Source organism: Carassius gibelio, chromosome A5 (genome assembly GCF_023724105.1).
Source record: "Carassius gibelio isolate Cgi1373 ecotype wild population from Czech Republic chromosome A5, carGib1.2-hapl.c, whole genome shotgun sequence".
Lineage (NCBI taxonomy): Eukaryota > Metazoa > Chordata > Actinopteri > Cypriniformes > Cyprinidae > Carassius > Carassius gibelio.
This window is the reverse complement of record NC_068375.1, coordinates 23,558,390-23,666,802: the sequence shown is the minus strand read 5'-3', so window position 1 is coordinate 23,666,802 and position 108,413 is coordinate 23,558,390. Positions and strand designations below refer to the sequence as shown.

Below are 108,413 nucleotides of genomic sequence, written 5' to 3'. Positions count from 1 at the left end.
TTCATCTTCTTCTTCTGCTGCAAGTCTATGGCAATCCATAGAACCACTTGCGGGAAAGTTGTGAAATCTGGCACACTGATAGAGGACAGTGAGAAAAGAGTCTCTAATGCAAACTCTCTAGCGCCACCACCTGTCCAAAGTTGCACCCGTTTATGCTAATAACTTTTGAACCATAATCCAGAAAAAATAAGAACTGAACCATACCAATATTGCTAAACTTTGTGATGAATTGCTTACCACCTAGTGGTCAGGAGATATTAAAAAAATCATATTTTTGCTAATAACTTCCAAGTGGGTATAACTGCAGACTGGAGATCTCCAAAATGGCGCATGAACTCCAAAGTGGCCAGAACCTTCAAAATGGGGTGGGGTCTCCTTTTGCAAAGACTTTCACCATTGGCTGTGGCTTCAGCCAATTATTACTGACTTACATTTCAAATTAAAACTTAGTAAATTAAACATATTTTACTCTATAGTTTTTTTCTCAAGCAACGGGTCGTCCCAGGGCACAAAATTTGCTGGGTGTAACTAAAAATGCGCCATTGTCCGGTGAGTCTCATATTGCATAATCTTATTAACTGTTTATTTCCTGAACTGAAACTTTCTTTACCACGCTATTCAGTGCCAATCCTGCCAATCAGTAAATTTCAGTGGTTAAGGTAAGGTGTGGGGTAGGTTTAGGGGTTAGCATTGTTTGTTGCATAGTGTAGGAAACACTTTAACTGACAATACCAATAAAAACTTCAGAATGAGCTGTGGGGTGGAGTTTGCACTGAAGTGGATTGGGGGAAAAATTGTGCATGCATGTCATGAGCCTGTCTAGCAATGGGAGGAAGCCACGCCCTAATTTGGAGCTCCCACCATGTTTTGGAGTTCCCGCCCCTATTTGGAGATATCCAGGCTGCAGTTATACCCTTCTCATAACTTCTGAATGGTTGGACCAAAAAATGGCAGAACTGGTCTCTTCAGATTCGATGCATCATGCAAAGTCAAATGATATCTAATTTTCCCATGTCAGCCATTATGGGGCGTCGGCCCTTTTGAATTGTGTCATAAAATGCTATAATTTATGAATGCATTGACGTATCTTTACGAAACTCTGCAAGCATCTTTGACACAATGCCCTGATGATACTCACAAAGTTTGAGTTCAGTGCCATCTTGAGAAATTTGTAAAAATGCTAATACCAGTGCTGCAGTCATGCCCAAAAATATGGACACTCTTGGTAAATATGATCAAAGAAGGCTGCGGAAATTAATCTGCATTGTTAGTAAATCACAAAAATCTAACCTAATCATTGGATAATAAAAAATTTAAATGGGGGGAAAAATCATTATGAAATAAATATTTTTCTCTAACAAACATTGGCCACAATTAAGGACACCCTTTTACTGAATTCTTTTTTAAACCTCCATTTGCCAGTTTAACAGCTCTACATTAAAGGATTAACAATGCATATTAATTTTCACAGCTTTCTTTGATCATTTTTACCAAAGGTGTCCATATTTTTGGGCATGATTGTATATGCAAAAAAAAAAAAAATTTACATATTGTTTTTACTGGAGGAAAAATAGGAAAATAACAGCTAATAAAATTGGTGTCATATCTCCATCCTGCCAGCAGAGGTCACTCAAAGACCGACAAACACATTAGGCTACTATATTTATGAAATTACAGTTAAAAAACTGACAAAAATATGTTTTCTATGTGCTTGTGTACAAATAATTGTTTCTTTTCTATTTAGATTTCTCAAAAAAGTACATCCCTTTCCTTGTTTCAGTTTCCTGTTTAATCTCTCTCCTATATGTTGCTGGCTCATTAACATTCAACATACAATTACCATACTGGGCAGAAATGCTAATTTAAAAAGTACTAGTATTTATTAAGTTCAGGATATCTCTGGTCTAAAATGCTACTAGTAACTAAAAAATAAGTACTAGTTCTATTTTTTGTACACACGAAGAGTTTAATTAAATACTAGGGCCGGGACTCGATTAAAAAAATTAATTTAATTAATTAGAGGCTTTGCAATTAATTAATCTAAATTAATCGCATTTTAATCACACATAAATATTTGACCTGAGAACAGTGACAAGTAATTTTTTTTCACATGGATTTATAGTATATCATTGAATAATGACTGAATACATAAGCTTAAGCAACAAAATATTGTTTATTTTTGTTTAACAAAGTCTAGCAGACCAGTGCAATTTTTACTATTAAGTGTAGCAATGGCATATTTAGAAACAATTTAGAAATAGTGCATTTCAGAAATTCAGGTAGCTTATAGGTGCTGGAGCCTTCTGTAAAGTGTTTTTTAAGTAATACACAATACTGTCAATTACATTCAGAACATTGGAAACACTGACTATTAGAAAACATCTCTCTGTTGCTTCAGAGGCCATAACAAACTAAGTCCAACTCTCAACAACCTTTGCCAAAACGATAAAGAGTTCAACATAAACTGCCAGTTGCACCAACAAAATAATACATAGTTCAACATAAAGTGTAAAGTCCACGCTAGCTGCTATATGTTTTGCGTTGAGGTGATACTTGAAGTTCGATCATGTGCTGCGGTGATATGCAAACGCTAGTTGGTGCTTCAGTATAATCGGTCCCCCGCAGTGTTGCCAACTTCTTTCAATGGAAAGTAGCTAAACCCTGCCTGAAAAGTCGCTAAATGTCGCTAGATGACGTCATATGCTAATTAGCATATTCATGACGTAAGTGCGTCATATTATATCGCCCTTTCTATGCTCATGTACTGCGTTTTAAGGCAGCCAAAATTCTCAATAAAAGTTCTTTATTATTATATTTTAATGTTTTTGTTGTCCGACAACGGAATTAATATTATAATGACTGAAACGCTGTCCATTAAGAATACATAACCAGCTCTCAAAGATGTTAATCTCTGCACTAAAATCCTATTCACGACATTGTCTAATTAAATCACATACACATAAAATTAAGATAATGATTGTACTGTGATTTCGGCTATACTTGTATGTAAAATAGAGTTAGAAGCAACAGAATATATTTTTTTAACATAAAGTGCTGCTCCTTTCTGCCCGCTGTACATAGCAGAAGCAGATGCAGAGAAAGAGAGGGGCGTGTGCGCACGCTGGGAGAGAGAGAGAGAGAGAGAGAGAGAGCTCGTGCGGCAGTACCGGAGAGTCTCAGAGACTAAATAAGGTCTGTCAAAAAAAGTCGCCAGATTTGTCGCTAGTCGCTTTTTTGGAAAAAAGTCGCTATGGGGGTCTGAAAAGTCGCTAAATCTAGCGACAAAGTCGCTAAGTTGGCAACACTGGTCCCCCGAAACTCATCCAGTGAGAAACGTTCCGCGGTGCAAAAATAAGTTATTAAAAATGCAGGAAATGTTTTTCTGTAACTAATTAATCTTAATGAACGCGTTATTTTTTGTGTAATTAATTAGTCTCAATTAACGCGTTAAAGTCCCGGCCCGATTGAATACTAGTCACTACTGAAATAAGTACTAGTATCTAATGATTAAGTATTAGTATCTAACGAATAAGTACTAACTTTACAAAAGACACTAGTACCTAAATAATAAGCACTAGTACCTGAAGAATAAGCACTACTTAATGGAAAAGAAACTAGTATCTAAAAAATAAGTACTAGTAACATGAAAACGATACCAGTACGGCTTATAGATTAAATGTTACAACGGCTTGCCATAGTATGTGCCTTTGTCACCTCACACTGACCATTACACATTTATTTGGTAACAGCGCCATGCCGCCATCTATTGGTCAACAGTGATAAGCCAAGAAATCATATAACTAGTGGTTTTATTTATGATTTTTCAGCCATTTTGACTACAATAATCTTAAAATGGTTTAAATTACTAATTCCTGCAGTTGGTCTGAGGCATGCTTGAAGTAGTGCTTGGCCCCGTAATCGCTGCTTACAGCTAACGTTATATTTGTAGGTATTTATTTGTTAGTTAGTTTCCTTACCTAACGTACTTCTGTTTCAATGATAATGATAATGTCTTTTTGTTTTCGTAAAGGATATAATACACATTTAGTGCGACATTAAACAGAAAAGTAGTAAAGGATCTCTATTAACATCTTCAGTGAGACGTCAGAACTGCAACACAGAGAACCGACCGGAAGCTAAGAACCGGAACAAACGGAAGCCGAGCTGGATCTTAAATCCGCTTTGAGAAATGGCGGCCGCCGAAGATACTAACACTACACAAAACCCCAGCGGTTCAGAGGCTCCGAAACTGTCGGATTTACTGGACCGGGGCTGGAAGCTGTATGAAGAGGTGGACTCCACAAACGAGCCGAGCAACTCCAACGCAGTTCAGGTGAAAGTGAAGCGCGGCATCATGCAGCTGGAGGAGGCGACGGGGATGGTCAATCAGCTCGACCTGTTCAGGTTTGAGGAACACACACACACAGACACACAGACGGACTCACACACTCAGCTGCAAAAGGGCGACATATTAAACTGCTCCTGTTATAATCATTGTAACGTTAGCCGTCAAAGGATTGCGCGCGAGCGACGCGTTAATAATGTTCATAATAATCATATTTTGTCTAGTCATCTTTTGTAAGTCAAAACAGTAAATGTTAAGGATGTGTGTATTATACTTTTTCAGTACAGTAAAGGCCTTTTAATCTAGAAAAGTGTATTGTTGCCAAGTTCTTACAGTTATTTAGCGTATGACCGAGCTGTGTAAACCGACTGAAGGCTCGTCGTGGTGATGTCCTATCTTCACTGATTTGGTGATTTGTTACTCACTATTGAACATTACAGGAGTGCAGCAGTTTTCTTTCAGCAACTATGATGTACTGTGTGTGTATTTTCCATTGTGCTATTATATTAGCAAACTGTCAATTAAACCAGCATTAATATACAGGTGCTGGTCATATAATTAGAATATCATCAAAAAGTTGATTTCACTAATTTCATTCAAAAAGTGAAACTTGTATATTATATTCATTCATTACACACAAACTGATATTTCAAATGTTTATTTAATTTCGATGATTATAACTGACAACTAAGGAAAATCCCAAATTCAGCATCTCAGAAAATTAGAATATTACTTTAGACCAATACAAAGAAAGGATTTTTAGAAATCTTGGACAACTGAAAAGTATGAACATGAAAAGTATGAGCATGTACAGCACTCAATACTTAGTTGTGGCTCCTTTTGCCTGAATTACTGCAGCAATGCGGCGTGGCATGGTGTCGATCAGTCTGTGACACTGCTCAGGTGTTATGAGAGCCCAGGTTTCTCTTATAGTTGCCTTCAGCTCTTCTGCATTCTTGGGTCTGGCATATCGCATCTTCCTCTTCACAATACCCCATAGATTTTCAATGGGGTTAAGGTCAGGCGAGTTTGCTGGCCAATTAAGAACAGGGATACCATGGTCCTTAAACCAGGTACTGGAAGCTTTGGCACTGTGTGCAGGTGCCAAGTCCTGTTGGAAAATGAAATCTGCATCTACATAAAGTTGGTCAGCAGCAGGAAGCATGAAGTGCTCTAAAACTTCTTGGTATATGGCTGTGTTGACCTTGGACCTCAGAGAACACAGTGGACCAACACCAGCAGATGACATGGTACTGCAAACCATCACTGACTGTGGAAACTTTACACTGGACCTCAAGCAACGTGGATTGTGTGCCTCTCCTCTCTTCCTGCAGACTCTGGGACCCTGATATCCAAAGGAAATGCAACATTTACTTTCATCAGAGAACATAACTTTGGACCACTCAACAGCAGTCCAGTCGAGATGCTTCTGACGCTGTCTGTTGTTCAAGAGTGGATTGACACAAGGAATGCGACAGCTGAAACCCATTTCTTGCATACGTCTGTGTGTAGTGGTTCTTGAAGCACTGACTCCAGCTGCAGTCCACTCTTTCTGAATCTCCCCCACATTTTTGAATGGGTTTTGTTTCACAATCCTCTCCAGGGTGTGGTTATTCCTATTGCTTGTACACTTTTTTTTTTTCTACTACATCTTTTCCTTCCCTTCGCCTCTCTATTAATGTGCTTGGACACAGAGCTCTGTGAACAGACAGCCTCTTTTGCAATGACCTTTTGTGTCTTGCCCTCCTTGTGCAAGGTGTTAATGGTCGTCTTTTGGACAACTGTCAAGTCAGCAGTCTTCCCCATGATTGTGGAGCTTCCCGAACTAGACTGAGAGACCATTTAAAGGCTTTGCAGGTGTTTTGAGTTAATTAGCTGATTAGAGTGTGGCACCAGGTGTCTTCAATATTGAACCTTTTCATAATATTTAAATTTTGGGTTTTTCCTTAGTTGTCAGTTATAAACATCAACATTAAAAGAAAGAAACATTTGAAATATATCAGTCTGTGTGTAATGAATGAATATAATATACAAGTTTCACTTTTGTAATGGAATTTGTGAAATAAATCAACCAATTATATGACCAGCACCTGTATTATACAAACTGTTCAGGAATGTATTTGAACATGAAAAACTTATTTAGCAAAAAAAAAAAAAAAAAAAAATCCAGTGGGTTCCAAGACCATTACAAAACAAAAGCAAACTCCTTTTTAATTTGCTTATTTTCTCTGTAGTCGTAATGAGGCACTGGAGGAGATCTCCACAGCCGACCTGAAGTACCTGTTGTTGCCGGCTCTTCTGGGAGCGCTCACCATGAAACAGGTGAACCGCAGCAAGCGGCTGGAGCATGTGCAGGCAGCCCGCGTCTACTTCATGGACTTCCTCCAGAGATGCAAGAACTATGACATATGTAGTTTTCAGCTGCCCAAAACCAGTGAGAACACCGCAGATACTCCTCCTGAGGAGCAGGTGAATCCATCAGCCCCCATGCCAATGTCACAGTCAGACCTCATTGCCATGGCAACACAGAGACAAGCCAAAATTGAGAGGTGGGTTGGCAGCTGCCCCATTCACACATACAGTCTTTACTGCTCAATTACCGTAAAAAACTCATGTGTGAACAGGACCTTTTCAGAAATATCTTTAAATTTGTTCTGGCTAATTACCTGTGTGAGAAGTTGCTGGTAAATTACCGGCAATGTGCTTTTTGTGAACACTGCACAAGATAACTGGTGTGAGCACGTACAAGTTCAGAACGTGCTGACGTAAGATGTCTACTCTGGGCCAAACATAACATACTGACGCAGATTAAATGAAATACACACAAACGAATTAAATACACACCGTTTACAGAAGTTCAAGAAATGTCTGAAGTCATCTAAGATGATGTCTCTGAGCCAAAAGCAGCTGCGTGAAAGTGAACGTTTGACACAAAAATGAAAGGAGTGAAAGGAGCTATTGAATATTTTTTTACATGCATGAATGTATTCATCATCCAGTGTCCAAGGGTACACCGATGACTTTATGAAATAGATTTTTTATTTTATATTTATACTGGATAAAATAAAACAGTGATGTTGAGAAATAAATTACATTTTCAAATAACGGTTTTATATTTGAAAATATTTTTTATATACAATAAATTTTATTTTAATAAATGCTGATTTTTGTGCTCAAGAAACCTTTCTTTTTATTAATTGTTAAAAACAGTTGTGCTGCTTATATTTTTGTGAAAACTGACACTTTTTTTCATGTATTCTGTGACTAGAAAATTCAAAAGAACAGCATTTATTTGAAATTGACATTTTTTTTTGGTAGCATTATGAATATAATTTTTGATCAGCATAATTGGTCCTTGCTGAATAAAACCATGATGATTGACATACACTGAACGTTTGAATGATAGTGTACTGTATATGTAATATTTTAAGATGTTTGTGTCTTTTCCATTAGTTGTGATGATGTTTGTGTAACGTTCACATGTTGCATATTTACTCTGTAAGTTGTTTCCAGGTTTAATCAGCGTAAGGAGACAGAAGCTAAGCTGAGTGAGATCAGGGGGCTGGTTGAATCTGGTTCAGCCGATGAAGAGGTGGTGAGAGATTTTTACCTGCTGCATGTGCGCAGGTGGGTCACCCTGGCCCTCGAGGAGATCGAATCTATCAACCAGGAGATTGAGATTCTGAAACGGATGGAGCTTTTCAAGCAGGTGTTTAATCGCCACATTTATTACATCTGTGTGTTTTTTGTGTGAATGATGTGGTTGCATACCTACCACTCTACGTACATCTACCTCTGATTTACTGCAAAAATATATCGATTTAAAAAAATGTGAATTATTATCTAAAATTTAAGTTAATAATTGTTTGTTTCTTTAGAGCATGCCCCAGCCATCTCCACCTAAAAGACCGCCTATGAAGCCTTTTATCCTGACTAAGGATGCTGTGCAGGCAAAGTATGTGTGTATTTGAAGCATGTCTGTGATGGTCAGTGCTGCAGTTTTGTTTGTGTAATCTTTTTTTTTTCTGAATGTATTCCAGAGTGTTTGGTGCAGGCTATCCCAGTCTTTCTACCATGACAGTGGATGAATGGTATGAGCAGCACCGGCGGCAAGGATGTTTACCTGACCAGGGCATCCCACGCAGTGCAGGTACTCGCAGACATGTTGAGTGCTTTTGCAGAACATAAATTATATGTAGAATGTTTATATGTAGAATGTTTCCTCCGCAGCAAATGACGATGCAGAGGAAGATGAGAGAGCAGAAAGAGAGAGGAAGGAAGAGAATGATGATGGAGAGGCACTGCAGAAGGCACGTGACTGGGACGACTGGAAGGATACACACCGGAGAGGATATGGCAACCGCAAAAACATGGGCTGATCTGATTTCACTCAAGCACACACATGTATGCGCATCCCTTCAGTTCCCACAAATAAACCTCCCAATGCTGCCAATATGTGACATGGACACAACAGAGAGTGGCGCTGTAGTGCTTAGTTAAATTGGTTACTTATAGTTTTTTTCTAAATCGAGTTTGAGTATTTGACATTCTTTTATATGTCTCTAGATAAATCTTAAATCTTGGTGAGTTTAAATAAGACCATAAACCCCTGAGCATTTATGGAGATGGATGTTTGGGCCTTTTTGCATCATTTCATGTCACCTTTTCCTACATGAATAAAATGTTGTCTTTTCATGGATGTTGTTTTGAGTGCAGCATTTCTCCAGAAGTGTTCTCTGTACTGTCAGCATTTAAAGTCTAAATCAGTTGACTCAGAAGGACATTATCACACACATAATTACACCTCATGTGCTGTTTGATTTGAAGCCATTTAAGACTGCATGTCCGTTAAGTGTTAGCCAATATTTCTAGACCTCGTTGTTGGTTACAGATGAGATGCTTCAGTGAAGACGGTTCAGCAAGAGCATTTAGCACCAATAGCAGCACTTGAGTGGATCTGGCAATGTGGTTTAGAATTGCTGAAGAAACCGTGTGGGACATTGAAACAAACTGTCTAGACTGCCTTTTTTTCTGAAATGTATTTATTATCTGGCAATGCTGCTTTTCTTTTGGAAAACTCTTTGTAAGGTCAACTTCCAGTTCTTCAGTAAACATAAACAGCATAACTAATGGAGAGACTTTAAATAAATAAAACATTTACATGAATTTATTTTTTATTGCATGTTTTCTTGTTTTTGACTTCAAAATCTGATGATCCAAAATGACAACCAAAAATCTGACCTTATTTTAAAAGCAGGAAACAATAAACATGTTTTGTTGGTGAAAGGCCACTTGTTTGTGAATTGCACATCTGTAAATTCCTCATTCTGTCTTTCCCATTTAACATCATGGTCAAGTGTAGAACTTTTGTTTCTTCCTTTAGTTCCAAAAAATATTTTCAGTTTATCTGAAAATCTAGGGTTTTAATTTTTCCAAAGTACTTTTAGACTTCGTGCCCCAATGTACATTTCAAACTTATATTACAGGACATATAAACATAAATACCAGTATTATACTACACAAGTAAGCACAAATTAGCAACACTACGTTCGTTTTTTTTTTAATCATCAGGCAATAATTAAAGAACTTAAGCAACAAAATATATTTTTAACCCATCAAATAATTACAAAATGGATCCGTTCTGATAATGAAAGAAAAGGGTTCTAGTATTGTAGATTTAACTGGGGTCGTGGAAATCCATTGCGGAGGTTTCCGTGTTCAGAGGAAGCAAAGAGTGGAGCAGGAGAATAGGGCTGGTTCGGTTTCTGTTGAAGTGATAAAGAGCAAAAGGAAGAGTTATTTGAAGAGAAGACCTTTGGTTATCCACAGAAACCTCATATCCTGACTCTTATCAGAACACTGCTCCTCAATTGCTCAATTGCTGTATGTTGTACCATAATATCTTAGTGACTCCATGGTGGAAACCAATTAAACTCATAAATATTTACTAATCTATTCCTGAAACTGAAATGTTTCATATATTTTTGAACCATACCAGGTCTTCATATGTGTGTGAAGGGGCATGCTGTCTGTAATCACTGTGGTAGTCTGCAGAAGAGCCGTGTTCTTTATAGGGGTTTCGGCTGGGTGAATCTCTAGCATAAGGGTTGCTAACAATCTGACCCCGAACTGCGCCATTGCTACAATCACACAAAAAACACAAAACATGCAGTACAAAACATGCAGACTACTATTTTCACTTTTTTGCCAGAGAATCTGTGGTAAAATCATATGAGCTCTTAATCATTTTATGTAGAATTCTGAACTACCTGTAAGGCTGCACAGGACCTCCCAAAGGAGGGTCACGCATGCCATTGTACACACTGTGGAGACAATCAAAGTGACATTTTAAGAGACAGATTCTTCATGATCACCTTTATTTCTAAAGTGCTCTATACAATACACAGCTTTCTTCAAAGCAGCTCCACAGTATGAAACGGGAAAACAGCAGAATCAAATTATGGAGAAAGTCAAATTCTTTAAAATTACATTTGCATAGTTTCATAACAATAACAAAGTTAGTCATTTATGAAACAAATTAAGCAGTTCTACAGAAGGCAGGAATATTGTTACTCAGCCTGATACAGGTCAGTGTTGATAGAGTTCAGTTCAATAACAGACTCTTATTCAGCCACACGAGCAGTTATACATGCTAATTAATCATATGCTAAATGTGCCAGATTATCTGATAGTTAGCGTTTTGTTAATGGAGAGCACTAAGGAATTTAGTTAACACTTAAAAACATATCGAAATGTATTGTTTAATTTATCTACCAGCATCATAGGCTCTACTGCCCACATACCTGTTCGGCTCACGGTGTCGTCCATCAGTCATGCTGTTAACAGATGGATGCACACTGCTGGATGAACTGAAGAGGGATGCAGATAGTTAAATACTAAAATACATAACGATATAGCAAATAAAGTTTATAAACAATATTACAGTCCAACCACTGTACTGTTCTCGTATATAAAGAGATCATTGGTTCAAACACAGGATCAATTTCACCATAATTATTAGTAGGCCTGTTATAGATACATTACAAACATATAGCATACAGATAACATTTTGACTAGCTGTAGTGATATCTAAATATATTTTAGAGACAGTTAACAACGTTGATTCAAACTAATCTTACCAATACAACTAATCTTATCTTGGCTATTCAATAATTTATGTAACATTGACTATGTAGCCTACTTATAGTGCAAGCAGGACATCCCATTTGAGGACCACGCATCCATCTAAATATGCTGCAGAGACATATTAATTTAATTTAATTTAATTTAATTTATTTAATTTAATTTAATTTAATTTAATTTAATTTAATTTAATTTAATTTAATTTAATTTAATTTAATTTAATTTAATTAAAAGTTTAAACAGTAAAACAACAACCAGCAGCAGTCAAAATTGTACTCACATAAATTAATTAACGCTAAAGAAAAAAAAAAAATCTATGGTAGGCTAATCTAAGTACCACAAAAATGTATGTTAATAAAGCATGACTGTGAATATGTGGAAATATCTGAAAATGTATGTGAATAAAGACTGAATATGGCATAAAGAGAGAATAGTGGGATGAGGTGATATACTCAGTTCACTTAGTTTTGTCGTAGCCACAATATTTTAAATCATGGGAATGTGATAAAATGGCGTGGCCTCCAGATCCAATCCATTACTTGAGGCCACGAGTTTGATGTGTAAACAACCTTGCGTGAGACCATAGCAACCTGGGATTATCAGAGATGGATTTATTAATACTTTATTTTAAATTAAGAAATTAATAGATTAATTATTAAAGAAAACATTACATTATTAAATTATTTAATTAACCTTAGGCTACTGGACTGTATTTTGTTTATTTAATTTATGTTGTTTATTTATTGATCTGCATTTCGGTGGATGACTGGTATAATGCTTGCCTGTTGAGTGGAATGAAATTATGATAGTAATATAGACAGTCAGAAAAAGGTGATCGACAGGATGTTTTAGCAGCTCATTGTTTTACTTTAGTGCAGACAATTTACATCCAACTGTTATTTAATTTAACTGACACAGAACACAACCTTAAAATAGATTTTAGAATACTTTTGTCGTCTATTTTCAGTAAGACTAAATAGAAAGTGTGCGCCTGCCCTTTGAATCAAGCCAACACTTGTTGTACATGTACACGTCTGTGGATGAGTAATTCATTACCTGATTTGCGTAATAAAAAACTCCTTTGAGATCATTTTGACGTTTATTGTCATCACTAGTCGTTCACTTCCTTGATTTAACTATGATTGCGTTCACATCAGTTCAGAAAACAGCGTTCACGTCATCTAACCCGGATGAGCCCCAGAAGTGCTAGTGTGAAAGCTCCAGGTTTTTACAGAGGGCATTTTGGATACCTCGTTTTGGATATCTCTCACTCCATAAAAATAGAGAATACTGTCAGCAGCAAGCCAGAAATAAAGTTTTTAAGAATAAAATGAAATACCTATACGGGCGGTTGGGCATGGCTTTCAGAACATGATCTTCTTGCACAGGTCTCATGTTTGGGGGAGGCCGACCCTTTGAAAGCAAAACAAAAGGCAGAAAAAAAAAGAAAGATCAAGACCATGTGCATTTTAATAGTTAGCAGATCGCTCAAGAAGCTAACATCGATCCCTGTCAGATCGGTCAGCCTTAAAAATGTCTTATATGCTCTGCTTATGATTTGTTGTGCTGTATGACTTCCAAAAGTTTTTCCAAGATAGATCCATGTATCTGGTTAAGATTACGGCAGCGCTGTGCTTCCTCTATGAATCATTAACTATTTTACCATCAAGACACACACATTGTTGACTCACATTAATATCAGAAGAAAAAGCAATTCCAGGGAACATGTCCTGCCCTTTAGAGGATGTCTTGGGTGCCGTCTTTCCTTCACTGCACACAAACACATGCACAGAGAGAGAATTAATTACTTGTTAGATGTAACATGTCTTAATGAGCATCATGGGCTTTAAGACATTCTTTTTTAAATCACACAAGTCACAAGTCACACCATGTAAGACACATAAAGACTCGCCTGATGATATTCAGAATCAATAAAGTGACATTTAATTACATTAAAACTACTTCGAGATTTGTATCGCTCATTCTCACCCTGTGTGGCTCTTGTCTGATGATACCATTATCATGTAAACGATCACCCCCACCAGCACAGCGAGTGTAAGACCAGGCAGAGATGCCACCAGGGCAAAGGTCACTACTGTCCATCTCTGAGTGCAGTTTTCATCAGTGTAAAACTCACCCTTTTGACTGTTGCACCTACACAGAGAACAGAAGAAAGGAGTGAATCTCAAAACAAGCTTGTGTTACAGACTACTGTGTGGAGTATCACAAAAAAAATTCATCAATAAAGAGTCGATTACCGACAGAATGGTTGTCCATCGAAACAGGTACATCTGCTCTTATTCTCATCACAGAGCCCCCCATTATTCAAACATTCGTCAAAGTTATTAACTTTATCACAGGCAGCTGAAGAACACATACAGAAACCATAGTGAGTGTTTTAGTTTACATCTAATGTATCATGATTATTTGTAAAACAGACAATACATAACCATTGCAACATATTTCAATCTTCTTTTAATCTCACTTACGGTTCGTTGTCTGTCCAGTTGCTTCATCAGTAACAAACAAAATAAAACACACGTACAGTAAGACCTTCATCTTTTAGTCCCCACACACACACAAGGATACTTGCATAAAAGGCTCTTTGCACCTGACTGGGGTATTTATGGTGTTACACACACCCAACACAAGAGCTGGAGCATGCGCAGATACTCACCTACAGGTAGAGGATGTGAAACTCTTTTTTTTTTTTTTTTCTTCAATGTACTAACATGAGGCCATGAACTGTTACCAAGTTACAACAATTATGAAATTCTATTTGACATATTTTAGATGTTTATTTTTTTTTGTTTCAAAAACTAAATACTATTCAGCAAGAGCTCATAAATTAAAAAAACAAAACAAAATGTATGATATAAAAAAGTTATATTTTAAATAAATGCTGTTCCTTGTAACAAAATAATAATAATACTAATTAGAAATTATTATTAATCACCAAATCAGCATATTAGAAATACATTTAAAAATATATCCAAGTAGAAAATTTCATGCATTCATTTTTTTTTTTTTTTTTTACTGTATTTTAGATATGGTTTGATAAAGTACTTTTAATCTCTTATAGTGAAGCGTGAGAGATTTCCTTAAAACAAAGATTGCAAAATCTTACCAACCACAAACTTGAACAACAGCATAAATCAGGTGGTGGTGGTCTCTCTCTCACACACACACACACACACACACACACACATCCCACAGGACTGATGAACATGAAAGAGGTTTCAATCCACATAAACATTACATCTAATTAAAAGTAAAAGTGTCCCTCATCCCATCTCAAGAGCCAGTTAGATAATGTCAGTATATTTATTATTTCGATTTCTATTTATCTTCAAATTAGGCTCACCACAGCTCCAGAGATAGAGAAATATTTGAGCTGTGGTGTGCCTACTTTGAGGCTTTGTTCTCATTTTTGTGTGGTAGAGCACCCACATTGAGCTTTTTATGGCCGTGCAAATTGATGTGCACTCTTGGACTTTTTTATTTATTTCTATTTAACATCAATTGATGGATTTCTGCCATATATATTTCATGTCAGCTGCCAAGATGAACTACCAAGATTTGAGTTCAAAGAAAAAAATGGATTATTGTTAACAAAAAAGGAGTAAGACTAGCAGGTGGGTTGAAAAAAAAACAATCACAATGTGCTAATGTCAGATTCATACAAATTTATTTCTCGCATTCCTTATCACAAATGTTTCTGGAGTCCCTCAAACAGGATCAATACGTCATATAAAAATAATAAGTAAAACACAACCAGAAGAGCGGGACGAAATATACAGTTATGTGCAACACCGTGATAACCACCAGGACATTTACACACAGTGTGACAGAAGAGGAAGAAGCAGATGTTAGTTGTCAGAATCCAGGTCACTGTCTCCACCAACAGATCGGAATTCTTCACTGTCCTCCTCATCATCACTGAGCTGTGCCTGTGTGAGAACACTAGGACCTCTTCTCCTGTCCTCCTCCTCCTCCTCCTCTTCCTCTTCACTTATCCCGTACCCCTCCTCTCCATCTTGTTCTCCTGTCCTGGGGCTGGACACATGTCTCTGCATCTGGCTGTCTCCATCATCATAGCTGCCGTAGCTATAGCACACAGGAAGTACAAGTGAAAGTGAAAACAGAGAAGACATGGCATTTAATTAAATAAAAGAGCCTACTTGGTTGGTCTTTACAACAGTAATTCAAACCAATTTGTGAGATTATCATCTTGTTGCTATGAAATGCTTTAGAAACATAAATTAATCTATTATCAATCACGTCACTGAGCATGACAGTATGGAGCATGACTAGAAAATAGCTGATCGAGGGCATTACCAATATGCCCCAGAAAATAGCATAGGACTACATATTAGGAAGTACTATAAATCATGTAAATAATGTCAACAAAATTATTCACTAAAGTTGTCGAGGTACAAGACGAACATTATTATTATTATCTCGTGTAGTAGGCTACTGAACAATAATGACTCTAGAATCCTGCAGTTACTGAGAACAGTAGCATATCTAGAAGAGTGATGCAAAACCAAGACTTTATTTGAAATGACATCGGTTTTACTCGAACAAGAATGCATTCTGACCTGACGTTACTGTCCTCCATGTGCATTACCGCATCAGGTCCCTCCCCCTCGTAAGACATCATACTCTCTTCCTGCTCTAGTCCAATCCGGGTGCTCTCCTGAAGCCCCAGTTCAGCATCACTGTCACTGCCACTCTCTGACAGTTGGATAGCTTCAATGAAGAGTAAAGTCAGTATTACACATACAGCTATTATATCCCATGAATACTTGTATACACACACAAACACACATACACAAGTTTGTTTTTGTTAAAAGTGGGGACATCCCATAGGCGTAATGTTTTTTTTACTGTACAAACTGTATATTCTATCGCCCTTTACCAACCCTACACCTAACCCTAACCCTCACAGGAAACTTTGTGCATTTTTACTTTCTCAGAAAAACTCATTCTGTATGATTTATAAGCGTTTTGAAAAATGGGGACATGGGTTATGTCCTCATAAGTCACCCTCTCCTTGTAATACCTGTGTCATACCCATGTCATTATACAGTGTTGAGTTGTGTCCTGATATGTCACAAAAACAAGAACACACACACACACACAGGAGTACACACAGACTCACAGGAGAATGGATTATCGCCTTCCTCCTCACTGGCGTCGTCTTCTGCATCTGACATCAGCAGATCCTGGTAGAGCACACTGGCCTGTGCTGGCCGGCGTGAGCGTTCATCATCATCCTCCTCCTCCTCATCCCTATGCATACGCCTCTGTGGCCGCATGAGGAGCTCGTCTTCATCATCCTCCTCGTCTTCATCATCCAGATCACCCTCTTCAGCCTAGAAGAACAAACAACACTCAAATCTCTGACACTGACACATTCAGCTGAACCACAGCCTTTTGACTTTTGCTTTGAGTTAATACTATATTATTGCTTAACGCATATTTTAATTTTGTTCACAATAATGAGTTCCTTAAAATCAAACAATAAGGAGAAAAAGGTGACTGATGTTCTCATGTTAAAGACCCCTGGATTAATGAATTCATTTTCTTTTTCCCACAAGAGAATTACCGGAGCAGGTGTTTTAGGTTTGCCATCGTCATCTTCCTCAAATCCTTCAATGTCCACATCAGACTCGTCCTCGCCCATTCGGCCTCTGCCGTGACGACCCTTAGGAACGTACACACAAAAACAAAGTTAGGGAAGTGAAGTGACACACAGAAGGAGAGGACCAATCAGAAAACACATGCAGTAGAGGATGGACAAATGCAGGGATGGTTCCTGAAAGAAGCATTTCAGCTAGATACCTTTCAAATGTCACTATATTGTTTTGTTCTTTGCTAGTAAGAGACTCAATTTGAAAGAAACTTGACAGATTCTGAATTTAGCTCAATAGAGACCAGTTATAAAATGCACCCTAAACATCCTTTAATAACTGATGGAGATGGGTTAATCAAGCAGCACACAGAATTCATCACAGACTCCATCACGGTACAGGGGTGGGTAACCACACAGATGGATGGTGGGTGGGAGGACATATCTAAAGGGGTAAAGCAAGCCAGCCAATAAAATGAATGATAAAATGGATGGACAGAGAAATAGATGAATGCAGAGAGGGAGAGAGGAATACCTGCCCCCCTCTTTTCTCAGGGGTGGGAGGGATTAGCGTAGCCTCAGCTAACAGACTAGAGTCTGCCTGTAAACTCACAGACACACTGTTCTCACACACATCAGGCTGAAAGAAAGAAAGGGAAGCAAAGACAAAGTAATAAAAAAAAGAAAATAAATAAAAGAAAGAGCCCCAGACACAGAAAGACAAATAGGTTGAAGGAAGGAAGGAGAAAAAGACAGGAACAGTGAGGAAATGTGAATCAGACCGCTGTGCAGTACAGAACGTTTGGATTATGCACAAGAGAAATACAAGCCTTCTGTTCGATTTCTGGCAGAATCTCTTATGCTGACATGCTTCATTTCACCTGTTAGAAACTACACTGGAGACACCTGAGATCATGCCCTCAGTGTGATCTGTGTGTGTACCTGTGGCGTGTACGGTCCAGGGGTCAAGGGGTCGAAACTCTCAAGGTCTGCAGCATCCAGAGCAGCTTCTTTAGCAGTACAGATGTCCTTTTCCAGTTGAGTCAGGTGTTCGTCATACTAAAAGACAGATACACATTCAACTTCTCAAACGCAAGTTAAACAATAAACATGAAAACAGCAAAGAGCTCCCTTGATCCATCACTCACACACACACACACACACACACGTACCTCTGCTAAAGTCTGCTTGCAGACATTCACGATTTCCAGAGCTGTTTTGGTATAAGGACTATCAGGCCCTAAGAAAAATAAGAATATACAAAAGTAAAATCACAATTTTAGTCATGATGAAACAACATTTTCATAACTAAAACACTCCTGTTTCTCACCATTGTAATTGACACTGTTGGTGTGAATGAGGCCGACATCAGAAAGAAACACCTCTCGGTTCTGATACTTGTGCTTGGAGATGTTCTACACACAAAAAAGCAAACAAAACGTTCAGAAACCCTTAAATAAATCACATCTTAACTGAAGTTTCTTGCGTCCACACACAGATCCTCCTGACCTTACGGAGTGTGTCCAGATCCATGGGGTTGATGATGACTTTATAATAATCCGGAACAAATTTCTTGTTAACAGGATGATGGAAGGGCCAGGACTAGAGAAAGAGAGATGTTAACTAATTAAGAAGAGCAATTCACTTCATTTTTTAATTAGGGAGTTATTATTGTATAACTTTAGCTTGTGGTGAATGGGTTTGTTATCTGTGCACTTGTTATTCCATGCAAACAACAACAAAAAATCCATTACAGAAATTAGAAAAAAAAAGAATAAAATAAAATAAGTTAATATCATCCAAACTGATTTGCCATTAATTAATAACACTAGACAGACATTAAATATGAATGATTAAAAGAAGAGGAAATTAGTCCTCTAATGCTTAAATTCAAGGAAATATATAATGATTAAGAACATAACTCACGTCAGGTATGACCATCATCTTCTGTGTGACAATGTTGTCGAGGATGAAGGAGAAAGCGACCTGATCATCATCATCCAGAAGGGGATTAATGGCTTTCTCTAAACGAACCAAACGCTCCTCTTTCTGCAAAGAGAGTAACAAGAATTACTCCTAAATCTTCCTGCGAGTATGTCCGTGTCCTAGTAAAAGATTTACATCTACCTCTTTGAGTTTCTCATCACACAGACTCAGCATTGCTTGACTGACAAGGGTTAAAGGATGCTTTGCACCTGAAAACGCATATAAAGACAGATCATGGCTACGTCTCTTTACCTGAATAAAGAAATCTAGATCCTATATGAGTTACGTGAAAGTACCATTGTACGTAGCACTGTTTTTGAAGATGAGTTCGACACTCTCTCTGAACTCTTCTCGTGAAGGGTACATGCGCTTGCGAACATTTTCCCGCAGCGTCTGCAGGTCCATCGGCCGTGTGATGATCTTGTAATAATCCTTCACCAGTTTGCTGTTCACAGGTGTGTGAAACGGGTATGTCTGAGAGGCAAACACCATATTCACTCATCGTCTCAGAGCAGTTTTCCATCTCTAGTAAAGATGAATGAATGTGTCTTACGTTAGGAAGGTCCCTCATGTCATTAATGATGCTCTCCAGTACTGAAGAGAGGGTGACCATGGGATCTGTCCTTCTGCGATGGATGGACTTATGAGGACGCTGAGAGAAAGGCAGAGAAGTCAAATAAATGGCCATGGCACACTGAGAAGCTGCCATATGTTGATTACTTAAACATGGTCTATAGCAGGGGTGTCAAACTTATTTCCTGAAGGGATGGAGCATGTGCCCCAGTAAAATCTGCTGTGCCCCAGGACAGTCTAAAGTTTGTGTTTTAATTTACTTTATTTGTCAGTGTATTCATTTAAACTGATAATCCTGGAATTAAGAAATTAATCTATATCCAACTACCGAATCAACGCTTGTAAAGGCAACACAGTTTAACTGCATGAGAGCAGAAATCCATGCCCATGCATGTATGTGTGTTTAACTGCAACACGCAGCCTTTCAAGCAGAAGTGTCGGCATGCAGTTGAGGTGGGCTAAAACAAAATTATGAAACTCGAAGTGGGCTGGTATGCGCCGGTATGCTGTAGCAGCACGTTTATACTTTAGCGTACCCTGAATTTTTTTTTTATTATTGTTCCGGGCAAGTGTTGTGACAAAATCATTCTCGCATGCTGCCCTCACAATTTCCACCAAGGGGGATCCCGCCGCCCCAAACGCAATTTTCCTCGTGCATCAGGAGTACAGGCAGTTTTGTATTTCCACTCCAAGCACTGGACGAAACTAAAGTGTTTGTAAATTCTATGAACTTATTTTGATTTCTTCGGTCTAGAATGAAAAAATCTGAGCATATCACACGGGTCCTCCGGGCTTTCCATTTCCATTTCGAATTGATTTTAAAGTAGTATTATAAAACAAGTGGAGTCTGCTTTTAGCTGTTCTGCCACACATAGTTGGAACCAGTTTCCAGAAGAGATCAGATGTGCTCCAGCACATGTGCACTAGCCACATTTAAATCCAGACTCAAGACACATCTGTTTCTCTGTGCATTTGCTGAATGAGCACTGTAATATATGACCGATTCCAAGGTATGTATCCTTTTTTTATTCTAAACAGTTGTAAAACATTTTTATTGTTATTTTATTGATTTTAGTTTTTCCTTTATTTATGAAATGTGCTATATCAATATCTTTGCCTTGCCTATTACTTAATTTTCTAGCTCTTATTTAAGTCACAACAGAAAACAGTTGGCATTAACTATGGGTGCCGTGTGGTAATTACCTAGTGACTAAATTGACTATACTCTAATTTTGTTTGTTTCAGTGAGTTTCAAACATGCAGTTAAATTGACACCAAAAATGTATAGCTAAGTTTGTATAGCCTAGTTCATTGTGTTGTACACTTATTGCTAGAGATGTTCCGATACCCTTTTTCTCTTCCCGATACCGATTCCGATACCTGGGCTCAGGGTATCGGCCGATACCGAGTACTGATCCGATACCTGGGTGTATATCTGTATATACAGCTGTATATACTACTAGCCCTGTGTAAATTGCTAGAATTTTTTTATGGTGTGCTTCAGACAGATCCCTCAATAAAACATGAACAAATACATGGTGAACTACTGTATTTATTACAGTATTTTTATTATCTAACATGAATTTGACAGTATTATTTATTTTCTTATGCAAAAAAGAACTTCAAATGCAGCCAAAAATCTAACACCGCAAACTAAAAAAGGTATTTAAGTTTTACAATATAACTGTATAAAAAAACTGCAACAAATAAGTCTAGGAATATAAAAAAAGATCTATTAATCAGATAATCTCTAACAAGTAAAAAACAAGTAAAAAACAAGCAACCATCTAGGCATAATTATTATTATTATAGAGATGTATTATTATTACTGTAGGCTACAACAGTAGCTTTATATATTGTCAATTTACTCATGTAAACCAAACATTTATTTTAATGGGCTGCCATGAAGATCTTTGAGTGTCTGTGTTTATGATATGACAGTATTCTCAAATGAAACGGTAAATTCTCATGAAGTGACGGTTTATGCGTTCGTGTCCTCATGACACACAGCAGAGACTACAAAACAGCGAGCTCTCGCGCATCTGTGCCAGTCACCCACAGAGATGTAGATTTTGCGGGAGTAATATTTAAATAGTATTTTGCAGTTTAATATTCACAGACACTAGTATATATTCGGCTACTGTCTGGAGCCCTGCGTTTTGACTTACACGGAAGCGACTGAACGCAGTTGCCGGTACTGAATATACTCGAGAGTCTGTAACTACCGGTACTACAGAGACATACTGCTAACCACTGATCTATAATATAGTAGCGGCTTCACTGTCTTTTGGCAGTTTAGAATGTGATGAGTGATCCAGTCATATATAGATAAGGGCTGCTAACGCGTTTTCATTTCTTCTTCGCTGCTCTAAACAGGGGTTGCTTGTGGCAACACAGCACAACTTCCTGTGTTTTCAATGCATTTTGAGCAGCGAAGAAGAACCGTGCAGCGGTTAGGCAAAGCTTGCGGTCATAACTAGGTCTTTTTTAAGAAAATGGTATCGGATCGGTATATGGGTTCATGTACTCGCCGATGCCGATGCCAGAATTTGTTGTGGTATCGGAGATATTTCCGATACTAGTATCGGAATCGGAACAACTCTACTTATTGCATGCAACTGGCTTTCAAGAAAGAAAAGTGATATGAGTAATGTGGGTCTGTGCCCCAGTAGGGCTTTATGTGTAGCAACACCCCTGGCTGGAGCCCTGCAGAATTTAGATTCAACCCTAATTATACACCCCTGATCCAACTAATCAAGTTCTTCAGGCTTATTTGAAAACTACATGGGATGTGTGTTGAAGAAGGGTTGGAACAAAACTCTGAAGGACCCCGGCCCTCCAGGAATTGAGTTTGACACCCCTGGTCTATAGGGACCAGTAAATGACTACGGTACAAGAACAAACACTTAAAACATACTCTTACATTGAGGTAGTCACAGTGCACCGTTGTCCCCACACGTCTCTTCTTTTTAGGAGGAAGCTGCTGTTTGGGGAACTTCAGAACCAGAGATTTCCTCCGCACTTCATCAGCACTAGAAACATGTTAATTACGGATTAATATTCCTAACAACACTTCAAATCCTAAAACATTTTAGCAAATGAGCATACAAATGATTTAAACAGCTGACAAAACTTTTAAGACGGTGATTTACAATGTGACAAGCCATGCATTACATTACCAACAAACATCTTAAACAGTATTTTGGTAGTTACAAATAGTAATATATAGTTAATTTATACATTATTAAGCATAAGTATATGTATTTTAAATTAATTTGTTTATTTTTATTATTATTTTGAATTACATGTAAAGTTTTCATTTTAGTTATTTACAGCCACAGTGCTTTTGTAATTTTTATTAGTTATATAATTTATTCATTATATAAATATATACCTTTACTCTGTATTTCAGTTTCAGTTGTATTTTAGTTAAGTTTTGCCTGGGCAACACTTCTAATCTTTGTTTTTTTTTTACGTTTACATTTTTTATTTGATGTTTATATATTTTTTCAGCTTCGATAAAAAAAAATATTTCGATAAAAAAAAAATACTTTTTATTATTAATAATTAACTTTAACACTGACCATGGACCTATTTTAAAAGCCAGTGAAGGTCAAAGATGGTTAAGAGAAACATGTTATAAATGGCACGTACACTTTCAAGTAAACTATACATTTTGAACCTCCTGTTCATATTTTGGCATTGATTATCCATATCCGTTTGTTTTACCTCTCAATGAGCTGCTTTCCAAGCACAATCTTGGTTCCTTCCACTTTGATAAGTTCTTCATTGTCATTGTGGATCACAGTCTTCTCGAGCTCCTCTTCCTGCTCCTCTGTCATTGCCACCGGATTAGAGGGCGGGGCATTGGTTTGGTAGTACAATGGGCAGAACTTATTGGTCCTCATATGACCAATAGCACCACAAGCTCCACATTTCAGCTGTGGACACCAAAAACATTTGAATCAGTCTATGAAGGAAAATATCATGCGTTGATTTCATTTACAGGAGGACACTTTCAGAAGCTGTGAGAAACAAGGATCATTTCTAATTTTGCACCTTCAGGTCTGGTCGTTCTTTGGCCTTCTTCGCCTTTTTCTCAGGCGGACCTTTAAATTTATCTTTCTCCTGGTTTCGTTTGAGGCGCCGCAGCTGCTCCTGAATTCTTCGCCGTTCCTTTCTCATCTCCTCCCTGTGCTGCTCATCACACAATGCAAACTTGCGACTGCAGACACATAGACATGATTTTTATGATTATTTTACCTTTTTAAATAAAATACTATATTATCTATTAGTGTGTACTCGTATCAACTATTAAACTTATGGTTTTACAGTAAGTCCACTGAGTAGGCAAATAGACACTTACATGAAATCATCATCCTTAGTGGTACGTATCCGCAAGTAAGCGTCAATAACAGACGGTTTGCGAACGGTCTCACAGCGCACATACTCTTTGCCATCCTCATCACGGAAGGTGCGATAAATTTTCAACCTTCGCCCTGTTGCTGAAGAGTTCAGGCTAGTGACAGAGGAAGCGTCATCATCTTTGTGAGAGCTGGTGGAAAGGGCACTTGCTACAATGCACAAACAGATCCGGAGTTATTAGATACAGAGACAGACAACAATCTGGGTACTGCCAAGCTCGATTTCACACACACACACACACACACGTACAGCCTTTGCGTCTTTCTTTACGGCCTCTCTCTCTCTCATTGTCCTCTCCCATCAGCATCCGCTGCAGTTCTTTTCTCTCCTCTTCTTCTCTCTCTCTGCTCAGCTGAGAGCTGGTCTTCTTATTCTGCAGCATGTTCTCAATGTTCTTGCCCATCTCCTCAAAATCACTGTCCTCCGCTGAGCTGCTGTCGGTGTCCGTCGACAACACCTCTGTGGACTCCAATACTCTGAAACACAAAAATACACACAACGACTCGTTTTACATACACAAGAGCATTTTAACATTAATCAAAACGGTCATATTCATTTTATGTAGCCATTTTGATAACCTAACTGGTATAACCAGAGCTACTGCTAAATTTCCAGTGATACCGTCGACCTGAATACTATTTCAACTGAACCGAGCTGGACGATGACAGCCCTGTTCAGTTGCTTTGTCACAATCTGTATTGTTAAAAGCAGTTTATAAATAAAGGTGACTTGACTTCTGCAAAACATTTTTTGAGTGTGACTGTGCAGAATGAAAAGCAGAGAACTCTGCTCGTTTCTCTCAGGCTCTCACTTGTTCTGCAGGTCAAAGATCCTCTGGCACTCCTCTTTGTAACGTTCCTGATGTTCTGCTACAGAGAATCGAGACCCGCGAGCGAATTTACTCATAGGCCCCTCCCCTGAACGAGCCTGTTCAGTCGACATGGTCCTCACAACATCGATCACCTCCCAACGGGACAGTTTCTTTATCTAAATACACACATACATATTATAGCATTAAGAGGATTTTACCACCAATAAACATTCAAATCATAAGAGATAAAGTTAATAATATTGAAAAAAAAAAATGAAAAAACAACCACCAAAAACACACAGCACCTTCTCAGATAACTATAAAGTGATTAGTTTATTCAGAGGCGGTATCTTTGAGTAGTTTGTTAGTTTTAGCGTCACCTCTTCCTCAGGAACTCCAAACTTGCGGAGCAACTGTTTGGCATTTTTGAGGGACAAACGTCTCAGATCCGCATCAGTCCCTGTCACTGTCTTTTTCACTGGCTGGGGCTCTCGATCATCCTGAGAAAAAAAAAACAGGAAACACATTGTTTCAAATGAGGGTGTGTGAAACATTTAATTGCTAGAAGCTGTGCTAAATGGTCAGAAAGCATGTACCTTCTGCTGTGTAGGTTTGTTAGGGATTTTAACATACGAGAATCCTTCTCCACATCCAGTGGGGTCAGCGACCCCTGTGACCTCCAGGAGACACTTCCCCTTCATGGCTGCAATGAACGCCCGAGTTGTGTTCCATGGGGCAGTGCGTACCTGATCATACCACATGAATGAAATCGAACCATATAAAACTGACTAACTCCATCACAAATACAGTATTCAAATGTACTCATTAACCCTCTGACCTCATCATCAATCTTCATCTGGAATTCCTCTTCATTCTCTTCCTCGGGTGCAAAAAAAGACTTCTCACCATAACCAGCATCCTGGGAGAGAGAACAGTGTTCATTAGCTGGCGTGGATCTGGAAGAAAATCATGCACATAGAGATATGGAGCTTGCATGTGCAAACCTTTAGTCTCTGCTCTGCCACCAGCATGCTGTAGTACGCACAACACTGCTCTGGAGAGACCATCGCTCTGATCTCCTCTTCAGTAGGAAGCCGAAAATCAGGTTTTAGCACCCACCAGTTAGAATCCATTCCTGAAAGATGTGCATGAAACAGCTTCAGTACAGGACAGAGGAGAGAAGTCTAACTGGACCTCCACACTTGTTTCTTTCTCGCATGGTGCTACAGATAGAAACATTAACAATGCCATTATCAAGGGTTACCAGACTCTGATACCCAAATCCAGAACAAAACTTATTATCCAGACTAAATTTCTTTCTCTCTAACTAGTTTTATCAGTAGTATCACACAAACTGTATCGGTTATACATGAATTGCAGACTCGCATGGTGCTTTTGACATTCAGTGTTTATGCTGCAGACCTTTATGCTTGGATTCATGTCATTCTGTGTGGACCTGGGAACAAGTGTGTGTGAAAGAAGGATAAGGAAGAATTATGTCCTTATCAGAACTGTCTGTTCCTGTCCTACCTTCCCAGTACCAAGAAACATACTTCCTGCATCTGTCAATTCTCCTTTCTGACAAAACACACTTTTTTTTGGAGTTTGACTTCCTGTTCTATATTCCTTACACATTTAAAACATTTCTTAATGAAATTTTCAGTAGGTAAAGCTCAGCTTGTACTGAAAGTTAGTGTTATTTGATTTAAGATGAATGTGTGTGCATTGTAGAGGGTGTAAGTGCACCTGTGCGTTTAAAGTCAGCACAGAGTTTGAGGCGTTTGCGGATGCTGCTCTCAGAGTGAGAGGGAAAGGCTTTCTTTATGTCCTCCATACGTATACGACGAGGACGATCTTTACTCTTCCAAAACAGACGATAGATGAACACCTACAGAGAGAAAGAAATGACTTAAATATACTCCAATTAAACACCAGAGGCCCTTCAAACAAGATCAGTATTTCAAACTTCTATAGGTGTCCCACAAGGCTCGATGCTACTGTAATTTGCACATTCAACTGAAGATGTAAAATACACCAAGTAGTCGACTTATATTACTATTCTCCTACGTAATCAGCCTTTATATTTTCAAAAATCTACTTATCCATACATTTCTTCTTATGGTACTTGTTAACACACAACTAGAATAAAATAGGGAGGCAGGGATGGGTGCCAGTACTACCTGGAGGAAATCCCGAATGTGTGTGTTGGCTCGTTTAGAGTTGGGTCCTGGCACCTCATAGAGAGGGCACTCCTGACCCACAACAAATATGTCCACAAGCTCTCGGATGAAATAGCCCTGCCTTGTCCGAATAATCAGGAAATCAGTCTCGGGCATCTTATGTAGGTAGATGGGAGCTCTGAACAAGTTATTTTCAAAGGCCTGTGACACACACAAAATTACAACATAATTCATAAGGCATGACAATATAAGGACTTGTTTAAGAAAACAAGCACTTAATGCAGAGTTACAGAATTGGGACAAAAGTGTGTTTGTATGTCACCTGCAGTAGCTGTCCAGGGTGCAGTGATCCCAGGAATGGTGAAGTGTGGCAGTAAACGGTCTCTCCGTACTTACAGTCAGGTGCTCCTGTGTCTTTACCTGGTTTCTACAGATAGAAACATTAACAATGCCATTATCAAGGGTGACCAGACTCTGATACCCAAATCCAGAACAAAACCTATTATCCAGACTAAATTAAAATTCAGATTAATTAGACCCAGAGCTAGATCAAGGCCAAGTCCATCAATGTGTGCTTTTTATCGACCCTCACATTATATGACAAGTCACCATTAAATCTCCCAGTGGTAAGTTTGAATTTGTGACTTACTCTTTTGTAGTTGTTCTTGATTTTGGTCGCCATTCCAACTTGCATGAGAAGGGGAGGATATTCCTCGCTATATTCGGCCAAAATCAGGTCTCCGTCTTTGCCTGTCAGATCCTGAGCTGTGCGCATAAAAAACATGTCCCCTCCACCCGATGCCTGACGTTCCTGTTCTCGCATCTGAGAGAATTTTATATATAACAAGACAAATGAAGAACAAGTGCGAAATTTAATAGGCCAATGTATATTACACACAAACACACACTGAATTCTTTGTTTCAGTCTACCTTAGCCTTCTTCTTGATGTGTTTGAGGAGAGGCTGGGCTGGGTGTGGGCCAGGCTGGGACAGCGCGCCAAATGAGTACTTCTTAAGGGAGGGTCGATGGAACTGCCGTAGTTTCATAGGTCCCATGTGAGTGGGGAAGAAGGGCTGCCTCAACTCAACAGCAGGAATGGAGTGCTGACAAAAGAAATGTTGACAAAAAAAAAAAGAAAAAAAAAAAAAAGAGGCACAGCCAATTAGAAAAGATGATTTCATATTTAAAAAAACATATTAATAATATTAATGGTATTATTTGAGTCAGTTTTATTGGAAAATGGCACAAAAAATCTAATTTTATAAATGGACAGGCATGTACTTGTTTCTGCCCATTTAAGGGTTCCTTCAGACAGACACACATTTATGCAAACACTTTTTTAAGAGGGTCATTCCACAGTGAGCTATGCACATGCCCAGGACATACAGGGACTAAATATTCCAGATCAGGGTCGCCATTCACATCCTTAGTTTAAATGTCCTACCTGGATGATGTTTCCTCCAAAAGTGCCCCTAAGCCCCTGCTGTTTGGGGTAGTAGAACTCATCGTTTGACAGATTCCAAGGATCTTTAATCTCCGGTTGGGACATATTCTAGACAAGAGACACATGACACACATCATCCTCTTTCCATATACTCGCTCTCTCTTCCTTATGCCACATCTTTTCCTCATCTTCCTCTTACCTGTTGAGGTTCATCTTTGATGACACCAGTCTTTCCCAAAAGAATGCGACTTTTTTTCAGTGCTGTCTCTTTCTTGTTTTCTTTGGAGGGTGAATGAGAGGCTCTCTCCTCTTTTTCATCTGGAATCTCTGTAAATACAGATCAAAGTCAAATAATCGGTTCCATGTACACTCGCATATTTTTGGTGTAGAAGAGGAATGAGAGGTTCCTCATGGTTCTGTTAATGGCCCTTTAATCTGAATTAAATCACAGGTTCTCAATCAGAGGTTCTCAACCCCCGGTGCCCACTAGGGACCTTAAGATGACCTAAAGGAATAGTTCACCCAAAAATGAAAATTATATTATCATTTACTCACCCTCAAACTGTTCCAAACCTGTGTAAGTTTATTTCTTCTGCAGAGCAAAAAATAAGATATTTTGAATTACTATGGAAATCACTGGTTACTGTCAATTGTTTTATTACCAACAGTCTTAAATATCTCCTTTTGTGCTCAACAGAAGAAAGACACAATTTTTTGAACAATTTAAGGGGCAGTAACATTGTCAAAACCAGCATAATATATATATATATATATATATATATATATATATATATATATATATATATATATATATATATATATATATATATTTTTTTTTTTTTTTTTTTTAAGTAGCAGAAATGGAGAGTAAAAATATATTTTTATTCTTTATTCTTAATTCTTATCCTGCAAATCATAAAAAAAATAATGTCATGGGGCAATGACTGTTGTTGTAAACAGTAGATGGCCTTGGCCACAAAAAGGTTCAAAACCACTGTTGTAAAGACACAACTGAAGTTAGTATAAAATATTACATATAATACCGAGTATGATATTTTCATCATTGGGGTCAAGAGTAAGAACAGGAGGAGAAGGGAGGCGGTCCATGTTCTGGTCATCCCAGATTATGTTGTCTTCCCAACGTCCATAAACAAGTTCCTCGTTATCAATCGGGAATATGGAGAACCACGGTGTGTCATCCTCATGAGAGACTGTAAGAAAATACAAATACAGTTTGTTCTATTCTGAGACCCAAAGAGTGGATATGCTTCATATTAACCTCACAGGATCTGCCAAACTTTAAACATGACCACAGAACAAACAGGACAGTACCTTGATGATCATGATTATGTTTGTCCCTCTTGGAGCCTGATATGGACGGAGTTTTGGCCAAGGGTGGTGGGGTTGGGGGAACCAACTGAGAGTTACTGCGACTTAGACCTGGAAAACATACATTTATTTCACAGACCAGTCAGCGTGTGTCTATGAATATGTGTTTAATGTGATGCACTGTCAGTGTGACCTTCTCCGTTTTGTGTTGCATTATGGCTATGTTCTCTTACCCTGCTGAGCGTTGTAAGCATTGGCGTTACGGGTCATGCTAGTAGGCAGCCACCCAGCCAGACTAGCACGCTGAGTCTTAGTGCCCTTGTGTTTCACATCCTCTCCATTCCAGATGATGTCATCCTCCCACTGCAGCTGGGTCACCATTAAAAACAACTCATCCTGCTTCGGAGACACATCCTCCTCCTGCTAATACCCACAGACAGACGCACACATAAGATTCATTTAGTTGTAAGTTGTTACTTACTGTGCCTTTAATTTCATTGTGAATTAAAAAAAAGTATACAAAACATTTCTACCCTCCTTATTTTGCAATTCAGAAGTAAGCTATTTTTATTAAATGTGTGAGACACAATTCATTAATAGCTACAGGTAAATACCTAGAGCAAAGTGTACAATGGTAATTTGTGCTACAAACCAGTGTGTTGAAGATTACGATAATAAATTAAAACAACAAGATATAAAACAGCTATAAAAGAGTGGACTTCTTTTAAACAGGTAAAATAACTGGAAGCGAATGAAACCCATGCACATTTAAGTTACAATTGTCTGTATTGCTCTTACAATAAAAATAATGCAGATAAAAATAAAAAAAAGATTATATATTATTATTGTAATTAATATTATTTTTTATGTAGAATTAAATAGAATACTTCTATGTAGTTTTTTTTTTTTCATTTACTTGCCAAGGCTGAGTTTCTAGCTTTCATTTCAGTTTTCTTTCCAATATTTATACTTTATTTCAGCTTTAATTCAAGTCATGAAAACTATTTTTAACTGATTTAAATTCATTCACCAAAAACTACACAGACCTCAGAATGTGCTTCTTGGTGTGGTTCCTGTTCACTGACTGGTTCAGCAGCTGGAGGGTTTGCAGGTTTAGCCTCCGTTTCAGTACTGTCTTGCTTTTGGTCTTCTCGGAGTTTAAACCCATAATAGAAGCCACTGCCATCCTCTGGGACACCAAGCATGTCATACCAAAGCTGTGCTGGTCCATAACGCCATTCAGCCACCCTTGGCCTCACCTCAGACACCTTATCACCTTCACCAGATACTTGCAGGAACTTAGACTCCACCGGAGCCATCATATTTATCTGCAGAGAGACAGACACATAGAAACAGACTGTCTTCTTTCTGATCTCATCATAGCATAGGCCTATTTAATGAAGGGGCCAAGTGGACATGAAATGTTGCATATGTCTGGTTTACCTCATCATCTGACAGACACTGCTCTGGTGGTGGAGGTGGTGCATACTCATAGTCCCATCCTGATTTTTTCAAAGCCCCTGGCTCAAGTGGCTGTGATTCATTGTCACCTGTAGCCACGTCTGAGTGTGGCTCTCTCTGCTTCCGTTTTCGTTTCCTGCGAGCACTTCGCCATACAGACGGCATGTTCTTACCAGGACCAAACAACCGCAAGAACCGCAACACCTAAGCCAAAACATTAATACTCAGCGTGAAACACTGTAATTGATTGGTTAATAATTCATATGAGATAAGGTGTAAAATTCACCCTTCCAGGTCTGAACTCCGGGAACAGCTCTGTGACTCCAGGCAGGGCTTTAGCCGCATCTTTCTGCATAATGCCCGCAAGAGGGAGGGTAAGACACCCTGCCTTTCCCTCTGTCCCTGAACCCTGAGACGGCCGATCACTCTCACTCTCACTGTCTGATGAACTGCTGAAATCAACCTTATCGCCCAAAGATGACGGAGCGATAATGGAAGGTAGGATAATGCCATCACCCTCATCAGTCACTAAAAATGATGAAAAGAAATAAGAACAGCACACACAACATTCAGACTGATTCCTCATCAATCACAAGTCTCATTTACCATTGCTGTTCTGAGTTGGCGTGTCTTCTTTCTTTGCAGGGGTGGGCTGACTAGGGGGAGGGGGAGGCGGCATGAGTTTGGCATCAACATCCTCACAATCAGCATCGTAATCTTCCTCTTCATCTGCATACCAAAATACACATGTCAGCAATGTAGTTGTGCATATGCATCAGTGTGTTTGACACCAGTTGAGCCTGTGTGTACCTGTTCTCCGTGATGGCTGGAGGCTGCCCATTGCCTGTCTGTATTTGCGGGTTTCATCTTCTGCAACTTCACTGATATCGGAGTAATCAACTGCATCGTCTGTGCTCCTTACCCATCCTACATTCACACACACAAATCCTACATTCACACACACAAATCTGTACACATTTAATAAAGCTACAGAAACACAGACACACCCTCTGCATCAGTGTTGCTCTGGTCTTGCTCTTGCTCATCCATGCCATCCTCACTGGCAGTGATCTCTGTAATAAGTGAACCCAAACCCAGAGAGCCCAGACCAGCTAGGTGCTTCTTTGACTCCTGATAGAGAAAAAGAGACAGTACACAACAAGCATATATACAGTATGCAAAATGAGATTTAAAATGCAAATAGATGTGGTTTATTGGCATTTCATAGCAATTTTAGATCATTGATTTCCTGCGTCAAGAGCAGGGATTTGCTCTCTTACCATATCCAGCACACTGTCATCTTCCAGCTGTCCATTCTCATTGATGTTTCCAAACAGAAACCCTGTAAGCTGGAAGGGCCGGTCCTGGTCCTCATCGCTGTCAGAGTCCGACATTCTACACAAATCAACAACAACATATCATTCATCAACCCGCCAAATCAGACTTCATGGATATTATTATTCTGGCACAGTCAGGTATGCAAGTCATTTAGTATTCACTTTTATTAGAACTCCCCTTTTGGGACTCGAACCTGTAGCCTTATGGATTTGACCACAACACCCTCAGATAACTAAACCTAAAACGTTACAGAACAATCTAAAAATAAAGCAAATTCGATTTCTGAACAGCACATCAAGGTAACTCAGTTTATACAGAAATTACTGGAGTAACGGTATACTTAATTTTCCGGTGACAACACAAGAGAATTAAGATTAGCAAAACATGCGCTGCTTCAGTTTTTTTTTTTTTTTTTTTTACTCTCTCACACGCCTCCCTTACAGTTCCACTTTTGTTTTCTTTTACTTTAATGTAAAATTGAAGACACTGTTATGAAATCAGAATTATATTCTTTGAGAGTACGGTACCTGCTCCTCAGTTGCTGTTATCCGACTCGAAGGCCTCTGGATCCTCGGGCTCGATTGAGAATTTGGCCGAAGGAGGATCTTCCTGACCCCGGTCGATTAGCTCTTAGCAGATAGCGAAAAACGAACGCGTGAAAGCATGCGCGCTAGACGTTCGAGATTATTATAGGCAAGTTTCGTTTAATTAATGTGTAGATATAAATAACTCAAACTACTTTGCGTCAACAATGAATGAGCAGCAAGTACTGCTGCTACATGCGCGGGCGCAGCAGATGAGGACGTTTCGATTCTGTTTGTTTTGTTCAGAGCCGATCCGGTTTGTTTGGCTCCCCCTGCAGATCTAAAGATGCAGCTAAGGAAAGGATCATAGATCGCTTAACTAAACTCATTTAACTATAATAAAATAGAACAAAGTAAAAGCAAGACTCCAAGAGGCTCAGAAATAGACCTTTTGAAATGAACTAAAACGATATCATGGAATTACTTGTAGATTATTTTGGAAATAACACAGCAGAATGTTGTCTGTAACAATATTGAATAAATTGTTCTTAGGCAAAAGCCTTCCACTGTATGGATAAAAACATTTTATAGCATTGTTATTTTTAGATCAACTTTCCCTTTAATGACTAAAGTAATGTAATGCAATTGTGCCAACACAGATTGTAGCATTGGTTGGCACAGCAAAAGTTATTGATTAATAATAAAAAAGTAACATTCTTAATATTAACATGCATTATACAATATTTTTATGATTTAAAAAATATTTATTTTGATGAAAAATTCAGAATTAATTATTCTTATATTACATATTCCAACTAGGGATATTGCGGTTTTAGATTTTCTTGTTGCGATTAATTGCTCATGCCTTTATCACGGTGTACGGTATTATCAAGGTACTGCAATTAAGTTTCAAAAAGTGGTCATTATACAGTATAACAGTTTAAATAACCTTTTTATAACAAAATAACTTAACATTTAAATACAATAAAGCAATACAGAAAAATATCTAAAGTTAAAAGTTTTACAAAGATTAAAGACCAATAGGTATCACTTTACAATAAGACCTCTTTAGTTAATCTCAGTTTATGCATTAACATTAACAATGAGCAATAGCTACATTTGCTACAGAGGTTATTAATCTTTGTTTAAAAAAAAAAATGCAAGTATTAGTTCTTGTTGTGCATTTTGACCAGTTAATGGGAATAGTATTCTTAAAATGATAAATAATTATTCACAGTATTTAGAAGTGCCCACAATAACAATATCGTGCATATTAATTACTGTGATATATCGCATTACTGAATACCGGCACGTCTAATTCCAACGAACCACTTTTCTTCTAGTTGTACATCACCTATATGAAAATATAAATGGTTTATATATTAATGAATATGAATAAAAATAAAAATATATTTAAGATAATTTATTAGCCTTTTTTGCTTTAATCTTGAAGTGGTTTGATGGAATCAGTTGTGGGTTGAGAGACCAAACACTAAAATGTTACATCATCCATGAACGTGAGACGTACCAACTAAGACATCCCATCCTAAAACAAATGTTAAGCATTCAGACCTAAACATTAGACCGTTAGTCTAACAATGCCTCAACACAAATCACACATACCCAGCTGATGGTTTTGTTTATCTGTGAAAGCATTGTAAAGAATCTCAGAGAGATGCAGCTGTTCTTTCTTTCTCCCACTTGTTCTTTCTCATTCCCTCTTTCTCTCTGCATTTACGCAGAACGTCATGAACAAATCTGAGGTCAAAGAACAGAAACCAACCATTCTATTTTACTTTAAAACTGGTTTATTTTCTCATGCAAGTGGAGGTATATTCTTAAAATAATGAGTTTCAAGAAATAAAAACAGCTTTAAAAAAAAAGGAATACAAAGGGGCCAATTGTTGGTGTGTTATTGATGTCCTATAAACAAAATTGTTGAGAAAGCAGCCTTTAACTTAAAAAAAGGAAATGTAAATAGCTGATGTTTATCATATAAAAAGACGACATTCAATATATAAAATTTAAATGTGGACCCAAATGAATGTATGAATGAAATTAATGTTCTGAGTTATTGTGTACATTAACTACAGTCTGGATGTTTCATTGTATAACGGAGATGAAAGACAGTGTTTATCTCCTCCATCAGTTCTTATCAGGTCACTTCATTGGAGTGAATCAACATTCAGGGTAAAATACAAATAATACAAATATTAGTGGCACTTCAGTTTCTAAAGCAGGGTTGTAAATTGTGAGGATTCAGGCACAATGATCCAAATACAAACGATCTTCATTTCTACCTTAAGAGTGTTGTAAAACAGCACTATATCCCTTCATTTACAGCTCTTATAGAAGGCAGGTAAGCTACAAAAGCTCTCTGTAAACTTTCAGCAGCCCTTTCCAGCAATAAATGTCAACTGACACCCAAAGTAGCACCTTAGATATAATGAGCAGAGAGGAAGGAGTTTATGAGATGTCAGAGAAGGGGCCAAGCACTAAAGGCACGCTGGGATTCCACAGAATTTCCTGATTTAAAAGTCAATCAACCCCACAAAGGCAACAATACAAGACAATGGCATGTTGTGGTATACGTAGGTCATCAAGCCTCTCAAATTAAAATACCATGCATATCAGGTGGATTGTGAGCCCTCCTAATTGTGTTAGTGATGCGGTACGGGAAAGACGGCACCTTCATAAGACATCCAGTCTGAATTTAGACCGAATTTACACTTTGGTGCATGAAATATCCTCTGAGTGATTCCTAAAAATATGCTGGGGTTTTTAAGGCTCTACAGCAAGGTAGAAGTCATTGATGCCTATAGTCCTTCAGACAAATCCACTCTACTGCCCTGGTCTGCCTGACTTTAGATTACAACACCGTATTCATGTCTTAGGTGATACATACATAAAGTTGAAGCACAAATACACCAGCACACAGTCTCTCTTATTAACAGTCTGTGCACTTATTGCTAACTGTAGTGTAGAAATACAAACATAAAGTGGTAGCAACACACCTTTGCAGAGACAATCACATGACACTTACATTCCACCCTTCATAAAATCTCTCTCAAGCACACACCCTCACGTAGTTATAACAGCACACATTTCTTGGCATGCTTCTTGGCATTGGGGTAGAGAACGGCCCTGACTGCTTCGTTGAAGACCTCTCTGACCCCCTCCTGCAAAAGGGCTGAACACTCCAGATATCGCACCGCACCAATGCTGCGGGCCAATGCGCTGCCCTGCTGTGGAGTGGTTGGACTCATCCCCTGCTCTTTCAGCTTCTCCAGAGTCTCCTTGTCCCCTCGCAGGTCTCTCTTAGTGCCTACCAGCAACACAGGCACACCAGGACAGTGGTGGCACACTTCCGGGTGCCATTTATGCCGGACGTTGGCATGAGAGGAAGGGCTGGCCACAGAGAAACAGATGATGAAGACGTGCGTCTGCGGGTAAGAGAGGGTTCGCAGGCGGTCGTACTCCTCCTGACCCGCCGTGTCCCACAGGTTGAGGCTGACGGCACGGCCATCCACACAGGTCTGAGTGCTGTAGTTGTCGAAAACCGTAGGAATGTATTCATCTGGGAAGGCATTAGTAGTGTAGGAGATCAACAGGCAGGTCTTTCCCACTGCACCATCACCAACAACAACACACTTTATGGTCTGCATTTTGTTGCCTGGCACAGAGGTCCCTGGAAAAGAGAGAGAGATTTCATAACTCACTATAGAAGGAAAAACATCAGTTAAGACTACTATACAACAGGTACATTTGCAGTTTGTCTGTATAAATCGAACAGACTATCCGTATGAATATTAGTTATTTTTACGTATGAGACCTCTGCAAGCAACAAAGACCCAAAACAAAGTAATAAATCTGTTCAGCTAGTACGTTAGCAACTGATCCGCTAAACAAAAACGGCAGGTATGGGAATTAGTAAGGCAGCACCGCATTAACCGTTGCTAAACGTGTATTTTTAAAAGTAAAACTCACTGTGTTTGGGTGGTCTGGGGAGCTGGATGAGTGTTTGCTTTGAGCTGCTCAAGTTTCCATCATCGCAGTGGCAGAGGCGCTTTGCTAACCGACTAGCGGATGAGCCTCACATTAATCAGTTATTAAACATAGACAAACAACTCACGGAGGTCTCTAACTAAGCATAACAACTGTACAAAACCTAAACACACCTACGAAGTCTCGAAATACTTTCAAATGAACATCATTTGAGGAAACTAAAACAAATTCTTCTATGTGATTCGCAGTCCCTTTCTCTCACTGGCTCATTCTTCAACTTACGTTACGGGCAACGGAGACGACATTGACTAACACGCCCATGTCGCAAAGGCCTGTGGGAAATGCAGTGTAGTTTGAGAGTAAAGAAAAACTACAAATGTTTGAATTTACATTTATGTAGTCATAATTTAATGTAAAATTAACACAGGTGTGACTGATTTACGCTCTTGAGTTACTAAACGTTTTATATTTTATATTGGTTTAACGCGACAATGACAGTATATTCTAGGTGTCTTTTACGACTTCCACTGTAGGTCCCATGTGAAGGCTTGCCCTATTACTTTCGGGTAACGTGGACGACATTGTTGACCAAGTAAAGGCAGGTGGAAAAGTAGCGATGCTTGATATTTTTATGCTGACCAGGGCCGGCTCTAGGTTATTTGGTGAGAGCCATATATATATATATATATATATATATATATATATATATATATATATATATATATATATATATATATATATATATATATATATATATATATATATATATATATATATATATATATTAGGGATGCACGATATTGGATTTTGGCCGATATTCGATATGCCGATATTTTCTAAATAATTTTGGCCGATGCCGATACCGATATCGATATATATACAAATATATACTGATAAATTTAAACTTTAATTTTACTGAAGAGAAATCCATGTATCTCTTCTGTACTGATTCTACCATAAATTTATTATTTTACAAATGTAGACAGACATTCACATCTGAAAAACAGGTCAATTATTTCACTTGGAGAATATCGGTTTGGCTCATCGGCAGAAATATTCATATCGGCCGATACCGATAATGGTCATTTTAAGCTTTTATCGGCCGATACCGATGTTGTGCCGATATTATCGTGCATCCCTAATATATATATATATATATATATATATATATATATATATATATATATTAAATCTAAAAATCTAAAAATCATATTTTGTATTTTGATGTAGCTGGTGTGTTGTCATATGATTAAAAGGTTTTTTACCTGCTGTTCTGTGTTTCAGAATTAGGACTTTCTACCCCGTCCCATCCTTTTCTCCTTCTCATCTCGCATCATCAGCTATACTACAGTCATAAATTCCCACAGTCTATTTAAAGTAGTTTTACTTTCCCATATGCCACACGAAGTATTTCACTTAAACTATTTAAATTAGGCTAAATGTTAAGCGGTTAAGCATGTTATTTAGTTGTTGATCTGTAATGTGTGGAACACCGTCATTATATGTATAAAAGTAATATATTTCTAATAAGACGTCATGTTTCATTACGCCAGAATATACACGGCGTGGCAACAAACCATTATGACTAAAAACGTCTAAAACATCAACCTTGCACTTGTACAACTCTGCAGATGCGACTTCAATGACTGTACAGTCCAAGCGTCAGGCAAGTAGTGTACAGATGCTCTCAGTCTGATGGGGGCGCCACATCACAGCGTCTTATCACTCTTAACTTCACTATCGACCAAAGCAGACCGATAAAAACTTCCCGAAGAGTAATGGCGACTTGGACCAAGTTAGGCGTTAGTTGGCGGAGTACAGTAAGACGTCTCTGGTCTCTCAGAAATACAGGGTGTGGTCGAGCTGTTGGAGCGGGTCTTGTGGCCTCTGTTTTAGCAAGCGGATTTATTCACTATAAAAATGAACCGCGATGGATACTCTGGCCACACGTCGTGTACGCGGAGGACTCGAAGGTAAACAAACTTTTCTAATCAGATACAACTTTTCAAATGACTTTTCAACTTCCTCAAACGTCATGTTGTCTGTGAAGTTAAAGACTGAACGGGCGTACTGTCATGTCCTTTGTTTGTTCGTAGAGTCATATGCTGATACAGTCATCTGTAATGTAACTTTAATACTGAAGTGGGACCGACTGATATTTACATTATTAAACGGGTTTACGCGTGTTTTAGTTGAAGCGTATCTAAATTGTAGCCTACGGTATGTGGAGGCTCGGTAAATCCTAATCTCTTCTGTTACAAATGGTTGTTATGTACAGTCATGGCCCATGACTGTACATAACAACCATCATGGCCAAAAGTTTTTGCAGTGACATCAATTTTGTGTTTTGCAAAGTTTGCTGGTTCAGTATTTGTAGATTATTTTGTTTATATGGTATACTGAAAAACAATGATAAGCATATAATAAGTTTTAACTGCTTTTATTTGGAAAAAATATAATGAGTCAATAATTACAGTGTTGACCATAGTTCTTCATAACCTCTGCAATTCGCTCTGGCATGCTGTTAGCTTCAGGGCCAAATCCTGACTGATGGCGATCCATTCTTGCTTTATTAGTTCTTGGAGTTGATCATAATTTGAGGGCTTCTGCTTGTCTACTCACCTTTTGAGAACTGACCACAGGTTCTTAATGGGATTGAGATCAGGGAGTTGCCTGGCCATGGATCCAAAATTTCAATGCAATGATCTTCGAACCGCTTCTTTGTCACTCTTGCTTTGTGACATGGAGCTCCATCATGCTGGAAAATGCACAGATCATCACCAAACTGCTCATGGATCGTTGGAAGAAGTCGCTCTTGCAGGGTGTTTTGTTACCATTCTTTATTCCTGGCAGTATTTTGGGCAGAATCGGGAGAGAGCCCACTCCCTTGGTTGGTCATCAGAGAAAATGACTTTGCACTAGTCTTCTGCTGTCCAATCCTTGTACTTCCTGCAGAATTTCAGTCTGTCCTTGAAATTTTTCTTGGAGAGAAGTGGCTTCTTTGCTGCCCTTCTTGACACCAGGTCGTTGTCCAAAAGTCTTGGCCTAAACAATAATTTAGAAACAATGTGAATGGAAACCACAACAACTTGCTGCAAACTTTGCAAAACACAAAATTTATGTCACTGCCAAAACGTTTGGCCACGACTGTACATATATTTTAGATAGTTTGGATAGTAACACTGTTGCCATCACATTGTAGGTGGAGCTCTGTCTGTATAGTGTCATATGAAACAGTAGCTACAATGTGTCAGCTGTGTTACTTAATTAAATGTAATACAGCTGACACGTTGTATAATTAAAATCTGGAAAATCTGACTCAATGACTCATTGTATAATGACTCATTGTATAATTAAAATCTGGAAAATCTACAGAACAAATTTTAAGAGTAAGATGTTACAGTCAGATCCAGGAGTTCATTATTGAAGTCAATACTCATGACAACATATTGCTGTAACCATAACAATTCAATAAACTGCTTCAACTATTTTAAGGTGTTCTTATGATATCAGGTGTTTTATTCATTGTAAACCTTTGCTGAAGAAAAAAATATTTCATAATTGTTGTGCAAAAGAAAATAACAAGTATGAAATCTTGAGGCCACATGTCTCTCCAGCAGTCTTATTCTAGTATTTATATATTATTGTAGTTCCTATTGAAATTTTAAATTAGTTTTTTTTTTATATTTATACTTTACATTTACATTTTAATTTTAAGCTTTAGAATTTTAAGTGCAGTTGCCTTTTTTATATTTTTTTTTTATTCCAATTCAACTTTTAAAGTTTAAGTTCTTAAGTTTAAAACTAGTTTAAAATTTTAACTTTAGTTTTCATCTTAATTATTTCAGTTATTTGTCAAACCAACATTTACCATTTTTTTAAAGTTTTTCATCTAATATTTATATTTTATATTAATTTAGCTTTTTTTCTACGAATGAAAATATTTTTGTATTTTATATTTGTGTATATACATTTGCTTACTTTCATATTTATATAATTTTTATATTTGTGTAATTTTAGTTAATGACCTTACAGCTCCCCTTCTTGCCTCCTGCGTTAAGTCATCGAATTGTCAACGACTCTTTGTTTAAAATGACACCAAACTTTCCCGTTTCAACATAATTTCAATATACTGCAAAGAATAGAATTCACAATTCAAATGTTTTATAATTATAAAGTCCAAGTCTAGCTCTAAATAGAGTAGAGGTGCATTGCTCATGAAACATCTGCTCTTTCTCTCCACTTTTGTATATCTGTAAAGAAAGAGATCATCACAGTACCAACAGTATCAATGAGACGCCTGAGGTTTAACCAGTTTGCCTCCATAATCTATGAAGAGGAGCCATACATGACACCCAGAGACTTCCTCCATTCAGTCATGATGGAGAAGGTGGACCGTAAGTGAAGTACCACCATATGGATGTGCGAACTCTCAAAAACAAACAAACAAACAGTCTCTTCAAACTGTTTCACACACTGTCTTCAAACACCACAACACGCCTCGAAGCTATTTTTCTGTTGATTTTTACTATGCTGCAAAATATTGTTACAGCAATCCTTGATCTGTCTCTCTTACAGAAAAACTACATAAAAAGATGCTGACTAAAGCAGTAAGTGTGTATTTTAGTTCACATGAATGTTACTCCAAACACAAAGAGACTTGTTCGAAGTGAATACTGTTATTAAATGATCGTGTATGATGTGTGATTTTGCTGGAAATCTGAGACAGTCAGAGCTTTGCCTAACATCTGATTGGTCCATGGACAGGATGTGGACAATATGATAAGGGTGGCTTCCAGGGCTGAGGCAGGAAACAACATGTTCAGAGGAATCGGAGACAGAGGTATATGTTAAGCAAACACGTGCCTCACAATTTTTACAATGGTATGGTTTATTAAAATATTTCTAAATATTACATGATTTAGTGATTTAATTAAAAATGTTAACATTGAATACTCATACATCTCCTGAACCTTTATAATAAATCTCCTGAACCACTGTTTCAGGGCTGATCTCTTACACAGAGTACCTGTTTCTTCTCACTATTCTCACAAGTAAGTATTTCCTAACCTTTTCACATAATTTCATAGACCATGTCCTATTAATGCTAGTCCAGAGTCTGTATGTCACTGTTTAGACTTCAGTGCTTTTAGCTGCTTGATTATCAGATGGACACACATTTTTAGTCATAGTGATTTGTAGCAAAAAATGGACACAAAGTTCAGCAGGACTTGTTCTGTACTTCACAATTTGCAGTTATTAGAGGTCTGATTCTTTGACACTGTATCAAAATAACTCTGCACTGTTCTGCACCACTACTGAATCAACAGCATCATGGAAAAAAAATCATTTTGGCTGAGATTGCAGTTTGAATAGAAATGTGATAAGGAAGAGTGACTGGCTGCTGTGAAATAATAAAAACACTATAAATGGTCCGTGCATCATTGTACTCACTGATTGCATGCAGTATTAAACATACAGCATGAGCATATAGTCTAGTTTGAATTAGACATCTGATGACTTGTTTTGTGACAATTAAAAATTGTTGATAAAATTATTAAGTGGAATAGAAATCAGAATATGTCCTTACAATACTCATTCCCAATAATTCACAGAAGACAGGTACAAAGAAAATGTACTCACTGTACAATCACAGTGAAGTCTGAGCACTGTAATTTATGGTTCTTTACCTGCTGGAATACAATCAACGATTATAGTTGATCTGCACTGGAACAGATGTACACAAATTCAAATTAGTCATGTTTTGAGCTCTATGTTTGTTGTTGATATAAAGTTTTCCTAATTTAGTGACAAATCCAAATATATTTTGCTATTGTACATGTGCATGTTCACTCAGTGTTTGCTATGAAAATAGGCTGGAGTTACCATAACATCAAAATTATATCACAGTTATATTAGTAAATTGACTAACACTGACCTGCAATACACCAAATCATCTCATTCATTTGCTTTATACTCATCAGTTTTCCCCATGTAGCGATACATTTTGTGTGTGTGTGTGTTTGGTGGTGGGGGTCTCTTTTGCTCAATTGAGGGGTCACAGATTATTAAGTCTGTATCCATTTGCTGTACTCCGTTTAACTGCACTGTGATTCCAGAACCTCAAACGGGATTTCATATTGCTTTCAAAATGCTTGATATTGATGGCAATGAGCATGTGGACAAGAAGGAATTTCAGAAGGTATGAAATGTCTTTTCATGTTAGATTATATGACACGGTTTCCTTCACACTCAAATTGATAAGTTTAATTGTTGTATAAAAACACTTTGTTGTAAAAGTGTATAATTATATGAAGGTGTGCAGAACAAAGAAAGTTCTCCTGACTGGATTTCTTTAAGTAATGTGGTCATTAGGGTGTATCTGCTTTGTGTTTCTGTTAATGCTGGCATGAGATGAGACTGATGTGCTACAGGTATGTAGGAGTGGTTGATGCATGATTGGTGCATGATAGAAACATCAGAAAAATGCATAAATTATTTAGAATTTAGTCTGATTTAAATGTTGAGTCTATTCACAGTAGTGAACACACGCACCATAGTGAACACACCCGGAGCAGTGGGCAGCCATTTGCATAAACACAATAGAATAAGGGTGAATAAGAGTCAGTTATTTGAACTTTGCTCTCTTTTTTGAAGCTGAAGAAAGTAATTCGACCGAGGAAAGAGCTCCTAAGGCAGGATGGGGCAGAGGTGGGTACATGTTGTGTGCCTAGTTGTGTTTAATATCAAAGTTCTGTTGTACTGAATAGCTTTGTCTGTTTCTTTACAGCTTTCAGACAATGTTGATGAGGTCAACACTACACTACAGGTGTTCTTTTTTGGAAAAAATGGCAAGGAAAAACTCCAATACAAAGATTTCTGCAGGTGAAGTAAATTTACCCCAAATTCATACTACCTGTGACTACTTTAATATGTCAGTGTCTGTATGATATAAACTATAATTTTCTTAATGAATAGTACAAAAATAGCATAATTGGTAGAATTTCCAAATTAGACTGTTTTTATTTAATGTAGACATGAGAGTATCAGAATACAGCGACATGTACTTTAGACCTCCAGTAAAAATATTTTCTTGAATATTATAGAATATATTATAGAATATGCTATTTATAGAATATACAATGTTCATATAAGTATACAAGTAAACCGCCTCTCTAACTACAACTGATATTGACAACTGACACTATTCTGTGTTTCAACTTTTGTTTAGCCTTGAGAGATGTATTGCAAGGATTGTTTTTTGGTTTTGTGCAGGTTTATGGAAGACCTGCAGGCAGAAGTGCAAGAAGTTGAGTTTCTGCGGTTCTCTAAAGGGATGAAGACTATGAGGCAGGAGGACTTTGCTGAATGGCTGCTTCACTACACCAATGAAGAGAACAATGAGGCATACTGGGACAACATGAAAAAGAGGATCCCTACTGGACAGGTAGCATGTTTTAAACGCTAACATTGATAGCCCTAAATATTTTTAGCATTTTAGTTTAGATTAGATTCAACTTTATTGTCATTGCACATGTAAGGTACAAGGCAACGAAATGCAGTTAGCATCTAACCACAAGTGCAATAAGTACAGGATATGAAGTGTCTACAATATGTTACAAATGTACAATAAATATAAGGATAAGGCAGTACTATGGACATAATTTACAGATGGATTATGTAATAATCTATGTAGACAGTGTTTTCTCTGGATGTCCTCAAGAGCAGAAAGTGGTGTCCCTGTGATGCGTGGGGCGGTTTTCACCACCCTCTGCAGTCCCTTGCGGTCAGCAACTGTGCAGTTCCCATACCAGACTGTGATCGCACACTGGTAGAAGTTCACCAGGATGGCTGAATACAACTGGTTCTTCTTCAGTGTCCTAAGGAAGAAGAGGCGGTGGTGAGCCTTCTTGACCAGGCTGGAGGTGTTTGTGGTCCAGGACAGGTCCTCTGAGATGTGGGTTCCCAGGAACATATAGCTGGAGACACGTTCAACAACCGTCCCGTTAATGTGGAAGGGGTCATGCTTTCTTCTTCCTGAAGTCCACAATGACCTTCTTTATCTTACTGGTGTTGAGGAGCAGGTTGTTGTCAGCGCACCATGTGGCCAGGTGCCATACCTCCTCCCTGTAGGCAGTTTCATCGTTGTTTCTGATAAGGCCTATCAGCGTTTTGTCATCTACAAACTTGAAGATGGAGTTGGATCCATGCTCAGGCTTGCCAGTCATGGGTGTAGAGGGAGTAGAGGAATGGGCTCAGCACACCGCCCTGTGGTACGCCGGTGTTGAGTGTGGTGGTGGCGGAGAAGGTGTGGCCTGACTTAACATGCTAATGTCCAGGTCCCCAAGTTTTGTAGTCAGCTTGGAGGGAATGACAGTGTTAAATGCTGGGCTGTATTCAACAAACAACATCCGTACATATGTGTTGTTATTGTCCAAGTGTGTGAGTACAGAGTGCAGCACTGTGCATACTGCATCCTCTGTGCTCCTATTGCTACAGTAGGCAAAATTGGTGTGGGTCCAGTGTGGGTTGGAGGCAGGCCTTGAGGTGTTTTAGGACCAGTCACTCAAAGTACTTCATAACAGCAGGTGTGAGTGCTATGGGGCGGTAGTCATTCAGGCATGTCAGGGAGGAGTGTTTCGGCACTGGCGCTATGGATGTGGATTTAAAGCATGTTGGCACATTTGCTTGGGTGAGGAAAAATGTCTGAGTTGAAAATGTCTGTGAAGACCCCTGGAAGCTGATCTGCACATGCCCTAAGTGCACGTCCAGGAATCCCATCGTGACCAGCAGTCTTGCGTGAGTTGATCCGGCTCAATGCAGTGTAGATATCTATAAAGGTGAGCTTGAGGGATTGGTGATCTGCTGACAGTGTGATCTTGGTGGCCGTCTCCTGGCTGTCACTATTGTATCGGGCATAAAAGTATTTTAGCTCATTAAGGAAGGAGACATCTGAGGATGTTGGAGTGGAGTTGATTGGCTTGTAGTCACTGATGACCTGGATGCCTTGCCACATGCATCGGCGGTCAGAGTTGGAAAAGTGTTCCTCTACCTTTTAGCTTGTAATTTGTACTTTTTAACACGAACCGACTTAAATAAAGTCTGATCTAAGGTCATCATTCCTAATTTGAGAGGAATAGATTCTAAATGTAAATAAAAAGTGGCTAAGAAGTTTTTTAAGGAAATTGCGTAGTTTTAATGCAGACACCACAACTCTGACATTGTTTTATTTAACTTTTATTCAGAGTGTGGTGACTTTCGCCATCCAGTGCTGGGGGGGTGCTCTTTCTGTCCAAAACAGAAACATGCTGGACAGGGTGACTAAGATGGGCAGGAAAATCACTGGATCCGAAATAAAAAACATAACTACCCTCACCGAACAGTACACCCTCAATCTGGCCCTGAGGATACTGGATGATCCATCCCACCCACTTTTTTCAGAGTTTTCCCTCCTGCCCTCTGGACGTAGATTCAGAATGCCCCGGACTAAAACTAAACGTGCCATTTTATCTTTTGTGCCAAGGAGCATACAGTTACTGAACAAATCAAGCTCAGGCACATAGATATATTTTAAAAGTGCACCTTTTACCATTTATTATTTCCTTAATTGTATGCATTTTTAGCTACTGGACTGATGCGCTGTCATTACTGTGTTGATCTTGTTGTTGTTGATGTCAATGTTCTGTATTCTTTATTAATCAAACCTATTCAACAAACAACATCCGTACATATGTGTTGTTATTGTCCAAGTGTGTGAGTACAGAGTGCAGCACTGTGCATACTGCATCCTCTGTGCTCCTATTGCTACAGTAGGCAAAATTGGTGTGGGTCCAGTGTGGGTTGGAGGCAGGCCTTGAGATGTTTTAGGACCAGTCACTCAAAGTACTTCATAACAGCAGGTGTGAGTGCTATGGGGCGGTAGTCATTCAGGCATGTCAGGGAGGAGTGTTTCGGCACTGTCGCTATGGATGTGGATTTAAAGCATGTTGGCACATTTGCTTGGGTGAGGAAAAATGTCTGAGTTGAAAATGTCTGTGAAGACCCCTGCAAGCTGATCTGCACATGCCCTAAGTGCACGTCCAGGAATCCCATCGTGACCAGCAGTCGTGCTGGGGGGGTGCTCTTTCTGTCCAAAACAGAAACATGCTGGACAGGGTGACTAAGATGGGCAGGAAAATCACTGGATCCGAAATAAAAAACATAACTACCCTCACCGAACAGTACACCCTCAATCTGGCCCTGAGGATACTGGATGATCCATCCCACCCACTTTTTTCAGAGTTTTCCCTCCTGCCCTCTGGACGTAGATTCAGAATGCCCCGGACTAAAACTAAACGTGCCATTTTATCTTTTGTGCCAAGGAGCATACAGTTACTGAACAAATCAAGCTCAGGCACATAGATATATTTTAAAAGTGCACCTTTTACCATTTATTATTTCCTTAATTGTATGCATTTTTAGCTACTGGACTGATGCGCTGTCATTACTGTGTTGATCTTGTTGTTGTTGATGTCAATGTTCTGTATTCTTTACGTCCTCAATGTGGTTAGATGTTTGTTGTGTCCTTTCTTTTACTATTTATCTATTGTTATTTATTGTTGTTTGTGCTTAAATGTTCAATGTGGCTCCACTGAGTGCAAGACAAATTCCCCTCGGGGCAATAAAGGTTCATTCAATCAGAAGCCAGTGGCCACTCTTCAAAAATTTCCAGCATATAGATGAGAAATTGTACTCTATGCAGCTCTCCATTAGTCATATTTCTAGAGTAGAGTGAGTGAATCTGATGTCACTCCTGAGTACATGATATTTAAAGTTCACCAAGAGTTACTATACATGCCAAGAGACAAATGGCATGTAGAGTAACTAAGTGCCATTTAAAATGAAAACCATCACCTGGCTAATATGATATAAGTTGAAAAGCATGGTTTATTGCATTACATTGTACATTTAAATTGTAAAATAAAAGTTAAAGTTATCAAAACCAGAAGTATTATTTGAAATTGTACATTCATAGCATCCTGTAGAAGTATTATAATTCCTTTTGTACATATTATAAAGTTTCTGACTTTTTTATACATGTATAATTTTTTTCTTTTGTCAGAGCATCACCTTTGATGAATTTAAAGCATTCTGTCTCTTTACCAACAATCTGGAGGACTTTGCCTTCTCAGTCAAAATGATTAATGATGCCAGCAGGCCAATAGGAATGGGTAAGACTGATCTGGATGCCAGCAGTTATTAACTTTTAATAATAAATGATTGATTATCCTCAATATATGTTTTGACCAGTCAAAATTGTATTGATTCACTCACTTTTTTCTCCATAGCTGAGTTTAAGCGAGCAGTGAAGATAGCGACAGGCCACAACCTTTCAGAGAATGTTTTGGACACCGTTTTTAAGATCTTTGACCTGGACGGGGACAACTGCCTGAGCCATAAAGAGTTCCTCGCTGTGATGAAAGACAGAGTACTTCGTGGACTCCGGGTGAGAAACATTTGGCCCTTTTTAATTGATAAATAATTCTTAATTTCCATAGTTTCATTTAGTCAATTTACAATGTTGTGATATTAATAATTTGACAAATATCATTAGTGTTAAAAATGTTATTGGTGCTCAAATCTGACATAAATGCTAATTTCTGTGCAAACAACAAGGCATATGATGAACAATAATTCATAGAGCAATTATAGCCAAAGCTTTTGACAGTAGTTATAAATCTTTGTGATTGCATGTAAGTGGCTCAGAGCAGTAACCGGTAGAGTTACTAGACTAATGATTGTGTGTTGTTTAGGTTCAGCCCCAGCATGGTGTTTTTGGTTACTGGAAATGTGTGAAAAGAGAGACACTGCAAGGAGCTCAAGAGGCTCTCCGTGAAACCGGCAGCCCAGTCTGACACAGGAAGAGGTTTGAGTGTGTGGCTGGTCAGTTGTGGTAATACCTTTACAATGGTTACATAGTCCAAAGAAAATACTGCTTTTGAAGTTATGTTGCTGTTGGCCCAAAACATAAAAAAGAAACAATATTAATATAAAAATTGGTGATTTCATGTTATGATGAGCTTTATTGGAAATCTGTGATATGTTTTTCTTTGAATTTGTGAAATGGCCTGTGAACACTCCAAAAACATTACACTGTCAGTTTATGATTTTTCTTGTGTGGATAACTGTTTAATAGGAAACACATTGTTAATTATATATATAGACTTAGTTTACTTGTGGTGTGATGTGGTGGCTTTTACTTGTCAGGATTCTGGACTGTCTATGTTGTGTTTTGCCCCTGTTTCTGTTCTAGTGTACCCTTACCTGGTCTTGTTCCTGTCCTCGTTTAGTTTAATTAGTCATCCCATACATTTCCCTATTTTCTTTAGCCCCAGTGTGTGCAGTCTGTGTTTGTCGGTTCTAAATGTCACTGTGCTACGTGCAACTCCTGGATATCCTGTGGATTATTAAAGATTGTTCTGTTTGAAATCCCTTGTTTCTTCTTTCCTCGATCCAAACAGTAGGCAACCGTGACATTACTATGGAAGCCCATTTTTTGCCTCTGAAAAAAATGTATTTGAGACTTTTTTTTCACAATTCTGGCTTTTCTTTTTCTCAGAATTGAGTTATAAAGTCAAAATTAGGAGATATAAACTTTGATTTGATAAATGAAGTCAGAATTGTGTGAGATAAACTTGCAGTTGTGAGTTAGAGTTAGCATTGTGTGATTACAAGCAATTAAATTAAAGGGACTCAATTCTATGGTTTTTTTCTCTCAGATTTGTGAGTTTATATCTTTATTTAACAACTCCTAATTGTAACATTATGCTATTATGTTGCATTTATAATTTTGGAGAGTTTTCGTTAAAGAACAACTTGCTGCCGTCGAAAAACTCTTTTGGAGGCTGGGGCCCGTGACGTCAGGAGAGCTCTGGCGCTCTGGCTCACAATTGGTCCAGGGATGCTGCGCGAGAGCTCTGTCACCCGAGCAGACACTGCCGCGCGCTGGCCAAGACTCTCGCATCTCTGAAACAAAATCTTCTCTTTTACACTTAAAAACAAACGGATTGACACCGTCAACAGCAATACAACATTTCCAGAACCCTGTGCCGCTTCGCGGAGACCGAAAAAGGCCGAGCGAAACAATTTTGTTTTGAACTGTCTTTTTGTTCTGATAGTGAATCTTGATTTGTTTATCTTTTAGTAGTTTATCAGGGACTGGTCGCGAGAATCTTTTTTGAAGAGGGCGCTGTGCGTGTGCGTAAACACAGGCGTCTCAAGTCTCGGGTACGCGCTAATGAATAGACTTCACTGAATGGATTTTTATATTTAGAGTTTAATGCGCCTCTTATCCCAGCGGGAAATATTGGGCAGCGAGGCAGAAACGGACGCGCTCTGCGACCTCGCGGCATGGCATTTTTATGACATTTGAAGCTCTTAGAATCCATGCGGACAGGAGACTCTGACCGATTTGTATGTGCTTTCTAACGGGTTCCGGTGCGCTAACGTGGTGTAAACTCCAGCCGGTGAAAAAATGATGGCTGTCGGGGCAGTTCAGCAGAACATGATCTTCTCTACTCCTCAGCACCTCTCACAGTCGCCACACATGGACCCGGATCTCACGGATTCCCGAAAGAGACCCTTGGAAACACCGACCGAGGCGAGCAGCACCAAGCGCTCCAACAACGGCGGTAAGAAGGACAGTTCGCGGGGGTCCAGGCAGCGCGGGGCCTGCTGTGCTGCTCCAAATAAGTCATGTCAAGCGACACACTCCAGTGTGCTCGAGTCGCGTGCCTGGTCCAGTTTTACGCGTGCTTATCTAAATAACTCTCTTTAACTCTGCAGGGATTCAGGATTTAGGGTTTGAGAGGTTTGCCCTTTTTATGTTTTTGTAAAGTGGCCGTTTTAAGCGCATATGAAATCAAATGCTACAGCAGCGTTACAGATAATTAAACGGGTCACATCTGTCCAGCCTGACCCTGTGTGACCCGGTGGGGTAATGTGCAGTGTGCTGGTTGTCGTCCCTCTGGGACTGAAGCTAAATTGAGCAGAAAATGAACGAAAGGGAGAAAAGCGCACATGCTGCTGTAGTTTAATCCCTTTTCATATGCAGTAACAGACTCCAGTGGACACAAAAGATTGAATCCCCCTCTATATCGTCGTGTGGAGCTCTTAATACATATGAAAAAAGAGCATTAGGGTCCATCTTGATATAGAAAAAAGTTTCCTTGATGTGTTTCCGATAATAAATCACTGAAAAACAAAACGGCTATTCATTTTCTTTATATAGCCTCCTAAGTCTTTTAAATAGACGTAGTATATTAAAAATTCTCAGTTTCTAGGCAGGACTTTGTGTCCGGTTCAGATACTGATCCATATTTCTTCAGACGTTGGTCATTGCTCTTTAAAAATAGATGAGAAGGTCACGTGATAAAAACAAAGTTCTGTTCTGGAGGCTTTTTTTTTTACACTGTATGTGCGTATTTTGTTTATTTGATTTGGATGGAAGTGAAAGAAAGAGACTCAGTAACGTTGTGTGTGAACATTTCTGTCAGTTTTGCTTACGGGGCTGCGCTTCCCGCTGTGGAGCCCCGGTGCAGCTGTCCAGCGACGGTTTTATCGCCCCGCACTGCCGCGCGCGTCTTATAGCGTTTTTATTATTATTATTAATATTAGTAGTAGTAGTAGTAGTAGTGTTCAGAGCTAATGAGGTGAGCCGAGTGTGTTATAGTGTTGTTTAGCGTTGTATTTAAGGAAATGTAAGTATTTAATTCGTTAAGCTTACTGTAATATTCTTACAGACAATTGAACAATAGACCAATGATATTAACTAGCAAATTTACTTATTTTACTCATTATTTGGGTAGATAATTTGCATTGATATTTTGATTCTGGCTTCTGAAAATATGCTTTACAAATGCAGTGTTACAATTAACGTTATTAGTAACATGTTGCAGTAATAGCATATTATGCTAAATAATGGGACAGATTATACTATTAAAAAAACCTACAAATCCTCAAACTGTAGGCTATAGTTTTTTTTAGCTTTTTAGTTTAACAGTAAACATTAATAAACTTTTGTTTTGTTTAACAAATTTTTGTATGCACAAATCAGTGCAGAACTTACAACGTGCAGTAAGACATTAACTGCATTTTTAAACTACTTTGAATTGAACTGATATTGATAAAGAAAATCAAGCTGAAACTGAGTAGAAATTATAGAAAAAATGTGGCAATTTAAACGGAGGGAAAGAAAGAGACTGCTATAATGATGAAAACTTTAATGAGTATGACAGCTTTTGTCAAAGCATCCAAATAAGCACAGTTTGGAGATAAGGCATTTATTTAGTCAGGAAGTTATTTATTTCTTTTTTCACTAGCAGTTCAGACCATCATTCATTATGTTCACCTATGTAGCTTTGTTAATTAAAACATAATCCTATCAATGACTGAACCCTTCCCCCTTGCATGACCTTTGACCTGAAGAGAGCAATGAAGAGGACATTCAGTGATTGAGATCCTTTGTGCCCTCCTTTTTGTAAACAGCCATTGATTGCTGATGCTAATTTCAGAAGTGTGCACACAGTTAGTTACTCAGTATGTGTCTGTGTGTGTGGCCTCTTACGAGTCGCAAATGAAATGCAATGTTAATGTTGCTAATAGAGGTTTTGGCAGAGCTATTTATGTTGCCGTTTTTGTGTGGTTCCGTATTAGATCAAAAGCTGTGAGCGAGAGAGACCGAAGGCGAGCGAGAGAAGGACACAGGTGCCCTTGCAGTGTGTGGTGACGTGAGTTGACTGTGAATTGGGCAGGTGGTGGTGAAAGGAGGGGCTAGAAAGAGAGAGGGCTCATGTATTCTAGAATGTCCAGTGGATGTGTTGAACGTGATCGGTTTCCCTGAACAGAAGCATCCATGCTGCATGCTGCATCAGAGACACCCAGCAGAGCGCGTGGATATACCTAGTATGGATATGTAGAGAATGTATCAAGCTCAGCTGAAAAAAGCTACTATGCAAATGAAGTATGACCCTGGGACCGAGCTCATACACCCTCCCCCTGCCACGTACATGCGCACCCGCTGGTTGGGTATAGCATCTTTGGATTTATAGGCAGTAATTTATTTGGCCGGCCCCTTGGCGCTCTGCGGCAGATCCTTTCTGCCATTTTCAAAAATCTATTTTCTCGCTGTGTTTCCAACATGGCCGTCCAAGGAGCCCACCGCCTCCCTGCTTTTGCTCTATACCTCCTCTCCGTTCGCGCAAGGTCACTCCCTCACACTTTCTTTCACTAATTCACTTTCGTTTTCTCTTTCTGTCCCTCTGCAACCTCCCTCCATCCCACCTTTTTATATTTTACCCAAATGTGAGCGAGGCGCTACGTCTTTTATATTGCTGCGTCAAAGTGGTGAGGGGGGGGGCAACGAGAAAGAAAGCCTTGGTGTGTGTGTGTGTGTGAGTGTGTGTGAGACGCTGGGGAGGGGTGTGGGGTGATTGGACACGCTAGGTGCCTCTCTGTAGAATGCAGCACAGGGCTGGAGCTCTCGCTGAATATGGATGAGAAGAAAAGCAGAGGGTGATGCAGTAGGAAGATTCCCTCCGTCAGTCTGCCTCTGTCTGAGCAATACCAAGCCTCTCCGCTTCAAACACACACACATACACACACACCCACACATATACACACACAGCACACGGCAATTGCATTGCCATCACACACAATCAGAGAAAGAGAGAGAGAGGAAAACTGAGGGGGAGAGAGAGCAGGAGAGAAAGACGGGGGCTGACTGCGGGTATGGAGGGGAGGATGCGCTGACGTTGTCCCCCTCTCGGATACGAACCTGGGGAAAAAGGTTGACTGGCCACATTCCTTGACGGCAGCAGAGCTCCTATGATCAGCCTGCAGTCGGGCATCGCTCACCGGTCCAGCTTCTCGGTGTCCATGGCTATCTGAACCCCACCTCCAGCACGCTACAGCAGAATGGGTAAGAGATTCTGTCCCCTTTTGTTGACTTGTTGAATGCGCGTGCGAACGAGTTGACCGTTTCATTTTGTGCCTTTGTTTTTTTCCCCCCTTTATTTTCCCGTCCTCCGTTGGCATCTCTTCATTCATTCTCCGGGAAGGAGAGGCTTGCTTGTCCTTGCAGTGTGCCTAGGAAAGGCCCTCCTTTTCTCATGCAGTGTGTGTTGTGTGTGTGTGTGTGTGTGTTGCATGGGGATGGTGGGGTTAACAATGCAATCCCTCTTGACCCACTCCCTCTGTGTGTTTGCATGACACTCTGTTCACACTCTATATGCTGTGTGTAATCTTAGGTTTGAGCCCGTAACTGTCTGACTGCATTAGCGGCTGTGTAAGTATGGCTCACTGGCAAACCGCAGCAACAGATTGTATTATTTACTCAGACACTCACTGCTGAAAACCTGTTACACCAGCTTCCCTTACATCATCGCCGCAAGCAGGAGTGCACGGGTGAGGAGCGCTCCCAAAGCGCTCGCCTTTCTCAAATCACTGCTGCATGAGAATGTGCGCTAGCTCTCCCTTTTAACAACAGGTAAGCAGCGGCAGACCTTCCCGTTAGCATTTTGCGCCTTGAGAATGTCACCTCCAAGTCGTCTTGGAAACAATTGTGAGGCAGCCGCGATGGAGAGAGTGAAGTTTTTGTTCCTCATCAGCCAAGGTCAAATGGTCCCCACGACCACCGCTCTGTAAAAGACAACTGAAGGAGGTTCGCTTCCCTACGACGCCGTGGCGCGCTGGTGTTACGTACTTCATTAATCGCAAGAGCCCTGATTACCTTCCTGTATTTTTTCCATTCTTATAAACTCACTCACTCTTTCCTTATCTCCCCTCCGGCTGTGCTCTTCAAAAACCTCCATCATGGATTCCTGAGCGTGTGTCCACTGCGTCCTGTCCTCTTCCTCCGTTCACTGCGAACTGCCCTCATTAAACGGTCCAACTAACAGTGTCTGCATTCATTCCATTCACACTCGCACCCTCCCCATTAACAAACCAGTCATTGATAAGATTGGGATGTGCCCAGCTGTGTGTGTGTGTGTGTGTATGTGTTTGATCGGCTGCAGTGAGCATCGTAGACTGGAATCCTATCATTACTTGTCAGTCATTTGTGTGTGTGTGTGGCAGTGAGCATTGAGTCGGGTGAGGCAATGATGTAATGCATATCCCACTGCGCACCTGGAGCACTGCAGAGGACAGGTACAGATTGAACCACTCTGCAAAGCTCCATCCAAATATCAGTTGTATCCACTCGCCCCTCTCCAGGGTCCTACGAAGAGAGCCTAGTGTCCTTGGATGAGCGCTTGTATATGATGTCGTCACAAGATAAAGTATTTGTAGTGTGCTGCGCCGGTTTTTATCGAGAATTCCTGAGGTCAGTGCCAATGCAGAAAATAATAAGTCTCTCACCCTCTGACATTTGCACATATATTCATTTAACAAATGATTTTCTCTAGAGTGAAGAGAGCAAAGCCAGTCAGCCAGGGAGAGAGAAAAGATAGATGAACAAAAGAATAGCAGTGCTGCAGATAGCAGCTTTTAGATCTGTATAATAGAGACGGGAATGCAGTTTTTAGTCTCCTTTTCCAAAGTTTCCTGCATTTCTACAGGAATGTATGGTGTCGTGAGCGACTGGGTCACTCTGTGTTTTTCTCGAATTGTCTTTTCAATTGAAATTCTGCTCGGGTATCTTTCTAACTGTGCATTGCACATTCAGTTGCGCTTAAGAGACTTATACTGTGTGAGAGCTTGCTTCTTTCTTCTTTTTTTTCTTTTTCTTTTCTTACTTCCCTGTTTTTTGTCTTCCTGTTAGGCTAGATGATGGATTACAACTGAAGCTAATGTTCGCTTTGATCCTGGTGCCATCTACTAACTGGCCTTCCCACTCTTGGCTTGATTATATATGCCTGGGCCGACAATTATATTTCTCTGGATTTCCCAGATTCCCCAATTTTCTGGGATTAATAATGGGATGGTCTGGATAGGATGACTGATCACGTATTGAACGCATTGGCCTTCTGGTTGTGAAAGTGCTGAATGAGTCAGGCCAACATTAGGGTACAGGTGAAAGCAGTGATGTGTACAGCATGTAGTGGGCTTTGGTGTTATTTGAAATGAATCAAACGTTCCCACAGGAGAGTCAATCAGAGTTGCTTAGAGACCATGGGTCATATTACAGAAAGATCCTAACTTTAAAATCTTATCTTCTCTGTTTGGTAACCACAGTAATTTCAGTTAGGACCACATTTAAGACAAAAGCTATTACAGAACAGCATTTTCTAAGTGTGTTATCTTATCTTAACTACAGATAGGAAGGGGGGTATTATAGAAACCTCCTAACTTGAGAAAGAAAAATCCTAAAAACTGTCTTTACTTTAGGACAACCCCACAGTTATAGTTATTACCTCACGGTTAAAGTGCAAGTGACTAATGTCTTGTGTTATTTTTGCAAAAGGTGATTTTCAAAGTGAAGTAGCTTCTATTATTTTGTTTACCTCATCAGCCGCTCCGCAGTGTTGGTTGCTTGGTAACAGACCTGAGAGAGGATTGTCGAACTTGATAAAGCAATTTAAGATTTCTTAACAAGAGATAAGATACGATTTTAGAAGATAGTATAAGAATCCCAAATCAAGTTAAGATTTGCTTCTGTAATATTAATATCTGAAATATCCTAATTTAAAATAAATTAAGACCTAAGATAAGAAACTTTCTGTAATACTTTTTTTTTCTAAATATTTTCACCTTCTCCCTGCCATCCATCCCCTCTCCTCTTCTTCTCATCTGTTCTCTCCCCTCCTAGTAGCTGTTTTCCTCCACCACTCTCTGGACCAGTCATTTCCTTTCGGTCAAATATTCCTTTCTTCATTCTTAACAAATCTCTCTCGTCTCAGCTTGTCCTTCCATATTTTTCCATGTTTTTATTTATTATTAGCATGTTTCCTCTTATCTTGCAGTTTCTCTCTCACCTTCTCTCTCTATCTCTGACTCTCTGCAGTGGTAAAGGGTCAGCTGCTGGAGATTGGGGGCATTTGAGTCTGTGAAACCCATCTTATCTGTCAGATTTACTACAGTCTCTGAAAGACGCTGATATAATACACAAACATGATGTACTTTTGTATCTTCTTCCATTTTGTCAAATAATACGCTAATGTACTGAAAATAAAAAAAATACCTTCTTCGCTGTAAATCAAATAAAAAAAGTTATGATTAGGTCTGGCAATAACAATACATCAGGTATTCAACATGACTTGAGCGGTATGATGTCACTGTGATGTCATGATGGAATATATTTGCATGTTAAGTCATAGTTGAGTTTGATTGTCTCTTGTGTAAAAAAAATTAAAATAATAATAATAGTCTTTTTGATGTGTTATAATCACCTTCTGATTCTTCACTTGTTTTAGCAATGGACTCTAGGCCATATGTTGCGTTTAGGATGTGTAATATTGTGGTTGGAGAGGGAAGCCTCGTCCCCCTGGGAACCTCTGAGTGACTTATGCGCTGTTGGCTGGGTTCTTCAGGACAAATCTGAGGATTTAGCATCCATATGCTCCTGCCTGAACAGCCTTCCAGGCAATTACCCACAAGCCCACGGCCTCAGTATAGTGGAGTGCTACAGACTGCCTACACACCACCCGCCACACTCTTTCACTTAAACCTCAACTCCTGACTGTGACGCTGGTTTGTCGGCTGGCCGACCATTTTTCTATGTAAGAGGGAGAGAGATGGCGTAGAAGATAATGAAGGACACAAAACAGAGATAGTTTGGTTAAATTTAGACCTTTACCAGTCCAAAGCAGGTCACTTTATCTCTGCATGGGGAAAAAGTGGGACAGAGGCAGAATCAGTAGGAACTCATCAGGGAGAGAAAGAGAGCGAGAAAAAGTGAAGGAAGAAATATAGAGGAACGAAAAAGGAGAGGAAGTGAACAAAAGAACCAGACAGTACTTTTCATGTTTAGTTTGTATATTGTTTGAAAAGGAGAAGCCATAGTGAGGTAATGATGGTGCACTCATGTGGCCTGTGGATTGGCTTTAATAATATTTTCAAACTGTTATATAATCTTACTACAGTTTCAGTTTTTCAGAAAAGTGTAACACATCCCAAAATCCTCTCAATTAAACATGACTACATATTGCACATAACAAAATAAAAAAAAAATATTTACCTGTATCTAAACCGTTTTATTTGCACTTCATTTTGCAGTATGTGTACTTAGAAATGTTCTTACCTGAGAAAGTAATGGGTAAGGTGGCTTTATGGATTAAGGTTAGGTTTAAGAGTCGTTTCAGGGTTAGTTATTACTCAGATGTAATCACTATAATAAGAACCTAGTATGGAACAGGACTGTAAAATAAAATAATTATTACTGTACATTTCAGACCCTTCTGCGATGCTATTAATTAGCATTCTTTCACAATGGAAATAGACCATATGACATGTCTGATTTGTTAAAAATATTAGAACTGAGATGCTTTCATTTCTAACTTAGTTTTTTGTGTGCATGTGTGCAGAGGAGGGTGAATATTTCCTGAAGGTGTTGATTCCCAGCTATGCCGCTGGTTCAATCATCGGTAAAGGGGGGCAAACCATCGTGCAGCTTCAGAAAGAGACTGGAGCCACCATCAAACTGTCCAAATCTAAAGACTTCTACCCAGGTATGAATCAAATCTTCTTTCTCTAATAATGATGAACATTACTTCAGCATTACTTTTTTTGAATGAATGAATGAATGAATTCATTAATTAATGAACTTCTATTCATAATTTATGTTATTAGATCTGTGTTATGAATCCTCACAGATAAATCATTTTATTTACTGTGCAACAGATGGCAGATGAGTTAATTGTGCCCTGCATAAAAAAAGACAAAAAGTTTGAGGTTCTTCTGTGGCATCAAGCTTTAATATTTTTGGTAATAATTGGAGCCTGTATTTCTATAGTTCTACATGTGCATTTTCTGTGCAATCTTCACTCGCTCTGATAAACATTTTTCAACACCAGCAGATTTTTGCAAGCTGAAAAATCTAGAATACTAGTAAACAACAAGCTTGTAAATATATCGAATATTATGCAGACGGTCTAATGGAGGTTACACCGTGGTAGATTAATGTGAATGAGGCCATTTATAAATGTTGGCCTGTTTGTGTTAGTATCTTTCCACAATGTGCCATTAGGAAGCTTCTTTATGTTGTAGCGTAGAAAAATAAAATCGGCAGAGAATGACAGTGGAAAATGTGCCCATAGGGAGAGAAACTATCTGAGAAAGAGAGAGAGAAAGTGTGTGTTTGTGTGTCGCAGCTGTGAAGCGTACAGCTGAATATTTGAGCATAATTTGTCTGTGAATAGCTGTTTTCATTCATTAAAAACATTTGTTACAACTAAACCTATCTTGAGACCACCTGTTCTGCATTCACCCTTACCTACACACATTCTCACTCTGGCTTGTCTTCTCACTTGTTTGAGCAGATTTATTATTCGGCAAAGTTCCATTTCAGATCCTGAAATTGAAATGAATCCTAAATTTGAGTTGAGGTAGAAAACAGGATGCGGAATTACAATTTGAATTTCAGTACATTTTAATTCAGCTTCTTTTATTAAAGTAATTAAAGTAACTGATGTAACGTTATAAAATTTGCATGTTGCCTTGACAGAGCTTTTTTTTTTTTGACCTTTTGAATTTTGTATAAATTATTTATTAGATTGATAGATCACGTATATAAAGTGAAGTGAAGAGATGTGTAGCCAAGTATTATGACCCATACTCGTAATTTGTGCTTTAACCAATCCAAGTGCACATACACAGTAGAAAACACACAGAATGTGAGCACACACCCGGAGCAGTGGGCAACCATGTGCCCCCCATGTATTATAGATTATATATAGTTATATATTATCATATTTAATAAATCAATTTTAGTCGACCAAGGTGGAAGAACAGAAATGTTCCTTAATGCATTATCTATGTTTAATTTATTTTACCTGCGAGGAACTTATAAATAAAGATAATTAATAAATTTGTCTTCCCGTCAATAAATTGAACGGAAGTTAATTCTTTTGATTCAGAATTTTGCCAAACCCTGAGTACAAGCAGTGCTCCTCTGGCACAAACACCAGCACATCCTCAATCATTCCGGTCTCTGATATAATAGCAGATTCTCTTCCAGACCTCATTTATCTTATGAGACGTTGAAAGGGAAACATTTAAACTCTCTCTGGCTCACAAGAGAGCTATAAAAAGAATTCACCTACAGCTGAGCTGTTTTACTCCAGCCAGCGTGTGTTTTACCACACACACACACACACACACACACACACACACACAAAGACTAGCTACACATGTAAATTCCAATTCAGTCTTTTCTTTAAACTCATTTAACCACAGACTCTTACCATAAACCACATCTTCTGAACAAGGGGATGACTGAAATTTACACAGCTCGCACACACACACACACACACACTCTTGTGCTTGCTTTATTGGAGCATGTTTTATTTGTAAGCATTGGACATCTTAAAGTGCAAATTTTGAAACTGGGGGGAATTTGTAGCTCCGATGTAATACTCAAACAAAAAAACTAGATGAAAAAAAAAACAGACGTGGAACAAACACTTGGTCAGGTATGCATGTGTGCTGGAGCAAACACACACGTGTGGCTAAATCTCGGCACTGTTGCCCGGAAACAAACACACACTACCAACAACCTACATGCCTTCTCTTCCCACATCTCTCTCCCTCCAAATGAAATGGAAGATGATCATGACAGTATATTTAGGACATTGAATGATACTTTCCACCACAAGACTGAACAAATCCTAACTTGAATTCAGGCCGACACAATACACAGAAGATTGTGTAACAATAACTCATTGTAGATTTCTCTGGTCATGGTAAAACAAGTCCAGTTCGGCATGGGCTCTTTGGGTTCTCACAGTTACAGCAATATTCAAGACAGGTTTAGCGCTTCAAGCAAGTGATATTTTTTTTCCCACTGTTACAATAGCCCTTTTCATTCTTACCGACAGATGTATTTATAATGAAAGGAAAAATAGTTTCTTTGAAAATGTAATGTGTGTTTCCATTACCTTATGAAATATAACTCAAACAGCTTGCAATTAAATTCATGAAATTACAAAATGTACATTGAATGCAGCACAAGTTGTTATGAATAAAAGTGTCTTCCAAATTCAGAAGTGTCGTTTAAATACAACAATATATTTGTATAACATTACTTACTTGAGATACAATATTTATTGATATATTGCGTTCATATTCAATACACTTCTTTTCAAGAGACGGAACTTTATATTCATCAAAGAAACCTGAAAATATATGGCCTAAATATGTTCAAAGAGAGACATTATACATAATTTTATTTCACATGTTTACAACTGAAAGTACTCTATACTAATGATATGTTTTTTTTCTCTTTTGTGTGTTTGGTCAGGTACGACAGAGCGTGTTTGTTTGATTCAGGGTACGGTGGAAGCTCTGAATGGGGTTCATAACTTCATCGCTGAAAAGGTTCGCGAGATGCCTCAGAGCAGTCAGAAGACCGAACCAGTCAGCATTCTCCAACCACAGACTACTGTTAACCCTGACCGTGTTAAACAGGTTCGTTCGTGAAGTTGATCTACTACTACACCACACCACACCAAATCCAAACATATGTACAAGTTCTTAGTTATTAAATGTATAATGAAGAGTTATACATAGAAGTCTTTGCAGCTTAAGAATTAAACATGCAAATTAGTTATTCCCCTAAACCACAGCCTTGTTCGTTCATAATATTTGTAACTTTGATTAGTTTTCTTGCAAAATGACACCAAAGACAAGTGAGTACATTTGCATGCATATAATGGAGTATTGAGTAAAATTGAGTTTTGGCTAGAGTTCAGGCTAGAGTTTTCATCGGTACATGAGCATTTACATGACATTTTAGAAAGGTGAATTATTGCTTTAGTCTTACTGAAATCAATTACTAAATTACATGTAAACGTTCTTATCTGACAGTGATAAGCAACCCTGAAGACAGGCAAATATACTAGCCCAGAGGAGGTAGAGGGCAGGACAGGCTGGTGGTTGTTCCCCAGGGAAAGAGTGGCTGAGAGGGCCAGCAAAGTGTGAGAGCAGTGGGTTATTTTTACCTGCTTGATCCTTGTAGAATGAGAAACAGAGAGGGAGTGAGAGAGAGCAGCTGCAGTGTAAGACCAGGGATCAACAAATGGCTGATATAAGCACTGACTTAAGAGCAAGACCTTACACAGATACACACACACTATTATACACTCTTAAAAACATACTAGCATACAGGGTTACATATTGTAAATGCAGCTCTCTTTTAAAGATATTATGAACATTCTTGTACTGTATAAGTGTGGACAGAAAACAAACATCTACATAACCAGCACAGATGCACTTGAGCTTATTGCAGCATCTATTTTTGGTGCTGTGTGCAGTCCCATGCATGTAATTCTGTTACTCAATCAAAATGACACTCCCCCTCCTCCACAGGCTAAACTGATCGTGCCCAACAGCACAGCAGGACTCATCATCGGTAAGGGTGGGGCAACAGTTAAGGCTGTGATGGAGCAGTCGGGAGCCTGGGTACAGCTTTCTCAGAAACCTGAGGGCATCAATCTGCAGGAGCGTGTCGTGACAGTGAGTGGGGAGCCAGAGCAAAACCGCAAGGCCGTGGAGATCATTGTTCAGAAGATCCAGGAGGACCCACAGAGCAGCAGCTGTCTCAATATCAGTTACTCCAACATCACCGGCCCTGTGGCCAACTCCAACCCAACCGGATCCCCCTTCGCCAACTCTACAGAGGTATTACCCAACGCCGCAGCAGCAGCTACAGCCTCCACGCTCCTTGGCCAGGCGAGTCTCGCGGGCATGGGTGGGTTCCCTACGGCCATGTCAAGTCTTTCGGGTAATGATCTGCTTGCCATTACATCTGCTCTGAACACTCTGGCCAGTTATGGCTACAATACCAATACACTGGGGCTTGGCCTCAACCCGGCCGCTGCATCTGGGGTTCTTGCTGCCGTTGCAGCTAGCGCCAATCCAGCGGCTGCAGCGGCTGCCAATCTGCTTGCTACATATGCCAGTGAGGCTTCTGGAGGGGGCGGCCACCCTGCCGGACCTAGCTTAGGGGGCTTCTCACTGGGCTCCCTAGCAGCCGCCACAGGGGCGTCTAATGGTTACCTGAATCCCTCATCCCCGCTGGTGGCATCATCTCTGCTGGGCACAGAGAAGCTGGCAGAAGGTGGAAAGGAGGTGGTGGAGATCGCTGTGCCGGAGAACTTGGTCGGTGCTATCTTGGGAAAAGGCGGCAAGACTCTCGTGGAGTATCAGGAGCTGACAGGGGCACGGATTCAGATCTCCAAAAAGGGAGAGTTCATTCCAGGCACACGCAATCGCAAGGTGACCATTACAGGGTCGCCGGCAGCAACGCAGGCTGCCCAGTATCTCATCAGCCAGCGAATCACATACGAGCAAGGCGTCCGTGCCACCAACCCTCAGAAGGTGGGCTAGGGATGGACAGGAGTGGGGAGGGGAACGACGAAAGCGAAGGAAACCAGAGAGAATGAATAGATGACTGAATGAATATAATATAGAGAGAACGGGATGGGTTCCAGCAAGAAACATGTTCAAATATTTAAACACAAAATAAGGAACGATTACAAAACAAATGAAAAACGATCTGATGGAACTGTGGATAGATAATCTGTTTGGGGAGAAATTTGATATTTTGTGACTTAAATTCTGATGTGTTTTTAAAGTTGTGTTACGTTGTGTAGGTCAGAGTATCGTGCCCTGGGGCATTCAGAGGAGGAGGAGATCAGACCTCACTTCCTCTCTCTTAGCCAGGGTCTTTTGGATTTTATGTTCAATTTTTGGCTTCCATTACACAACCCTTACAGTTTAATTCATATTTAATCCACACCCTGAGCAAGGAAATTGGAGTTTGAAGCAGTCCCCATTTTGATTTCAGTAAACTCAGTCTCCGAATCTGTTGTGTAGTCCTGAAATGAAAAGGAAGATACCTTTCAAAGATTTCCATAGGTATTGGCATTTCCATTATTGTTTTCAACTGAGACTTAATCTCAAACACCTGGAAAAAATCTCTATTATTCTCCATTATGGTCATGTTTTCTCAAACCTGTGAATCCAGGTTGACCTGAATGTATAAAGACTTCCTGACATTGTTGTTTTTTATGTGTAAATAGAGCATCAAATTGAGATGCTTTTGAGAGTAGATAACTAACCTTCAGCCACAGACAGACAGAGATGGATATCACATGTCAAAGTTCAGAAACTCAACATTAGTGAACTGGAATGTAATACACATACATACAAGTGCAGTTTAGTCATGGTTTCCCACTTTGGTGCTATAAGAAAACACATTTGAACAGATTTTGTTGTCATTCTACTGATTTTAGTATTTATGGGAGAGTTTTGTTGAGCCCTCATGGATTATTGGGGGCATTTTACGATTTACTCAAGACTGAGAGTGAGTGGATAATCAAAAGATCCCAACAGAGCAGAGACACAACAGTAGGATCTTAAAAGTGGTCTGTTTTGTCTCATTGACTTTTAACTCTTACTACTACAGAAAACCTTTGGACACTACCAAGGAATTAAAGTCCTTAGAATCCTGAACTTGAAAAATAATTGGACCTGTTTAGACAGATGTACCTCTTAACTCCTCCTCTTTCCTGATTGGAGGAGCCAGGCAATGTCTGTGCCTGTTTTGTTTGAAAGGAGCTCAGGTTGTCATACCTCATGTTTGTGAAGAAGGAGAAAGATTTCCAGTTTGTATGCAGTACAGCAAAGTCTTGGGTGTATAACCGATGCCACCTCGTTCACATCGAAGTGAATCCCTGTTTGTGTCAGACTGGCAGCAGAGGTGCGGCTGAGGTAGTGAACGAGAGACTAAAACGACACAGCTTTTGTAACCTGTGTGAACTCATTCGAAGGCCGGAGGATGCTACTGTAATGACTGTCGACCTTCAGCCTTCTTCAGTAAAGCAGCGTTGCTGCGAGGTGAACTCTGGCAGGCTAACTGATTATAATTCTGCTTCCTTTGAGAAACCAAACTGCAGGCCGTAGTGTCAGACGCACAGCTCCCTTTGCCCAACATTCTAAAGCATTGCTGGAGAGTTTCACGAGCTCTCCACATTTTCATCAGTTGCACAGACTGGTGGTCATAGTTACTCATTAGTTAATTCCACAGTTGTACACTGCATCAAAATCTTTGCTGCTAACAGCATTTTCAGTCTTGCCAGCAATTGGCTCTTGCATGGAGAGTAAGCAGGAGCTCCCGTACAGGGCGAGTGATCGTCTCTGAACCACACTGTGAATCCAGCGGCCTGACGCTATCGCAACTATGGAATGTACTGTACATACTTCACACCATCGAGAATGTGTCCACCGAGACACGGCGTGACGGAATAAAGCAATGAAACCGAGCGAGCACAAGAACACGGGCCACGAGGCTCCGCTGTAGGAACGTCTACCTGTAGTGTACCTTGCTCTTTCACAAAACCAGAGGTCACTGAGGGTCTGATCCCCCACTCCCTCCCACCCCGGCACCCAGGCCTGTCATTAATTAGCAGATCTCCATTTGAACCCTGGACTTCTATTTATAACAACACTGCACATCCCAATCTACTGCTGACCTACATACACACTCTAAAAGACATTCATCATCTCCCTCCAACTACCAGCCCTCTAATCTACTCACTAGAGGGGAAGCGGAAACGTAGAAAAAGGAGGGAAGAGAGAGGGAGAGAGAGATAGGGTGAGAGAGTAACCTATTTATATCCATTACATAATTGTGAGGAATATTAACATTTCCACAACTCTGATTATTGCTGTTTAAATACCGTTCAACATATCATTTAACATGCCATATGCTTAAAGTACTCCCAAACTGTTTACTATGTTTCAGTACCAGCCGTGAGATATCAGGTTCTCCAAATATTAATTATTGTTCAGTTCTGTTTGGAGATCAAACTGTGTACCTGATTTCAGAAGCACAAGCACTTGGTGCAGCAATATGAGGATAATATGATTACAGAAAGGGAGATGTAATTTATATTTGGAGAAAAACAGTTCGATTTGTGGACACTCTTGACATTAAGATTAGTTCTGTCTCTCACTCTCTCTGTGTCCTTCCTCTGTCTTTGCACTACCTCTTTTACTTCCCTCATGTCTTGCTCTCTCACCAGTTTTCTAGCTTTGGGTTTGTCTCTCCGTTCCACTTTCGCTTTCTTCCCCTCCAGGCTGCTGGTCGCCACGGATGTGTTGTGTGTGTGTGTTTACTGCGGAGGGTGTGTGTCTCCACAGGGGCCAATGGGTATTCTGCCCTGTCGTGAAGACCATACCTCTGGATTAATACGCCACATAGTCTAACATTAATACACGTGATCAGATTCTCATGCTCTCTGCCTGATTGATTCAGTATTCTACCTTAAACTAGCTAGAACAGGGAATCTGTGCTCTGAGAGAACGTAGAGGTTTGTAAACCCAGAGCAAAGAACTCTGGGTAAAAAAAAAAAAAAACGAAACAAACAAAAAACAATAACCTATGGGAGATGGATGTGACAGCCACCTCAAACTCAGACGATGACGTCAGTGTCGTTTGTACTCTGGGTTCTCTCTCCTCTCTCTGAGAACTATCGAAGATCATTTCTGCATTTTCCCTTAGTTTTTTAAAAATGAAACTGTGGAAACCGTCGCGTCTCATGTTCTTTGTGTATTTTGGTGTAGTTCCTCTAGTTTGTGGTCTAAATGCAGTCTTGCGCTGTTGGTTTCAGTGTGTGATTATCCGTTATACTCGTGTGGATGATGAAAGTGCCAATCAAGCCTGGTTAAGATTAGCTTTGCGATTTGTTTGTGCATTAGAGTTGCTCTCTTTGGAGTGCTGGTGTCCATATCTACGTCATCGATAATTTTAGATCGACTTAAAATGTAAAGAACTATTGGAAGCAATATTGTAGCATGTTGTCAAGTTTTGTGTTTTGTTATGTCCGTTGTATGAGCCTTTGGATTTACTACAAATTTTGAATGAATAGGTTTACATGTACTTTTTTGTAATACCGTAAGTAAAAAAAAAAATGAAAAATAAAAAATGCTGCTATTTGATAAGTGAAATATACAGAAATATTTTAGTTGAGAAAAAAAAAAACGTCTGGTCTGTTGATTAGGATTGTTCTCGTTTTTCGACAGGGGTATAAACGAGGTGTATCTAATATTAATGACATAGACGCAGTAATAATAGTCAACCTGTGCCAAACTAGACCTTTACAGCTTCTCGACATGTAGGTGTGTGATGAAACATTAGATATCGTTTAACTTATTTAAAAGCATTGAACAAGTGCCAATCAATCAATATCTTTTAGTTCCAATGAAAAGATAATCAGCGAAGAAAAAAAAAAAGACAGCGCAATGTTAGCATTGTTTTAACCCCATAGCTGCATAGACTAAGAGAAGAATTGTTTTATGCATCCATATGGTTTTAATACACTCAGTAGAGGCATCCTGTGCATTTGTTTGACCTGTGGCTTCCGCACTGCTTTTAAGTCATTGTCCTTGTAGGTCGGCATGGAGTAGGCATACATATGTTATACGCATTCATAACACAGCCATTTATGAAAGTGTGTTTTGTGGATTTAGGTGTTATCTTTTTGCACGTCTCTATTGCATGATATCCAAGTGAATTATTGAGGGGTGGGAAATCAAAACAGACAAACATGAAAAAATATACATATATGTATATATATACACGTCTTGCGTCGCTCCGAGAAACGGAGCACTCTTTCTTTCGACCACTTCATTTGTGTTTCTCTGGTTTGTACTGCTTCTGTTTTTCTCGGTCAGATGGGTGTGGTCTTCTAAAGGCCAGTACACATAGGCGGCTTGAGAACTGCAGTGTAACCATGGGAACTGGAGTCAATCAGGAATTCATAAAAGTGAGAGGATTCCAGATTTTCCAAGGTTGGAATGTGTACGTACATGTGAGACTCCATCTCTCTGCCTCTAATTTCAGGGGAAAATACCACATGCATGGAAACGTCATTTGAGTTCAGTATTTTGGCTATGGTCGTTTTTATTCGTACGAGGAGTTACGTTCATCGGTTTCAGACTTCTCTAGTTTCTCAGCTTGATTCTCCTAACCCCACATGTAATTATGAATGTATTTACATTTGCATTAACTGAAACAAAATGTTATTTCAATGTTAAATGTCTTTTTAGGTGTGATGTTTACGGCGGAGGTTGTAAAGTTCATGTAGCTCGATCATATCTGTCAGTGTTAGGAAGGCCCAGAGCCACATTAGCACCCAAAATTCATTTCTATCTCTTCCTGTCTGCTGATGCATCAAATGCACTTTACTGAGCATTAGGTCCCATCACAAACACACACAGTGTAACCTTCTACTGGATGCAAAACTGAACCAAGCAACCTGTTTTTAACATGGAGAACTTTGACAGATATATTGTTGTTTTTCTTGTTGGTGTGTTTTTATTCTTTTCCCTCTTTGGTGTTTGTAAATGAGTTGTACTTTTTTAAAGTGTGTTTATTTTTGTATTTCTGTTCATTTTGGGGAGGAGAGGTCAGAAAGAGAGTGTGTGTGATATCTGTCCTGCATTCCACTGTCTCTCCTGTTACATTCCCTTCTGTGTGTATGTGTGTGTGAGTGTGAGTGAGAGCGTTTGCATGGGTGTGTGTGTGTTTGTGAGTGTCAAGATAATGACACGCAGACACTCTTGTTACCATTGTAATTGCCAACTGTGTGAAGCTGAACTGCTTTGAAAGTGAAAGGTGTTATTTTTGATTTTCAAAACTGTACGTTCTGTTCAGTTTAGAGGAATGGAAAATAAATTGCAGAAACCTCTGAAAAGTTTGTGTTCTCAATTCATTCTGTCTTGGGTACTCCACAGATTCAAGTACAACATCTTATGTATTATAATCATTAAAGGGACGGATGGAGTCTGGTAAAGCCAAAGCTCACGATTTATGTGCTCACACATGTGAAATGCTTTGGTTGCACAAATGACATCGTGTAGGCCTATAGATGATAGCCAGCAGAGAGAGAGAGAGAGAGAGAGAAAAAAATTATATATCACCACATAAGTGACGGATAACAAAATATTACATTAGCTTACTCCTCATTATAAAGATTTAAAACATTTAGATCCATTATACAATGAAAAGGAAATGCTTAACAGTAAAATAGTCTATGTCCGAACTTCGAACATTGTAATAGTCATCAATGAAAAGAGTAGCTTTATTTCAGGCAAGGAAATTCCTAAAACAACATGTTTAACACAAAATAGACTTAAAGTCTGTTTTAAAATCTGCCACAATAATTTTTTTAAAGTAAATTAAGATGGTTACTTAATACAGGGGCATGTCCAGGCTTTTATAATTGGGATGGCAAAGGGGGTAAAAGCAGATTGAGGGGTGGCAACTAGGTTTGCCATAAAACCGGTATTTCCATTCATTTTGTAAATGTAGGCTATAATTCCATTTTCAGTTTAATTTAATTAGTGTAGAACCAAAATATGCATTATTGCAGTGGCATTTTCAGGATTAACCAAATGAACGAGTTTGGCCAGCAGCTGTTCTGGAGAAAGTCTCGGTTCTCAGTTAATGCATGTTAAAAATGTATTATGTTATTAAATATGGTGATGCAATTCAAGTTGCTTTGGATTAAAGTATCTGAAACATGAGAGCACTTGAGCAGGAATCTTCTCCTGATGTGCCTATACTGTTGCTCAGTTTTAGGCAGAGCATTAAAAAAATAAATAATTATAATAATAAAGTTTTATAAAATTATATACTTCACATTTCAGCCTTTTTCATCACTTAGGGACAAGTCAAAAGTATAAGTTATTATAAATGTATCATATGTCTTAATTGTTGAGATTTGAAGAAGGCACATTAAGGTGTGTGTGTGTGTGAGGACAGGGGGTGGGGGAGGGGTGGCTAAAGCTATTTCATGCATTATAAGTTATTTACACAGTAAAAGAGTTTCTCATGTTAAAAGGGGTGTTTCAGTGTTTAGTTTTTTTTCTAGGCTTGATTGTGTTTATGGGGTGCAGTCTAACAATGCTCAGTTGTTTTTAAAAACACATTATTTTTTCACAGAAATTACCTTTATTCCACACCACTGTACTATTAACGCGCTGATCATTTCCTTCTTTTATGAAGCCCCTCCCTTAGAAATAGGCAATGGACTCTGGTTAGCTAGCCCAGTGTGTTGTGATTGGCTAAACCACCTCTAGTGAATGTCTACACATCCTGCCCCTCGCCCTCACTTCAGTGGCATGTGCTCTGCTTGTATTGTAAATAACTGTGTCATTAATATCGCTTATCAATTTGAGCATGAAGCAGATGATATTATTGAAGAGGATTGTGCAGAATCTGTGCAAGTACAGCTTTTAATAGTCCTATGTGTTTTGTTCGTTGTTGTCTCATGCTTTTAGATATGCTGTTATTTGTAAATGCTACTGCTTATGTAAGCTTTTAATATATACGGTTTTAACCTAATTAAAGCTTTAATACAGTACGGCAACATGCGTGTCCATATTTGACGCTTATCAAAGCTGTCTGAAAATAAGTGAATAATTGTAACAGTTCATTGCTGTAATAGAGAAAGAGAGAGAGATGCAGAGCTTGTGAAAAGCAGGGGAGGAAAGGAACAATATTAAGAACTGCTACTTTAGAACATTGATTTTGAAACTTTTGAATCCAATAGAATTGTTACTGTGCGTTCACACCAGAAATGACTTGCGCGAATAAATTGCACTACTCGCGCGTAGTTGGACACTTGAACATTTTGAGTTAATTCCCTTCATTCACGAGTGAAATTAACTTCTCAACAGACGAAAATTCGTGTCATGGGGGGGCTTCTGCAGTTGAGTTCATGCAGCATTGTAATTTCAACCGCCATTTTTATTCGGATAATTCTCAAAATATTACTGTTAACGTGTCATGAAATGTAGTATTAAAAGTATCTCAGGTGAGAATGTAGTTGTTGTAGACTCAAATATGCAGTTTATTTATAAAGAAAGCACCTAATTATCGATTTTCAGAGAGAAGCTCCATGCAATCAGCGGGAGCTCAGTGATCATGTATCCACCTAGAGCACTCAACTCGGCTTGTCCTTCTAACATTTGCCTCTGCCTCTGATGTCTCTTTAGTGGTTCAAGATAAAATACAATTTGTTTGGCGTAAATCTAAAATCTAAATCTAAAATCTAAGACCTAAGTCTTTATTCAATTAATCTATTAATATGTTATATATACAAGCAAGATCCTTTTTATTCATGTTTCTGTAAAAGTATGAAGAAGTATCATACAGCTCCGAGTATCCACATACAGCAACTATGACTTCGTCCTCTATTGTTGTTTCGTCACGTCACTACTAAGAGCAAGCTCCTGAAATTTCGGCAAAGTTCAAATTTTTCAACTCGCGCTATTTTTCAACCCGAACCGCTCAATTCGCGTCATGTCATTCATGTGAAACGCGCCGCAGGTTGTCCATTCGCGTCTTTGCTTTGACTTAACATTAAAATAACTCGTGCCATATGCTCTATTAGCATCTGGTGTGAACGCACCATGAGAAGACAGAATCGCAATTCGTATATGAAAAGATTTTTACATGCACCTCTAGTTTTCTCTTCTGGTCAGATTGCAGGAAGCAGGCTGAACAGTCAATGAAAGTCCTCAAAGTCCTGACGGGGCACACCAAAATTAGACAGTAAAACAGTCTGTCTGAAGGGACTAGATAGTGATTTAGGCATGTAGCCTGGTCTTGGGGCGGAGGGTAACACTGCAGTCACCAGGTCTGAAGTGAATACAGTCGCTGACCACAGAAAACACATGTAAATCCCTATGCACTTAGCTGAGGCGAGAACAAGAAGAAGTGCAATTTGAGAGATTGCTCCTTCATAGCAATGGATGTTAAAGGCTTGAATGGTGGCTATAAAAGACCTCTTAACACCACTTCTAGGTCCCATGGAGGAACTGATGGTGGACATGGGGGTTGCATTCTCCTTGCCCCCTTAAGAAAACTCACCACCAGCGTGTGCAAACCGATTGATTGCCCGCCCAGCAGGAAACAAAACAAGGCAATAGCAGGCACATTTAAGTGCTGTTGGTAGACATCCACTATCCAGCCTGTGCTGTAGAAAATGCAAAACATCCGACACAGAGCAAGCTGTCGTTTCGAGATGAATATCACAGTACCACAAACACTCCCCATTTTAGATCATACAAATGTCTCATTAGCCGTGTTTCCACTATCGAGCTAAGACCGGGCGTGCTAGTGCGTGCCAGGGCCAGTCGCGTTTCCACAGTCACTTCCGGGGCTTAATCGTGCCTCGCCGGGGCTTCCTTGGGGCCAACGGCCAGGTTTTTTCGGCCCGACGAAATCCTTGGGCCAAAGCGGGCCAGCTGGGGCTAGAGGAGGGGTTACGAACAAAGGCGGAGTTTCCCCGTGTCTAGAGAGCGTCAGCGCGGATCATTTCAGAAAGATAACAACTTTAACACCAGCATTAAAGATTTTTTAAAAATCAGTTGAGCTCAAAACTCACTCTTAGTCAGCAGCGAGTGTTTGAAATAACTTGATCCGATGTGGATTATAATCACTAACAGGGCTCTCAAGTCTCACGCATTGGGCGTGAGACTCACGCATTTCAACCCGTTCACACGCTCACACGCCACACCTTGTATTTCTCACGCAGAGACATTACGAGGACAACGCCCACCAAGTTGCGGCGCTATTTTTTTAAACAGTGAAACAGGTAACGTAGAGGAATCAAGTGAGTTCCCCGAAGGCCCTGACACGCACCTGCTAATCGAATAAAAAAAATATAGCTACCGATCAGCCAATCAGAAAATAGCATTGCTGTATCCGGGTAAGATTTTTACAGGCTCGTGTGCAACACAGATCCAGACGCTCGCTGAAGTAGGTAACGTTACGGTTACAGACTTGTCAAGACAATGACACAGATTTTCACTATATGTTTTTTTTTATCAATATATTAATTTAACATTTTTTAAAAACAGTCTAAGATATGTTTTGGTCTGATGGTTATTATGACCCCGACACGCACGCAATTTTGGCCATTATACGTGGTCGGCCGTAGCTTTTGTGCCTATTATTAGCCCACTATTATTTTTTTATTGCCAAAGTTACACGTTGAAGAGGATGCGGGGCTACTCTGACAGTTTTATATAAGAGACTTCTATAATAGGCCTATCCATAATACTTGTATGGCAGTATCCATAATAGTTAAAAAAAAAAAAAAAAAATTCTTTCCTTTTATTTTTACTGCACCTCATCCTGGTCCCCATTTTCAAAAAGTTTTGCCTAGGCTATTTCATTATATTTTATCCAATGTATAATATTGATTATTGCATTCGTCTATTTCAAAGATGTCAGGGAAGAGGCAAAGGAGCAATCTTTCATGCTTTGTTCTAAAAGATCTGGGCCCGTATTCATAAAGAATCTTAATGCAAAAAGTAGTTCCTAGTGACAAAATTCTAAGAAAATTCTTAGAAATGTGGGCGTTTACTTTTAAAATTAAAGAAAAAAATCCTAGTAAAGAAAAAAGTAATTCAGAAAGCATCTTATCCCTTAAAAGAGGTCTTAAGGTAAAATTTGTTATGAGGACAGACGAGGACTTTTAAGAGGCTTAAGAGTTTCTTTAGCAGAGGAGAAAATGGCAGAAAGATGAAGAGGCAGAAGAAATGTGTTGCAGACAATGGATGACAATGAGTTAATAAGACGGTATAGATTATATAATAATTTAATATAATATAATTTAATATATAAATTAAAGTAATCACTACATTACAATATTTGGCAACTGGGAACATGCAACAATGCAATAGTGATGATTTGGGTCTGTCACAACCTTCTGTAAGCAGTGATCACACAAACAATTACAGCACTTTCAGAACATCTTATTGTGTCGCAGTTCATTTCGTTTCCACTGGACATTCCCACCTTGCAAGCTCAAAAAACTGCATTTATGAATATAGCAGGCTTAGGTGCGCACAAGCAGGGGGAATGAACCGTTAATAGTTTGTCCCATGTCTGCTTCTTGTCCCTTGCTGTGTCTGAATTTTCCTTTAAGAATGGCCTTGTGTTCATCCATTAACTGGGCTAACAGTAAACACTGTTCCTCTGTCCAGTTTGGCTTTCTCGCTCTTCTTGGCTTTGATTCCATGTTTGATACATTAAAACCAACACTCAAACCGCCACTTAAATAGGACAGCAATCACTGTAACTGGAAAGAGTGGAACAATTTTTATCATTCTAAGCCAATCAAATACCTTATAGGAAATTAAAAGCATGGTAAATAAAAAAATAGAATTCATATACACACATATAATGTGTGTGTGTGTGTGTGTGTGTGTGTGTGTGTGTGTGTGTGTGTGTGAGAGAGAGAGAGAGAGAGAGAGAACGGTCAAATAGGAAAAATTACGCATGTAAATTTAAAGTGAGGATTAGAATAGACCCTATACTTAAAATCACTCTTTTTTTTCCTTCTTGGACAACCAGCCAATCAGAGTCTTCAAAAGATTGTGTCATACATAGCAACCGGTTCAACCCCGCCTCCTCACTAAGATAAACGTTTTTGTCTTTTCCTTACTCAGAGTTGCTCTCAGATCGGTCCCGAATCGCTTTTAAGCTAAGACTCCTACGTAAAAGTTTTTAAGCTAAATTAAGAGTTTTCTGAGAGGATTCTTAGAATCTTTATGAATGCGGGCCCAGCTCCCTAAAAAGGTGGGTCAGAGGAGGAGGCTGTGGAGAATACAGTAGGGGAGGGAGTTAGGGTGCCAGTAGAGGATGGGTGCATGGAAGAGACTGTGGAGGACCATAGAGGAAACAGTGGAGAACCCACTGGAAACAGGGAAAAAGAGAGGGTTATGTAGAGCAGCCACCTGTAGGTGTTCCTTTAAGAAGGAGTGGTCAACCCGATCACCATTCATCACAATGGGAACCACCAGCTCTTTTTACTGGTGCTTAGTCTGCAGCAGTGTTGCCAACTTAGCGGATTTGTCGCTAGATTTAGCGACTTTTCAAACCCCCATAGCGACTTTTTTCCAAAAAAGCGACTAGCGACAAATCTAGCGACTTTTTTTTGACAGACCTTATTTATTCTCTGAGACTCTCCAGTACTGCCGAACGAGCACAAGCGCTCGCGCTCTCTCTCTCTCTCTCTCTCTCTCTCTCTCTCTCCCCCCCACAGGCAGCGCGCGCACACGCATCTCTATCTGCCCTGTTCAGCGAGCAGAGAGGAGCAGCACTTTCAGTTAAAAAAAGATATTCTGTTGCTTCAAACTCTATTTTACATACAAGTACAGTCGAAATCACAGTTCAACCATTGTCTTAATCTTATGTGTATGTTATTTCATAGTCGTGAATAGGATTTTAGTGCACAGATTAACATCTTTGAGAGCTGGTATGTAGTCTTAATGGACCGCGTTTCAGTCATTATAATATTAATTCCGTTGTCTGACAACAGAAACATTAAAATATAATAATAAAAAACGTTTTATTGAGAATTTTTGCAGCATTAAAATGCAGTACATGAGCACAGAAAGGGCGAGATAATATGACGCACCTACGTCATGAATATGGTAATTACCATATGACGTCATCTAGCGACATTTAGCGACTTTTCAGGCAGGGTTTAGCTACTTTCCATTGAAAGAAGTTGGCAACACTGGTCTGCAGACAAGATAACTCCTGTGTCCATCAAGGTGTGAGGGACATAAGCAGGGAGGCTTTCTAAAATAGCTGCATTAGTGTTAGTGCTTGCTCATTCAAATACCTATGCTGAGAGGGTTTTCTCCATGGTGGGATTAAACAAGACCTAAACCAGGAACAGTTTAGCACTTGATGGAACTGTGAAAAATGGCTGGCCTGGAACCACAGTGATTCAAATGGGAGCCACCAACCCCTGGCCTCAAAACCAGCTACCAACACCTACTATAAACAGCACTGACCATTTTTTCTCTCTCTCTCTCTCTCACACACACACACAAATAAATGCTGAATTAAATAAATATTATTTTATTTGTAAGAATATGTGTCATTTATGAGATCAGACCCGTCCCCATCAAACCCCTGCCGCCATCGCGACCGCGGGCAAAATCTCACTCTGAACTCAGTTCAAAACTTGAGAGCCCTGCACTAAACAAGGCAGAAATATTTTTAAGCGATGTAAAAGACTATGCACGATAAACATTAACATTACCATGGTAAATATGACCGCTTGAAGAAATCAGACGTCAGCTTCTTATTCTCTATCACAATTGTGTATTTATTAAGTAACATTTTATCTGTCGTCTTGTTTCGTGAGTTTAGCTCCACGTTGCATATCATCAAAATATAATAATGATTTTTGTTCGGGAGCTTTTATAAAAATAGAGAGTATGTGCTGTGGATCATTTCAGAAACATAGCCGCTATAACGCCAGCATTAAACACTTTATTTAAATAAGTTGAGCTCAAAAATCACTTTCAGTCAGCAGCGAGTGTTTGAAATAACTTGATCCAATGTGGATTATAATCACCATACAGGGCAGAAATATTTATAAGCGATGTAAAAGACTATGCACGCTGGGCATTAACATTAAACATGGTAAATATGACCGCTTGAAGAAATCAGACGTCAGCTTCTTATTCTCTATCACAATCGTGTATTTATTTAGTAACTTATATTATCTATCACAAGCCTCGTCTCGAGAGTTTAGCTCATGTTGCCTATTATAAAAATATAATAATGTTTTTGTTCGGGATCCTTTATAAAAATAAAGATATAATTCATTCTTAATGTGAGGTATAGGCCACTGTGACTACAAATAAACAGAAACAGACTCACTGAATAAGCAGGCTATTTTCATAAGCGTTAAAAATAAATAAATAAAATAGAAAGTGTATTTATGTGTGATTAATTTTGAGTCTTGATAAATTACATCAATATGATCACTGTATCACTTATTCTATTGAGAATGAGAAGTCACGTGCCGATTTGGGTTGATTTGGGAGGGGTCTGAGCCGGTCGTCCCTGATGGAAGGATACGCTATCTGTTGCCAGGGGCAATGCCTTCAGAACTTCACAGAGGCGAGACTAAACATTCCAGAGCGCTTTCATTTTTGCGCATTTATTTTGTCGGCGGAACAGATCGAGACGGATCTACGAACACGAGAAAGAAAAGGAAGAAAGTAAAGTAATGCAAAAACATAAGGCGAAAGAAAGTGGACCTTACAGGAACAAGCTCACATCAAGCGCAAAACAGCGGTGTTTGGAGAAGCTCTCAGGCAGCTCCCAGCAGCGGCACAGAGACCTAAACAATTTACCTCAGTGCACACATATGGACATTGGGAATAATATTGTTTACAATGTAAGTCAATTTGCATTCACGCTGTTAATGGCTTAATCTAACCCGGACATTTACATCTCGCAATCACACATTTAACTACCCTAGCTAACCCAGAACTGGTTTGTCCACTTTGCAGCCCCCAACAAAAAAACCTGGCACAGTATGTGTCATTGGGTTAAAATCAAATTATAACTAAACATACACAGCTTTAGCATACATCAAAACATGTTGGAAATGTTCGTATACATTGAACATCTCGTTACAATCTAGTGTTCAGTCGCAGTTAATTCTAAATGCAATGTAATTACAATACGCTAAAACGCATGTGAATAAACTTTGGCCAGTACAACACTGTTTTCTTCACCTGCTGTAAATGGACCCAGCCACAGCAGAAAGCCTCGTAACTTTCCAAAGACTTGTGGCTTTTAAACTCCTGCATTGTGTAGTAACTTAAACCAAAAACAATATAATTCCCAATGTCCATATGTGTGCATGGAGGTAAATGGTCCAGGTCTCTGTGCCACTTGAGAGCTTCTCCAAATACCGCTGTTTTGCGCTTGGTGCAACCTAAAAAAAACTGTATTTCATTGTTCCTATGTTTTCCATATGTATCGTGTGAGGTACTGCAGCAGTTTTTAACGCAGCAGTAACTTCCAGGCATGGTAAAACAGTGCAGAATTGCGAGAACCTCCTCTTAACAACACATTTAAACAATCCTGTTTCGCCGCCGGTATCATTCGCTGTCGCTTTCATTCTGTTGTACTGCGGAGCTTCTGTCAAGAAAACAAATTTCTCGTATGTGTAAACATATCTGTCAATAAAGCTCATTCTGATTCTGATTCCAACATGGCGGAGACCATGATATCGAGGGAGGGGCTTTGTGCTATGACGACAACTTCTCATTCTCAATAGTTAAAACATCCATGCTTTTGAATTTGAATATATAACAAAGCATGCAAACAAACGGCCGCTTTTATCATATTCGTTTTGTGATCACGCATGTTCCAGTGACTTATTTCTTAGTTTTCTGATAACTTCTCTAGTGAAATAATGAGGTTGCATGACGTTGTTCTGAGAGGCGTGTAAAGGGCGTGTTTTAGTGACGAGCAGCGGAGCTTCAAGCTCCACTGTGGAAACCCTGCGCTATTCTGGCCTCGGTGCTACTGGCCCGAGGCTATGAGCCCCGCCCGGCCCGCTTTAAGCCCTGGCTCGCACTGGCCCGACAGTGGAAATGCGGCTATTGAGAATGCCTGTGCCTCTGAGTGGGTGTCAAGCACATGAGAATACATGACGTCCAGTTCCTCTGATATCCCCAAAGCAGCCACACTTGAAGGATCTATAACTTGGGGTTGGGGTGCCACACTCTGCAGGTTGTTTGAGACAGCAGATCCTTCCTGATGGGGATTTGCCAGGGCACCGACACCTGCAGCTTTGTTGGGTCTGGGAACCAAGGCTGGTTCGGCCAGTTCGGGACAATGAGTGTCACCAAAGTCTCCTCCCAGATCTTGCATTACACCAGCTGCAATATCTTTATTGGAAGAACACAAACAGTCTGGCTGCTGGCCATTGCTAACTCATAGCGTCCCTTCCAGTGGGAAGTGAGATAGGGAGAAGAACAGTGAGCAATGTGCATTCTTGCTCGTGGTGAACAGATCCACCTCCACTCTCCCATAGTGGGTCCAAATCTTCTGAACTGATTCAGGATGCAGCCTCCACTCTCATTTACCTTTACATTTAATCATTTAGCAGATCCTTTTATCCAAAGTGACTTACAAATGAGAACAATAAAAGCAATCAGACCAACGAGAGAACAACAGTATACAAGTGCCATGACAAGTCTCAGATAGTCTAGCGTAGCTATGTTTTATTTATTTTTTTAAAGAATAGAATAGAAAAGGTAACTGCTAGTAGTCGGTCTGGTGCTGGCAAAAAAGATGTGTCTTTAGATGTTTTTTGAAAATGTCTAAAGACTTGAATTTGATGTGAGGAGCTGCTGGTAGCCACTGTAACCTGATGAGGAAAGGAATAAAATGAGCTTTTTTTGGCTCATTGAAGACCACTCTTGCTGCTGCATTCTGGATCAGTTGCAGAGGCTTTATAGAATATGCAAGACGGCCCACCAAGAAAGCATTACAATAGTCAAATCTGGAGAGAAAAAGAGCTTGGACAAGAAGTTGTGTGGCCAGCTCTGACAGAAAGGGTCTTATCTTCCTAATGTTGTATAAGGCAAATCTGCAGGACCGGGCCACTGTAGCAATATGGTTTGTGAAGCTTAACTGATCATGAATCACAACTCCTAAGGTTTCTGGCTGTCCTGGAGGGAGTTATGGTTGATGTACCCAGCTGCATAGAGCAGTTGTTTTGAAACGATGGGTGTGCTGGAACCACAAGAAGTTCTGTCTTAGTAAGGTTGAGCTGAAGGTGATGGTCCTTCATCCAGCTAGAAATGTCTCTCAGACAGGCTGCAATGCGAGCAGCTGCCGTCGGATCATCTGGTTGGAATGAGAAGTAGAGTTGAGTGTCATCAATAAAGCAGTGATAAGAAAAGCCATGCTTCTGAATAACAGATCCTAATGATGTCATGTAGACAGAGAATATAAGTGGCCCAAGCACTGAGCCTTGAGGAACCCCAGTAGCAAGAATTTGTGACTTTGAAACCTCACCCCTCCAAGACACCCTGAAGAACCTACCTGCGAGGTAGGACTTGAACCACGGGAGTGTGGTTCCAGAGATGCCCATCTTTCTGAGGATTGACAGGAGAATCTGGTGGTTAACTGTGTCAAAAGCAGCAGACATATCCAGCAAGATAAGGATTTGGAAGCTGCTCTTGCCAATTGCAGGTCTTTAGTAACTGAGAGCAGAGCAGTCTCAGTTGAGTGGCCACTTTTGAAGCCAGTCTGGTTGCTGTCCAGGAGGTTGTTCTATACAAGAAACATAGAGATAGGTTAGAAACAACTCACTCAAGTGTCTTTGCAATGAATGGAAGAAGGGATACCGATGAACCAATGACGTCTGTAGTTTGTCTTAAAGGAACATTCAACTTTTTTTGAAAGTAGACTAATTTTCCAACTCCTCTAGAGTAAAACAGTTGAGTTTTACTGTTTTTGAATCCTTTCAAGTGATCTCCGTCTGTCGGTAGCACTTTTAGATTATATTAGCATAGAAATCAGATTAGACCATTAGCATCTCGCTCAAAAATGACCTGAGAGTTTTTGTATTTTTACGATTTAAAACTTAAAGGGATACTCCACCCCAAAATGAAAATTTTTAGGATCAAGTGGCAAGTAGTAGGATGATTGGAAAGGATAAGTTTGGAAACTTCCTTCTCTGAGAGTGGAGAGAAGGAGGAGAGAGAATGTGTGTGTATTAGTCGTTTTGAAGTTATCGTCAGGGAAGACAAAATGGCCACTGAGCACTCTCTCATTATAGATATGTTATAGACCAACTCTGGGTGAGAATGCTCTTGCACACATTTACACATAACCCCAAGTGATGTAGCAGTTTGTCTATATGGCTGGCTGAAGTGTGTCCCGTGACTGAGCTAAGATCAGCCAGTCATCCAAATAATTGAGATCGCACATCCCACTCGCTCTGAGGGGGCAAGAGCTACATTCATGCACTTTGAGAAAGTGCACAGGGCCAAAGCCAGCCCAAACGGGAGAACAGAGTTCTGGTACTCAGTGCCCTTGAAAGAAAATCTCAGAAAGTTGTGATGCAGTGCTATCTGAATGTGAAAGTATGTGTACATTAAATTCACGGACACAACAAGTCCCTAGGCCGAATTCACTCCATGATCTGTTTCAGCGGTATCATCCTCAACCAATGCTTGCAGAGCGTTCTGTTGATGGGCCTGAGATCTAGAATCGGGTCGAGTCCTCCTTCTCTCTTGGGCACCACAAAATGGCAGCTGTAAAACCTGCTCTCCAGCTTGCTCGGAGGGACTCGTTCTAGTGCTCCTTTTTCGAGAGGGTTGCATATTTCTTGTCTCAGAACCAGGGCGTTTCAAGGCAATGTTAGAGACTGCACCACGCCATTGAAACGGGGTGGTCTGCATCTGAATTGAAAGGCATAATAATGCGGAGTAACCAGCGTGAAATTTCCGTAATAGGCGGGGCGAGTAGTGCTACATTGACTGAGTGAGGAGGAAATGTATTTTAGGCAAATGTCTGCATTTTTTCTGCATTTTTTTTATGAACACACACTCATCAAACACAAATTTGAACAATTTGATGGGTGAGAGGGATGCGGACATTTTGTCAGAATGAGCTCATGACCAGAATCCTTGAGGTCCACAACTGATTGAGGGCAGACAGACTCGTCTGGAATCTGAAGAAAATTTCATACTCACCTGAACACTACAGAGGAGCGGCAATCCAGGCACCGCCCTTTGTTGAGTGAACCTCAACTGTGAGCGAGATAGTTTATAAATTATATTCTTAGGTTGTTCAGCAAAGTCAATGAGAAGATTCTGATGTTATTATCGCATGCACTGCATTTTATACTGTCGCCCGAGCTTGTCAGTATTTTTTATGTGACTTGCATACTTTGCAACAATTGTCCAGTCATTTGGACTGGTGTGAGCAAATAGGACTTCAGGAAAGGCTGGAAGGGAAGGAGTTCCCATAATGGAGAAATGTCTCTGTGATGTCTCGTGAAAGCTTGAGAGGGAACAATCCAATGCTCTCCATTGACTTTCTATTGTGAGAAGCTGCCTCCTTGTCATTTCTGACTTATAACAAAAAAACAGAGTAATGCCTAAAAGGTGCTATGTGACAAGGTGTTACAGTAAACTAGCTAAAAAACCCAGAACTAAGTTTTATAAGTTAAGAGCGTTTAGGACAAAAGAGTAGAGCACAACATGTCATATTACTCTGAGAACGTTGCCCACTGGAAGGAAACGTAATCCGGGACAAGACCATTCATTACAAATAGTTGTAGATGTCGGGGTATTTCACGTTGGGCCACGTCCTCCTCTCAGATTCACATAGGGTGGTGAAATAATCCTTTAACATGGTTAAAAATAATGAAAGGTCTTGTTGCCGGTTACGTTTCCCTCCAGTGGGCACAGTTCTCAGAGTAATATGACATGTTGCGCTCTACTTTTGTGTCCTTAACACTCATTTTATGGGTCGACAGAAAATTTTATTTCTGGGTTTTTTTCTTGTTTACTGTACACCTTGTCACATAGCAGCTTTTAAAAATTGATCAGTTTTTTGTTAAAAGTCAGAAATCACAAGGAAGCAGCTTCCCTCATTAGAAAGTCAACGGAGAGAGTTGGATAGCCCCCTCTCCCCGGTGGGTGTGGTTTTCTGATGATGACATGTGTCGCTCTGTCTCTAGGTTCTATATAATAATGCAAATACTTCCAGTTACACGTGACTGGGAATCACTGATTTACAGTTTATGTTGTCTGATTATAATTTTTTGATCAGATTTTTGTAGCAATAATTCATACTAGTCTTTGTGGTGTTGAAGATGATTGTATATTTAACTATTACACGCAAAAAAAATAAAAAATAATCCAAATAGCATCACATAGCATTACACGTGCAGCAGAGCCAACGGGCTAATTTTGAAGCTCTCTCTCTCACACACACACACACACACACACACTGTTTGTTGTAGTGATGCTGTGTAGAAGTGATAAGGTCCTGCAGTGCTGCAGTTTGACGGCACGGTTGAAGTGTCATTATGATGAATGGCAAGATCAGTATGAATCATAACGCCTGCCTGTGACGCTATTAGGTCACTAAGAGCCAAAACGTGTGTGTATGTGTGAGACTCATAGGAAATAAGAAATGCATAAACAACATTTATGTAATGTACTGACACAAATTATAGCCCAGAAAACAACTGTATGGCGGTTTAGATGAAGTTTAATAAATTTAAGCAATAAGCAGTAGCAGGAGAGACTATGTTAATGATTTAAGACTTACTGTTGAGCTAAAGTCGCTACCTGGTTGTCTTGAATACCTCTTGCAGCCATACCTCAATTGTGCTGCTTCCTGCTCTAACAAACTCTCCTTCACCACACACAAACACAGACATTTCTGCTGAATGCCAAACTTAACTATTTCTACAGCTTCTTTTTGTAATTAGAAATAACACATTTTTATGCTAACATTGAATAGTAAATAAAGATATTGAAAAATTCATAATAATCTCATTTTGCAGTGGTAGGATATGAGAAGAAATAATATCAAAAGAGGATTATTGTAAAGTGATGACATTGCATAGAGATGATATGATACTAAAAAGTAGCCATTTAAATGTGTATTATTATTATTATTATTATTATTAAAATTTTCTCATATTATATAATAATGAAAAGATAGCCATAAGATAAGAACTTAAGGTGATCACTTCTCCACTGTTCAGCAGTTGCCATGGCAGTGAGACTGCTGTAATTTGCTTTCTATGGATGTTCATACATGCTATGTTTCCTTGATTATGCCTGTAAACAACAAATCTAAAGATGTCATTCTAGCCCTCAGTGCCTATAGCCTAGATTGTAAAGTGTTTTGTGTGCCTGCTACACACTATCATTAATATAATATTGATTGAAATTATTTGAAATTGCCAAGTTAGAAGCTAATAATAATTCATAGTGATAAAAGGGTTAGCTACACTACAAGTTACAAACAAAAAGTAGCTAACTGCATTTGAGCATACTTTATCCAATGATATATTAAATAATTCATGCTGAAAAGAATCTGTGGCACAATAAATGTATGAACATTAGGGTGATGCAACAAAAACAGGCTTATGTATATCTGACTGAGGTGAAAACGGTACACAGTACAAGGACTTAAACCAGTTAATTTTTTTTTTTTTTTTACTCACTAACACAAAAAAGAACACTGTTGTGAATGAACTGATTCACTATAATTTAATAATCTTCAAACTAACCTGTAAAGAGCATATCCTTTAGGATTGAATTGTTCACTAGAATAATTCAGACTTTCCAACTTGGGATAATTAAGGGTGAACCGATTACCTTTCCAGCACTTGATGAGAGACAAAAAAGGACTGTTAGAGTGAGTGCATTTGATCATTTCCATCAGCTCAAATATTATTAAAACATGCCACTAAAAAATGTTTAGTAGCGTCGCTATTTTATGTTGATTACTCAGAAATGCTGGTACACTGTAAGCTATAAATTAAACTAACACTAGGCTAAATGACTGTAGCCTACGGTAACATTTAAACACTGGGTTTTACATCAAAGAGGTTATTTTGCTGTTCTTTTATCCTCTAACTGTAGAATACTTTTGTCTTAATTTTAATAGTAATAATTATTGTTTATTGGTACACTAGATAAATAGGTTTCGTCCAGTGGGACAGAATGCTTTATTTCAATTTTGCTGGACAACTCAAATTAATTGGAGAGGCCCAGGGGTACCAACTCTATGGGTCATAAAATAATTTGTCTTCTGTTGGTGTTTAGTTGCAGCACATTTCATTATAATAGACCCAAGGGCTCATTTTCTCTGCACAAGGCTCGTGACAACTTATTAAATCCAATGTATAATTAAAATAAATGAGTGGGGGGGGGGGTATTTTGTTATGAAGATAACTAGTTAAGGATCCCAGTGATTCCAGTCCTTTAGAACTTCAGGAATTCAGACATCATCAGTCATTAATACTTTAGCATTAGGATTCATTCAGTCTTACACCAGCATGTGTTTTGTGAGGCACTGAAATGCACCGTCAACTCGAGCCTTTCCTTGACACAGAAATATCCCCAATGCATACAAAATGAACACAACAGGGAGGTTGTCTAATGCCAGAGTGTGAGGGCTCAAACTATGTGCCGATGTGTTATTTTACCATGTCTTGTTTAGTACAGGTCACAATGACTCCACAGGTCCCACAGGAGACAAGTACATCTTTTCTCTGCACACAACACCTCATTAAAAGAATGTCTTACTCTCCCGATAAATCAGTCACCTGCTATCTGTGACAGAAAAAGGGCTTACTAGAGAGTGTAATGTTTCACAGACATTAATTTTTAAACTTGTTGATATTCCAACACCTGTTGTATTGGCACACGGTTAATTTTTATGTGTCAAGCTGTTGGTGTGGGTGTCTAAGACAAAAATTATTTTCATTATGCTTGTTTTTTTTATTATATATATATATATATATATATATATATATATATATATATATATATATATATATATATATATATATATATATATATATATATATATATATATATATATATATATATATATATTATATATATATATATAATGAAAAAACAAGCATAATTTTAAATTTAAATTTTTGTCTTACACACACACACACCAACAGCTTGACACATAAAATTTAACCGTGTTCCATGTTTTTTTTATTATGCTTATATTTTAAGATACTGTTTTTTCCCTCCTTCTTAATTGTTTTTTTTTTTGTTTTGTTTTTTTGTAAAGATTATTTGGAAACTGCAATCAGCAGCAAATAATCTTAAGACATGTTGATTCCTTATTCATTTCTTATCCAGTCTTATTATGTCTCTCTTTATCACTCATAATCACAAAATCAGAGAGTTCCAATTTCAAATCGAGATGATTTTAAAATGTAAGTTCAACCCTCTGAAGCACTGAACGGTGATGCCTTTGAAGGGAACATGGCATAGGGATGATCACTTTTCCACGCCCCCATGTTCTCGTCTTCATTCAGTGTCTGCATTGTAGCAGCTTTAAAGTGCAATACTGTCCTACATTTTATATGCTTACAAAATATAAAATATTTTTTTCAGCCTTCCCCTTTTAAACAGACACAGTTACAGAGTGTCCAGTATATTGGTAGCACTGCACATAGATAAGACGTGATTTTTAGCAGTAGAAAACATTAATAAGTCATTTCCCAGGCAATGCTGAACATGCCACACTATTTCACGACACACACATACTTCATTAGACACGTTAGGATATCAGGTGACTTGTATGTTGTAGCAGCAAACCCAGTGCAGCATTACAGCATCTTCAAATCTCTTTTTTAGCACTAGATATTTGTGAATCATAATATTTATGCAACACCTGTGAAGCACATGTGAAGCACAGCTCATGAGACCACAGTTATAAAAGACAGGCTAATTAATGATTAGAACATTACACTAATTTGCAACTGTAGTGCCATGAGTTTCATCTGGACTGTTTAGCTATGTGAATTTTGGTGAATTTTGGCAGATGATGCTGTCACCTTCATCTTCATCCAAGGTCGTCAAAATTGCATGAACCCTGACTGTTTGTGTGAACAATACGATCCATCCTTCCCCTTTTAAAATAGCAGAAGAGTGTCTCGTCTAATCATAAGAGAAGCATGTACTGAAGTAATCTGTGAGATTACTGTTTGCTGCTTTCTCCTATAGATGTGTCTGTTTTTCAAAGATAGTTGTAGGGGAGGATCTCATCATTAAATCATGTTGTCAAGGCGACAAGTTTGTGTGGAGCATGGCTTTGAGCAGAGTGTGTCAGAGCACAGGCGTATTCCTGTCACCATTTCATCACTATTTCTGCATAACCTTGGCAATCCAAACTCCCCAAAAACCGCAACTCCACAACCAGGTAAATACATATGACAGCACTCGCTCAAGCTGCTTTGTCAGACTGATTCATAGTATCAGATGTACACTGTAAGCATTTCTAATGATGCATGAAGTGCTGAGCTACATATCTGGCAACACAAGCAGTTAAAACATCAAATCACTGTTTGTTTTTTTTGCAGGGTTATACATTAAATATGCATTAAAAAGTACACGTTCAGATTCGTGTGGTGTGTGTAAGAGTTGTTGGTCTTGCTCAGTTTCTGCAACACACACACTGCAGTGGTCAGTATCAACATTTACATGATGCTCTGTTTCTTTCTCTGCGTCCAGGGATCAAGAGCCATGAAGGCATATTCAGTCCCACACTGTGCTCCTGAGTTGATGTTGTTAGCATTATCACTCTTGATCAATAACTGTTAATGAAGGAGACCACGGCTGATTCGAGATGTGGCTCGTGCTCTGCGTTGCCATGGAAACCAGAGCTGCAGCGCTGCAGGCTCAAACTGGGAGTTAGAAGAAAAAGACAGGAAAGAGAAAAAAAAGGATAAAAAAGGAGTGGGTATTTCAGATGGAAAATAGGAGAAAAGTACTCCCTTTTTAACCATTAACGCAGGCGTTTTATGATCTTTTTATCCCTTTACTTATCAAAACACCTTTGGATATCTAATTTTATAAACAAATGTTTTTGGTAAATAAATTCAATTTTGGAGGTTAGTCTTTCGGAGGCGTTCGTGTACTCGCTGCACATCATGATCTGCTGTTGTTACATTTATTTTACTGTCTATAGTTGTTACAGATTATGCTAGCGTTCACTCCTCACGATTCATTCCAGTGGTCACAGCGCCCTCTGTGAGGTGCAGTACCGCTCCAGGCCTGTAGACGGCGGCGCTGAGTCACCCGCTTCATAAGTCCGCGATGAAACCACTTCGCACCGATCGAATCATCAGTCCTGCAAGTTCATCAACACTTCACTTGATTTAAAACTTTGACGCTACTGTAAACATTAATGAAGGACTTTTTATGGTTGTCCTATTAATTTTTAGACATAGAAAACTTGCTTAGATACTCGTGGGGGTCATGATAGTCAGTCTCTTTCATTCATTGTCAGTTAATCCGTGATGGTTAATAGTTATTTACATGACAGCGATGGCAAATCCATGTAACATTACTGCTGACATGAAACAGTACATTCTGAGGGAGGTAGGCTTAGAGATTTGTAATGTTCATTGTTTAATGAACGCATGTTATTGTTTTAATTAAATGTTTTGTACTTAGGCTCCTCCAACTATTTGCGTTAGTATGTTCCAAATTTTATAACGGATGACGAGGAGGAATATTTGTTGCAGTAGGACTTTTATCTGTGATGCTACTATGTACCTACATAACATGTCAGCAGTGCTTTATACACACTGCCCTGTGTCTCTTTTGTAAGGTATACAGAGCTCCCAAGCCCAAGTGGACACAGTTGTCAGGGAGGAGGCTACAGAACTGGGGTCAGTAACAGGCTATGTCTGATATAAATCAACGCAAATTTCCCAGTTAACCAAGTAAAGCCTGGCATAAAGGTTTTTTTATTTTTCCAATGGAACAGTTATTTACTGAACTTTCACTTCAGTAATAACAAAAAAAAGTTTAAATTGTTGTTTAAAGTTAATAATAAAATAACAATAATTAAAAATGTTATCATTTTGTATCATATGTGATGTGACAGGCTTTAATGGTCTGTACAGTAACACCTCAAAAAGAAAAACCCTCTGGTTTAATTAGAGGCTCAAGATGAGCAGAAATATGCAATTTGGTATATATAGTTAATTATATTGCCAAAAAGTAAGATGTAATTTTCTGTAAAATCAATGAGGAGGTCCTCATAATAGTATAGCAGACTGCTAAAAATTTATATAAATATAAGCTTTTACTAATATATATATATATATATATATATATATATATATATATATATATATATACCAGATTTTTCGGACTATAAGTCGCACCAAAGTATAAGTCACATCGGTTCAAAAATATGTCATGACGAGGAAAAAAACATATATAGGTGCTGGTATATAATATAACATATCATTAGAATATCATCAAAAAGTAGTTTTTTTTTCATTAATTCCATTCAAAAAGTGAAACTTGTATATTATATTCATTCAATACACACAGACTGATATATTTAAAATGTTTATTCCTTTTAATTTTGATGATTATAACTGACAACTAAGGGAAATCCCAAATTCAATATCTCAGAAAATTAGAATATAAATGAAGAACAATACAAAGAACGGATTTTTAGAAATCTTGGCACACTGAAAAGTATGAACATGAACAGTATGAGCATGTACACTACTCAATACTTAGTTGGGGCCCCTTTTGCCTGAATTACTGCAGCAATGCGGAGTGTCATGGAGTTGATCAGTCTGTGGCACTGCTCAGGTTTTATGATGAGAGCCCAGGTTTCTCTTATAGTGGCCTTCAGCTCTTCTGCATTCTTGGGTCTGGCATATCGCATCTTCCTCTTCACAATACCCCATAGATTTTCAATGGGGTTAAGGTCAGGCGAGTTTGCTGGCCAATTAAGAACAGGGATACCATGGTCCTTAAACCAGGTACTGGAAGCTTTGGCACTGTGTGCAGGTGTTAAGTTCTGATGAAAAATGAAATCTGCATCTCCATAAAGTTGGTCAGCAGCAGGAAGCATGAAGTGCTCTAAAACTTCCTGGTATACGACTGTGTTGACCTTGGACATCAGAAAACACAGTGGATCAACACCAGCAGATGGCATGGTACCGCAAACCATCACTGACTGTGGAAACTTTACACTGGACCTCAAGTAACGTTGCGTTGCGTCTCCTCTCTTCCTCCAGACTCTGGGACCCTGATATCCAAAGGAAATGCAACATTTACTTTCATCATAGCACATAACTTGTGGCTTGACACAAGAAATGCGACAGCTGAAACTCATGTCTTTGCATATGTCTTGTGTAGTGGTTCTTGAAGCACTGACTCCAGCTGCAGTCCACTCTTTGTGAATCTCCCCCACATTTTTGAATGGGTTTTGTTTCACAATCCTCTCCAAGGTGTTGTTATCCCTATTGCTTGTACATTTTTTCCTAACACATCTTTTCCTTCCCTTTGTCTCTCTATTAATGTGCTTGGACACAGAGCTCTGTGAACAGCCAGCCTCTTTTGCAATGAACTTTTGTGTCTTGCCCTCCTTGTGCAAGGTGTTAATGGTCGTCTTTTGGACAACTGTCAAGTCAGCAGTCTTCCCCATGATTGTGGAGCCTCCCGAACTAGACTGAGAGACCATTTAAAGGCTTTGCAGGTGTTTTGATTTAATTAGCTGATTAGAGTGTGGCACCAGGTGTCTTCAGTTTCTAACCTTTTCACAGTATTGGAATTTTCCGAGATACTGAATTTGGAATTTTCCTTAGTTGTCAGTTATAAACATCAACATTAAAAGAAATAAACATTTTAAATATATCAGTCTGTGTGTAATGAATAAATATAATATATAAGTTTCGTTTTTTGAATGGAATTAGTGAAATAAATCAACTTTTTGATGATATTCAAATTATATGACTAGCACCTGTTTAAGTCGCACTGGACTATAAAGCACTATTCGGACGGGACTAGTTTTCTAAACTACATTTGAGTTTTGATTCGTACCACCTGACGTCTGTGATTTTCATGTACCAATTCGGACGGGATTAGTATCCGTGTTTATTACAGAGGTGGGAGGGTCTGATTTGTGCATCTGGGCGTCACAGAGATCACGCGCTCTGTATGCGTGCATTGCATTCATTCAGAATGATTGCCTTAGTATTATTACACAATAAATACTAAATGGCTAGTATAGCAAAACCATGTTAATGTGTGGTTCCTTTAGGAGAGGGCGCTATATGTTGCTCAGTGCTACAGGTAGGCTACAGGAGCAATGAGCAGAATAGAGCGCCCTCTCGCGGCTGTAGACATTTACATTTACATTTACATTTACATTTACATTTACATTTACATTTACATTTATTCATTTAGCTGACGCTTTTATCCAAAGCGACCTATAAATGAGGACAGTGGAAGCAATCAAAAACAACAAAAAGTGCAATGATATATTAGTGCTATAACAAGTGTAAGTTAGGTTAACACAGTACACGTAGCATGGGCTTTTAAATAATATAAAAAAGAAAAAGAAAACAGATAGAATTAAAAAAGAAAAGAGCAAGCTAGTGTTAGAGGTCTTTACACACACACACACACACACAATTGCATAATTAATGAAAAGAAAATAGAATACAAAAGGTAGAAAGCTAGTTAGATTTTTTTTTAAAGAATATAAATAGAATAGTGAGTGTTAAAGTTAGAGGGTCAAATAAAGATGGAAGAGATGTGTTTTAAGCCGATTTTTGAAGATGGCTAAGGACTCAGCTGCTCGGATTGAGTTGGGCAGGTCATTCCACCAGGAGGGGACATTTATTTAATTTAAAAGTCTGTAAAGGTGACTGTGCTTCTTTGGACTGGCACAATCAAGCAACGTTTACTTGCAGAATGCAAGCTTCTAGAGGGCACATAAGTCTGAAGTAACAAATTTAGGTAAATGGGTGCAGAGCCAGTGGTGGTTTTGTGAGCGGCTATTGGAAGCCAGTGCAAATTGATAAAAAGAGGTGTGACGTGTATTCTTTTTGGCTCATTAAAAAATTATCTTGCTGCTGTGTTCTGGATTAGGGTTTGATAGAACTGGCTGGAAGACCTGCTAAGAGGGCATTGCAATAGTCCAGCCTGGACAGAACAAGAGCTTGAACAAGGAGTTGTGCAGCATGATGGTAATGTTTTCTCTTGGTTCAATTATATACAACTATATACTATAAGTAATATGTCTAAGTAAGATGACTTGGTAAATGTTCATCTTGAAATATTATAAAACAATATAAAGTTTATGCTTGTGTTTACTTTATAAAATTATTCATTCAAGATTTCACTGCATAAACATGTGTACCACAACCTGAAGAATTATACTAAAAGGCCTTTTACTTCAGTCAGAGGGCAGAAAGCATGTAGTAGTTTGTGAGCAAAAGGTTTTTCAGCAAAGATTGATGTTGATAATCTATCAAATGTGATACTGTATCAAAATGATACTGACATCAAAAACAATTTCATATTCATGTGTACAGGAAATATTTATTTACAAATGATGACTTATGAATTGTGCTCTGTGTAGTTGTAGCTCTTTTGTTCTTAACAAATATTGTTATTATAACTTCAGTATAAGCTGGAGAGGGTTTTTAAAAAGTTTATTTTTGTTTTCCTTTTCCAGGTGGATTGCCAAATCCCAAAGGAATGCTTGCTGAGAAACTCCCTTATTGGCTGCTAAAGTACACAGAGAAAATATCGGCTCTTGTAGTTTTTGCTGGAAAGACAGCTAATCATGTGCTTGTGAATACAAGCCTGGGGAGGGAATTATGGTAAAGAGAGTGCACTACCTATTAATTCCTTGTAGTTATCATTTTTAACCCACTTTCCCTCTTCCTCAGCCTCACAAGCCTGTTTGTCAGACTCCGGTAGCAGCCAAAACCAAACTATCAAACACAAGCACACCAGTCTTTTAACATTTTCCTCCTCTTCCTGCAGTCTGAAACTCCTCAAACAGAAGAAAGCTGTTACATGCTATCATTGTTGGTACAATGAAGAAGTCTGCTGATTCTCCAGGATGACATGTACAAATTCTATCTGCATGGTATTCACGGAGTTTGTGAGGATATTTTCGTCGGAAGGTGTGGTGAATCTCTCATCAACGAAGGCTCAGGAGGGCAACACGCTGCCCCGCAGCACCAGAGTCTCCCTTACCATTCGCCATGTTCCCAAAGTTATCCGGACCAATCTGTTGCTTGGCAAGAAGTGACACATTCACAGACTTGCTTGAACTCTGAACCAGACAAACAGGTTATACATGTTTACACCCGCAATGCAAAGTGTGGGAAAGCAATATACAAGTGTCTACAGTATATTATTGTACATGCAGAGCATTAGTGTCTGTAAGGGTATTTCATTATAGATACCTTACTTGGCGGCATGCAGCAGCCTTTAAAATATTTGTCTTCTCAAAGATGAAAGGTATACAGGGTTGTCTAAGCTTGTGCAAACAGATCTGCATTGATAAACAAATGGCTTTTTTGCGACATAAATAAATTGCTGTATTTATGCATTTAGCAGATGCTTTTATCCAAAGCGACTTACAGTGCATTCAGGCTGTCAATTTTTACCTATCATTTACAGTCTGTTGTATTGTGTGTGTGTTTACACGTTTGTATAATCCTGTGCCAGTCTGTCACGCAAACTACAACTCGTCGTTCAGGTGTTAAGTCTTCCCCTCCTAAAATTCTTGGAAATATGGGCTGGTCTTTCTCTACGATGTTTGCGTATCGTTCTTATGTGGGCTGGTAGTACGCCGTTTGCGTAACTTCTGGACTCTGCATATAAGTTAGTGTCAGTAAGCGCTGTACTGCCGTGTTAAGACGACAGTTCACTTTACCTTCCGCTGCTAACTGGTGAGTTTAAGCTTTCTACGCCCTTAACAGCGAGATAAAAAATATATTTACACGTGTAGTAGCAAGAATAGTGTCCAGAAAATGTATGTTGTATGGGAATTTTACTCGTTTAATGCAGAGTCATGTCGAGTTACTTAACTTGTTTAGCGTGCTAGCATGTTTTACTCGCATCCAAATTTAGTTGAGCATCTAATATACGTTCATGCTTGATTGTCCAGATTATTATTTAAATGCATTAAATTATTTAAAGAGAACTAAAAAATGCTGTTATCAGGAGAAGATCACGGTTGACAAAACCGATAGTCAGCAAGATCATTTACGCCGTATCGTTCGTATTTAAAGTGATTTAAAGAGTTAAAAACTCAGAATTTCCCATAAACTTCCATTTTTCTGCAACCTTTTGTTTATTTGTATTTTTCGCTTAAAAAATCAAGTGGAGTTTAATTAGTGTGTGTGGTGGATGGATGGATGACATACTTGTAGTAGGTGTGTCCACATTGTGTTAACAGTCACTGAGATGATTGATTCACAAACCCCCGTGTGCTGACATTTTTCTATTAAACCTTTCAGCAAACGTGAAATGTAAAAATTGTGTTGCTATTAATAATATGCTATTATATAATAATACCGCGTTTTTAACCACTGCACTTCTAGTTGTATACATTGTTACTTCTGATAAGAAACAAAGTCTCATCTTTCAATTTCACTTCAGGAAATTCAAACAGTAAATGACGTTTTGACGCGCTTTGACGTGGCGCGACAGATGACGGTAGCGCAAGCGCGATCATATTTACTGCTAGGTTTATCCATAGATTGGGTTTAACGCGAAATAACCATGAACGATCCCTCGTGTAATCACTCAATCATTGTTTCAACCTTGGAAAGACGGCAACAAAACCGCTTGTAAACTAAATGTCGCGTATCATTTTATTTACATAATAAAATAAAGTCATCAGTGACCACAGCTCGGCAGTGCGCTATAAATGAATTCTAGAGAAGAGCATTTCGCAAAATATTAGAAGATTTAACGTTACTCATTATATTTAATTTACTTGTTAGTGATGTCTTAATGTTTAAATTAATGTAGTTATGAGATGCACTTAAAGTTTTTGCATAACTTTTTTTTTTTTTTAAGTTGAGCAGTGATTATTATATTTAAAACTAAATGTATGTTTGGGCTCTGTTGTTAACCTTTATAGTAACGTGAAAGGGCTCCCTATAGTTTAGAGCATAAGCTGAGGTAGATTTTTATCCCTAAGTAAATATTTGGTTCATTTTAAGCCAGCAATATAAATTTACAATCAATATTTGAGTTAATTAAAACAACCCAACATGTTGGGTCATACATTTAATCCAACCAGATGGGTTAAAATAACCCAATGCTGGGTTTGTCCATGTTTGACCCAGTGTTGGGTTGCTAAGATAACCCAAATAGAGTCATCATATTTTTGTACCATTGCAAGCCTAGTGTACTTATACATGTGTGTTGTTTAACAACTCTAGTTCTCTTCTTCCTTTTAAGGAGTGACCAAACCGTTAGTGCCAAAAGATGTTTCTAGCAAAGAAACTTATTGGAGGCATTATTGATGTGGTCAGGTAAGGCAATATTTCACTGTAGACTCAGTCTCTTTCTTCTTTACCTAAGCAAGTTTATATTATATTACCATTTTAATTTATATGGGTGTTTTGTGGGATTGTAGTTCACTGGTTCATATAAAACCTTGTTGGTTTGGTTCATGGTTTGTATTGAAGGATTGTTTAAAATCCCTGTAATCCCTACAAAATGCATGGGAACCACGGCCCTTTGAAAAGTGAACCCTCACTGTTGCATGGAACCCCATTTTGGACATTTTGGCGTAATTTCAGATGCAGTTCATGGAGTTACTTTTCCATGTGAATGTGTGTGATTATGTGTTTGTCTTTTTGGAAATCATTTGAGAATGATTATGTTCACCATTTCAACGACAAAAAGTCTAATTATGACACCTTTTCTTTTTTCCACAGCAATATCGACCCCGGCCAGTTTGTGCCTTCAGATCCTGTGAGTAGCAGGAGCTCTCATTGTGATGTTATACATCAGCTTGTCTAATGCTTGTTGTCAGTCAGTTTCAAAGAAGAGCAGATGGAAAGAAACCTGCTGTGCTCCTTTAGTGCCTATATCTCTGATGTGTAATATATGGGGCCACAATTGTGGTATTCAATAATTACGTGGGGAAATTAATTTAAACAGTTAAAATTTGTATAAATAAAAAAAAAAATGTGATAAATGAATTTAAAAATCAATAATCAGGCAATGAATAATCATGTAAATAGATTAATAATCAATTAAAAATAATGTAATAAAAATTAAAATACATATTACTATTAGAAATACAATAATACCAATTACTGAGAGATAATGATTTAACAGTGAAATAGTTTGGTGATAAACCGATAATAGTGCTATAGAAAAATTGAGAAAATGCATTTATAGCTGAACATGCATTTTTGATTACTTTGTCAAAATATGTAATAATACATTAGTCTCATATTAAATATAGCTAATGTTTCTTTGATTTATTTTTATATCAGTATATACTACATTTAATATTGTGTCTGTAATTGTAAATGTCTGTAATAATGATATTATATATTTTAATTTTTTATACATTGTTTAAATATTTAATTCGATAAAAATCGGTGGTAAAGGAAAAACTATTTAAGCACACGTTAATTGGTCAATGTCCATTGATTTATTTTATTAATTGATGTGTCAACTTCACAGAAGAAATGTCTGTATCATAAAGACTTTAGAGAAAAGCACTTTCTGTCAATCACGTCAGCTAGAGATTCACTGGATTGCTTGGTCAAAATATGAGTGATCGAGAGTTCTTGCGACATGAATAATATTTGCATTAGGGATGTGCTTCTAAAGTCAGTGGATTTTGTATGTGTGGAGAGAAAATGAAATGAGTGCATTTGAAATACTGATACTATTGCCATCCCTCCCCAGCCCCCACCCCGCAGACCCCTAGCTTATGCTGAGGCCAATGAGTCTGAGGAAGAGAAGCAATTCCGCAGAGTGTTCCAGCAGCTCGCTGGCGAAGTTAGTATTTGACCAACAAATATTCATATATACAAATGAATACAATAAACACTGGCTATCATACACATTTCCTTTGGTTTCAGGACATGGAAGTAAGCCCCAATGAACTGATGAATATCCTTAACAAAATTGTTTCCAAACGTGAGTGATAAGTGTGTGTGTGTGTGTGTGTGTGTGTGTGTGTGTAGTCTTAAGTCTGTTGCTATATAATGATGCGGATTCTCTCTGCACTGTTATTGCAGATAGTGATCTGAAGACCGATGGCTTTTCCATCGAGTCCTGTAGAAGTATGGTGGCTGTCATGGATGTATCCTGCCTCAATTCATCTGAACACTTGCTCCAATACAAACCAACAAGATGGAGTTCGCATTTTTCACAGTAATTTTAGTAGAAAATATATTACAACTATTCTGGTGTATACAAAAGGTGAAAATATCTGTCCAGGAATGGTTTTGGACGCTACAAGTGAATTTAGGCATCACAATATTGTAATGCAATATCATTTTGATTGATTGTCAGGTGACATCGAATGTAATATAAATGTGAAAATAAGAGAAATTAACAAATGAATACACTATCTATATTCAGTAGCATAAATTAAAAAAAGTCTTTGAGGCTGATGTTGAGAATGATTGATAGTGTTTGGTCTTGACTCAGTGCTTCAGAGTGACAGCACAGGTAAACTGGGCTTTCATGAATTTAAACATCTCTGGAACAACATCAAGAAATGGCAGGTGAGTGGATGTAACAACCGGAAGATTTGTCTTTGTGTGAAATTATTTATTTATTTTTCCCCCAAGTAGAGTTTTACAAAGTTGTGTATTTGTTAATAGTGTTGATCTGTTCATATTGCTAATCGAAGATTTACATGTTTTAGTATAACTTTACAACAGAAACTCTGTATGAAGACTAAACAGATTAATTACTGAAACAGAAAGACCATTAAAAAGGCATCGAGATAACCCAGTTAATATAATAGGCTGTCTGTTTTATAGGGCGTTTATAAGAGTTATGACAGAGATCACTCGGGAACTATTGGAGCAGATGAGCTTCCAGCTGCCTTCAGAGCTGCAGGTAAACATTATCACCATCTGTAATGGCGACATGAATAAATCTCAATTCATGCATTCCTTAATTTATTTTAGTTAATGACCTTTATATCTTAAATACACATGCTGATGAGGACTGGGATTGGGAACCCCTACTTTATTTAAGATAAAAGGTCGTATTAATGAAAATTGCTTGGACAATAACAACAATCTTGGACAATATTAGTCCTATGCTGAGTCCAGTGGGAATTGGTCTCTGAACAACACTGTTAATTCACCACTGACAAAAGGGACTTTCAATATAACTTGGCTGTCTATGCTGTAGAAAGGCAGTTTCTTTATTATTATTATTATTATTATTATTATTATTGTTGCCACATGCCTATAGAAAACACTACAACACCCTCAACGCACAATCCATCTGTCCATGGGTGGTGATACAAAAAATTTAGTTTTGACAATAGTCCCAGAACTGTTGAAAGTCTGCACACTTTAGCTGACAACCATTATTTGTTTACATAAACTATGACATTATAATAATACAAAGCAGGCTGTCACTTGGCAAACTTGCCCTTTAATATAGGTGTATTGTGGTGATCACTTTTGAACTATGTTCATCCACTAAATCGTATTGTCTTTTGTGTCTCCGACAGGTTTCCCTTTGAATGATCAGCTCTTTCAGATGATTATTCGCCGGTATAGCGATGAGACTGGAAACATGGACTTTGATAATTACATTGGCTGCCTTGTGAGACTTGACGCTATGTGCCGTAAGTTGATTCTAGAAAGTTTTAATATAGGAAAGTGTGTGTGTATGTGTTTTTTATACATATATATATATATATATATATATATATATATATATATATTTTTAGCAGAGTGAATTGGTTTCTTTCTGGAGTACATAAAGTAGAGTGAGGAAAGGAAATGAGGGAGTAACAGGATCTGGAAATGTATACAGTGATTTAATCTAGTTTTCCTTCATCTAAAAGATGGCTTGTTTATTAGACATTTAATAAAATGACTGCTGCAAGGCCAACTTAATGTTCACTCTTGTGGTATGCAGGCACTTTATATAAGTTTTGGGGCCTTTAGTCAATGTCTTTGAAGCCATGTGCTAGTGTACTGCTGGGGTTGGATGGTGACTCGACTTGCACAAACAGGCACTACAAGTGTTTGTCTAATAAAATGGGAATTCCCCTCCCCCAATGACACGTCTCTGACTAGAAATATCAAGTATCAAAACTGTCTGGTGTAACCTAAAGGTTATTGGAACATGTCAAAACAAGAAAGAAAACGTTGTTTGTCAGTTGGTTTTCATGCATCTTTAAGGGAGCAGTTAAGGAATTGAGGGTGTTTAAAAAAATAAAAATAAAATTACTCAATTCAATTACTTATTGACCCCTTTTTTTTTTATATATATATATATATATAATATAAAAGCTATAATAAATGGTCCTTTAGGGCTCTGGGATCTCTCTTTGGATCTGAAAGTTAAATTGTGTATGCATAGTGCATCTGTAGAAATTTTTTTTTTTTTTTTTTTTTTTTTTGCATTTAAGACTCATTTTTAAGTGATGTGTCGTTAAATTTATACAGAATAAATGAAATTATTAGTTAATGAAGTGATAAAAATATTAATTCATGTCTTATGTTGACTATAGGTGCCTTCAAGACCCTAGACAAAGACAATGATGGCACAGTCAAGGTCAATGTTCAGGAGGTAAGAAAATATTTTACTAGTTACCTTATCTTAAAATAATTATCATATTTACTGAGGATAAAATGTTCTGTAATATACATTTATAAAATAAAACTCTCTCTTCACAGTGGCTGCAGCTGACAATGTACTCTTGAGTGATGTGAAGCCCTGCAATCAGTTCAGATCGAAACAATCCGTTTAATGCTTCTATGCAATATTAACTTTCTGCTTTACACCGCTCCCTCTCTTGTTTCTCTCGCAGTTTTATCACTAATTCCAGAGAAATAGCCACTGGGGTAATCTGGGTCACTCTACTGTGCCATTGTCTTTCTCTAAGGTTTACTTCTACCTTATTTCCTTTTTTCTTTTTTTGTGCGTGTAGCCCATTAATAGCATTGTTTAACACAAAGCTAACCAAAGAAAGAACTTTACGAGAAATGTGTCAGAAAATTAACAAATATGCTCTAATGAAGAGTCTAGGTGCAGTCACAAATATGCAAAACTGTATCTCATATTCTTGTTGTCAGTTGGTGCCATTTTGCATGAGGCCAATGGGGGGGGGGGGGAATATTGCCACGTATTAATCATGAAAATCTGATGTCAAATGCTATTTTATATCAAATAAACAAATTATAAAGTGATGAACTTTTCTGTCTTTCATCATCGGTTTATTGATTGATTAATTTGATGATCATTGATCTGTGTTTTGATGCAGTTATATCTTGTCTCTATCTGTTTCTATATATTATATAAATAAATTTAGTTCCAGTAGCTCATTCATAAGAACGCGAATTTGTTAGCTAATGTGCAATTTCCATCTGCTTTAGCTAAAGCATGCGTGCCGAACCTGTTGGGGTTAGTGAGCACCAGCGCCACTGATACAGCAGCGGTCAGACACGGTAACTGCACGTACCCTCTACGCCACGGAGAACGGACGAGCAAGTGCGCACGCGCAGCGCATACGCTGCTTTATACGAAGTTTCTGGATATCTGGGCGCAACACAAAATATTGATTACGTTTGACAACTCTGAGGTATTTATGCGACGCTTTTGCAGTCTCAAAGTACTTTTATATGCTCACGGTGATTTAAGAGTTTACAAACTGACCGGAAAGTGACTAATATCCCACAAATCGTGTAAAATAGCTAGCTAGCTTAAATGGCTAACGTTAGACCGTGATGATGTAGGTAATGGGAAAATGAGGGCGACATGTCCTTCCGAGTCCAATCGTTTTTTTTTAGTTATGATAAAAAAAAATGATGTTCTGTGTAGAAGACAGCAGTTGTGTGCTGATGTTTGTGCTCTGTTTAATTCGGCTGCTTTACATCGACGGCGTTAAGACAGAATGTCGTTTACAGATCGTGTAAACGGTCGTGATGTTGCTGTATTTATGCAACTAAAGCTCTAACTACACCTCGATGGAAACATGCGCTCGGGTGTTTACAGTGAGTGAATGAATGAGCCGGTGTTGTAGTTGCTCTTTCTTCCGGCACATTCATGTGTTTTTGAAATCAAGTGGATGTGAACCCATATTTTATCTTCTGTAAGTTCTGAGTTTAATAGTTTATTTAGATTATATTTAGATCATTGCCTCTATATTCAGTGACATGACCATGTTATGTCAATTTTGCAATACAAATTGTAATTAAATCGTCATAAAAGAGTTCACCCCCTCTAAAACGTAACAAATTCAGCTCTTTTTCTTTACTTAGAAGACATATTAGAGTTATTTGAAGATTTAATGTTCCAACAAGCCTGCTTGATCAGTTACCAAAAAAGAGCGCCAAACTTATTCAGCAAAATAAGATTTGATTTTCTTATCAAAGTGATAATAGGTTGCATTGCAAAAATGAGTACACCCTCTGGAAAGTTACACAATAGTAATAGTAATAATATTAATAAAATTATAGGTTTAAGGCTATTTTTGATCAACAGGTAAGTATATTGAACCAAAGCTTTTAAAGGCAAGTAACTTCGTGACAAATAAAAGTGTTATGTATTCCACTGAATCATACTCTGTCTTAATGCTGGCAGCAGTGGAAGCACTTGGGAGAGGACTGCCAGGTGACTTATTTTTTAGCGTAAAAGACGACAGTGGTTCAAGAGGAATACCACATTTTTTAAGTGTGAAAATATAGCGGAAGTAGCACCAACATTCAAAAACAATGGACTTGTGATAAGTCTCCTGAAATATATAAGTTCATTTAATGATGAGTGAACTTTTGCTAGAAAAAGAGCAGGAGAAATAACATGCAAGTGTCTCAAAGCTGGTAAAAGCTATGAAAAGAATGACACTTTATCTCACGGAGTATGATGCAGCCCGCAGAAGTGGTATGCATGCTTGTTGTCACCACTAGAATTATCTACTGTAGCGAACAGCAAAATAAACTCATTTAACCTCTTCCTAGGCCCATATTTACGAAACAGAGACTTCTGGGAATCCGTGCTCTGGTCTCAAGAGACCAAGTCAATCATTTCAGATCTAAAATGTTTTGGTGTTGCTAGAGGAGTACAGTGAGAAGTGCTTGGCACCCACACTGTCGTTCAGCTTTTATATAGGGATGAATGAGTGCTGAAGATATGAGGGAGTTGTGCTTTATCAAAGCTGGCATGAATTCACTCACTAATGACTGATGTAATACAAAAACTTGAAAAAGAAGATGCTACCCTCCCCTCATTCCCTGCATTATTGGCCATTTTTTCAGCATGACAATGGAGATATTCATTTTCCTGAGGTCAAAATCATTCAGTGGACATGTATTTCACTCAGTCTTAACGCTCTCGAGCAGGTGTGATGGATTCCAGGGGCATAGATTACTTTGGGGACGTGCCCCCCCCACTTTTAATATCATGGAAATTCGTCCCCCGCACTTTTTCAGTCAAATGTGTTCACATATATGTTTTCAAAAGCTGGTGTGAATAAATATAGATTTAAACTCAAGAGACAGGATAGTCTGCACATGACCTGATATTTTATTCGGACCCAGAAGTGCTAAACACTCCTGCAGTGTGTGTTTCATTCATCCTCGAAGCCAGAGCGCACTCTCGCGCAGAAAGTCATATCAGGAAACTCCTAATATGGGCAACAGCGTCCAGCTATGGCTATATGAAAACAGTTGTTTTGACAGAAGAACTGAAACTTTTGGACACACGAAGACATTAATATATGATTGCTACAATATGGTTTTTCAAGTCATCTCCAGCAGGTGATAAATACAGTATATCAACAAAACAGTGCTAATTGACATAGATTTTTTACAATATAGAAACTATTCTGCCTTATTATGTGATAAATAAGTGTTTGTAGTGTATTAAAAATATATTATTTGTTATTGTCAAGCAGTTATAGATTTCTAAGCAAATTAAAGCTAGAAATTAGAGAATAATTAAAGTTGCCTATAGTATCCACCACCAGTCAAGTCTCTTCTGTTCACCAAGCCTGCATTTATTTGATCCAAAGTACAGCAAAACAGTAAACTGAAATATTTTTACTAGACTATTTAAAATAACTGTTTTCTATTTGAATATATTTCAAAATGTTATTTATTGAGATTTTAAAGCTAAAAGTATTCATATCTATAATTTATTTTCCAAAAAAATATATATTTTTGAATGATATACTGTATAATGCTGCAAAGGCTTTTTATTTCACACAAATGCTGATCTCTGGATCCTTCTATTCATCAAAGAATGCTGACATTTTTTTTTACTCATGTTTTAAATATTGATAATCAGCAAATCAGCCTATTAGAATGATTTGATTTCTTAAGGATGTGACACTAGACTGGAGTAATGATGCTGAACATTCACCTTTGATCACAGGAATAAATTACATTTTAAAATATTTTCAAATAAATAATTTCTGTCCCCCTCACTTCTGAAAAGATGGCTACGCCCCTGAGGGATTCTGTAGAGATGAGCTGAGCAACACTCCCCATTAAAGACCACTCGTCATCCAGAAGTTAAACAGCGCAGATCTGTAAATTTGTCATGAACTTGTACACTCAGTGGCAAGAAGGGTCAATATACTTTAAGTTCTGGAGGACATACGAAGTACTATAATATTATACATTTTCTGAATTAAATCTAGGGTGCAGTCATTTCTGCAATCCTTCATTTAAACAAAAATGGCCAATTTACATATCTTACAGAAAATATTGGCATATATTTTGTTGTTTCTATTAAGTATATGTTTAATATGTTTCAATTTTGCCATCTTTCCATGTATGATATCGGTGATCATTAAGAAAATACATCTTTTATATTTATTCAAAGGGGGTGTACTCATTTATGCTGTGCACTGTATGAAATAATAGTCTGAAAAATATTTGATTAAACCTGTAGGCAAAACAAAAAAGGAGGAAGCACCTCAGTTTTATTCAAAGGCCCAAACCGAGCAACAATATGAAATTTCTACTAATTGAATGACAAGGATCTGTATAAACAAGGTTTAAACTTTAAGCCTTTTTTTTGTAAACTCTGCTGAAATGTTGAACTGTTTTTGAGTGTGAGCTGATTCAAATCAACATGATTACTAATGTTTTATATATATATATATATATATATATATATATATATATATATATATATATATATATTTAATCTCTACACTGACTTCCAGACTCCCCCTAGCTGGAGAGAGATATTGTGCTGTGAAGATGTCTGTGTCTTCGCTCTACCTCAACCAAGACACCATGGTGCGCTTCAAGAGGAGAAAGGCACGTTTCTCCTTCAGTGAAGTGCACATCCTGCTGGACGAAGTACGGAAGAACCGCCACATTGTTGTGGGTGAGCTTTTCCTCTGTTTGACAAAGCAGAACTTGTCTGAGCAAGTTACCAGTCTGTAATAAACTGATTTCTCTCAGTTCATCAAAACCACCAGTAATTTTATGTCCCTATAAAACCAGTAAACAATAAAATAAAATGTTCCAATACTTTTCTGTGTTTTTGCATAGGTAAGTTTAACGCCGGCGTCCCCTCTGACGTGAGGCGCAGGAAATGGGCTGAGATCACTGCACGTATTAATGAGATTGGAGAGTGTGACAGAGAGATCATGGAGGTGATTAAGAAATGGTCAGATCTTAAGTGCGACACGAAACGTAAAGTGGCTGCCCTGCGGACCGGTGTTTCGGTGTCCCTGAGATTAGCACGGTCCAATATTGAATTGTCCCCGATGGAAGTCATTGTGGAATCCATTCTTGAACTGGACAAGAGACCGTGGGAAGCTACACAGCGGTCCAGATCTCGCAGTCATGGTGACGATCAAGAGGCTGTGTGTGAGGATGAGGAAGAGGAGGATGGAGGGTTTGTGGGGATGGGGTCGGTCAACAGTTCCCCGAGCAGAGGACTGGATGTGGGAGGAATGCCTGCTACTACAAGTGGATCTGGGGTTGCAAGTGAGGTGTGGTATGACAACTCCAAAACTGGAGGTAAACACTCAAAATACTCAAGTTGGACCATATTAAGAATGTTCAATAGATTTAGAGCCGTAGTGTGTATTTGTCCACATCAGCGATCTGTTACCAGTAAAAGTTCACTGTATGAATTTTCAGTGTACTTTATGTATTCAATATTTTGCTCTGATCTCAATAATGAACCATCAATCATGTTTTCAAAATTTGCACTACTATTCTAAAATGTGTTGTTTTCTTGTGCTAATCAATACTGTATTTATCCACTCAAAAATGCATTAAAAACGGTAGTATTATAAAATAGTTATTACAATATTTAAAAAAATGACCTTTTCTATTGTAATATTCAAAAATGTATTTTATTCCTGTGATAACAAGCCAGAATTTTTACCGTCATTACTTCAGTCTTCAGTTTCACATGATCCTTCAGAAATCATTATAATATGCTGAATTGGAGCTAAAGAAACATTTCTAATTATCAGTGTTGAAAAAAAGTTATACTTAATGACTTTTGGAAACTGGAGACTTTTTATCGGGATTTTTTGAGGCATAGAAGGTTGAAAGAACAGGGATTTAAAATAAAAATCTTTCATAATGTCTTCACTATCACTTTTGGTCCATATAATGCATCTTTGCTTAAAAGGATTGATTTCTTCCAAAAAAATTAAGTGTTTAAATAAAATAAAAAATAATTTCTGCAAAAAGTCTGTTGTCTAATGCAAAACAATTTGCATATAAAGCAACAATTTAGGCCCATCTGGTCACAACAAAAAAATGCCCCGGGGGACATTTTATTGTATTAAATGTAGCCAATCATTTTGATGACATGCTTTGTCTCTAGCATTTCTGACTTTTTTTTTATTTTTATGGATTTAATCACACGCTTGAGGCAAAGTCACATGACTTTTTTTTTAATGTATATTTTTCTCTATCAGTACTGTGAAAGCTTTATAAAAAGCTATACGTATATTTTGTGTGTGTGTATGTGTATTTAAAAAAAGTGATTTTTTTTTTACTTGCTTGATCACAGATCTTGAATCCCACTCAGATGAGGACAACCGTGACCTTTTCCCAACATCCTCTATGGCATCTGTCACTAACTCCTACTCTGAGGAGGATGGAATTGCAACTAGAGGCAGTAGTGGACATGTTTCCTCCACAGCCACCGCTTCTAATAAAAGACCCTCGTCTTTCTCAGGGCTGGAGGCAGACAGTTCACGTGAGCAGTTAGTGCACAATGCAAGCGTCAGCGTACAGGAGCAGCACACCACCAACACTATTCTTGCCACAGTCTCCCGTTCACTTGAGCTCCTTGCGGAGTCAGTTCAGCAGCTGGCAGAGACTCAACAGGAGTTTGCACGAGAATCACTGCAGCTACAGAGGGACACTGTGCAAGTGTTGCGAGATTTTGCCTCCGGTGTGCTAACGATACTGCATGAAAAGGTCAACGGCAAACCTGCATTGTGAAATATGTGTTTTGCCATCAAATGACGACCAACAAGCAACACAGTGTGTGATGCATCGTTGATACGATACTGTAACCAGGCTGCAAATATTGTGTGATCTAAACTAACACAACTTCTCACTGGAACCTTGCTGACCATCACAAGGTTCAGTGTCAGGATGTCAGAATACTGCGATTAAGTGCAAATGCAAAGACGACTATTTGAGAAGATGCTTTTGTAGTTTTCAAAAATGCAAAGATGATAACAATTGTACCTACTCTCCGTTTATCAATAGGACACACTTAGGGTTTTCGATTTTAGTCAATGGCAAACAATAGTGAGACCACAAAGGGATTTTATTTGTGCCTGTAGTAATATCATCTTTCACATCAAAATATAGCTTTTTTTTTGCATTCACCACATCACATAGGGACTGTTGAGATGAACCTGCTGTGGGGTGATTCATGTATTTATTCATTTTATTTAACATTTGTCAACAAGTTAAAGGGATAGGTCACCCCCCTCCCCTTTTAATTTTTTTTATATTTATTAACTCTGTAAGAGATTAAGTTATTAACTTTGACAGACAGGAAATATTATATATGCACTTTATGCAGTCACATAATTAATGGTGTTGTTTAAGGACAACTGAAACTTTTCTAAATTATGGTTTGAGGCATCTGGATCTGATTAAAATAGATCTCAGAATTTGTCTAGTAGGATATTCTTTTCCAGTGGAACTTTATAAATGTATTATTTTCTTATGCTTGTGTACATTGATTTAGGATAGCAGGACAAACATCTTCAGGAACTAAATTTCATGTGACAAGCTGTTAATGCTGTTGTTTTGTCACTAGAGGGCAGTGTGTCTTTAATTTACACACAAAATAGTCATGAACATTCTTCTGCACTTGTTTCTTCAAAGTCACTGAATTTTCCAGCAGTGAGTTTTGTGTGCTTGTGTGTGTGTATGTTTGGTTTCTGAATGAAACAGCTCCTTAAGTGAGCTAGTAATTTCAATAAATTTTAACTTAAAGGTTGATTTAACTTAAAAGTTTACTGTGTATTTAAGATCTACTTCCTTCATGTTCCTTTTAGCACACAGAAGTTTTTGTCTGTACTTGTATTGAAATGGTGATGTGAACATGCAGCTTCTCACTGGGAGTTTCAGGCAGGAGTGAAGTAGAAGTGATTAGGGCTCAAGCTTTGTTCTCTGGACTCCAGGGCTGAAGAGCTCTGCTTAAACAGCTGCTCTTATGTGTGTGTTTCTGATGCTGAGTGGTGTTGGGTGTGTGTGTCTGTGCGTGCTTGTGTGTGTGTGAGACAGCAGCTGGTAGCCCCATTGTGTGGTTAGGGACCTCTGCTGAAAAAAGTACTGTATTGTGTTTGACTGCAGATTGAAAACATGTCTGTATAATGTATCAGTGATTTATCATACAGTCTATCTACACTAGACGGCACACCGAATACACAATAATAGGTTTATTTTTCTTGCTATTGTTGTACACTATTAGACAGGTAACCTATTTAAGTTTGTAACTTTTTAACTTCCAGGTCCATGTTAAAGCTGGTCTTTTTTTCTCTTTTTTTTTTTTTTTTTTTTTTTTTTTAAGTAAACATTTTGTTTCATAACGTTATGGTTGAAACACGGATGGTAGATGGACTATTCTGACAATGCTTTTCATACTTTTCTGGATCTTGATAGTGTAATTTACTTGGCAGTCTATGGGACAGTCTCAAGCCTACCAGTTTTCATCCAAAATATCTTAAACTGTGTTCTAAAGACGAACAAAGCTTTTACGGGTTTGAAACGACATGGGGGTGAGTGATTGATGACAACATTTTCATTTTGAGGTGGAGTATCCCTTTAAGCAGCAAATCTGCATATTAGAATGATTTCTAAAGTTATTGTACATTTTTATATTTCACAATATAACTGTTTTTACTGTGTTTTTTTGCCAAATAACTGCAGCCTTGGAAAGCATAAGAGACTTTTTGCAGTTTCATAAAAAAAAAAAAAACATTA

General features: G+C 38.6%; 8 protein-coding genes and 1 long non-coding RNA gene across 14 annotated transcripts; 6 read left to right on the top strand and 3 right to left on the bottom strand.

Annotated features, from left to right (window-relative positions):
• The first annotated feature begins 4,133 nt into the window (after window positions 1-4,133).
• Window positions 4,134-9,515, top strand: LOC128005102 (immunoglobulin-binding protein 1). The gene is made up of 6 exons (XM_052592653.1): window positions 4,134-4,404; window positions 6,580-6,894; window positions 7,859-8,054; window positions 8,224-8,300; window positions 8,386-8,495; window positions 8,576-9,515. Exons 1-6 carry the CDS (start codon window positions 4,190-4,192, stop codon window positions 8,722-8,724), a joined length of 1,062 nt encoding a protein of 353 aa, XP_052448613.1. The 5' UTR covers window positions 4,134-4,189; the 3' UTR covers window positions 8,725-9,515.
• A 31-nt stretch (window positions 9,516-9,546) lies between these two features.
• On the bottom strand, window positions 9,547-14,140 carry zgc:158432 (uncharacterized protein LOC555281 homolog). Its single transcript, XM_052592655.1, has 9 exons — window positions 13,978-14,140; window positions 13,747-13,852; window positions 13,478-13,642; window positions 13,180-13,258; window positions 12,828-12,901; window positions 11,149-11,214; window positions 10,615-10,668; window positions 10,341-10,485; window positions 9,547-10,110 (listed from the first exon to the last, which is right to left on the bottom strand). The coding sequence occupies exons 1-9, from the start codon at window positions 14,045-14,047 to the stop codon at window positions 10,009-10,011; spliced, it is 861 nt and encodes a 286-aa protein (XP_052448615.1). The 5' UTR covers window positions 14,048-14,140; the 3' UTR covers window positions 9,547-10,008.
• A 1,019-nt stretch (window positions 14,141-15,159) lies between these two features.
• Window positions 15,160-33,567, bottom strand: taf1 (TAF1 RNA polymerase II, TATA box binding protein (TBP)-associated factor). Of its 5 annotated transcripts, none has more exons than XM_052592645.1 (41): window positions 33,199-33,505; window positions 32,614-32,728; window positions 32,341-32,464; window positions 32,144-32,260; window positions 31,940-32,062; window positions 31,620-31,861; window positions 31,316-31,537; window positions 30,919-31,200; window positions 30,106-30,295; window positions 29,876-29,983; window positions 29,587-29,754; window positions 28,743-28,870; window positions 28,544-28,651; window positions 28,029-28,202; window positions 27,748-27,921; window positions 27,421-27,525; window positions 27,099-27,299; window positions 26,665-26,806; window positions 25,923-26,053; window positions 25,757-25,837; window positions 25,515-25,664; window positions 25,299-25,418; window positions 24,919-25,094; window positions 24,357-24,583; window positions 24,049-24,256; window positions 23,742-23,907; window positions 23,412-23,623; window positions 22,600-22,714; window positions 19,663-19,761; window positions 19,406-19,583; window positions 19,251-19,318; window positions 19,050-19,172; window positions 18,633-18,725; window positions 18,454-18,538; window positions 18,296-18,363; window positions 18,066-18,182; window positions 17,659-17,763; window positions 17,100-17,198; window positions 16,653-16,866; window positions 16,090-16,240; window positions 15,160-15,595 (listed from the first exon to the last, which is right to left on the bottom strand). In XM_052592645.1, exons 2-41 carry the CDS (start codon window positions 32,725-32,727, stop codon window positions 15,358-15,360), a joined length of 5,946 nt encoding a protein of 1,981 aa, XP_052448605.1. In that variant the 5' UTR covers window position 32,728; window positions 33,199-33,505; the 3' UTR covers window positions 15,160-15,357. The 5 variants fall into 5 exon arrangements, with proteins under 5 accessions (XP_052448605.1, XP_052448609.1, XP_052448606.1 ...); XM_052592649.1 differs by having other exon boundaries at window positions 22,606-22,714; XM_052592646.1 differs by having other exon boundaries at window positions 30,106-30,292.
• Window positions 33,568-35,340: 1,773 nt separating this feature from the next.
• rhogc (ras homolog gene family, member Gc) lies at window positions 35,341-37,532 on the bottom strand. The gene is made up of 2 exons (XM_052592657.1): window positions 37,183-37,532; window positions 35,341-36,883 (listed from the first exon to the last, which is right to left on the bottom strand). The coding sequence occupies exon 2, from the start codon at window positions 36,858-36,860 to the stop codon at window positions 36,285-36,287; it is 576 nt and encodes a 191-aa protein (XP_052448617.1). The 5' UTR covers window positions 36,861-36,883; window positions 37,183-37,532; the 3' UTR covers window positions 35,341-36,284.
• A 1,314-nt stretch (window positions 37,533-38,846) lies between these two features.
• Window positions 38,847-49,668, top strand: LOC128005086 (calcium uptake protein 2, mitochondrial). Its single transcript, XM_052592652.1, has 12 exons — window positions 38,847-39,173; window positions 41,462-41,597; window positions 41,779-41,810; window positions 41,968-42,043; window positions 42,207-42,254; window positions 43,320-43,402; window positions 43,858-43,911; window positions 43,991-44,085; window positions 44,476-44,647; window positions 48,302-48,410; window positions 48,528-48,685; window positions 48,993-49,668. The coding sequence occupies exons 1-12, from the start codon at window positions 38,979-38,981 to the stop codon at window positions 49,092-49,094; spliced, it is 1,260 nt and encodes a 419-aa protein (XP_052448612.1). The 5' UTR covers window positions 38,847-38,978; the 3' UTR covers window positions 49,095-49,668.
• Window positions 49,669-50,150: 482 nt separating this feature from the next.
• On the top strand, window positions 50,151-69,092 carry LOC128005060 (RNA-binding protein Nova-1). Of its 2 annotated transcripts, none has more exons than XM_052592650.1 (4): window positions 50,151-50,870; window positions 58,701-58,844; window positions 61,634-61,800; window positions 62,701-69,092. In XM_052592650.1, exons 1-4 carry the CDS (start codon window positions 50,714-50,716, stop codon window positions 63,718-63,720), a joined length of 1,488 nt encoding a protein of 495 aa, XP_052448610.1. In that variant the 5' UTR covers window positions 50,151-50,713; the 3' UTR covers window positions 63,721-69,092. The 2 variants fall into 2 exon arrangements, with proteins under 2 accessions (XP_052448610.1, XP_052448611.1); XM_052592651.1 differs by lacking the exon at window positions 50,151-50,870 and adding an exon at window positions 53,633-54,157.
• An 18,970-nt stretch (window positions 69,093-88,062) lies between these two features.
• Window positions 88,063-93,626, top strand: LOC128005182 (uncharacterized). Its single transcript, XR_008177847.1, has 4 exons — window positions 88,063-88,643; window positions 91,876-91,973; window positions 92,465-92,612; window positions 92,779-93,626. It is a non-coding gene; the product is annotated as an uncharacterized LOC128005182 (long non-coding RNA).
• Window positions 93,627-93,632: 6 nt separating this feature from the next.
• On the top strand, window positions 93,633-100,172 carry capns1a (calpain, small subunit 1 a). Its single transcript, XM_052592656.1, has 11 exons — window positions 93,633-93,695; window positions 95,218-95,291; window positions 95,700-95,736; window positions 96,688-96,780; window positions 96,864-96,921; window positions 97,023-97,087; window positions 97,446-97,514; window positions 97,776-97,854; window positions 98,483-98,599; window positions 99,494-99,552; window positions 99,660-100,172. The coding sequence occupies exons 2-11, from the start codon at window positions 95,245-95,247 to the stop codon at window positions 99,684-99,686; spliced, it is 651 nt and encodes a 216-aa protein (XP_052448616.1). The 5' UTR covers window positions 93,633-93,695; window positions 95,218-95,244; the 3' UTR covers window positions 99,687-100,172.
• Window positions 100,173-100,411: 239 nt separating this feature from the next.
• LOC128005118 (uncharacterized) lies at window positions 100,412-107,441 on the top strand. The gene is made up of 4 exons (XM_052592654.1): window positions 100,412-100,564; window positions 104,153-104,319; window positions 104,487-104,960; window positions 105,973-107,441. The coding sequence occupies exons 2-4, from the start codon at window positions 104,190-104,192 to the stop codon at window positions 106,407-106,409; spliced, it is 1,041 nt and encodes a 346-aa protein (XP_052448614.1). The 5' UTR covers window positions 100,412-100,564; window positions 104,153-104,189; the 3' UTR covers window positions 106,410-107,441.
• Window positions 107,442-108,413: the final 972 nt, after the last annotated feature.

Bases quoted from the DNA above. Each gene is read 5' to 3' on its own strand.
- LOC128005086 (XM_052592652.1), top strand. From the start codon at position 38,979: ATGGCGACTTGGACCAAGTTAGGCGTTAGTTGGCGGAGTACAGTAAGA. The intron at 43,403-43,857 runs GTATGAAATGTC...TCTTTTTTGAAG, and splicing joins ACAAGAAGGAATTTCAGAAG to CTGAAGAAAGTAATTCGACC. The intron at 43,912-43,990 runs GTGGGTACATGT...GTTTCTTTACAG, and splicing joins TAAGGCAGGATGGGGCAGAG to CTTTCAGACAATGTTGATGA.
- LOC128005060 (XM_052592650.1), top strand. From the start codon at position 50,714: ATGATGGCTGTCGGGGCAGTTCAGCAGAACATGATCTTCTCTACTCCT. The intron at 50,871-58,700 runs GTAAGAAGGACA...GCATGTGTGCAG, and splicing joins CAAGCGCTCCAACAACGGCG to AGGAGGGTGAATATTTCCTG. The intron at 61,801-62,700 runs GTTCGTTCGTGA...CCTCCTCCACAG, and splicing joins ACCCTGACCGTGTTAAACAG to GCTAAACTGATCGTGCCCAA.
- LOC128005102 (XM_052592653.1), top strand. From the start codon at position 4,190: ATGGCGGCCGCCGAAGATACTAACACTACACAAAACCCCAGCGGTTCA. The intron at 4,405-6,579 runs GTTTGAGGAACA...TTTTCTCTGTAG, and splicing joins AATCAGCTCGACCTGTTCAG to TCGTAATGAGGCACTGGAGG. The intron at 8,496-8,575 runs GTACTCGCAGAC...TTTCCTCCGCAG, and splicing joins GGGCATCCCACGCAGTGCAG to CAAATGACGATGCAGAGGAA.
- taf1 (XM_052592645.1), bottom strand. From the start codon at position 32,727: ATGTCGGACTCTGACAGCGATGAGGACCAGGACCGGCCCTTCCAGCTT. The intron at 31,862-31,939 runs GTAAATGAGACT...CATCATTTTTAG, and splicing joins GCCAACTCAGAACAGCAATG to TGACTGATGAGGGTGATGGC. The intron at 15,596-16,089 runs GTCAGAATGCAT...TGTGTGCTATAG, and splicing joins ATGGAGGACAGTAACGTCAG to CTACGGCAGCTATGATGATG.
- capns1a (XM_052592656.1), top strand. From the start codon at position 95,245: ATGTTTCTAGCAAAGAAACTTATTGGAGGCATTATTGATGTGGTCAG. The intron at 95,737-96,687 runs GTGAGTAGCAGG...ATCCCTCCCCAG, and splicing joins AGTTTGTGCCTTCAGATCCT to CCCCCACCCCGCAGACCCCT. The intron at 98,600-99,493 runs GTAAGTTGATTC...TGTTGACTATAG, and splicing joins GAGACTTGACGCTATGTGCC to GTGCCTTCAAGACCCTAGAC.
- rhogc (XM_052592657.1), bottom strand. From the start codon at position 36,860: ATGCAGACCATAAAGTGTGTTGTTGTTGGTGATGGTGCAGTGGGAAAG.
- LOC128005118 (XM_052592654.1), top strand. From the start codon at position 104,190: ATGTCTGTGTCTTCGCTCTACCTCAACCAAGACACCATGGTGCGCTTC. The intron at 104,320-104,486 runs GTGAGCTTTTCC...GTTTTTGCATAG, and splicing joins GAACCGCCACATTGTTGTGG to GTAAGTTTAACGCCGGCGTC. The intron at 104,961-105,972 runs GTAAACACTCAA...GCTTGATCACAG, and splicing joins TGACAACTCCAAAACTGGAG to ATCTTGAATCCCACTCAGAT.
- zgc:158432 (XM_052592655.1), bottom strand. From the start codon at position 14,047: ATGAAGGTCTTACTGTACGTGTGTTTTATTTTGTTTGTTACTGATGAA. The intron at 13,853-13,977 runs GTAAGTGAGATT...TGTGTTCTTCAG, and splicing joins AACTGGACAGACAACGAACC to CTGCCTGTGATAAAGTTAAT. The intron at 12,902-13,179 runs GTGAGTCAACAA...TTGCTTTCAAAG, and splicing joins CTTTTTCTTCTGATATTAAT to GGTCGGCCTCCCCCAAACAT.